The 144179-nt window shown below is 38.9% G+C and overlaps 2 protein-coding genes across 4 annotated transcripts in view; both read right to left on the bottom strand.

The window, feature by feature from the left end:
* Nucleotides 1-17196: 17196 nt before the first annotated feature.
* smarca2 (SWI/SNF related BAF chromatin remodeling complex subunit ATPase 2) lies at nucleotides 17197-67662 on the bottom strand. 3 transcript variants are annotated; one of them, XM_074638809.1, is made up of 34 exons: nucleotides 67503-67662; nucleotides 65632-65895; nucleotides 64836-64965; nucleotides 63973-64362; nucleotides 62496-62597; nucleotides 60265-60514; nucleotides 57744-57870; nucleotides 57248-57421; nucleotides 56709-56882; nucleotides 55822-55992; nucleotides 54750-54797; nucleotides 52098-52228; nucleotides 51696-51753; nucleotides 51346-51419; nucleotides 49936-50083; nucleotides 47383-47546; nucleotides 45661-45727; nucleotides 45448-45558; nucleotides 42330-42572; nucleotides 39808-39921; nucleotides 38514-38618; nucleotides 37074-37160; nucleotides 36570-36616; nucleotides 33620-33786; nucleotides 31906-32069; nucleotides 31124-31351; nucleotides 30658-30735; nucleotides 29479-29697; nucleotides 28402-28625; nucleotides 22865-22970; nucleotides 22488-22589; nucleotides 21861-21987; nucleotides 20744-20877; nucleotides 17197-17512 (listed from the first exon to the last, which is right to left on the bottom strand). In XM_074638809.1, exons 2-34 carry the CDS (start codon nucleotides 65863-65865, stop codon nucleotides 17483-17485), a joined length of 4728 nt encoding a protein of 1575 aa, XP_074494910.1. In that variant the 5' UTR covers nucleotides 65866-65895; nucleotides 67503-67662; the 3' UTR covers nucleotides 17197-17482. The 3 variants fall into 3 exon arrangements, with proteins under 3 accessions (XP_074494910.1, XP_074494909.1, XP_074494911.1); XM_074638808.1 differs by having other exon boundaries at nucleotides 54750-54800; XM_074638810.1 differs by lacking the exon at nucleotides 62496-62597 and having other exon boundaries at nucleotides 54750-54800.
* A 73929-nt stretch (nucleotides 67663-141591) lies between these two features.
* The window catches only part of dmrt2a (doublesex and mab-3 related transcription factor 2a), a 7581-nt gene continuing 4993 nt past the window's right edge, over nucleotides 141592-144179 (bottom strand). Inside the window, exons 3-4 of the mRNA XM_074638811.1 lie at nucleotides 143349-143451; nucleotides 141592-142947 (exon numbers count right to left, since the gene is read on the bottom strand). Coding sequence (XP_074494912.1) covers nucleotides 141878-142947; nucleotides 143349-143451 — 1173 coding nt within the window. The 3' untranslated portion in view covers nucleotides 141592-141877. The remainder of the gene's footprint in view (nucleotides 142948-143348; nucleotides 143452-144179) is intronic.

Genomic DNA, 144179 nt, shown 5'->3' on the forward strand with positions numbered 1-144179 from the left:
CAGCCAGGAGGGCACAGTGGAATTGTCTGTCTGTCTGTCTGTTGGTCCAACACTTTGCTCCAGTGTGAAATATCTACAACATCTATTGGTTGGACAGCCATGAAATTAAGTCGAGACATTTGAGGTATCTAGAGGAAACAATTTGACCTGTTGGCGGTATTAGATGAAATGTCTTTTTTTTCTTACTTCAGTTTATTAAACAACATCTCTAAAACTATTGACTGAATTCCCATCAACCTCAGCTCTACTTTAAGATTAATGCTAATGTGCTAAAACAAAGTAAAACAAAGACCATGTTCAGATCCACATTAACATTGTGTCTAATCACATAGCCCCCTCATTCTTTTCAATGGGACCATTTCGTTGGCACAGCAAGGTGTGCTGATATACAGATAACCCTTTTACCACCCAGTGTCCGACTCGTAGAACACGACCACTGCACAGAAGTTTTTCCACAAACTGCTAGTACTATGAAAAGTTACCTTAAATTATTAGCTGTGACAGTATGTAGTATGTAATTCACGTATCTATAGATTACACTCTTGTCTTTTCAGTAAATGTGTCTACTTTTCAAAAAGAATGCCGTGCCATCAAAATAATGTTAATGCAAGTATACAGTACACAATTACCACATTAATTTATGGCACTTCTCTATCTTCAAGTCAACTGGCAGTTCACCATTGTAATAAATCCTTGAAAACTCAAACCAAATTCATCACAAGGTCTAATGATGAACTAGAATTACCGCCTTGCGGTTGTATGCCTCCGCCAACCAGTCAACTTGCAGTTGCATGTCTGTACAAAATGTAATCTCTTCATCACTTTATCCTATTAGACATTTGTGCAAAACTGTCATAATTAGAATGTGAATTCTTGAGTGGCCGTACGTACGGACGGACAGACAACCCCAAAACATAATACCTCCTATTTGTTTTATTAATTAGGCAAGCACCCCTAGAGACGTGATAATTGCAAAATCCTGTATCATTGTATTATATAGTACTGCAACAAAAGACCATCCCCAAAAAATCCACGGTTCTTCTGTTGTTCATCTGTAGTAATGTGCCTTGTGCTGCCAAGTAGATGTTGCATAGTGTGTACCTGCTTTGTTTCTGGATGTACGACTTTCTGCCATCTTTGTTGTAGTTCTGACATCTCGCTGAAGAAGAAGATGTCCTCACAGACTTGTAGATTTCAACCAAGACAAAGACCTGTAAAAAGAACAGAGACTTTCTCTGTAATTTCCCATTTCATATTAAACACTGAGCTTCACAAAAACACACCACAGTACGGCTCATCCCCCCCACTCTGTTGCAGGTTTATTCCATTGCTCCTCTCCTTTGGCCAAATGTCATACCCTTCAGACATAATTATCTAACGTACTCCTACACATGGTGGCCTCATCCCATCACGTTGATGGAATGGATGTGGGCAGCTTTCACACCAGCTGAAGGTTGGCACATGGTGCTGTATGATGTGCATTAATACTCCAGTGCCTCTGGGGTGGGGGTGGTGGTAGAAGAGATCTTTCTGGTGGTCATGTTTAATATGAAATTTCTCTCCCTGTCAATCGCTACTCCACAGAGGCACAGAGACCAACAGAGGGCTGGATCTCTGATTAAGTACAGCAGCTGTCATTTTAGTTTAAACCAATGAGCTTTGCCAGACCACTGCAGCTCTCAGCAGCCGCGCATGTGTTAGTGTTCTTTTCTATGCGGCTGCTGTGGATGCAAGGGTGTACTCAAAGTCAAAAAGTCAAATTAAAAATTATTATAAATTATATTAATGATATTTCCAGCAACTTTCCAAATCAATGGTAGTCTATATTAATAATAATTGCTCTATTATTGAATGAAATTTTATATTTTTCACATTTAGTTTTTGTTGATAAAGACCTCACACTTTTCGATAGATATATATTGTACATTTGGGGTGTGTATTGGCAAGAATCCGGTGATACGATACTCATCATGATGTATGGATTACGATTCAATATATTGCTATATATTGTGATACACCAAGCAAGGCGATATATTATGTCAACGTAAAAATGCATAAAATCGGAATAAAAAAAGTGTACTTGTTTATGTGATCAGAACAGTGGGATCTTCATTTGCATGAATCACAGTCCCTGTAACATCCAACATCATAGCACCACTTTGAGAGGACACACACTGAGAGGGTGCATATCTTTGCAAATTAAATAAAGTATTGAAAGAGTTCATCTTTAAACCATTCATTCAAAATCAATAGTGTTTTTGAGAATCGATACATTATCACAAAACGTAAAATTGTGATATTCAATATTTTCTTACACCCCTATTGTACGTGTACTGCCCTTTATTGCCATATATACATAATATTTGATCATTTCTAGCATCTTTCAGGAGTATATTGACTGAAATAAAATGAATTCTATATCCTTTTTTCCCCCTGAAAAACTTGCGGAGGAGTTTACAGTAATTTTCAGCCCTGAGTAGTGCATGCAGGCCTCCTCTCAGGCTGCAGGTATGTATCAGAGAGGCAAAACCCAGGTCAATTAAAGTCCGGAAATCACTCACCACTGCTCATGAAGCTTATAATTAAAGTAGACTCAGATGAGTGCATCACCAATTCTATTGCCTCCTCTTTTTCCTCATCTGGATTTTAACAGCTGGACATTAAGAAGATAATGTTCAAAGATGTTAGTGAGTAACTCTAGTTGAAACTTTAAAAGTGAGGAGGACAAAAATAGGAATTTCAAAAAGTGGAAATTACATCCTTGTGTGGATGAAAAGCTTTTGATGCCTGAAAGGCAAAAAAAAAAAAAAAAAAAGCCTTTCATCTTCCCTTGTCTGTTTTCAGTCAATCCAACTTGGCTGAGCTTCCTTAAGTACCTCCTCTGTTATGGAAACACATCCTTCAAAAAGACTACGTTGAAACCTACTAGTATATGGCTCGACCCTGTCTGGTCAATGTGCTAAATTGTGGCCAAATAGTTACACAGATATTCAGTGGTGTGTAAAATCTGAATTCCTGTATATTGAATGTTCATTTGCAATTTTCTGTAGTGGTCCCAGTAATATTTGTTCTTAAAGTGCTCTGAAGTAGCATATCATATGACATGGTTTAGCTCATAGACTGTATATAAAGATGGACGACATGACAGCTCCCCAAGAGTGAAGCCAAAGCATCTGGATCGCCCCCTGGTGGCTGGCTGCAGTATAGGTCATAAGGCCCACCTCCTCCATGTTAGCAGATGGGACATGGGCCAAACTAAAAAGTCAACGTACACATTAAAGAATTTTTTCCCAAAGATGGTTTCTGTCATTTTAGGTAGTTCTTCTCAAGCTGATGTACCCTATTTTCCCATGTTTTTCTGTCTAAGTGTCTAATGGGGACAACAATTTTTGAAATTGGTCCAGTATTGAGCGAGAGTGCTGCAGACAGCAGCCACTAAACGGGCTGCGTTGTAATCACTCGGGGCAATTCCTCACCAACAATGTACGTCCACTAAAAGAGCTTGTTTTTGTCACAGACAGCCTCAGACTGTTATTAAGTATTTCATTACTATATCAGAGAGCAACTGAAAAGAAAACTGTCTATTTGCAGAACTTGCACACTCACTGATGTGACATATGTGATGTAGAGTAGGGTTCAATAAAGCTTTACAGTCCCAGAGGGGCAATATGGCTTACAGACAGCAGTCAATGATAATAAATCCAACAACGTACTAACGTTAACACATTACTTGTTACTGTCATGCCAAATTACATTTTGCCACCTATAAGGAGATAAACTTCTGTCTGGATGGATGCTAATTAAACTTTGAAAGATGACCTGAGCTTTATGTACAGTTTTGTCATGGATGGAGCACAACTGATCCATAGTTTGGAGGATTTCTAGTGTGTGAAAACAAAGCTTAAGAAATACATCCCCCTCACAAACAACTGAAAAAGCAAAAGTGGGTACGGACTAAAGTATCTGGACAAAGTGAAAGCCGTCAGTAACCCCTCTGGACTCATGGTGGAGACAGTGTTGACAAAAATCCTACAAGAAAATCCTGAGAAAACATGAAGCGTTGCAGCTTTGTCTCCCCTGTTTACTCTGACCTGCTGTTATTTGCTGTCACTGAAGGACAGACGGGTGTTGTGAAGCATGCAGATTTGTACATCTCAGGCAGAAGAACATCATCTGAGGGAAACGCCAGAGACACACAACCACAGCTTATCAGAGTGTTAACAGAACTGGTATTTCAATAGAAATCCCCCCCCCCATTCAGACAAGATTGTGGCATTCCTGAACTTGGACGGTCAGCAAGACCAACTTATTGCAAGTTTTGTTTAGTTTGAAGTAAGACCTCTAGATTTAACTACTTTAAACTGCCCAAAAGTTTCCATAAATTTCCAAATATACCAAATCTGCCAGATTGAATTTGGTTGAATTGAAGACATCTATAATATTCTAATTTGATGGAATGGTACAACCATAAAAAAAACATGGGAGTCATGGGTTTGGATATATATCACCCACTTTAAAAATCATATAGCGTCACTGAAGAGTTGTAAAAAGATACAGACCGCATATTCAATGCAAGAAAGGTGTTTCCTGTTATAAACTGAGACAGCACCACTCCATCAACACCAAAAAAACTCAATACTATGGTCCTAGTTTACAGATATGTTTTGGCAAATAAGCCTTCATCACAGCACTCCTGGAAAGTTATCCTTCTCCTACTTTTGTAGAGTGGACATTTACGTCACATTCTTCATGGACGTCATGATTCATTTGCTGTCACATGTTGTTTTTATCTACAGATTTTTCTAATTTTCTGCATTACCACTCAGGTTTTTTATGTGTAAATTGAACTTGCGAATGAAAATAGGTGGATGACAACACACGTAATGACTTACTGTATGAGTACAGATAGGATTGAGGGGAAATGATGGAGGGGAAAATAACTTAGTATGTGTTTGTCTTGTAAAAGCAAAACTCTCAATCTGACACTGATGGAGGTCCAGGCCCGACAGGAATGTTCTGCAGTTTTAACGGACGACTGGATGGATGCTAGTTTTGGCACAACTTTAGCACATCTGCTTTTCCTTTCACAGGTGTGTTTGTGTGTGCAGAAGAAACACCTCCAGCTCAGACTTTATGGGAAGTCCTTCAGTATTCCTCGGTATCATTAAATTAAATCAACTACATGCACAATATAAATAAACTTTGCCTGACTGTCTGATTTAATTATGGAATAACTGTAGTCCGTGACTAATCCACAACTTCAGACAACATGACAGATCAATTCATTAACAATAATTAGTGATAATAGGAAGCTAATTCAGCATTGCAGCGAGCAGCTTATCTGCTCTTGGCACAATGAGAATGTGAGTCAGTGCAGCTGTAAGTCTGATCAGTCCGGAAGAACCAAAATAGTCTACTTATCTCTGTCTGTTTCCAAGGCTGTGCTCAGGGATTATGTGGGCCGATTCCTCCAACATGTCTAGCTGTAATTCTGAAACTCTAAAACACACCAATTTAATCAGTTAAAACACGTAATGTTCAGGTTTATGTCAGTGAGTTTCTATTTGGCATTATCCCACAGCTTGCTTTGTTCCACAGACCTTGATGAACCTGCAGAGCATCTGTCAGCTTCACCTTCGATGTTCATCAATTGTGAGACACATAGTGCGCTGTCAGATCAATTGATCACTACCTGCATAGGGCCCACTTCGGATTGGAGGGTTATTCAAGTTCAAGACAGAAAAAAGGATTTGCAGTCAGGGTCAAACTGACAGTCAGATGGAGTTGATTTAAACTTTCATCTAAAGAAAGAAAAGTGAAAAGAAGATCCTTGTTCTGGAGCGTGACCCGTCTTCACATTTATCACGCTTCAACAGTTAAGATTGATTACGACGGCTGGGTTCTGAACCTTGATACTTTTTTGGTACGGACTGAAATGAGTCTGTCCATCACATAAAACTGTCAAGTAAAAAGAACAGGTCGGATTCATAATCTTGTTAACTTACTTGTTTGATCACAGAGTTCACAATTTAACCCTGTTGTTGTTGACCTCTGCACTCGCCGAAATTGAGCCAATCGCAACTCACGACCGCAGCTTCAGTAACACTGCGCACCTGTTATACCCCATACCCCAAGACCCATTTCCGCTGGTGTCACAGCCTCCTTCACTAGGCCTTGGTTGATGTTTGCCCCGCCCACCTACGTGATGTCACACCAATGAGGTCATGCATTTTTAATTATGTGGTTTCACAGCTAGTGCTCAGCAGAAAAAGATTTTATTTTCACTCAACAGGCGGGAAAATCAACCCTTTATAGTTATACTGTCCCATTTGTCCTTAATCATCTTAATTTTAATTCACCCAAACTGTAAATATTCATATCAAGATCACATCAGTGTTAAAGAACTGAGGTTAGCAGCTTTATGATATGCATCTTTAAAGCTCAAAACATACATTATGTATGTATGCACATCAGGATACCAGCACCACAGTAACAATATAGTGCCTGTGATGAAATGCTATAAAAACTAAATGTTTATTCATGTGTTTGTTTGGTTTGGGGCTCTTCAAAACAAATAAACTAGCTAATATTTCAACAAAATTATCATGAGCAACTACACGTGTCTGTTCCCAAATGGTGTTAAAACAAACATTGTTTTCTAACACTGAGGTGCAGACCGTAGAAAACACTTTTCAGTGAAAGATGCATTCCTGGGCTCTTATGAAGCGACAGTTTAAAGATGTTATGAAATCTGTTTGTCAAGTGATGCAAATTAGCTTTCATTCTGCTCAACTGCTGCCAGTGTGGCTGATTCAAGCTCCAAGGAGAGGCTCATCTGATGACAAAACACCCGCCGCCTGAGGTGTCAGCAATGCCTTTTCCATTTATATTCACATAATCACTTCCACTGGTGAAATCTTCCACATCAAGGGAGTTCAACAAAATGCTATGCTTCACTTTGTGTTTCCTTTTGTGGCAGCACAATTCATGATATATGTAAGTTCACGCTGTTATTAATTCATCAGACCATTCATAACCATCAATTTTGTACCCTTATTGATTTGTTTTCTTTAGAGGGAGTCAAGTTGAAATATTGCCTCTCTTTGGGCAGCTATGGGGAATTAAGTATTGTATTCATTTTGACATTTTTATTCTGTGAAAGCATACAGTTGCACAGAAATGTGATGTACAAAACAGTGTATTTTCTTGTCTTCTGCTTCAAAGAAAGAACTAGATTTTGCTATTTTGTTGTGTTAAAATAACTCTGGGGGAAAAGAGTACCTATACTCACTGTAGTAACTTTGTGGAAAGTAAACTTAGTAGAAATACTAGTGACTCCTGCTGCTAGGACAGTACTTTAAATCACTCACGGCCATTAACAAAAATATTGAAAACGCATTTTAAAATCTTGGTTGAATGAATCTCATACAATCTCTAAATACTGTGAGAATTGAAAAGTTATAGTTCAGAAAAAAAGCAGCAGTTAAAGACTGTATACCACCATCATAAAAACACTATTCTGCAGGCCCTATTGTTATGGAACAAGCAGCTCAGTAAAGAAAACTAACATCCAAAAAGTACACAAAAGTGATTTGATGTTTATATGTGCAGGTTTTGGAATCAATAAAATATTAACAATTTCACAACCAAGTCTGCCATACACCATGTTACCAGACTTTTTTTTTTTAAGTATTTAAAAGGGACTGTTTGTAAGAATCAGAAATTGGTTGTAACAGCAACACCTGTGGCCGTTAAGTCAAAGTCCTGTTGCTCGTGCTCGCCCGTGTGCACGCGCTACTTGAATGTGAGCAGCATCCGTAAATCCGTCACAATACCACTCTATGTTTCACCTGCTTGGCAGTAATGTTAGCTGACCAGACGGAGGTCTCTCCATGAATCACTGCTGATCCTAGTGTTGGCTTTTCCTGCCTCAGCCTCCCAACCGCGGCCGGAGGGAACAGGGGAGACACCGGAGTTTTGGTCGGAGACAATAACGTTTCTTGCTGCGGAGCCCCGTCACTTCACAAGACACAGAAAACCTCTGTTGGTCTGGAGGAGTTGCAGCAGTTAATGTCTTCCAGAAAACAATAAAGTGCATGATGAAGTGGAGAAACAATAAAAAAAAGTGTACCTTTTCCTCTCAAGAGATGAACGTCACATCACAAATTATTTTTAGTTCCGGATTCATTCATGTTTCACCATTTTGCCACAGAGGATTTAGATTTTGATGAAAAGATTAAATGGAGTCAGACATGACATGCTCTTGTAGATCACTAATAGACATTTAATTATACATATTATTATATATACACATTATATACAGTATATTATTTTAGTTTTATTTGATGTCACTTTTTTTTAAAGCAGCACAATAAACATAATTTTATTTTTGTTTGTTTTATTCACACTTTTACACTTCATTTCAGAGATGATGACACTTCCAGTTTAGAGAAACCCTGAATCCATTTCTGAATCCTCTCCTCTGCCATCACCTTTGAATCATGACCATCCACCATCAGTCTGCTGCTGCTGCTTGTCCCACAGGCCTGAAGTGAAACTCCAGAGGGGAAGTGTTGCAGGGAAACACGCAGCATTTGAAACGTGAGGAGGACTGGATTTCAGTCATGGCAGGCAGATGATGTAAATCACTGTAAAAGTGTCTGTTGTGTTACCTCACAAAGGGATAAAGGGAATTTCTTTTCGAGGTTTCTCATTTATATCCCTCCTTTAATTTTATACCAAAATGTAATTTCCATCCTTTTAATTCTTGCAAACATATCTGTCATTATCTCCAAGAGGTTAGCTTATCTCTATGGAACATGGTAAAACTAATTTTTAGCTTTGTTGGGATATGTTAGAGTCAATCACACGATGAAGATAAGATAAGTTGGACACACAAAATGATAGAAAATGATATTGTTTTATTATGAAATCCAAACAAGTGACACATTTTTCATATAAATTAAAAATGTTACAAACTTGTGGACAAGAGATGAGGGAACCAGAGTATGTAAAGTTAGTTTTTAGCGATGCTGACGATGTGGCTCGAGGGACGATGTCGGTCTGTGGCTCGGTCCCATAGACTGTGTATAAAAGTGGACATATTTTGGCCGTCGCCATCTTGGTTATTTGTAACCAGAAGTGACACGAGAGGGTGGAGCTAAGTACAACCAAATGTAATGATACATGTCCACAAGGGTGTTTTTTATCGCGAGGGATCGCCTCGCTTCCCAGCATTGGACGCTTGATGGGCTGCCACGAAAACACAAAGAACTCTGCACCTGATTGGACGAACACTTTCCCTCATAGCAGAGTATCAATATACTACGTTCTTTGCTCGTGGGCTGCTGCTCCCAGCTGTCAAACCGGAACCAACATGACGGCTCGTTTGGAAACATTCTTCTCTTATATCACGAAAACAGTTCCCCGAAATGTGTTTCTGAAAACATTTTATGTGAAAACTAAGCCATGCAGTCGCTGAATCCGTCTTTATTTTGGATAGACAACAGTTAGTTTAGAAGTTTCTAGGGAGTTTCCAGAGGTCGAGTCCTGTCAGACGCCTGTGAATTGCATAAAGTAGCCTAGACCTCAACTTTATGCAAATGAGGAGCGGCCAACATGACGCCCCATTTCTTGAATTGCGCCGCCACGCAATTCAAGAAATGTCTATGTAAGCAGCCGTGCTTACATAGACAATGGGTAGCGTGGAAAGGACGGAGGCTGTACCATAAGACACTTTTAGGCGACCAAAAATGTTGGGACCAAATGGGACCATAATTTACTAAATGAACATCATGCTGTATTGAAGAAGACTTGAAACTAGAGATTGAGACCATAAACTCATGTTTACAATGTTTACTGAGGTAATAAATCAAGTGAGAAGTAGGCTCATTTTCTCAGAGACTTCTATACAATCAGACTTCTCTTTGCAACCAGAGGAGTCGCCCCCTGCTGGCTATTAGAAAGAATGCAAGTCGAAGGCCCTTCTGGCACCGATTGGCGTTAAATTTGGTACAGAGATTCGTGGTGCCTAGAGGATGAACCCTAATGACGTTCCTCTAGCGCCACCATGAGGTTTTGTGTGAAATCTCTCGACAACTGTTGGAACAGGCATTCATGTCCCTCTCATGATGAATTGTAATAACTTCAGTGATTTTTTTTTTCATCTGGTGCCATTGTCAGGTCAAAAATACTTGGATTTATTGCCAAACACCTTCAATATTGAATGACAGTCCCGTCAGCCTCAGCTGTACTTAGTGTTATATATCATCAGTGACAGAGTGAGTCACCCTGCAGAGGAAGCTCATCTCAGCCTCCTTGTATGTGTGATGCATGTCTCATGCTTTCAGTCTCCACACAGAGCCGTGGCAGGAGGTGAAGGTCAGGACAAAGATGGAGATAATTACAGTAACAGGACTAGGTGTATGATTACCCAGGATGCCATTCAGGTACAATGTCAGTGCTCTCAAATGTGGACAAAGTATTAGATTTAATATAATATAATTTAGTGTATATGTCCTGTTTGTACATGAAACCCCCTCCCTGTCCTTGTGTCTGTCATGTAACCTCTCAGTCAGTCAGTGGTGGAACAAGTACTCAGATCCTTTACTCAAGTAAAAGTACTAATACCACACTGTGAAAATACTCCCTTAAGTAAAAGTCCTGCTCTGAAATTCTTACATGTACGTATGAACTGCGCAGTACTGTCATTAATACTGCATTTATACTGTACATTTAAAGAAATATTCTTATTAATTTCATTTATATTCAACACTCTTAATAGATCCCATTTCTCAGCATTTTGTATTTACTTATTTGCACTGTGGTTATATGCTATATATTGCACGTGTTAATGCAAATATTTTTACATATTTTACCTTTCTTATATTCTCATTTTATTATTTAAAATTTTAGAACTTAATTTCTTTACATACTGTATATTGTGTATATATTGTAGCATTATGTACACATTGTAGCATACTCCTTTATTTCTATTTTCTTAATATACTGATTATTTTCTCTATTACTTGATTGGTTTGAAAGTTTTCAGAAAATAGTGAGAAATGGCATCACCTAGAGCCCAAAGTGACACCTTCACAATGTTTGTTTTGACAAAACCAATAGTCCAAAATTCTAAATTAAATAATAAATAAATAATATTAAAAATAAATAAAAATAATTCAAAGGAAAAACTATTTGTGAAGCTGGAACCATGAAATGTTTTTGCATGAAAAATATCCTAAAGGAGTATCAAAATAGTTGCCAATTAATAAATCAATTAATGAATCGACTAATTGATTCAGCTGTAATTCAAAAATCTTACTACTAATAAACAACAAGTAACTAAAGCTGTCAGATAACTGTAGTGAAGTAAAACATGCATTATTAGACTCTGAAATGTGGTGAAATAGAAGTATATAGTAGCATGAAAATAAAAGACTCAAGTAAAGTACAAGTACCTCAAATTACAGTACTCGAGTAAAAGTACTTAATTACATTCCACCTCTGCTTTCAGCTTAAAAGGAGTCGGCACTGCAAAGAAAAATGAACTTTTCCCCGATCATGCGTTAAACTGATAGTGAACCTCGGAATCCTGCGCTTCCTTTTAAGTTGTGCAAGAGTTAGCATCGATCGGCCCGTTTCCCGCATTGAATGTGGACGAGCTACAACGCAGGATCAACTAATAATAGAGCGCACCTGGCCCTTTCAGATCACCATTCATGAGCCATTAGGAAGCAAAAATTCCCTGAATCCGTTTGCGATTGGCGGGACCTGCATCTGCTGCTTGGAGAATGTGATGATGGAGGACAAAAGCTACAGAGGAATAGCACAAATCGCACCGGCACCTGACTTTTTCCGGCTGACATCTCTGGCACTCAGACAAGGATTAACATCCAATTTGCCCCTCTCTTCCTGGGCTCAAGTCTATCCCAACAGCTCGGCACTTCAAAGAGGGAGATAATAAAAGAAAAGAAGAGGGGGGAGATGGATGGTCATTCTTCAGGGGGGAATCGGCTTAGTCAAGCTCTGTTTAAAATGGCAGGAATACAAAAAGTAAAGCTGTTTTGATGTGCTGCGGACTGTGAGGGTCCGACCAGCTGTACAGTACCACGGCCCGTCTCCTGCCCTCCAGTGTCTGAACTGCACCAGACAGCCATGACATACAGTCACGGTGCCTTCAAATACAGTATGAACCTGACAGTAGGTGTGTTAGGTTGTAGCTGGCTCAGTTTTAAAGCTGGAGTGAACATACTGGCAATATGAAACTAGAAAAACCCTAAGGAATCCATTGGTACCAACCATGTCATACTAGCTTGTCGCGAAAGAGGTTAAATAACGCTCCAAACTTACGCTAAATTTTGGCGAGTAAAAACTGGCATGGCCATTTTCAAAGGGGTCCCTTGACCTCTGACCTCAAGATATGTGAATGAAAATGAGTTCTATGGGTACCAACGAGTCTCCCCTTTACAGACATGCCCACTTTATGATAATCACATGCAGTTTGGGGCAATTCATAGTCAATTCATGCAATAACACTGTAATATGATGGGAACGTAAAGGGTTTTTACAAGAAATGTCAAGGAAAACCTGTTTAACCTGTTACACTTTAAAAGATTATAGTTATTAAAATAGCTGTACTCTAAAAAATTGTAGCTTTTCAATGACATATAGTCAGCCTGTGATTTACAGCTGTCAGACAACAGATTTCTTACCATCTCGTTTCTCTGTGTTTAGGTTTCCTGGCTGAAATTCCACTTTCGCAAGTGTGTTTGAGTTTGTTGTGAATTTATGTATTTAAGGAAAACTTGATTGCAGGTTTGTTACGATAGGAAACGCCCACTTCTTCTGCAATGATATAATGACATCTGACTGGAGAATTAGCGCCACCTATTGCTGATCTCTAATCCCTATCCTTAATATTCACACCACAGTAGCACTTATCTAATTATTAGGAGGACAAATTGTATGTTTTTTTCATTGCCACCTGCCAGGCTCTGCAAATTACACTGATAAATTTGTTAAAATAAAACTGTTCACAGGACACTTTTCCTGCCCTTTAACTCTGTAAAGACATGAATAAGAAATTAATATGTGTACCAATGTTTAATAATGTCAGCCAACTACAAAAACTGGGATAAAAGGTTAATGAAACAGGTCAATTAAATCAGTCAATTTGACCGTATGTGTTCAGGCTAATTAGGAAACTGAAGAAACACATTCATATTTTTGTTTTTTAATATGAAAAATCTGACTTGATAATGTCATTTTTTGGGTAAAATTGAAATTTGCAAATGTTCTGACCTGCTGATTTTAGAGAAAACCTCCACAGCTCATTACTAAATGAGGTCAGGCAGTAGTAGCAGTACTAATAGAAGTAGTAGCTGGAAAATATTTCCGGAAGTCAAGTCAATAACTTTCCCCGTGCTCAGTAGAGTTGGCCACACTCACACACTCGACTCAGTGACCAGTTGCCTCGAGCGGAGCAACAACATGGGGGAGTCCCAGATGAAATTATTTTCTGTTTCCATCATTCCTTCTTTCTCCTACACCGCCTCTCCCATCGAGTTCTGTTTACCTCACTCTTCTCCAAGGAATGACACACTATAAAGTATGATGTACAGTACACAAACAATAAAAGACTGTAGGGAATACACTCTAGATCGCCTCAGGTCAGGAGAAACAAGCGAAAACAAATCTTCCGTAGCCGTGCCGGCAACTCTGTACGGCTGTAACGATCATTATACACCAGAGAGAAAAACTGGACAAATTAATAAAGGAGATAATATATGTTTGTTGTTTCTTAGATCTGTAAGATGTGTGAAGTTAAGTTAACTTAATTATGAAACCGGAAGTCTGTACGTTTTATCTACTTAGATTTAACACTAAGAACATTTGCGAACGCAATTAGCAGGAACAAAAGCACAAGGCCAATTGCATTTGTATAATCTGTCAGGACATAAAGACTTTTTTCAGTACTTGCAGACATTTAAACTCCATTAAAAGGCAGCAACAGATGGCTTTCCTGATTAAAGGGTTACTTTGGAATTTTTCAACCTGGACCATATTTTCTCATGTTTTTGTGTCTAGGTGACTAACGGGGAAAACAATTTCTGAAATTGGTCCAGTATTGAGGGAGAGCACTGTAACCTAAACAGATGCGAGGGCAAGTGAGCAGCATCAATGTAACGTTACGTCCACTAAAAGTGCTTGTTTTTGCCACTGACAGGCTCAGATTGTTATTATAAGTGTTTAACTTATAAGTTATTGTAAGTTTCTGCCAACATTATGGAAAGGACCCTACAATATCCGTATACTCTGGCTCAAATAGATATGGGCCTTGACGTTGGAAATCTTTTAGATAACACTTAGCTACCCTTTCTGTACTCCAACACAACAAACTCTGCTGTTTCCACCATGGATGTATTCCACTATTCCACCGTTGTCTTCCAGCAACACGTCAACTCGCCAGATTTCACAACGAGACTTCTACTTGAGCGAAACTCTTTCTATAATGTCAGACTGTTATAACAACGATCAGAGCATGTCATGACAAAAACAAGCACTTTTAGTGGACGTAAATTCCCTTCTGGTGTTCCTGAGAACGGACGGATGTGGAGACATACAGTCAAACCGAAATCATAACGCCTCCGTCCACAGCTATCGCCGACGCGGAGGCATAAAGATTAACACACAAACATTTTTTGTGCTAAAAATCGGTGTGATTTTATTTGCCCTGGGCTATGAGATACAACCACAAAGACACTGTGCAAAGAAAGCAAAGATTAAGTCACACTTACTGAGAGTCGGCAAGCACATGTTTAGCCTACACAAACAAAAAATGATATATATCTGCATGTACACAGTATATTGCCGAAAAAGTTCATGCTACAAACAACATATAAACCGATAAAATGAGGGCTGGAAACTAATACAGAAACACAAACACCTCAATCCAAATAAATCAGAAAACAATACATTGTTTAAAATATACTGGTATATTCAAATGGCATTCAAATCTAATTCTTTAATCCCATAACACTGTTTTCTTTGTAATATCTTCCGTTGTTTACCGTCCAGCTAACAATCTGTTTGCAACAGGGAGTGACATGTTTTCAAAGCTACATTTAGCTACGAGAGATGCTGGTTTTATTCAACAAGACAAGGTGTTTCCCCTGTGAATCTGCAGCCTGAAAAAAACGACCAGTTTCTCAATTTAAAATGACCCAAACGCTTCTTTTCTGAGTGAGGAAATGATTACAGCAAAGTTCAAAGCTTCTGCTCTGATACACGACAACTTGAAAGCATTAGAGGAAAGGAAACATGAAACACAGGGACTTTTACCTAAATGATGTGTGAGGTTACATTTCTCTTAATAAAAGCTGTTTAAAAAAAAAAAAGCCTTCCGTAATTATGGCCACCTCAAAGTAATGTGTGAGTCATCGAGCACTAACCGATATTGTGTTGTGCTGGCTGTAAGATATATACTGTATAGACTTAGGAAATAGTTTACACTCTCAAAATCTCACAATTGAGTGTTCGCTAAGCCCCGCCCCTTGTAGTTACTGTTGCTACGCCTGTCAAGCTTTCTATTCTCCTAGCTTTCAATGAAATTGGTGACCGGTTTATCGAAATTCCAAGTCATTTTTTAAATCAAGAATCTTGTACAAGGAGTCTTAAATATGTATTAATGGCTATATAAACTTAAGAAATAGTTTAAACTCTCAAAATCGTGGTGTGTCATTAAAAGTCTTATTGATAACATTTTTATGTAGACGAATATTTGTTTTTAAAATTATACATTCACAGAGTCTTTTTGAAAGGTGCCGAATAAAAGTATTGCTTTTCTTGAAGAAAAAAAAAAATTCTGATTGTGTGAATTAATCATTTAAAAAATGTTGGCGGGTCCAAAATGAATGTTTTGTTTATCTTTGTGGAAGATATCTGATGTTTGGTTCCCACTTCTAACAAGGTTGTGAGCCAATAGTAAAACGAGGTTGGTATCACGTGGTATCTCTGGGTCGTCAGTTAGTGTGGAAAAAAACAGATAAATGACTGAGATTGACGCCAAGTGCCTGGCAACGACTTGTTGTGAAGTGAATGTAATGGAACGGGGGAGGGTCAATGCAACATCTAGTGGCTGAATGTTATCAATCTTCCAGTTAATGTTAGCTTCACTATACTCGTTTTATATCACGAATCTTGTAAAAGACATCTAAAACAGCTAAATACGTGATATCATGCTAAAAGACAGACGCTCAAGCTAACATGTCCCAGGATAAAAGTTAGCATCCTCACCGCTGATGATCCATGTAGAAGTGTGACAAGGAAACATGTAAGATTCAGTTATTCTGTTCTAAGCTCATATTTTCAAACGGTACGTTTCCACTTTTAACGCTACGAGAGAAAAGGTGTTGAGAATGAGGACTAACCGATGAGTTTGGCAAATGAAACACAATCTTAAGTATCTTGACACCTCTTTTCCTAACTGGACACGATGTGAACGAGTGAGCGAATGAATATCAGATCGTCTCAGTTTTTTCCAAAGTAAGCTCGTTAGTTATTGATGCTGTTTTTTGGACTCGGGAGTTACTACGGTAAGCTGGACATGCCAATAACCGCAGCTTTAGCTTGAGTAAAGTAAGTAGTTGGGCTCTTCTTGGCCTTTGAAGTTACTTTTGATTACTGCAGTATGTGTAATTATTAATAATAATAACAATACATTTTATTTTATTTGTGTAGAATGGTTTAAGTCAGACAGTCAAACATTTGCTGCTTACGTTAGAGCAGATAAACACGCGGTTTAATCTATTTTTGGTTTTGGAAAGACACCACCCTCTGGACTCTTAATATCTCTCTTACTTGAACATAATAAGAAATATACAGCTTGACTTGACAGGCCTGCTGTGCCTAGTTACGGTTGCTAAGGTATAATTCGACAATCGCTGGTTAGAGGGAGGGGTTTAACGAACAATCAATTTCTCTAACATTTGGCACAGCACGAGGTGAAACGATGAATCCAAAAAATTAAAAACTTGATTGATTGCCTTTTTTTTTTTTTAATTAGTGGTTCTCCAAATTCTATCTATATGTTTGTTTTTATTACACATTTTTTAAATTTTGATATTAATATTTAATTTTCTAAAAGTGCAAGCAAGCAAGTATAAATCAAGCAAAAGCACGTATAGCATGACCAAATCTTTTTTTTCCATATAGAATTTAAATCAGCTTTTAAAGCACAGAGTTAAAAAATATACTAAAAAATTGTCTTAAAAACAGGAATATAAGCAGATTGATATTGCTGTAGCTCATCGGTTATTAGTAATACATTTCCAAGCTGGTAGGAGAAGGTGCGACGAAACACACTACAGACAAACAAAGAGGACAAATGAAGTAAAAATTAAAAAAATACAGAGTATGAACCTGAACAACGGTGATGGAAGATACTGTCCTTTGTGTTTATAAGTGCTATCTCCTCTTGTTCTCAGTCATCGTCGCTCTTATCTGACTGATCCTGTGGAAAGAAAAGAGATAATTAAGAGAAAGGGAGATTTAAAGGCTGATAAAGAGGCAGAGGAGAGAGGAGGGCGATGAAGGTTTATTGTCTGTTGAGAGGTGGCGTAGGTCAACAAGCTGAATATATCAACACCCTGAAATAAAAAAAGAAAGAAGGTCTGAAGGTGAAGCCCTTCCTTTACATCCTGTCTCTGTTTCTGAGCAGGAGCTGATGAAGAGGAGCAGTGAAGACCCTTTGATCTGTAGTTAAGTAGCGAAAGAGACTTTTCTTTGAACACACTGCACACAAAGGCAGTTACCACCGTGGCTGATAGACAGCCGGGTAAATCATCCACTGCATTAGTATTCACAGAGCAAAGCGGCTTCTGGCCACGCTCTGGTGAAGGTCTTATTTTGGCTGAGCTGTTTACATTAACCTCAAACACCCCGCAGTTTAGTATCACTGTTGGCATGAATAAAAACATGCCTCCAGCTGCCAACTTGGGCTGAATATTGATCAAAATCTAATGAAGGGGCAACAATGTCTGATCCCAATAGATTTAATATTAAGATAGGATTTCAAAAAGTATTTGGCATGCTCTTAAACTAGATTTATACTTCTGTGTTAATGAGGATTAAGACTGAAAACAGCCCTGTATGAAGTTGTCACATGTATTTTATTTTATATTCCTATATTTTACTGCTGCTGTTTTATGTATTAGATCCTAATCAGTCTTTGATACACTCATTTTTCTTTATACATATTTTTTTTTTGTCGGAGGGATCCTGATGCTGTGACAAAGCAACAAGTAATTTTCAAAGGAAGCCGCTGACATGGAGCTGCAAACTGACAGCCGACACTTGTCTCTGCGTGACGGGCTATAAATCAAAGTTGAGCTGGCCCACAGACTGTATATAAGAAGTGGATGAAGTCCACATTAACTTTCATGAACTGAAAACACACTGTGAAAGGGTTTAAGCTCTAAGACGAAAACACGGACAACATCGTGGTAGCGACTTGTCCATCACAAGGTAGCGATGCCCTAAAGCATCCCCTGCTTTATGGTCTATTTGACTCTGAATGGGACCATAATTTACTAAATGAACATCATGCTGTATTGAAGAAGACTTGAAACTAGCGATTGAGACCATAAACTCATGTTTACAATGTTTACTGAGGTAATAAATCAAGTTAGAAGTAGGCTCATTTTCTCATAGACTTCTATACAATCAGACTTCTTTTTGCAAACAGAGGAGTCGCCCCCTGCTGGCTGTTAGAAAGAATGCAAGTTTAAGGCACTTCTACATACGCTTCACTTTTCAGACCCGGAGGTTGCCCACTGAGCTGACCTCCACTTCAACCAATCATATGTTTTTGTTTCACCATTTCCTGTCCCCTTCTCTCTCTCTCCACAATTTCTGTTCCGTCAAAAAAAAGAGGAAGAAAAAGGTATTGTTGCCGTTAGCCAGCTCCCGATGGCGAGAGAACATAGGAGGATATAATAGTTTGCTTTTATCAGATAAACTTCAAAACGTGTCTGATATGTAGGAGGAGGCAGAAGAGGGTCTATTAGGTGCTAATAATATGAAAATGAGTACTAAGTGGCGGTTGCCATGGCTTTAATTTCCCATTCCTGGTTTCATTGTGCTGGCAACAAATTAGCTGATGTAGAACGGTGTGAAGAGGAGGGTCAACACAATAGAAGGAGCGTAATACAGTAAAATGACAGAGATGGCTTCATTATAGAATATTTAATGACACCAAAAGTTCAATTAGATTCCCTGGATGGATTTTATTTAATTTTTGATCCAGCTGAGATCATTCTGTGTTGCATGCCGTACATTGTTTTCTAGTTCATGGAAAGTGTTGTTGTAAGTTCTGGACTGTATTATTCACTCGATGCTCCACCTGTTGAAGGTCCCCCTCAGATTTAGAGGATGGAGTCATTTACTTGAACACGTTTTGACACCCATGTGAAAAGCCGCTATTTTAGCATGAAAAGTGCTATTACTAAATCTTACTAAAATAACTGTACTACCTTTGGGGGGCTTTGGGCTGCAACAACGATAATTTTCATTATCAATTATTTTCTCGATTAATCGATTAGTTGTTTGGTCTATAAAACGGTGAAAATGTTGAAAAATGTTGTCCTCAAATGTCTTGTTTTGTCCACAACTCAAAGATATTCAGTTTACTGTCACAGACGATTAAAGAAACCAGAAAATATTCACATTTAAGAAGCTGGAATCAGAGAATTTTTAATTTTTTTTCTTTAAAAAAGTACTCAAATCGAAAATAGTTGGCGATTAATTTAATAGTTGACAACTAATCGATTAATCATTGCAGCTCTACAAGTATTAAATGATTAGTCCAACCACAGCAAGCAACTGGTTCCAGCTTCTCAAATGTGAGGACGTGCTGCTTTGTTTTGTATTAAAGTAAATTAAATAGGAGTTTTTGGACTGTTGGTTGAACAAAACCACCAATTTCACAACATCAACTTTTAAAACTTGTGATGGTGCTTTTTTGTTTTTCATTACATAGACAAATAATTGATAAGTTTAATTAACTAATAAAACAACATTTGGACATGTTGGAGTTTCAGGAAATATGGCAGTTTTCAAAAAACAAAACAGGGCGAGAAAACAGATCGTGCAGTTACTTTCCTCTGTGAAAGTGGATTTTGGCAGAAAATACCTGGCTCTCAATCCACATGCTTCAAACCTGAACTTCATTACTTACCGCTATGAAACTGATGTTCTCTCCAAGCACTACTGTAATTATCAACATGAGCTCTTGTATAGAGATTCTATGGTAGAAAGCCTAATTTCTGTGTTTCACAGTAATGTTTGACCCAGTGGTAATGCTGCTTTTTCTTCTACCAACTGTTTAACTGTAATTAATTGCCTGCTCCTGGCGTCCCAGGTGTTATACGGCTGCTGATTAGACGGCTGGAAGGAAACCAGCAGGACTTTGGATCTGGAAATATTGTTAAACAGCCCTCAGCGTGCTATTTCTCATGTTCCATTAAAAGAAAAACAACATTAGGGATTTCAAAAGCTGTGTCAGCCAATATCATTAAAATTATTTGATGGTTGTAATTTTCCATCTGAGGGTATTTCTCTCATTTGCACAGTCAGAATTATACGCTGCTGAGTTTGAAATAGTTTTGCCTTTTCCTGAGCAAAAGATCACAAAGATATTTTTACTTAAAGATGCAGTAAAATGCAGTGAAGTGGAACAACCTACATTATCATCCAGGTCGTCGTCGCTGTCGTCGTCGCTGACCACCGGCTTGGCCTTCCCTCGGCTCTGCTTCTTCTTGCCTTTGTCGTGGCTGCGTGCCTCCTTACTCAGCTTGATCTTCATCCGCACAGACTTGGCTGAATGAATGTAGCACAAGGAGAAAAGGCCTTTACATAACTGGTTTCATCATTGTTGGCTTAGTCAGAAAACATGAATTATGCTCAAGTTTTTACCAACATTTAGGCTCAGAGGTTTAATGTTTAACTGATAAGCTGCCATAGAAATGGATCTATGTAGATTAGAGCTGAACCAAAAGTCCACTGACAGAAAAAAGCAATCTTTAAATTGACCTAATTGTTTAAATCAATTTTAAAGCTTCTGAAATGAGAGTATTTGTTGTTGTTTTTCTGTTAGATATGACATCTTCAGTTCCCCGTGATTTTTTTAAGGTGGCTAAAATATGTATTTCTCTGCTGCTCCCGTCTAGTCGCTTTACCTCGCCGTCAGACAGGCCTTTCTGACGGGGAAGTGAAGCCGTTAGATCGCTCTCTTCAAAGTCGCCAGACTCCATTCACAAAAACTGAAATTTTACGGGAACACGGGGAGTAAACATACAACCCCACTTAAAAAAAAACTTTCAGTTATTTCCAAACTTAGCACAGCTAGCGTTGACTCAGCTAGTGCTAGCGTTCACATTATTCATACCCTTATTGATTAGTTTACTTTGGTAACGTCTGAGTGGCCGTTTCCATTTACAAAAACCCAGAAGAGAACGCAGATGGAGTCGACCTTTAAGCTGTGCTAAACTGTTTCCAAGTCCAAGAATGAATTTTTATACCCAATAAAATAAACGTTTTGTCCCCCCTGAGTGCAGTAAAACTGCTTTCTTCATTCCTCTCTGATATTATTATATTTTACTTCTGCGCTACAGTCTGAAGTCAACAGCAGACCATGCTGCTCCCAGTGGGATGATGGCAAAGTGAATCTCAAACCAGAGCAGCGTTCACTGGGTTTAAAGTATAGCATTTAAATGAGTGTGAGTGTGTGTGTGTGTGTGTGTGTGTGTGTGTGTGTGTGTGTGTGTGTTCATATTCACATCCTAAAAAATGGTGTGTCTTACCCTCAGCCTCCGAATCATCCTCGTCATCATCATCTTCATCGCTGTCATCTTCACTCTCTTCCTCCTTGGCTATCTTCTGCCTGGCACTCTTGAACACAGATTGAAGGACAATGGAGTCCTCGTATATCTGTGGAGGGAAAAAGAAAAAAAAGGCCAGATAATATAAGCAGTTCCACGAACACCATGAATGACAACTATTACTGGGAATATGGGAGAGAGGAGCCAGCTGGACAAAAGACGGACGTGGGAAGGGATAATAAAAGAGATGAAGCATTAATGGAGAGTGAAATTGGGGAAGAGTAAAACTGGCGGCTACAAAGTAAATTAGCAAAGCAAAAGCAATAACCAAGTAAATAGCATTTATTATTAATTGATACCTACAGTACTTTGACTACAGGAAGTGGAGATTTAAAACTTAGAAATGAAATACAGACTATTTCATTAAAAAAGCAATAAAATAACAGCGCTCCATCTAGAGAAACTTTTTTTTTTTGCCTACGTCTCTCCGGGCTGCTATAATTAATTACAGACTGACACCTTTTGGTAAACACAAATGTTAAAAAGAAGAAAAAAAAAGCTTTAAGGACAAAAGAATAGAGGAGAGGAAGAGCATGTGGGGGTTCTGACCTGGGATCCCTCCAGGTTGAAGGTCTGAGCGTTGTGACAAAGCAGCATCACATCCCTCTCCAGGTCTCCCACACCCCGGTATTTATGGTTTCTCACACGGTCCTGTTGATGGAAAAAACACACCAGCTTGAATCAAACTCATCTCTCTCAGGTCTGTGAGCCCTCAACTTAATTGGTATTCAATGTCTTCCCTTACTTTCTCTGGTTTGCAAAACACAGTATGAATTTATTACAACTATAAAAGAACATTTCTTGTTGAACTGTCTGCTGTATATTCTGCATCAGATTTTTTTCTTCTGCTCTTTGACCCCACTTATTATCATTATTACCATCCTATGCCTCATTCAGATTAACTGCTGGGTCATAGTTAACCTTACCTTGATCTTTTTGAAGTCCACAGGTTTTCTGATCAGCTCGTAATATTCTGGGAGCTCCTTCCTGGATGGTAACTGGACAAAGACCTCGCTTAGTTGTCTTCCTGACCTGGTAACACAAAAACAATTTCAATTTAATCATTATTAAATTATTAAAAACCCTGTTTACAAGCAGATCATGACTTAAGAAGGTACCTTTTAACTCTCCAGAAAGTTCTGTGTCCAGTTGTGTTAAATATTAATTAAAATATTCAAATTACAGGCTTATACATGTAAAAAAGAAATTATGAGTTGCCTCCATTTGAATCTACAACAAAAGAAAGCACATTTCCAGTCCAGTACAGAATACTAGAGTATAAGATCAAATGAAACTTTTATGATGTTATTACAAAGACCTTTCCACTCCTGAGCCTCAGCCGACCATCGACCACCAAGAAAATACAGCAAAACAAGCAAAATATGTCCCAACAGGTATCGTATATGCAATATATACAATTAATGACAAGACAGAAAAATGGATGGGTAGGAGGACTCAAGGTGGAGTTTTCAATAGTACTGGTAAGTGAGAAGGCTATCATCATTCAGCCATCATCTATAAAGCAGGACCAATTAAAGCTGGATAATAACACAAACACTCATACATAAAAAATTAAATACAAAATAATCTATAATGATAATAATGGTTCTTAAATTGAGTCATGTTTTCTTGAACTTAAAGTCCCAAACCTTTCCTCGGTGTAGTAATTGTGATTCTGTGTCTTGAATAATGCAGCACAGTTGATAATGAAGTGTTTATGCTCGGGGCCAGGTTGGCTGCTTTCAAAGTTAGCGATGTAAACGACAAGCAACTCAGCACATGGAAAGAATTGCAATATGGCAACAAGAGTGATGATAAAATAACAACAAAGAAGCTCAATGCGAGCAGGATGTTGAATACAATATACAAGGACAAAACTGTATATGTGTCTATCTATTCAGACACTCTATACACTCTATACATTTTCCAGACACGTATGGACCAATGTGTAAACTCCATACTGAATACTTAAAGGAGACTGCAAGCTGTACATTGAGGGTTACTTTAAGTGAAAGAAGCAGAGATTATTTCATATAATGTCCCTCTGTGTTTTGCCCACAAGAATATCATTATAAACTGAATATGTTTATTGCTCTATCATTTCAAGGTTCTTCTGAGACAGTGAGCATTACACAGCTGCAAAATCAAACTATCCTTGAATCATTATCTTCCTGCAACAGAGATAAATATTGACACACACAGTCTTTAATTGCATTTTTTCCCCCAACTAATCTCCCATGAGTTTGGGAAAATGGGAAGTTAGTAAGGATTAATCAGCTTTTGTCAATAATACCAACTGCTGCTCATCTGCATTGCTTCTTTCCACGCCAACACAAAGGTCTCTGCAACACTGAACCATATGCTGCAAATTATTAATGCGTGATTACTTTATTCGGGGTTTAAATAGACTTCTTGCTGTTGTGTTTTGAGACTATATTAGCATAAACTCCGCTTAACAAGCAACCTAGAGGCGGGAGAAACAGGCCTCTGACCGGAAAAGAGTTCAAATCCTGGACTAGCTGGTGCGACCTCTAGCTCACCCTGTAGAGTGAGCGCCCCATGTAGGCGGAGTCCTTGGCAGCATGTCATCCCCTCTCTCTCCCCTTTCCTGTCATTCTCCAGCTGCTCTAATAAAAGGCAATAAAAAGCCCTAAAACATAATCTTAAAAATATATATTATAAGAATCCTGGACCAGCTGGTCATATTAGTAAACCGTACAGCTCTTCTATTTAAAAAAACAGATACATTTTTAAGTGTTTCTTATATTTTTTCTATTGTCATTTTTAAAAATGTCATATTATATCTCTTGAGTTTATCGTACTGCACCAAAACAAATTCCTTGTATGTGCAAACCTACTTGGCAATAAAACTGTTTCTGATTCAAAATGATTTTCATGTCTGTATGCATCCAAAATGTGTTGTTTTTTTATACAGGAAAAAGATACAGATCAGCAGTTTACAGTGAACAAGGTTCAGAACATCCTTTCAGTCATATATATTGTGTGACGTGGCATTTTAAAGAGTTAGTTCAGATTCACCAAACAAACTATCCGATCGAGGCAGCGGTAGACCGGCAGCAACTTTAATGTTCTACGAGGTAAAATTACTGATTTTGTGAAAGGAGTCTGGTGTAGAAGAGAAACTAGAGTAACTTGATTACTTAAAATCATCGGGGCTTCGTTTAATCCAGTTAATGCAGGTTTTGCATTTCAGAAAATGTTTTCTTTAAAACCCAGAAGGTAATATGGCACTTAAAAGCACTAAACTGGGGTCGTGTAGGTAATACACTGACTATGGATTTGTAACTCATAAAACCCAACTTCAAAACATCCAAACTATCCCTTTATGTCTACACTACCACCTGCAGGTAGTTCAGTAATGCTACTGATCCCAGATGACTTGGATATTGTACAATCACCCCACTGCGGTGCCTCTGAGCTGTCAATGTGCTGTGAGCTTAGATCCACTGTGTAAACTGTGCTGAAACCGTAAAGCTGGATGATGGTATGTTCAAAATGGGTTTTGACATCTGTGATGCACGAAGTGTGAGGCCTCTCAGCCCAGCGTTATGGCAACGGGGACCTCTGGGAAAAGACCTGATTGTTGACTTCCGTGGAAGACACTGGAATGAATGGAAATGTGACCGTGAAGGCTTCGGTTTCTTCTAATGGCTTGTGACAGCAAGACGGTAAAACAACTGAGAGTTTCAAAACAGCATCAACATCTGTGTGTAACATACTGCGTGCGTATGTACACCTTAATCTGTCTTACGGGGGAATTGAGCCCAGACTGCTGCCCTCGCTACACTGAAGAGATACAAGTTTATTAACTTCCAGGAGGCTCCAAATCAAATTTAAGTTGCACTCATGTTTGACTTTATGCACTTTGGAGGTTTAGTTTGTTTTATGGGGAAACCGCAAATTCCTAAATCTGTCCCGGTCTAGTGCAGTTAGAGGAGTGCCAGAGCTATGATTGAGATGCTCTGGGTTGAACAACCATCAACTGGGAGAGGAAAGAATTTCACTTCTGGAAAGGCAGGTAGCAGTTTCCTGGAAAAAAAGCGCTTCGGCATAGTAGTCAGCCAGTGCATATTTGAGTAATGGGAACACAAATGCACATGTTGTTTCATGCACGGGTGGATGTTACAGAGACAGAGACACAAAAGGGGGGGAAAAAATGCAGACACAACAGCACCGACCACACAGATACTCTCACACACTAACTGTTGGACTGAAAGAATAAAAGGATGTTTATCAAAGTGTGCTCTTCCAAAGACATGACTTCATGTCTAATCATTTTTACCCCGCTGACCAGAGAGAACTTTCCATTGGATAATTCAAATGTGGCCTATTTTCTACACTCTCACAAATAGAGGTATTTTTTTGCACTCAAAAGTAAATTCTTTAGAGATGTACCATAAAAAGAACTGGAGTGTATTTTCCCCACAGTTTAGAGTACAAATATGTTCCAACTAACCACATGCAATAAGGGAGTGCTCCACATATTCCAACGGTGTGTAGGATCTGGCGGTGAAGTAAGGAGATTGCAACCAACTACGGTGGCGAGCGCAAAAACATGATTGCCCCTCTCTAGAGCCAGTTGTTGTTAGAGAAGCGTAGGTCATTTGGAACAGAGCCGGTGTGTAGTGTGTGTGTGTGTGTACGAGGGAAGTGAGTGGTGAAGCAAGAGAGAGAGCAGCGGCGACGGCATCGAGCAACCTTATTGACTGCGGCCAAAGCAGGAAAAGTAAACAGAGTTTTGTTTATCCCTTCAGGGCTACTGTTGAACGCCTCATTCTAAGGTTACGAAAACACAGCGATTCTTATTTTCAGGTGATTAAACACTACAAACTACCTCTGCAAACTCAGATTTGTCTCTATACACCTTCCCCGGGCCTAAAGTGGGCGTTACTCCTCAGACACTAAACTAAAGACACTAAGTCTCCAGCATAACAGTAATGTTTACAGTCCTCCATCAGTGTTTACAGAGGAGGTGTTCATGCACAGTACTGCTGTGCTCTCAGAAACATGTTGAACACCCTCACAGCTCAATGCACAATCACTGTTATTAGACTGTAAATTGTAAGTTGACATATTTGACACCTAACAAGATGTTGAGGTTGCAGTTACTTGTGTCAAACATGAGCCATTAAGCTGCTGGTTTAGACGGCTGCATTGATCAATATTGAAATGTTTCTGTTCAGTCAGATGGACAAGGAGTATGCTGTGCCGTTGAACTGGCCTTTCTGCTTTTTTTTTCTGCTGTGTCATGTTTGACGTCACAGACGTGCCGACCGGCACCATAAGCAGGGTTAGTAAACAGTAGACAGGTTACCTCCTTTTTATATCTGTTACTTATTCAGTCTCTCTTTCAAACTCTCAAACCAGAGTTGGTGATGAGCTTTATTTTGTTTCTGTCTAGTTTGAATGAAGTGTATTTTACGACGATCAGCGAGGTAAAATCATCGTTGTCTGACTGGAGTCTGGTGGCTTTGAGGAGAGCATATTACTGATATGTTTTGTCCGTTAATAAATTATAATAATTGTCCAAATCCCTCTTGATTTGACTGATTATATATTCACTTCAACATGCATCACACAGCATCGCACTGGAAAAGGGGTGAAAAATCCACTATGTGTCATGTTTTCATCACTGTTGATCGGAGCTGGAGCCGATAAATACCCGCGACTACTGCAGAGTGATTTGACCCGGGAATAAAAGCCGATTGTAACCTTTCCCACTGAAGGCAAAAGCCAGATGTTAGGGGGTGTTAGTGTTTTTTTTTGTCCGGTGGGAAAGGGACTTTAGGGATCCAGTCTTCAGGGATGTCAAATACGCCACCGTTGTGGACATATTCCAGTACGCTCACTATAGCTGGAGATCCTGTGTCCTCTGGTGTCCTTCCACACCAGATGGTGGTTGTTAATTTGCATAAAAAAAAATAATTTGCAAGTTTATTAGGTAGCTAAAACTAATGCAATCTAATACAGGTAGCTGTAAATCCTACCCTCATGAGGGTTATAAGTTTTGTTTATAGTTTTTGCTGAAAATGTGGTTGGTCATTTCAGAAGGCTGTAGTTTGTGTTGTTGAACTGTATCGAGTTTCTAATATTTACACTACCCTCGTTGAGATATATGGGGTGGACAAAATGGTTTGCACCTCTGAATCACAACAAACATATCCGTGTTTTTTTGGGGGGGTTTTCTTAATTGGTCTGGTGTGGTGCCCATCTACGGGTTTTTCCCTGACTGAAAACAAGCGAATCAGAGCGTCAGAACAGCATCTACGTCAATGGAAAATAGCAACAGAAAAATTGCCACAAAAATAGCATCCAGTGTGGATGAGATTCACGTAACTACTGATTGCAAACAGAAAACAGTTGACATAAACAGACAGATAATTCAGTGAAACAATATGTCAGTTCAGTTTGATTTAACTGACATGTAACTAAATCTGCTTACCCATCTCTGTAGTTGATGACTGTGTCGATGATGGTGTTCATCTGCTTGGTGAGTTTGAGGGGGTTGGGGGAGTGTTTCTCAGCTGGTGGACGCCCACGTTTCTTCTTGCCCTTGGAGCCCCCATCTTCTCTGCTCGACGAGTCCTTGTCCTGGCGTCTCTTGCGTTTGCGCTTTTTCAGCCGGATCTCCTCCTCCATCTCTTCCAGGTTACCATCCTCAACGGCCTGGAGTCGAAAAGAGCCAGAGAGAAGACAGAGTTAATTCTCAATCACTTCAAGCTTTTTTAGAGAGGCTCCCTAGCATCTATTCAGCAGTACCTACAGGTCTCTACACATTTTCCTTCTTTTAATTAGAGCATCTCCGAACTACAGCTTCCAACGTACTGTTACCTGGGTCTCAGTTTCTTTGTTCTATTCTTGTTTCCCTTGAAACACCTGAGCCACAGTCAATAACATGGATCTGCCTGACAAGTCTCTCCAGGGGAGCATGTCACATTGTATTTGGTGTGAGTGACTGAGTGCCATTGGCATCAGGATATATATATATATATACATACATATATATATATGTATGTATATCAATATACATTGAGACTGTTTCATAACCAGTTAAAAGTTCCTCACTGTAACTTTAAGTATATCTTGATGCCAATACTTGAAACTATATATTTGTGACTTGTTTCTAAAGATTGACGTCTTTAGTAGGAACTAAAGGGGGCTGAGAGCCGCAGACAAGGTAGGGAAGTCAGAAAGTATTAAGAGACGGAATAACACATTGTTTGATTTTTGTCTTTTCATGGGATTGAAAAGAAATCAGTCAGTATATTACACAAGATTGCTTTAACTGCAGTGAGGAAGTGGAAAAGAAACACTTTTTCAACAGTTGTGCAGCCACTGTGCTTTCCTTTTTCTTTACTATTAGGTTCAATAAATAAAAATAAAGCTATAGATTGAAGTAGAATAAATACATATTAGGTTGTAACAATTTCACTGCAGCTACATTTATCACCATTTTTGCTTTTTTATTTCTGACAAAATGATTAAATGTCATGGATTTGTATATATGCTCAGACTTTACCCGCAGCCACTGTTTTTCAGTCAGCGTGTCACTGTAGTCCACGTCCCGGCGACATCGTGATCCTCGGCCAAACATCTTCTCCGACTCCTCTTCATACGTGAGCCGCTCGATCTCAGCTTCGTCTCTGATGATCCAAGAAGGCAACTCGTCCTCCTCCATGAGACGAGGCTTACGCTTCGGGTTCCTGGCGTCCTCCCGGCGTCGGTCCATGTCCATGCGCTGCAGAGGAGAAAAGACACATCCAGTAAAAAAAAAAGCAGATGCTGACACAATTCCCATCTGTGTTTATTATCTAAGTCAACCATTAAGTAAGTTACTACGAGCAACCACGGACGCTTTCGGCTGAAAGTCACCAGTTAACATGGTTAGCAGACACAGAGTCACTACGACTTGCCATCGCAGTAATGGCGGCGCCGCTAGATGGTGGAACGCAAAAAGCAGTCGCCGGATTCATCTATATAACTGGAGTTACAATCCAGGGGACTATGTCAACTTATCTCATCACTGAATTGGGGCTGTACCGAAAGTCTTTTTTTACATTAAAATCTTCTATTGAGGTTTTCGAATGAAGCTTCGAATTTTATATTTAATGACGTCATCATCCCCCAAAAAAGGGGAAAAATATATATATATTTTTGTTATTGTGGTTATATAAATGTAATTTAGGGTGCTGTTAGATTACTGCTAGACCGGCCTGTTAATACAGGCGCATGCCTCCCTTTGTGTGCAACAAACAGGAGAGCAAACTGTTTTTTTGCGGTTTGAAATTGCAGTAGGCCAGATTGCGATTCCGATAAATTTTCAATTAATTGTGCAGCCCCTACCACAGTGAAAATGTTGTTTTTGAAAGGCTAAACGCCAACAAATAATATAAGTGTAAAACTGTGTGTACTGTGAGTGACATGGTGACTGTGAGTCCTGTATCCAGGAAGTTCAGTAATTTGCTATCTAAGAAGAAGCGTCTGGGGGACAGTTGCTGCCGAATCTGAAGGTGCCTGAACAAATGATGACATTTAACCTGAATAACTGTCTTGACATGATGGACAACCCATGATTAGATGTAAGAGCATCAGCTGTCAGCTTCTCCTCTTTAAACCTGGTCGCCAGCGCGGAGTTCTACGGTTTTACTCTGCAATTTAAATGTCGATCAGATCTCCCAAGAATGTGTGCTTTTCTTACCATGAAGAGCTCAAATTCATCTTCATTGCGGGCGATCATCTGGTTGAGGGTTTCATCATCGGGGATCTCGTCTTCTTCCTGGAGTTACACGTGGAAAAACATCAAAACACATTTTTAACTGTTTCAGAAAAACAGAAGGCATACATGCTCATTTCAAAACAAATCGGTCACGTACGACATAAAGATTTGATCAAATAACAATTAAATAGCTGAGGTTGCATTAAGAAAAAACACGTCATATTATGAGTGAAGGATGGTTAACTCGCTGATCGTATCTAAGGAGCTATCTCTGCAGTAACTCAATCAAAAGCAGCATGCACAATTTAACTACAGGGGAAAAAAATCTATTTAGAGCCTCCTGCATTCATTATATAAAAATATCTGATCAAGTACAAATACCTTGTCTTACTGCTAAGATGAATAATAAAACATAATAAATTAAACAAGTTACAAGCTCACACCGTACCTCATTCTGCTCCTCAGTCTCTAAAATGGCTTGGAGGAAGGCACGGCGCTCGTGGCTGGAGGACTTCTGGTCAAACATGCCCGCCTGGATGACCTTCTGATCCACGTTGAGTTTATATTTGGCAGCTGCCAAGATTTTCTCCTCCACACTGTTGACGGTGCAGAGACGAAGCACGCGCACCTCGTTCGTCTGACCGATGCGGTGAGCCCGGTCCTGAGCCTGAAGGTCCTGGAGTCAGCAGAAATATAAAATCATTTCCAGTTGCCTCAACATAAAACACCCTTAGTGAATATCCCTTTAAATCTGTTTTTAATTGCATCTACCAAGAACTTCAAATTGCTAGCTTGATCTGCTACTCTGCTGCTTCAACACTCCACATTGACAAACTACAGCAACCTCACAGGGTCAAAACTCAAACTCAACACTAGGTGAAGACATTGTGTACCAGGAGAGGACACCACAATGGCGTTAGCCCATGAAAGATGACGTTATGTTCACTAATGAAACGTTTTAATTATTGTTGTTCATTCTGCTGTTCCCTGCTACTAGCCAAGAAAGGAAAAGTCGTTGTTGTCATGTTATAGTCTTGTTATATTTGTCTTTCAATACAAATTTTATGCCCTCAATGTTGTGTTGATTTTTCCCTGTGGTATTGACAATGGTATCAAATACCGATATTTTTCAAGGTATCGTATCGAAGTTAGAAATTCCAGTATCGTGACATCACTAGCACCAACACTGTCTTTATAGGTTATAATAATCAAATCTACTGGTGGGCGTACCTGGTGTGGGTTCCAGTCGCTGTCAAAGATGACGACGGTGTCTGCAGCCTGCAGGTTGAGGCCGAGGCCACCGGCTCTGGTACTGAGCAGGAAGATGAAGAACACAGATCCTTCCTCATTAAATTTCTTCAGCAGGAGCGCTCGGTCATCAGACTTCGTGGTTCCTGAAACACCAAAGCACGATCATTTTGAAATGAAGAGTCTGTCAAGTTAATTTTGAAAAAGAGTGCTTGAACTTCTTCTTGTTCTTCTGATCTAAAGCGTACTGTAAGTCAAAATGTCACCCGTATACTGTGCCTCATCTCTGACCAATTAAACCGTTTCAGAGGCGTCTGAAAAGGCCGTGTAGGGACTTTAATTAAGCAGGGTTCAAAATGTGATAAAATCATCCAACCACCAGTTTATAAAAGATTAAATTATGCTAACTAAGGAGGTTCACAGTCCGCGGCTGCATTTCTAAGACAAGTCGGTTATTAATTTGGTTCTGAAAGTGCTGAGTATATGGTTCTTTGTTGTAGACCAAAATACTAATTATGTGAATGAATTTGTTGAAACTTTTCACGTTAAAGTAGAATAACTAAACATGTTTGCCTTCCACTTTAAGCATTATATAAGCTTCTCTCAAAATCCTGAATCACTGCCCAAAACACACAGAACACACTAAACTGTGAGTTACTGCAAGGTGGTGTGAGGCTGGATGAGCAGTGTTCAGGCCAGATGTACTTGGTACAGGACCAGTTTGCTTAAAGGGCGGGTCCATCTGCGATCTGCTCCGTCTTATTCAAATGGAAACGCCCACTTGGCTGTGAGCGGGTTACCGAAGTAAGCTAATCCTGAAGCTAATGTATATGTAATCTGGTTATGAATACTGTTAACGCTAGCACTAGCTGAGTTAGAGTTAGCTGTGCTAAGTTTAGAAATAACTGAAAGGGATAGTTCCGATTTTTGGAAGTGGGATTGTATGTTTACTCCCATGTTCTGCGGGGTAAAATTATAATGTTTGGTGGCTTTAGAGATATATAACTTCATTTCCCCATTGGAAAGGGCTGTCTGACGGTGGAAAAAATCAATATCAAAATACCAAATACCAAAAATAATGGACCCGCCCTTTAAAACTGAAGAACATACAAGTACAGGACAAGCTCTTCTGGTTTGTCATGTCAACAGACATCTTCCTCGTCTGTCACTCACACACTGCAGTCAAATAAAAAAATAGAGACGGAGAAATCCCATTGCTCCTTTTATTCTGTTTCATCTCCTCAGTGAACTCAGGTCTCTGTCTCCAGCCTTAGAGGTTAACAGGATTGCCTTTTGTTTAAGATGCTGAGCGTATGTGATGAGGATTCTACGTCACCTCGGGGAGATCAGATTGTTATTCTTTTAGTCTGAGTCAATTTAGATTAGAAATGAGGAAATTATCTTTTTAGTACACGGAATACAAAAAGGGATAAAAGGATTACAGGAGCACAAAATCTGATTTAATGTCAGATTATGATCATGTGTCTTGGTGCAGGGACAAGTTGGAAAAAAGTTTTTCTTTCCATGGTATTTGTCTGCTTGGAGCACAAAATGTGTTGTAAAACATGTCCGGATCAGCCCCGATACGACTCAGAACATCTCTAATAATTACATATTATATACATTATTAAGACGTAACCACCTGTAGATTTGATGATGACAGATTTCTAAAACATAAGAAGGGGTGTGAGCTTACCGTCGAGACGTAGATACAGAAAGTTGCGGTAGCTGAAGTAGTCCTCCATGATTGTCATGAGAGTGGTCATTTGGCAGAACAGTAGGACTCTGTGGTTGGTGGCCTGCAGCTTCGGCAGGATGCGATCCAGCAGCTCGAACTTCCCAGAAGCTCGATACAGATCCAGCCTGGGTGGAGGTAATGAGGCAAAACATGTAACATAAAACATCATTACCCATATATTGATTATTAAAGTCTCTGTGGCATTTAGTTTGACAGCGGTTAACGGTCTAAATTGGCTAATAATGCCCGGACGCTACAGTATTTGTTTGTTGGGGCAACCTCTTTATATTGTTTCTGTTACAAGAGTCTACAATTATGCTAGCAGCTCTGTGAGGCTGTACTTTGGCACAACAGTGCTTTAAGTTAAATGCTCACATCAACATGCTAACATGCTCACAATGACAATTCTACCACCGACAGCTCGCTCAGAGATTCGGGTGTGTTATGCTAATAGTAGCTCACTTCGTTCTAACTCCACAGCCCCATTTTCAAACTTGTCTTCAGACTCAACCACCGACTTTGCTTCACGTGATTTATCAGATATCGTGCAGATTTCCTCTGGAGCCACAAAATGTTTTATGCAACTTTTTTCTGCACATCTCACTGGTGCCTTCATAGCATAGAAATATTATAATTAAAATAAATTGGATAATTCTTTTATAAGAGGAAGGATAATTTGTTAATAAATATGTCAAACTGATGGGTTTGTGATAGATACTATATAGTTTATATGACTGGTACATGGACAGACTAGTGGTTACCAAACTTTTTCTCGTCAAGGACCCCTAAACTGAAAAACACAGACCCCCATTTGATGAGATTTTGTCCCAGGTCCCCAGGATTTTTGCTTTTATTACATAAAGTGTATGAAACCCATGGCCAAAATAGTCATACATTCTGTCATCGTGTTACTTATTGATGGAATTATAGTGAAATTAAATTATTCCCCTTTTTGCTGGGGACCTCCTGGAACCCCCTCAAAGACCCCTCGAGGTCCCCGGACCCCACTTTGAAAACCACTGCAATAGACCTCATTATTTCTAATTAGTCCTTCTCAGTCTGTTACTAGCAGCTTTACAGATAATGCCCTCTGTGTCAACGACCTTTTGCTCTTAAAGTCAATAACAGGTGTTCAGACAAACACTGATCCTGGAGGTAGACTGAAGAAAGTTTTAATTACTAGAAACCTCCACTCACTTCTACAGTAGTGGCAAGTAACATTTACTAGTAAGTACTCTACTTAAGTATAATTTTGAGGTACTTTACTTGAGTAGCTCCATTTCACTTTGCAGATTCAGATTCTAAATATAAAATCTAATCAACAAATACATTATGATGTATTATTATGGATAAAGATAAAACTTTATTAATCCCGTGGTGAAATTTACTTTTAGTACATTAAGTATCTTTTGATGCTAATACTTTTCTACTTTTACTACTAATTTGAATGGAGGACTTTTACTTGTAATAGAGTGTTTCTACACCGTGGTATTGCTACTTCTACTAAAGTAAAAGATCTGAGTACTTTGTACTAAGTGTTTGCCGCTGCCTTTTATTAAATCAAATAATAATCCATTTCTTACACTGCATGCTAACTTTTATTCTTGTAATTCTTTATAAATGTCTTGTTCTATTTCAGGTTGTTTTAATTTTCTATTCTCTTGGCTCTTTAATGACTGTTTTTAAAAGGTTATCATTCACAAAATACATTTTTAGGTTTGACACAAGAGCTTATGTGTGTGTGTGTGGTTCTACTGAGTGGATGTGTGAGTTTATATGTGAGCACACACACACTATAACGGAGCAACGTAATGCTGGATTACACACTGAGTCCTGTAACCAGCATATAGGAACAAAGAAAGCTTTCTGCCTGGAGCACCGTTACATGGAGAGCTTAAGTGCAACTTTTTTACTCTTATTCATCTCAAAATGGCTTGAGGTGTAACAAGATATTTTATTGATTTTAATCAATGTAATTCCCTCGTTTTAATGCACTGCACATTGTTGTGAATGATTCCATGCTGTGGTGCTGAGAGCTGAGATGTCTTGTTCCTCGCACATGTGGTTGTTTCTGGTATTTTGCAAAGCAATGCTGCTGTTTTGTGATATCTATATATATCCATATATCTATATCTATATAGATACTGTAGATATGGAGAGATATAGATATATATGAGGCAGGGAAACCAGAGAGTTTAGAGATAAAAGAATATTACAGTAAATTGATGATGGAATTGTAATGTGTGACGGGACCGCAGCACACATTTTCACACGTCTGGTTTGAGGGGAATTGCTGATATGAATAATTGCTATGTGCTGCGAGGTACCAGAAAGTATTGCAGAGATGTAGCAATTATCTGACACACTGGCTGTTCGCATTTGAACTTCAATGTCTTCTCGCATTCGGCGTTAAATTACTGCACTGCTTCGAGAAAAACCTTGACAATGGCGCTACACACAATGCTGTAAATAGATGGCAATCCATTTGTTCACTGTGACTGTGTGCATTTTGTTCAGAAAAGAAAAACACATGAATAGATGTGAGAGTAAGGCTGGTTTTCTATGAACAGTCTCAACTTGCTGTTCTCAATGCCACAATCATTGGGTACTGCTAAGGCTGTGTTTACCTGATCTGACCATTGATCTGACCCCTCCCTCCTATTTAGCATACAGAAGCAGCATATGAACATTTAATAACTGGTTTATAACACACTATAATGTAGTTGTAAGCAGATATATTGTATTATGTAGTGTTTTATAAACTACTTATTAGGGCTGTCAATCGATTATAATAATCGCACGATTGTCCATAGTTAGTGCTGTGTTGTTTTTAGATCATACACATAAATCTTTCTAGCATTGGATGATAGAAATAAAAAAATGAGGTGTGTTTTTTTGCCCGACTTACCCACTGATGACGCCGCTTGGAAAGCCCAAGTGTTCAGCAAAAGATTCCTACAACAGAGAACATTTACTTGTTTAAATAAAGAGAGACTATCACACTAACACCTACATTTAAATGTGTCTGTCCTGGGATTAGACTTCCAAACAAGTCTATTTTCTTAAAAATGAAAAGTCAGGAACTTTGTGTTTTGTAGAGGCAGACTGATTATCAGTGTCTTCCTAAATTAAATTACAAATGTTTTCTCATGCAGGACTTGAACATAAACAATGTGAGACACCATCTTACAGTAAATGTTAATGCATGAACACAAAGTTTAACAAAAGAGATGTGGATTAAATAATATAAAAAATACAATTTCATTGAAGGTGATAAATATACAATGAGCTGAGAATTACAGTTGGTAAATGACACAAACATACATAAGAGGAAACCACATCATGTTCAGTGTCAGTATTCACAAGCTTATCGGCCTGTATCAGTGATCTTGGTGTTAGCAGCAACACTCACCTCAATGTGCGAGAACATGTATGGATGGTTGCAGATCTTCTTCAGCTGCATGATGGTGTTCATCAGGGTCTTTGATCCTCCTTTGCCCTGGGGAAAATTACACAGAGATAAAAGACGTTAAATGCCAGATCAAAACAAAGATACTTTTTTTTTTTTGGTCCACATGGGGACAGCGGAAACAAGTTGTGAACAACATTGACATATCACCTTTTAAATTGATGTCAAACGTGTTACCAAATAGTTCCTTATATACACTTTCATACAGAAATACAGAGCAACATGATCATTCATTAAGAGTTGTGATTGTGGCCACCTGATAAATGTAAGTCCAATATTCACTCTCTTTTACTGTAGCTCTGTTTTTGTCTCTACCAACTCCAGAGGGAAATACTACACAACCTTCAAAGTCGTCAGATTGCAGTACTCTTCACACTTCACAACTTGTTGTCTTGTAATCGGGAGTATTTAAGTTGTTGTGGTTTTTACACTACATGACTGACCGGAGACAGGGGTCACACACTACAAGATATTCCACCAGGAGGAATCCCTGATGAGATCTCCAAACTATGTTTTGTCACGAAAACACACAAGAGAATGGGGCTTTTGTCGTGGGAGCTCCAAAAACTGTTGGCGAGTGGAAAATCAGGGCTATGGTCGTGTAGTGATAACTAGTCTCTAACTGTGTCTGTCTGCTGTTTGCTGCAGAGCAGGTAGTGTTTTACAGCTTTTTCTCTGAAAAACAGCTGCCTGCTGAGGCCAAAAACGACGCTATGAGAGCCTTAACAGTGAACTAAAACAGTAAGGTTGCAAGTCGGACAGCTAAATAATGAGCTCAAACTCACTGTAAAGCTCTGTAAAGCTGAGGGGAGCTGCATATTCATGTGATAATTCTCTGTAGGTTACTACAGGTGACCCCTCTCACATTGTTTTCACATTATTATTTGATACTGTATATTATTCTAAAAATAGAAATTATAGCCGTTTTAAGTATCATTAACAGCACTGAAAACCTCACAGAAACTTTCATCACAAAGTCTTGCAGGTAATGTGCTATCATGATATTAACTGTTTGATCACTCCGCTGAACTTGAGGATTTTGAGCCGTGTATTCCTGTTTCTCTAAAAAACCTTTGCAGCCTGCATCCCCCGGGTGGTTTAGAAAACAAACAGTCTTCTGCACTGAAAACTAAATTGAGGCTAAAAGCCAAGATGTAGCTTCAGAAGTTGAATAAAAGCTGCATCATACACTTCATCTTTAGATAAAGCACGAAACACCTGTAACTCCAATTATACAACTAACTTCAGGGACTTTCTGATGTCACACAGCAGGAAACTGTAAATACCTCTAAGCTATACAGCTTAGTTTGTCACAACATGTCACACACTGACAAAACAAAGCAGAGACGTACAGTGAAGCCACATGGGTCTCAGTGCGTTTACCTTCTTGTCTTTCTCTGAGCCGTCTGTGAGGAGGATGCCTCTCTGCATGTGGCGGTACAAAACCTTCTGTATCGCAGACATGTCACACTTCACGACATACTCCACCTGTGGGACAAACAATAAAGACAATGCATGAGTGAAACAGCCTTTTCAGTGGCAAGGTTGTTTGAGCTGACTACACTTCATCCTTGACATCCTTGAAGAATATAACAGTCAGTAGGAGGAGAAATAAAGCAAGAGAAAGAAAGGCACATTATAATACAGGTACCTTGTGTACAACAACCTTCCGATAATATAGTGTACATACAGAGGACAGATTCACACAACTTTACTTATCCCAAAAAGGGCAACTCATTTTGCAGCCCAGTATATATGTATGTGTGTATGTACCCAGTCCATACACACAGCTTCAAAACTCACAGAAAAGGTATTATATCACAGGCAGATCAACATACATGGGTCAATACAATGGACAGCGAGCAGCAGTAAATAAAATAAACCATGTTGCGTGTGTTGTTACATGGTTCCCGGAGCTTCTCAAGATGCTCTCAGCCTACTACGAGAGGGTAGGAGTCACTCATTAATCTAAGATCATTTCTCTGGGCGTCTCCTGTTACACCTCTTAAGCTTAACGAGATGAATTTTTGATCATTTCAGCCTAAAGGTGCTTCTGGGAAACAGGGACGGTCGCAGTGTTCTCATCCATTCAATTAGGATGATGCATCACCCTGAAGGGATGATTACTTTTATTTCAGTTCATTCCCTGCGCAGAAGACTGCAGTTAAGAGTCCGAATATAAGTTGATAACAAGGCGTTTGACTTGCCTCGTTAAATTAATTTATACCCAGGCCATACAGATAATAATGGATCCTTATGAGGAATGAATGCACATTATTTTCAGGTTTCTGCACAGCTCTGACACAAGTTACTCACTCCAGCAGTCACAAGGCTACCCTCTCTGATAATAGCCGAAGTAGAAAGTTGTGTTAATTTTAAGAGTGTTCAGCCTAAAAAAAAAAGTGGTCGTACGTGACCATGATATAATCAAGATAAGACACCTACTGTTATGAAAACACACTCTGCAGATAGATATGGGGATTATTTTTGGCATGGCTCCTTACCCTTTACATAAAAAAATGTGCTCTGTTTTAATAACTGGTTTTTTATTTGCCAATGTTTACTTGGAACATACTAATTTAATAAAAACTGTTAAGTCTAACAGTGTAGTGCAGGGCTTCTGCAAGCCATGCAGCAAATATAATCATGCTACATCAAATCAAAATAGAAAACTCACCTTCTCTGGCAGCTGAGACTCCACCTCTTTCTTCAGTCTGCGTAGCAGGAAGGGGCGGAGCACTTTATGCAAACGGCGGATAATCAGGATGGTCTCCTCCTCGTTGAGGTCGACCTAAACAAGTCAGAAAGCAGATGAGATAATACATCACAAAATGTTGTGTTATGTATACACGGGCAGCTGAAGAACAACAGTGACACGCTGATGTGTCCTTGAAACTGCAGCATAACTTGATATAAAAATACATAGATAGTGATACATTACACATGAACAATTTGTGTGACTGTGTCTGACTCCTTCTGTTTGCCTGAGAGTGGATATTTTTGGGGGGCCTGGTGCTTTTGTTGTGGGCAGTCATGAGCCTAGTTGTCACATTAAAAGGTACCACTGGTAGCCACACAGAGCATTAAAGCCACACAGTGCATTTTAGTTAGAGGTCGACCGATAGTGGATTTTTAAAGATCGATATAACGATAATTTGGAGGAGGAAAAAGCCGATAGACAATCAATCGGCCGATAAATACATACGTAAATACTGTGGGGACCAGTATATACCTATACCTGTGCAGAATGTGCCGCTCCAGACCGAAGTTTTTCCGCTCTAATGTGAATACACCTTAAGACCTCAAGGATACACACAATGCGTTTTGGTAACACTGAATGTAAACATGGCTGTTGTTTGTTTACAAAAAAATTCCACTTTTAATATGAATTTTATAGCCATAAAAAACAACAAGCTGGAGAAAAAGTCTGAACTTGTATTAACTTTGTTTGAGCATACTTGGTGGTCAGCTGCCTCGCAAAGCTCAAACTCTTTGTTTATTTGTATTTTCTTGGCAAAGTGACCTGCCAGTTAGAGAGCCTCAGTTGAACCAGTTGAATGTTTAAGAGGTTATGGAGAGTTGTGGTTTTAAAAACATGAGCATTTATTTTTTATTACAGCAAACTGGGTTTATAGGTTTCCTCAGCCTCGGGCAGGATGCCATTTGATGGTGGACAGCTCAACCTACTGTGACCTTCTGCGAGCAAAGAGAACAGCGCTATCATAACTTGCAGAAAAACAAAAGAAAAAGTTCCACATTGCAGCACCTCTGAATCCCTAATAGGGACCTCGCCTTTGGGAAATTATAATTACAGTCGTCTTCATTCAGAACGTTTCCTGAGTGTTAATGGTGTGTATAAACTTTTCTTATGCCTTTTAAATAAACTTTGTAAAATCTCAAGCTTACACTAAACTTTATACTTTACATTACTTTTGCTTCCTTTTCAGTAGAAATGACAGGTGTGATCACTGCGAAGGGCAGAAAAGTTCTCGGGGGAACAGATCTGAAGACCGTTTAAATATTAATGTTAAGCAAAATAAATCTACAACTCATCTCAAAAACATTCAATAAGTTATACATTTATACAACGTTCTCAGGTTTAAAGTCGTTTTTATGGCACAGCTTCTCTCTGGGTATTCCCAGGGGGTCAGAAGACAAGTTTAGACAGCTGAAGCTGCTTTTTGAATGAGACGTCTAGCTTTTCTCAGATTTTTATCTGAGTTTTAGTTTTGTCTTGTAAAACCATAGACTGAATATAAGAAGTGGACGTAGTCACCGTGATGTCACCCATTGGTTTGTCCACTGCCGTTTGAAGCCTAGCATTCTGCATTTTGGTCGCCACTATCTAGTTTTGGCCGTCGCCATCTTGTTTTTTTGCAACCAGAAGCAGAGTATACAAACAAAGACACAAAACTCCGCTGCCGCCATTTTGGACTGAAAACGCCTATTATATATTTGTAATACTTTATTTTTCAACACAGGCCATTTTGGTAGAATATGACAATAGAATAGAAATCATTTTGTTTTACTTTTGTACAGCACTTGGTATGTGGACGTTTTACTGGCGTCCGGTAGCCGTTTTCAGTCCAAGATGGCGGAAGCATAGCTTTGCTGCTGGACGCTGGTGTTGCAATGGAACGAACAATTGACTTTCACTTCTTGGCAATACACGTTCTTTGCCCGAAGTCACACAAGAGGGTGTAAATAGTTACAACCGAACACTGAATGTTATAATTAACTTTCATGAACTGAAAACACACTGTTGTGAGTGGAAAACGCAGACAACTCCCAGACCGGACAACGGCGTCAAGCACAAGGTAGCCACGCCCTAAAGCATCCCCTGCTTTATGGTCTATATGACTCTAAATGGGACCATAATTTACTAAATGAACATCATGCTGTATTGAAGAAGACTTGAAACTAGCGATTGAGACCATAAACTCATGTTTACAATGTTTACTGAGGTAATAAATCAAGTGAGAAGTAGGCTCATTTTCTCATAGACTTCTATACAGTCAGGCTTCTTTTTGCAACCAGAGGAGTCGCCCCCTGCTGGCTATTAGAAAGAATGTACGTTTTAAGGCACTTCTGCATTGGCTTCACTTTTCAGACCCGGTAGTAGCTGACCTAAAAATGTTAACATGTCACCAAAATTCAAAGTCAGGCTTAAGAATCTAGGCTGTTTCTCCTCGTACGTACCCTCTCTCCTGTCATGGCGAAGGGGGCGTTGAACCACTGCTCGAAGGTGCTGCAGCTCTTGAAGATGGTGGGCAGGAGGAAGTTGAGCAGGGCCCACAGCTCGGGCAGCTTGTTCTGCAGCGGCGTACCGGTGAGGAGGAGGCGGCGAGGAGCCACATAGTGAGTGTTCAGCACCTGGGTCAGCTTACAGTGGTGGTTCTTCATGCGGTGACCCTCGTCCACAATCATGTACTTCCAACGAATCTGTATGGACAAGAAGACTTATTGGAACCCGATTTCTACACTTTGAAATTGTGAAATGATAATTAAAAAAAAAACATCTCTAAATTTGCATTTGAAATATTTGTGACCACAAAGGAGCCGAGGAGTGGCTGCATTAGAGAAGAGAAGTTTGACTTCCTACCCTCAGGGTACACAACACTACTGCATACAAATGAGAAGTCTCTTATTCCCTCTCTCATTTCATATGCTTATAATAAGTGTTTGAGCACAAACTTTTTAAAGTGATGTGAACAAATTAACATGAACACCTTTAATAAAACAGAAAACTAAATTATTTTGACTACTTACTACCAAATGCTTATTACATTTACTACAGCTAGGACACAAATTATAAAACTTAGTTGTAAAACAAAACAGTAACACTTTATAATAACCATCATTAAAACATGGTAAATTGATAGTTAATTAAACTTAGTTAACAGTTATTTTACTGATAACAAACAATTAAATGATAATCAATGTTTAATAATTATTAGTAATGCTATAATTTATGTTCTTTTATCATTACTTTCTGTAATATAAAATGATTTGTTTATAAATTTGATATTGTATAATAGCTGATAGTAGACGAACAATTACCTTCTCATTGTATTAATTAACCATTTCTAACAGTTTTTTGTTATACATACATTTTATATACTATATTAAGTATTTGTTAATGATCACGACATGATTTGTAAACTTTTAAGACATCGTTTGTAAAACATCTATAAACATAACATAGCTAGATGGACCAGAAACCAATTATTAACCATTAACAAAGTATTAACTATCTATCTAAATAATATTTATAGATGGATTACAAAGTGTTTATCAACCATTTAACAAGGTATTATAATCATCAGTTGCAACTTCATAACATCCAAATAATGTTTATAGACACAATATAGTGTTACAAATATCTATCTATGTAATGTTTATAGATGTTTACAAATCATAACCATTAACAAATACTTATATGATATATAAAATGTTGAGTGCAACAATAAACTGTTAAAATAACAAATGATAGAATTACTAATAATTAGTTAACATAATTATTTATAATTTAATAGTTTAGCAGTAAAATAACTATTGACTAAATTTTAATTAACTATCAATTTACCATTTATAAATGATGGTTATCATATTAAGTGTTACGGTGACTGCTGAGTACCAGATAAGACACACTTTTCCCTCCAGAGTGGCTTAAGCACACAAACAAAGTGCTGTGCACACACCTGAAATTACGATGAATGAAAAGCTCCCACTAGTGGAGAGTCTGATGAACTGCTGAATGTGTATGTGTGAGTTTGTGAGAGTTAAAGGCAGCTCCTCAAAGTGTTTCACATCTGCAGCAAAACATATTGAGTGATCTCTTTTCATAACATTTAGTATGCATGTACCTGTGCACAAACTAAGACAAAGATTGAATTGCACACCTCTTAACATTTTGATAAACAGCAACTGAAATGCTATGCCTATCACAAATGAAATATGACACAGACGAATGGAGGATCCACTGAATAAGAAAAAAAAACGAGACTCTAGTTTTGCTATCAGCCCATTACATCCCCCTTCTTATAGCGGATTTAACTTTCCAGTCACATACTGTACAAGGAACGCAGTTAACAAGGCATTCGATCATCAAAAGAGCACAAACATCAGACTTTTTCTTCTATTCAAGATACTCTGAAGCTTGTGCAAGTAGGATCGACTACCGCAGCGCACTGTTCTCAGGTCTCCCTGAAAAGTCGATAAATCAATTGCAGCTGACAAAGAGCGCTGCTGCCATATCTTAAAACTGGAACAGAGAAAAAGGTTCACTTTTTAAAGTTCAGCCTATGTGAGTCTAATGATCCTTCTACTCGTCTACAAAACTGTTAAGTGAACATGCAGCTGATTGTAACGTCATAATGCTGCTGTATGACCTCAGTAGAGCCCTCAGATCCAGACTCTCTGCCCACTGAACCAAAAACTCAGACAAAGACCTATGGCGAAGCTCTTCCTGCAGTTTTAAGCCAAATTAACTCTGGAACTGCAGAGTTTAAGCACCTGCTATAATATACCTTTATAGATCTGCCTTTACCTAGAACCTGTTATTACTTCCTCTTCGAATTCTGCAGAGAAGTAATGTGACTTTCAAACTCTGTCTGGCACTGGCGTGGTGAAATCTCAGGCATCAGTCATTTATCTACTGGTTAGGGCTGTAACGGTTTGTGTGTTTGTCACTTTCCGGTGGTCATGGTCCAGTTCACGTAGCTACACGCAGAATACACCGTATGTAGATTGATGAGTGTAATGCGGAACCAAAGTTTAGAAACGTGTGCCGCGGATTGGCATGCAAGTCAGTCACAATATGAGGGGGGGGCGAATGAAACGCCGGAGCTGGAAGACGTACCGCCTAAGGGTAATACATAATATTTTTATATTATTATTAATATTATCTTTATAATGAAAATAGTTTACCAAAGTTGCCAGTGGGCAAAATGCTGCCTTAGTCCCCAGCAGGAGGATCGTGTTTGTCTTTGACACTTGCACTACCGTTTGTAAATGAAAAGAAATGGATCCTTATGCATTCATTTTTTTCCCCCGCTGTAGCAACTCGCACCAAACCGTGACTTCTAAACCAGTGTTTTAACAGAAGCGTGACTTCTGTTTACTGTTACACCCCTGCTACCGGTTAGTGAAGTTGCTGTTGAAACTTTCTAAAATTTTAAGTGAATAAAAGAGTATTCATCTGTTAAATGTGTGGGACACTGTGTGTATGTGTGTGTATGAAGTGTACAAAATGGAAATAGAGTGCAAACTAGAAAAGTAGATTAAACAGAGAAAACGGAGCTTTGATCGCCTTCACCTTGGCCAGTATGTTTTTGTCCTTGATGATGTATTCATAGGTGGTCAGCAAGACGTTGAACTTCCCGCTGCGGAGCTGAGGCACAAGCCCACGGCGTAACACGGGGGTGCCCTGCCACGGGGGAGACACAAAGATGAAGTCAACTTTCTCTTGTAAGTCAGTCACAAGCAATCAGGAGGAAAAAAGGAAAAATGACATAATAAAGATTCTTACCTTGTAAGCAATTTTGACCACAGAGGGTGACCACTTGTCAAGTTCATAGACCCAGTTAGACAATGTCCTAGGAAAAAAAAGAAATCACCACACATGGTGGAGGTTTCATGTAAGAAAGAGATCTGAATTTAGCTGAGCTGAGCTGAGCCTGAACATGAAGAGGATCTTGAGGAATTAAGAGGCAGAGTATACATTTGAAATGTCTATCATCAAGGTTGAGACATAATTTGAAAACAAAATCCTTTGCAGTGGCGCAGTGCAATATCTTTCAAAAGGGTCAAATGGATTGCAGCTCACAGTGCGAGACCGGGCAGATCAAGCTCTCTGCTGCTCATTAACTGAGATTTCCCAGCACACAACTGCGAGTGAGAGAGGGCGAGTTTCCTCCACATTAGCTCACTGTTCATGTGTGAAAAAAAACTCAAATTTAAGCCTCTGCTCTGCTCAGTTTGACTACAAAAAGCGGTGCACCTCTTCAGTGATGATGAAAAAAAACAATGTTGTGCAATCCTTTAACACCTGCAGTTGTAAATTATCATGAAACAGAAATACTAATTAGGTGAAATGTGAAATTGGGAATTACAACAGAGCATTGAAGGTGCTTTCACCTGCCGCGTTTAAAGAAGCTGAAAAAAACCCCAGGAGCTTTAATCCAATTTATTATATTGTTTTTGGGGATTGGGGCTGAAACTCCAAACAACTGCACGCTGGCCCAACAGGTGGTCTCCTCTCTGCTTCCAAATGAAGGCTGGAGAGGTGTGTGTTCGGTGAATTTAAGGGATTAAAGGGATAGTTTGGATGTTTTGAAGTGGGCTTGTATGATGTACTTATCCATAGTCGGAGTTTATGACGTGCTTTTCTTCTGTGGGCTACTTTTGCATATGCTGTTTTTTATTAAACCAGTTTTTGTCGCTCTGAATTTAATCATTAGTAAGAGAATATCCTGAAGTGGGATTTCATAGATTACATTTTTGGAATATGTTCTATTCATTTACAAGGGGCGATGCGCTCTTCTGTGGCTTATGACGGGCCAGAATTACCTTCGTTGCGCGTCCATCTACGTTGTAAATGACACTCTTGCAAACCATTAATGTTCATGCATATTACCGGGGTAAGGAGGATCCTTAAGTGTGCGATTTCATTTCATGAATGGATAGTTACATGGCTGGATTATTTGGAAAAGAGGATGCCGAATTTTCCTCCCTGTCTGCCTATCAAGAGCTGATAGTGTTGCGTTACATATTCGGGAGATAACTTTTGTGAGGAGGAATAAATTGAAAACATGTCAGATATGACATGAATACCACCTCTCTGCTTGCTGTAAAGGCAGCTGCTCACCGGGACGGTGGGAAGTTTTAGTCTACACTTTCTAACCCTATCGCCAGAAGTTGAAGGTTTTTTTTCATGGGGTGAAGAATTGCCATCTGAAAAACAGTATCTCAAACGATCTAAATAATAAATATCTAAAACGTAATTTAAAGTCTGTCGTGCTCGTGCATTTATGGCCGTGTTTGCTGTTAACTCTGACTCATCGCTCCGTGCAGGCGGACGAGTGTGCACACCTGACACTTGAATTTCATTTGAGTCTCAATCAGGGACGGGACTCCCGACTCCCCTGTTTTACATTACCGCCCTATCTTGTGATTTAGACTGATAAGGTCGGTGTGTTTCAGTCTAAAATGACTTCCTAGCTGTGATGGATGCAAGCTGATGAGTGCTTACGAGAGAGGAACGATGATGAGAAAGGGGCCGTTGATCCTCTTGTTCTCCATCAGGTAGGTGATAAGGGCGATGGTTTGGATGGTTTTGCCGAGGCCCATTTCATCAGCCAGGATGCCGTTTAGATTGTTGTTGTACAGGGACACCATCCACTCCAGCCCCTGGACCTAAATCACACAGAGAAATAAAGGCATGCCTAAAAATAAGCTTGCAGAGATGTTTCCAATCATACTCGCTGCTCGTATTATTTTCCTCTCCTCCAGCACATAAAAGAAAACTATAAACAGATCAAGACGGAGAGCACTTGGGGTAGTGTTTGAGGAAATTATCACGGAAAATGACATGCTGCATCTCAAAGAGACTCAATGTTATGTGGCAGAACTATACCTTGCTTTAAAGGGCCAGCATGACAATCTTAATACTAAAATAAAAAAATTACACAGGTGGCTAATATGTATAGAATGGAACCAGAACATACATGTTGCCTGTAACGTCCTGCTCTTTCTTGTTAAAATGTCTCTCGTCACTTTTAGCTTTGACAGTTTAAAAAGGTAAAATTGCTAGAAAATAGGCCTGCAACTAACGATTATTTTTATCCTCAATTAATCTGCAGATTATTGTCTGGATTAATCGTTTGGTCTACCATCAGAAAATAATGAAGAATGCCCGTTTGCCAGTTTCATAACGAAAGGTGACATCTTTAAATGGTCTGTTTATTTGATATCAAATTTACTATCACATAAGATGAAGAACATCAGCAAATCCTCACAACACTGTGGAGCTGGAAAGAGAGAGAATTTGGCATTTTTGTTGAAAAATGACATTATATTGATAATCGAATGTAAAAAAACTTAAAAAATTAAGTCATTGTTTAAGCTATAAGAAAAAGTGGACTTCTAATTTTTTTTCTATCCATGTACATTTTACAAAACTTGGAAAAAGGTGCCCCCTCACCCCCCTTAGTTCACTTGCTTAGTTTCCCTTGATTCCTGGATGACTATGAGAACATGATTATGTTATTTGATCCCATAGACGTGATTTCGTGATGAGACAAGATCTCAGACTACACCCAATACATAAAAAAGGTCTGTCCTAAAGCATTTATTAGTTTCTGACTTTGGGAAAAACAGTAAAAAAAACATACTGTATCTCTGAACTCTCTCCTTAACCAAAGCACACATTCAGGCTGTTCTATGTGATCTTCTTTTGATAGCTAATGTAATTTGTTTTCACTTCCATTCACTGAGCCTTTCCTGAAACTGTCTAGATGCATCTAAAGAAGTTACTTTGTTGCTTTTCAAAGTGAGTTTTGCAAATGCACTTTGATCTCATTGCCACTTTGGCATTTTATATGCCAAGTGATTCAAGCGTGGTGGCAAAATATCAACTGTGTTACAAACTGCGTAGCTCGTCTGTGGCCTGTGGAAAACAATCAGGAAAAGACAGTATGGAGAAAAGGGAAAGGGCGCAAGGGCCCTGGCAGCAGAAAAGAGGACCGCCAACCAATTACCACCTAATGCCTGACAGCAGAGCGAATAAAAAAAGGAGGCTGGTAGAGGGTAAAATGAATAAGAAATAACTGAAAATTGTCGTATATAAATGTGGAGCTTCTGTAAATAAATTCAGGTTTGTTACACAGATCGCTGTTGGCACAGCAGACAATTGATCCAATTATTGTACAGCTGACATCTCTCCAGTTTCCCAAAGGAGCTGCCACAATATCTCATTTAAAGCTTGGCACAACATAAATCAGAGGAGTGCTACGACTGCAACCTGACTGGAATAAAAGAAAAGTTAGCAGCATCCAATTACCAGTTCCGTATCTCTCGTAATATACGATCTTTCACTGCCATCCCCACTCACTACAGTAGGGACCAGACTATAGTGACACACTGGAAAACAGTGTAATAGCATCGTTAGCAGCACACAGCTATCTTTACACTTGACTATGATTGATTAGTCTATCAACAGAAAAAAATAATCTGCAAGTATTTTAATGACCAGCTTCTAAAAGACATTTAAAGATGTCACCATGGACTGTGTGAACTTCATCGGAAAAGCTTGAAGGATATGTTATTATGTTTTTGGTCTATTTGTCAGCAGGATTACAGAAAAACTACTTGCCCAATTTGAATACAACTTGGAGGAAAGGTGTAGCATGGGCCAAGGAAGAACCAATTAAACGTGTCTGTGCTCTCTGAGTGCCCTTGTAGTTTGTTTATATGTTCTGTGTTTGTGTGTGTAGCGTGAAAAGGCAACAACTTATACTTCATTGTGTAACCCTGTGTTGTAAAATGACAAATAAAATGAACCTTGATTTGAGAAAACACTCCAAAATGTGTTTTTGATATAAAGCGAAATAATAAGTGAAAATAAAAATGTGAATTTGTTTGCTTCTTGTATTAAAAAAGTTGTTAGGCAGAGAGGGTAAACATTCAATCTGAAACAAACACATTGTGGACAAAAACACAATAATGATAAATAATAACAACTACTGTCCAAAAGTTAGAAAAAAAAATAGCAAAAAGCTACAAAATAGAGGGGATGTGTGTGTACCTGGTAATGTTTGAGTAGGCCGTTGATCAGCAACGTCGACTGCTTTTCCACCCTCTCAATGACAGCATGGGCCACACCATAGTAAGATGCGGAGCTGGTTTGTCCAGCATCAACACTGTACTCATCATCCACATCCTGCTTGACAACCCTGAATGTGTGATGTGAAAGAGAAGAGACAATTTTAAACCCTGACTGAACTGTGCCTTTTAGAACTGACTGATCGCTTCAAGGCGTAGTTGGGTCTGACGCTGGAGCCCAGCGGGAGCTCAGCCAGAGCTAAAAGTCTAGATTCAAGTACAAAGTCTAGCAGAGCTTTATTTATTAATGTTTTATTTTATTTTTTTCTTAAATGTCAGTGTCTGAAATATTGACTGGTTTACCTTCCCGCTGGTGAAATCCAAAGGAGATTCTTTGTTTTTGTTTTGTTTCAAGAACAAAAACATGTTTTTAACATTTAATGTTTAATATCTTTTTAAAAAATACCACTTGGTAAAAATTGTTTCCAACAAAGACCACTAAACTTTCAGTGAGCTAAGAAAAGGACCTTAAAGGTCCTAAGGAGAAAGCACCCGGGGAGCAACTTGGGGTTCTATCTCTCGCTCAAGAACACTTGACATGCAGGTTAAAGGACAACCACTCTACCCACTGAGCTACAGCCGCCAAATGGAAACGCGCACTCAGCAGTGACGTACGTTACCTGAGTAAGCTAATCAATAAGGTTATGAATACTGTGAACGCTGTCACTAGCTGAGTCAAAGTCAGCTGTGGCAAGTTTAGAAATAACTGAAAGGGTTAGTTCCGATTTTTTTAAATGGGGTTGTATGGATACTCCCACGCTCTGCGAGGTAAAATTACTGCTTTTATGAATTTAGTCTAGTGGCTTTGAAGAGAGTGATATAATGGCTTCAGGCCCTCGTCGGAGAGGTAATGTGGCTGTGTTATTGTGTGACTTTTGGATCTGAATTAGAACGGCGTCCACAGCAGTACATTGCTTAGCTTCCGTGCCAGTACTCATGTCTGTTTCTCCAAACTGGGAGCGTGCTGACAGCCATTTAAGTTACAGTATGTAACGTTAATACACTAACTATAAGGATGTATATATACTGTACATGTAGCAGCGTCATCATGCAGAAACCTACGTCAGGTCACGTGGGAAAAAGTTTTTAGAGGAGCTTGGGAAAATAGCATTTTGACGCTAAAACATACTTTGACCAAAATTTGAATATTTGGATTTGAATACATAAGGAACACCACTGGGAAGCAACAACATGATATAAAAACCTAAAAAAAAATTATAATAATGGACCTGCCCTTTAAACTTTCTAACTGATGCAATTCCTGGATGAAAAAAAAAGTGCTCTACAAAGTAAATCTGAGATAGTGGGAAGTATAACACATATAATACATTACTTGATAATGTGCGCTTCAATGGAATCGATTATCGTCTTGTCCTCCACTTCTGCCTTGGTCAACACCTCTTCCTCCTTTCAGGGCAAAATTGATAACAGGTGACTGAGAGCACACTTAATATAATAACAACGTCACACACAGATCACAGAAGTAGCTCTGATGATAGCAAATGCATACAGCTACAGCCCCCTGGTGGAATTTGATGTGTGAGTTTAGTGTCTGGATGTGTACGTGGAGCTGGTCTGCCTGAGATGTGACTTAAATCCTGCATGATTTCAAGAACTGCAGGTGAGCGAGGCTGATCTAAACTCCTCCACTGTGGGAGTTCATTAATGAGATAAGTCACTGACCTCCTCCTCATACTCTGAGCTGCTCTCCTCGCTGTCCGACCGCGGGGCAACTTCATACCTGGTTTTTAAAAGGAGGAAAACAAGTTAAACAGAAAGTATGGTAACTATATTTCTTTTCTCTCCGTCACACATTAAGTAATGAACACCTTGAGCAGAATTAACAAGCAGCAGCCCCCCAAAACGGGCAGGAAAGGGGGCGTGTTACTTGGGATGTCGAATCCTCACTCAACTTTGAGAAACTAAACATCCTTTAAAAGCACAAAGACGACTCTGTCCTTCTAACCTTTTTAGAGACAACAGTATGCCTGCAAAAACAATTACTCATCTAGATGTGCAGTTTGGTCGCTGTAAAATGCATATAATAGAACAACATTTCTATCCAGTATTGTGCCTCATCCTCACCCAGGGTTCATCTCAAGCCAGGCCTCCAGCTGGCTGGACTTGGGCGCATCCGTTCCCTGCAAAACTTTCCCAGTCTCCGTCTGAATCACTTTGACTGGCAGCTCACTCATCTGACTGCTCTCATCAATGGGCTGCAGCAGGACAAACAAACCACAAGGAGAAACATAAGTAGAAAGATTAAACTGAACTCATTTTGGATCACTTTAGACAAATGTTAATGTTCTTAGCGATTTTTTGAATAGAACTAAATAATAGGGCTGTCACAGTTAACGCGATAATAACACGTTATCGCAAATTTGTTTTAACGGCACTAATTTATTTAATGCATTAACGCAATCGATCTTTCGGAGGTTGTAGCGGGCTCGGTTTAAAAGCTAGAGTGAAGATAACGGTATCAGATGAAACCAGAAAACCTAAGCAATCCTGTCATACTAGCTCGTCCCTTTAAGGTACATTTCGATTGTGCGATATTTGCAATTAATTGCGATTAACTATGGACAATCATGCTTTTAATAGCGATTAGATATTTTAATCGATTGTCAGCCCTACAAAATATATGTGCTCTCTAGCAGCTGCTGATTTTTTGCTGTTAGATAACAATAAACTGTCATTTAAAAGATAACAATTGATGTAAATATTGGCGCTCAAATCGACCATCGATGATTTGAGAAACGATCGTGGATTGTTGTTTTTCCTGCCGATATTAAAGGGATATCTTGGATGTTTTGAAGTGGGGTTGTATGAGGTACTTATCCGTAGTCAGTGTATTACCTAGAGTAGATGACGGTCGTTACGCCCCCAGTTTGGAGAAGCAGAAGCAGAACTAAAGCAATGTACCGCTGTGGACGGGGGCAGCAGCAAAACATATTTTAGTCACCTAAAAAAAACAGCATCAGTTTAAGTGTACGCTATAGTTTGAATATTTTCATCTCTTTACCTTTTCAGAAAGTCCTTTCCAACTGGGAACTGAAACCATTACCTATGCTCTCTTCAAAGCTACCAGACTCCTTTGACAAAAGTAGCAATTTTACCTTACAGAACATGGGAGTTGCAGATTTACCACCGCATTGATCAGTTTGTTTGTTTGTGTTATTGTGTAACTTTGTTGAATCAATTCAGTTCAATAAAATGATTGTGTTTGTCAAAGGAGTTTTTGCTTTGAAGAGAGCATAGATAACGGCTCTAGTTCCTTGTCGGAAAGAGCTGTCAGACGGTAAGGTAAAGCAGTGTTTAAAATATGTTTTGCTGCTGCCCCCCCGTCCACAGCAGTTCATTGCTTTGGTTCCGTGCAGTAACTCCTGTCTGTTTTTCCAAACTGGCCGACCACCATCTACTGTAGGTAATACACTGACTATGGATAAGCACCTCATACAACCTTACTTCAAATCATCTGAACTATCCCTTAAACAAACTAAATTGTTATAGAAAACAAAATCTTGAATGTGCTCCCTACTGTGAATTCACAGCAGTTGTTTCTGGTGGAGTGGCGAGTCTATGCCCAGTGATGATGATCTCATTAATCTGAGTCACTTCTAACAATGCCAGAGCTGATTTCCCAACCCTAGTAGATATAAAGCTGACTTCACCTGACAATGACATCAATAAAACTGAAATTGATTTGGACAATGGCCTGTATTTCTGTCTGTATTCCAATTGAAATCAACATGACTTGAGGTTCTGTCCTTGCTTCACTGATTCATTGTTTTAAATGGTACTAGGAGGGATAACAAATCCCACTTCCAATCCCATCACCTTCATTACAATCCAACATTTGGGACCTCAATAGCCCATCTTTAAAGATAAACAACATTAATGACTGTTTCTTCCAACACTGGCCATCAAGGCCTTAGTGCATCCATTTCTGACAGGAGACAAAGGAGAGAGTGCGCAATTAAAAACTGAGCTGTGAGGGAGAACAAACACTGCAGATTTTCTTTTGTTTGTTGCATTATTTACAAGAGGTGCAATTTGTTTTGGTTGTTCTATCACCTAGGGTGCAGTCTGTCTCTGAAAGGATAATTACTGTTTGATCTGATGTTCAGATTATTTTTTTCATTTCTGCCAGAGCACATTTGGAAGACCGAATGCAGGTTTGGTTTCACGACAGCCGTAGTACATTCTTCAGTGAAAGCAGCAGAGCAGTAAATATCACCATAACAAGATTGGTTTCATAGTTAAATATCGTCAAAAAAGAAAGGACAAAATTACAGCCTGAGGTCAATCTGTAAATCAGGTAGGAATATGATATTTGAAATATTGAAAATGCAACTTTTTGGCCAAAACAAAGGTGACGTGAGGCGATGCAACTGGTGGCCTTGTAAATGTGGAAAAGCGAGTACCATCGTGTTTACAGAATTTTGGCATTGTCTTGGTACCGAAGTATCGGTTCGCGTGACAGCTGAAACTCACTATAAAGCTCCGTAAAGCCGAGAGGAGCTGCAGATTCAGATGCTCATTCTCTATAGGTTCATCACTATGAGCAACCCCTTTCACATTGTCACATTATTTTCACATTGTTATTATAAAAATGTTGATTATAACGGCTTTAAAACTGACAGCTACACAACAATTACACAATGTTAAATGACCAAAATGGGTAAATAAACTACAACAAAAAAATAAAACATAACAACTTAAAGCTCTGCAGCTCACCTCTCCATCAGGTCCAATGGCACTGGTGCCTTCACCATCTCCATCCACCTTCTAGACATCAAACACATAATCCCATTCAGCCGGACGTATCATTGCAAATGTTGTTATTCTATAACAGCAGGCTAAGTGTAAAGTATAGGTAACACCAGCATTATGTAATCTACCAATAATGGTGCTTCTATAATGGCATAATTTCCTCCATTACTCCGTTAAAGAGCATGGAAGAGCTCTCCAACAGGGCCATGTAGGGTACTTTGTGTGGTTTGGGTTTTATGTGCTATTCCCAGGTTCATTATCAAACATGCTCAACTGAGGTGGCTCACAGTATGTGGTTAAACAAAGAGCCCCTTCAAATGGCTAACGTCAGTGTCAGGGATCTGAGACCTGGTGTCGTGAACATCTGAGAGTCTGCAGGTGTTCGTTCCGGTCAAAGACGACACCAGATGAGTTCACTGTCTGACAGAGAGTGTGAAATGATGTCGGGTAGCGTGTACTCTCAGCCCACCATGTCACTGACTGTTAGAGTCCCTTTTAATGCTTTGAATCACAAGGAGGAAATGTGATCCTTGACAATAACCACATTGTCATTCTGGAAGAGGCTTGACATAAACAAAATAATGAACCATGAGATTAGGGGGATTATAGAGCGTAATTCATCTCAAACCGTGGTCGGTTCTCCAAGGGAGATTTGGATTGACTTTATGTTAAGGATAACACCCAGCAAAACTGAAGGAATATGAGCACCAACCTTATTATACCGTGTTTTGACCCAAGAATCATTCAATGCTTTGGTTAAGCTCCAGTAAAATTGTAAAAGCTTTACGTTGAGTGCCACACACAAGGTGTCTCTCAACACAAGAAAGTGTTGAGAGACAAACTAGCATATTGATGTTTTGCTCTTTTCGTGTTTTTTTTAATCAATACTAAAAAATACAGAATACCAGTGATATATAGTAAAAAAACCTTGGAGCAACACTTCGCTTTTCACAATCTAGTAGAATATAAATCTGACAACCATCAGCATAAAGTCACATCCTGTGAATAATCACCACTTGAGCATTTCTCTTCCTACCTTCTTTTTCTTCTTCTTCTTCTTCTTGTCCTTGGCAGCTTGGGCAGCTTTGTGTTCGTGCACCAGGGTGGTGAGGTTGGCCACGTATTCATCTGTCTGCTGCAGCAAGTAGGCCAGACGCTTATCTTTCTTTTGGTCAATTAGTTTTCGGTAGCCTTCCTCATCTTCAGCCTAAGTGGGGAGGAAGGTGACAAGAGGTTAATGGTGGAAGAGGACCAGAGCTTCTTGAGGATAACAATCGGCAAAGAATAATGACCTACAGCCTGATAATATTCATTCCTAGCCAGTTAGTCTGCGCTTTATATAACTAAAGCAGTTCGATGCTAATGCAGAGATCCAATATAATAGACCAGTGTTGGTGCACAGACTGAACATATTAAAATGCATCAGTTATCAGCAAGACACCTATCCATATTAAATACTGGTTCTGAGTCACTAGTCGTGTTTCCATTCAATTGTCAAGCGAACTTTAAGCAAACCTTTGAAAAGTTGCAAAAACAAGAAATGAAAATTCTTGTACCATAAAGTATACCCTGCTTTATTGTCTATTTGACTCTAAATGGGACCATAATTTACTAAATGAACATCATGCTGTATTGAAGAAGACTTGAAACTAGAGATTGAGACCATAAACTCGTGTTTACAATGTTAACTAAGGTAATAAATCAAGTGAGACGTAGGGTCATTTTCTCATAGACTTCTATACAAGCATTGCATTGGAACTGTAATATATTCATACAATGTTTGTCAAAGTTTTCTCTGTGTGTGTCTGTGTGTGTGTGTGTGTGTGTGTGTGTGTGTGTTTCATTTATACAGCTCTTAGGACTGTGAAATATTTACTTCTGAAAGGTGTGATGTAATAAATATGTTCATTTTCAGGTCCTTACCATGAGTCTCCTCATCCTCTCCTTCTCAATTCTCTCAGTCTCCTTCTTCTGTTCCCGCTCGGTGTTGGTGTGCCAGTTGGCGATAGCTCTGGTGAGTTTCTGCTGTTTACCGGATATCGAGCGGTGATACTCTTTGAAGTCCTTCGCATGCTGAAGGATACTGTTGAGATATTCCTGAAAAACAAGTCACAAAACTTGTTGAAGTCTAAATGCTATTTTGACAACATGGTACACTGAAAAATCTCATTAAGCACTGTGTTGCCAGACTCCACTTTCTTTGTCAACATGCAGGGACTCTGTGATGCTGCCGTCTTCAACTTTCTGAACATTGTAATATTTTTGTTTTTGTATCAAAATCTCAGTTATTATGACTGCTCATTTCCAGGGCATTTATAACAAAGTCATTCATTTAACAACTAGTAAAACACATGTTGCTACTTCAATACTAAAGACTATACTGGACCATTTTTGTTCCTGGACCTTAAAACCAGCAGTTCTCTTCTCTGAACTTTAAATATAAACACTGTAGTGTGGCTCACCTGATGTTTCTGTCTACGCTTCTTCTCCTGCTCGAGCTTCTGCTGTTTCTCCAGCTTCTCGGTCATGCGTGCCTCCCGCAGCGTCTGCCGCTTGCTGCGTCTGTAAGCCTTCGAGTTGAGGGCCGTCTCCAGGGTCGTGTCTCGCCTCATACACGCCACAACGTCCTGTCTCAACTGGAGATGTGCACAGATTAGGTATATCGATGATGTTGAAACTGTGCATGTTAGCAGTTAAATTAAACAGTAAGCAGAACTGAAAATAATACAACGAACTGCAGCTCATGAGACTTCATTACATTCTTATGTAAACAAACACGCATGTAAACACAACGGGCAACACTGAGGTCATGTCCATATATCGTACGATAAGTCGAGAACGTAATTATCGTGACAGGCATAGAGTCAATGATTTAACTGCCTCAACTGTGAGTTATTCAGGGTAAATTAATATTCTGTGCTGTCTCATTGAACATGAAACATGGCGACTGCTGTGTACCTGCCGCTGGAAGTTGAGTAGACGAAGGGCCTTGAGCTCCACTGTGGCTTTAGTCCTCAGGTCGGGGGGGAGAGAGCCTGGCAAACTTTCCAGTTCCTGGATTCGATGTGCAATCCGAGCCTGCAACCTGAGGAACATAACGACAATGGTAAATCAAATTGTTACTGGAAAGACAGCTTAATAAATACACACTTGGATTTAGACGACGGTAAATCAAATTGTTACTGGAAAGACAGCATACTAAATGCACACTGCACCATCTCAACCTCCTCTGTCTTGTCCAAGACACGACAAGAAAGTTAATGTGTGTGTGCACGCTGTCATACACAACTACCCTAGAAAAAGATGAATAAAGTTGTTCTGTACTGAATTAATTGAGCCAAACTTTCTGACTACAAAGTGATAATGATTAGAAGTAAAAGACAAAAACAGCTTAGAGAAGCACAGTTTCCTTACTCCCCCAGTGTCAGTTAAAATATCAGCGCTGCAACTATGGATTCTTTTCACTAATCTTTTTGCCATTTTTGTCTTTATTGAATAGGACAGTATAGAGGAACACTGGAAACAAGGAGGGAGAGAGGGGTATGATATGCAACAAAGGGGATGTAACCTCCGGCTAATGGGACACCCCCACTATGAAATTGAGTAAATTATTCATTTTCTAAACAACAGGAAAAATTACAGTTTATGTAGGTAGTCTAGTACAATTTTTGGACAGCTGACTATCAGAAGCAGCTGAGTATCTTTGTACAATTATAAAAACAAGGCCTTGGCCTGTTCCTACATTTCTGTATGCTGAAAACTATAGCATGTACAGTGCAAGTTGTTTACTTTGTTTCACCTGCTGATATTTCCTTGTTGCTGAAAGTGGTTCAGAAAAAGCAGAGTCCATACAGAGATACTAAACAGTACGTATTTTGTAGTATTCTCATGTAGCTTACCCTCACCTCATACCTGTACTAACCCGAGACGAACAATGGATAATAATTTATAAGCTCTGACTTTATTGTTTTATTTACTCAACTGTCAGGATGCCTCAGATGTTTATCAATAAACAATGTAGCACTACTGTTTTTTTCAGAGGTTTCACAGGGTGCTTTATGTTCAGATGGCCTAATTGGACGGACAAAGTGAAGGGAGGTCGGCTCTCTGGTCACTGAGCATTTCTTGACCAATGCAGCTTGTCAAGAGTGATCTGAGAGCATGAGGAAGAGATCATCAAAACAAGAGCCTTGAAGTTGTATGGAGGAAAACAAGCCTTAGAGCCACAGCGAGATTAAGGCCTGTGACCCTTCCTCAGATCTCCATCAGCCGCCTCTTGTTTTAAAAAACAAAAAATGTTTCAGTCCGTGGGCTAATATTACAGAGATATATCAGTGAGTTGTGTTTTGCAAGCACAGAAGCTTTACCAACACAAAAAGTCCTTCACATTATTAAGTTCACAGGTAAGACATAATAAATTGAGTTGTACTTCACTCTGGAAATGTGGTGGCCTTGAGTCGATCACAATCACAACAATGATCTGACTAGATAAAACCTTGTTACATTTCTGTAACACTTCCTTCACAGTTCAAGTCTGAAATAAATTAATTAAAAAGGACAGAATAGAGCAGATACAAGGTTCAACAGCTATGTCTGTCTCTCTGTGCTCCTGCCTCTGTCTGTGAGTGACCCACACATCTCTTCAATCGATCACACATCTACATCTAGATAATGAAAAAACTTCCCACGTTGGAGAAAATATCAGCCTCCATCATGCACAAAGCAGCCTCACATCAATAACACAACTGCAGTTGCAGAACATGCACTATGTATAATACAATCTGTATGTGTGCATCTCTACATGTATGTGCAACATTGTGATTGCTGTATCACTTTTGATCTCAACTTAAATTATTCCAACACAGAGGGACATGAAAAATGCAAGAAAGAAAAATCAAAGAGAAAAAACAAAGAGTTGTATGTTTGTTTGTGGTATATGCAGGGCTCGAGCTTAAGTACGTCCCGGATCGGGGAGGATGAAAATTAATTTTGGGATGAATTTGCTCGCAAATGAGCTACAAGAAATTGGAAGATGATATTTTAAACTCCTAGCAGTTTGTGATTAATACACTAATTCTGATTAAAATCAAAGACCAAAACACACGTTTGATCTTTGTTGTTTACAGCATAACAGCCTAAAATTAGCCAACAGTAAGTTAAATTTAGCCTACAGTATGTTAAAATTAGCAGCCAAGAAAAAGTCATTAGAAGTGTGATTAACGGCAGATTTTTCAACATTTACAAAGCTAGAAATACAATGGCTGCCATCAATGGGTGGTAAATCTACTTTTAAATAAGTGCTATAAATGATTAATTTAGAAATACAATAACAAAATGACGTGATTTAAGATGTCATTTAATGATTAGATGTAATTTAAGGTAGCCCAGGGAGGTTGTCAAGACAATAACTGTTCGTGTAAGTGCAGTAAGTGGTTCCACAGAAGAGAACAGTGTTAAAATGGGTGATGAAGGTAAATACCTGTACTCTCTCTCTTGCAGGATCCCCACTGGGTCCAGGCCCTGGGGCTTCTGGATTGGTGTGATGCGATTCTGTTTCTGCATCTGGAGCATGGGGGAAACCTGCTGCCCGGGAGGCTGAGGGGTCACCGAGCTGCCCGGCATGGGCCCAGCTGGCACAGCCGAGGCCTGAGGTGGTACAGGGGACGGGCGTCCGCTGGCGACAGGGGTGAGGTGCTTCTGGGCGTTGGCTTGATTTTCACCACCCTGACCTGGAGACCAAACACTTTGTCTGTTATTGGGTCACTTCTCAGTAGGGCAGGTTGATACAGACATGATGAAAATCACTACATTATAATTAGAAGTTATTTTGATACTGATATACTATGCATTTATATATGTACAATAAAAAAACAAAACAGGAAGCGCCATTTGGATATGATGACAAAACACAAAGCAGGTGGTCCTGATGCATGGGTAAGCATAACACTAGTACACAAGAAAGAAAATATGGATTCACTCACAAACAAATTAAGGCACACTGCTTTGTTGAAGTACAAAATTTAAAAAGTCTTCAACCACCACACACCAGTCTTCCTCTGGGTTTTTAATCCTGATGAAGACTGGTGTGCTGACAATACAGGTTAGTCTTGTTTTTTGATCTTGTAGCAATAATAATAAAGTTGTTTTCATTTTTTACTTTTGTACTTGCAAGTCTACCACGGGGCTCGACATGGACAGATCTGTAGAGAAATTAACTTTGTTCACCCACAAAGGTAGGCACATATCAAGCAGAGTTTCCTCAGCTCAGTGAAACAAGCAGCAGTACTTTTTCTCATTTTCACAGACACCTACAAATAACATTACTAGCCTTTCCCCTCCCAGACCTGGCTCTCTTTTCCCTCACTCCAAGGTCATTCCTTAGTCTTGACGTAGGTATCTTTGTTTGGTTTGTTCCTTCACCAGGGACCAATTTGCCATTCAGGAGCTATTGCCGTTTTGACTACCTAAAACGTTATTGATTTATTCAGTTTTAAATTGGCCTCAGTGGGAAATGAGATTGTTTTCTTTTTGTATCTTGGGTTTTTTTTGTATCTCTTTTTATTGATGTGTATTTGACTATTATTTCTGATTTTCTTGAAATATTTTTTGTACTTTAGAACACTTTAAAACATTGTTTGCATAATGCACCGTTAGTCTGTAACTACATGGTGGAAACTTTTAATGACTGCTGCGATCCATCAATAGCCCAGCATTTTAAGGACCATCCCCTCTTTGTTTATCGACAAGGTCCTAATTTACGCAACAAGCTGGTGCGGGCCAACATTAAGGCAGGTCTAAAACACTCTTTTAGTTCCTCTAAAAGATGGGAATTATCCATGTGGTAATTGTGCCAAGTGCCAAAACACATGGAAAACTCCTGGTTTTAGACATCCAAGATCAGGCTAAAGTTTTCCTATTACCTGGTAAAACTAGACGCATGCTGAAACAAAGGATTAGTTAGCATAAGAGCTCCATCAGATGCAATGATTTGAACTATCCTGATGCCCGTCATTTTAATGAATTTTCACACCCTATCTCCTCTCTACGATTACAAGGCATCAAACACATTGAACTGCCAAGACGGGGAGATATGGAAAGAAAGATACTGTATGTCAAAAGGAGCTTTTTTGGATTGACACTTTAGATACACTTCAGCCAATGGGCCTTAACGCGGATTTTGATATGAGTGTTATGTTGTATTCCAAGATGTTTCTTCATTTCTAATATAGGATTTGGTGTCTATGGTTTATGATGGCCCTCGCCTGATACCCCTCCATAGCTCTTTGTTCTATTGTCTGAGATCCTTTTAAGACTCGCAGCTTCTCACTTGTTACTGGCGCTGAGTGAAAATTATAGTTGCCCTGATGACCAGCAAACATATTCAAATTGTTTCCCTCTTTGCGGCAGAAACAAAAGTGCCGTCTTCAAAGCCAGTGCTGTTACAATGCATTTTAAGACAACCTTGGATTGCAGCATCTTTTCACACTATCCCGCGCAGCTTCAAAGAATTCACTTTAGTCTCCTTTCAAAGAGAATCTGATGTAAGACTACACATCAAACGGTCGGGTTAGTCTCAAACATTTCACTCATACGTTAGATAATGAATGTGTGGAATGAAAACTGAAAAAAAAATAATGTAAAAGTCAAACAATTGTAAGTCAAAGCTAATGCAGCTCACTGAGGCTTCAGTCTAGACTCTTAATTACTTACCATCAGACCAAGGCTTGGGTCCTGTGCTTTGATTGTGTCCTTGCATGGTTGGGGTAGGGCAGGGACTTGACTGGGGACCACCCAAAGTAGCCATTGGCATACCTTCCAACACAATAACAATTCATATTTTAATAATTGTTTTGTGAACTAAACCAGGGGTTCTCAAACTTTCTGGGGCCAGTGAACATTTTTCCAAGGACCCCCTCATAATTGTAACACCAATTAAGCATAATGCTTACTATTATTTGTACTCTTAGATGCCATTGCAACTATTTATGTTCAACAACTTTTCAACCTAAATACTTCAAACCTGTTTCAGAGTGATAAACAGAAACACATTTCAATTTGAATCATGTTAGTACCACTTTGTTTAGCCATGATAGTCCGGGCACTTTGTAATCAGATGTCGCTTTAGCTTGAGTGGCTTCATGGCTTCGTTCAATAGCACCTGAAGACACATGATGCATTTTGGTCTCCCATCGCTGTTCTGAATAAAACCAACCTCGATATACAGTACCTGCTAGCTGGCTAATAAGCCAAGCAGCAGGAACGGTTCGTTGCATCCTGAGTGAAGTGACTGATTCATGAAGGATTGATGTGATGTGTCACGAGTTTCTATTAGCCCAAAGCTAACGTGGGTGGAAGTAATGGACACAATATGCTTGTTTTATTTGCGCAAATGGTCCCCATCTGTAGGTACGCACTTAATGATGCAGCACAATTAATCGCAAATAAATCACATTTTTTATCTGTTCAAAAGGTACCTTGAAGGGATATTTGTCAAGTATTTAAACTCGTATCAACATGGGAGTGGACAAATATGATGCTTTAAGCAAATGTATGTATATATTTACTATTGGAAATAATTTTACAACACAAAACAATGACAAATATTGTCCAGAAACCCTCACAGATACTGCATTTAGCATACAAAAATGCTCAAAGCGCAAGTTAGTGTAAGTTTGGAGCGTTATTAAGTATGACATGGTTGATACCAATAAAATTATTAGGTTTTCTAGTTTCATATGATGCCAGTATGTTCACTCTAGCTTTAAAACTGATCCTGCTACAACCTAAAAACCGCACGTTGCGTTAATGCGTTAAAGAAATTAGTGGAAATCCCAAATATGTTGACACCAAAATTGTGATTTTTACTATGAAAAACATCTCTGACACCAGAATTTTTTTTAGGGATTTGATAAGCTTAAATGTATCAAGATCTCTGGTCATGATTACACCTGTCTTCTCAATCTCAAGGCAAGCTGACACACTGTTCATGCCAGGCAACAACAACTGCCAGGTTACATTACAGGTGTGGAAGCTCTCAGGTAATAATCTTGGCCACACTGAGATATGAACCATCCACATTTTGAGATGGCCTGGCTCACATTTCATGGAGCTTCAGAGCTTGTGTTGAAGTGTGTTCAGATCTGTTGCATTAACCAGTTTGTATCACTGTAAAACTGCATCTTCTTACCTGGAGGCCTGTTGTAAGGACTAGCACTAGGTGCCTGCTGCTGCTGTTGTTGTTGCTGCTGCATTGTGGGTAGACTCCTCTTGCCCTGAACAGCCAGTTGGAGGTTTTCAGGCAGGGGCTGCCCACGGCCTAGGATCTTGTAGGCCAAGATCTGAGCTCTGAGCTGCTGCAGCTGGATCGGACTGAAAGCAGAAGGTCCCCGACCCTGCTGGCTCATGTTGGACATGTTTGGCACGGCTGACTGGGGATCCATGGGCATCATGGGGACTGACTGAGCTGGAGGCATTTGGGGCGGTGTGGGTCCCCCACCACCTCCACCTCCACCTCCTGACATGGGACTAGAAGCATGCTCATGGACACCCATGGGGGATGGATGTGGGGATATGTATCCTACAGTAGACAGGAAGGAGTTTTAATGATTTTGCACAACCAAAATTCACATCAGTACCCTTAAAGCAGTGGTTCCCAACCTGGGGGTCGGAGCCCACCTAAGGTGTCGATATATAAATCTAAGTCGTCGCAAGATTATTAACAAGACAGAAAAGCAAAAAATACATATTTTTCAGATACAAAATGAGTTATTTGTTTAAAACTTTCCTTTTTTTTCTTGTTAATAACTGGGTTATTTTACCTTTTAAAACCTATAAAAAGTATTAAAATAAAGCACTGTGAGTAGGAATAATCACCATTTGGTTGCCCTGGGTATAATTTGTAGATATATCCAAACTGTGAAGAGGGATTGTTTTAAAAGGCCAAAGGGAACTACTGCCTTAAAGTACTGATCAAGTTTCTGATGCTACTGAGCAAAAAGAAAGCTGCCTTCGTACAAACTTGAATTCATAAAACAATCTTTATTAAGATACCTTGGCTGTGCTGGTCCATCGGACTCTGTGGAGGCCCCATACCACTATGCAGAGATCTCATCCCCACACCTTTCATGTGACCAAAATGCATCGCATCTGCCATGGTCTTCTCATTCATCCCCTCCATGGTCTGAAAATAGAAACAAAAATTCAAGATTAAGATTCAGTAATTGTATACAACACATTTTCACCCCAAACTGTAATCTCTGACGCAACCTTGAAATCAAAACCAACAAAACTGAAGACTGTGATGAGAATAATCAAATCATCCCACATATTAATTTTAATATTGTTGATATTCAAGGCCAACGACTCATCTTACCTCTTGCACAGAGCAAAACCACATTTTTTATTCTATTCATCTTAGGTCACACATTTGTCAAATGGTGATCAGTAAGCTTAAGAGGTAGATTAACATTTCTTAGGTGCTACATGTCAAAATTGTCAAGACACTCCAGCTAAACGCATAGATAAATATCTCACAAGAAGATTAAAAAACACAAGCAGAGATATAGCCCAACAAATCATTTTTGTCATAAATGCAAAACATAAACCACAAGATCTTAAAAGAAAAATAAATAAATGTATCCTTTCTGTACTGGAATTTCTTGTTATTTATTGGGCAACATATGATGTGAAGTATCTGCAATAAGCCAATAAAGGTCGATATATCAGTCTGGCCCTTGTAACAAGTGTCTCATTAAAACTTCAAAGTATTAACTAAGCCTATTGAAGACATCAAATAGACATAACATAACTACTACAACACTTCCCTTGAGCAGTAGGCACACTGTACCTTGTGCATAGGATACATGCCGTCCTGAGAGTATTCACTTTGTCCCTGGCCCTGCATGCCATGAGGTGCGTTGGGTGTTCCAGGTCCAGGACTGGGTCCCATCATACTGTGAACAGAGCCTGGTGAGGGGTCCGGTCCAGGGCTCGGACCCAAGATGGGCCCTGGGGATAGACCTGCCCCCGGAGAAGGGCCAGGATGGGACATACCACCTGACGTGTCTGAAGGGGTGGACATCTACTGGATTGCTAGGAGCATACCAGACAGCTTATGGGGAAAAAAGAGGGACAGGATGTTAAAGCCATGCAAACAATACAGGTCCAATACCACCATAAAATGTTTATGTATTCAAATCGTTTTTTAAGTTGTTTAAATTGTCTGCTCTTTTATTTTTTGATTTGCATTTCATGTTTGAAAGATATTAAATAATGATTCATCACACTGGACAGGATTACATTGAATAGGTGCAACTATTTCTGTACATTTAGCATCTATGTGAACTAGGGCTGGGCAATATGACGATATATACCGTCAAAACAACATAAAAATGTCTATCGTATAAATTTTTCAATATTGTTTCTATTGCAATAACTTATCTATATTTATTTATTTCTTCTTTATAATTTCACTTAAAACCCTTACGTCCATTTTGCACTCAAGTGTTAAAATGAGAAAATACTCAGCACTTTTCATTTGTCGAGTATTTCATGTGTCAATAATTTAATTAGGCTTTACCATGTGGTTATTTTATAGACTATTTATTTATCGAATTACCAGAAAACATATATTGTGATACATATCGTTAGAGATATTAAATGACCTATATCGTGATAAAAGATTTTGGCCATATCGCCCATTATGTCTTAATGTTCTTTTGCACTCTGTCAAAATGTTCTTGAATGTTTATGTAAAGCACTTTGAATTGCCATGTTGCTGAAATGTGCTCTACAAATTAAGCCTCAATATTATCATTTTGGCCATATTCCTGCAGCCCTACTACAGTGAGTATGTGGCCTGCGAACCATAATGTAAACAAATGCCTGTTTGCTGTGGTTTATTACTGCTGACTGCTCAGACTGTGCCATCACTGGACATCTCTCCATCCATTGTAGCATCAATCTGACCGACCACTTCTATATAAACAGTCCGTCAATCACTTCCTACTGTCAAACCTACTGGTACTGGTACCTAAATGCAGATATATAAGAGTTTAACGACGTAGCATTTTTTAATTATAAGCTTAACACATTGACCCATATGTGATATTCTATAGTAAAACAGTCACGTATCAATGCTGTCACCTCATTTCCTGCTGATACAAACCGTGTTTACAGGGTTAAAACAGATGCTGAAACAACGTTAAGTCATTTAGTAATAACATACAGGATACACAGCGCAATGCAGGTTACATAAACAGGTTAACATTAAGGTATAGCGTTGTTTCCTAGCTATTCCTCTCAACGTTATCTTGGTAACTATCACTCTGTAGGCTAACTCTGATTGGATCATGGCTTCCCCCAAAAACACTGGTGGCCATCACGGATGTGCTGCTAAAAAATCAATGTTTAAGATGAAAGTCAAGCACCTGACATGACCTTGGCGATACAATAAGAGACTAACATTTAATAATATTACATTTAGAAGCACACAGATTCACAGTAAAACACAATCTAGGACGCCTTTCTTGCTGTCTGTCTGCCTCGCTGGACCAACTGAAGCTAGCTAGCTGACGTTAGCTTAGCATGCTAGCTATGCTAAGCTAACTAGCTCCGGGTAGCAGAATCTCTGTGTTTGTAAAGTTTGGACGTTTAGCTGAACGCAGAGTCGATATAAGTCATTGTTTATCACAGATGAAGCGCAGTTGGATGATTTACCTTTCGGCTGAACTGTAACCGCACTCAATTAGATGGAAGATACTGTAATGTTTCTTCAGGAATATGCCTGCTGGTGTCCTAAAGTTCACTCCCCCTCCGTGTTGTTTTGCTGACATGTTAAAGTTTTTTCTTCTGTCGCCATTGGTGATTTGTCAATGTCACCGGAAGTCCCGCCCACCCCCAAACCTCAACAGTGATTGGCTGGAACGCCACGTCAATCATCATCTTTTTGTTTCTTCTTTGGCTTTGTATCTCTGAACCCTGAAACCATTTGCTGTAACTTTCTGATTGAGTGGCCATTTCATTTCATTTCAAAATTTATTTCGAACGTGAAGAATACAACAAAAAATAAAAGAAAAAAAATAATGATTATACCAACAATACTAATGCATACAGTGCACTTTAGACTAAGCTACTAGACTTACCCTGCACTATATTCATTTTTAACAGTCTCTTCTGCACTATACTCACTTTTTTAATAGTCGTGTATCACAGCTGTTACCCTGCACTATATTCAGTTTTAACAGTTTTCTACATCTCCTTGTATTTTTATATCTGGTATATTTCTTTGTACTTTGTACTTTGCACTACTAACTTTTTTACTGCCTTTTTACCAACATGTTTTTGCATTATGGAACTGTGATGCTGGAAACTTGAATTTCCCTCGGGATCAATACAGTTACTATCTATCTATCTATCTATCTATCTAACAAGTGGACAGTCAGAAACAAGTAGTATTTACATACAATGAAAAGCGTAAGAAAAATAAATTGTCACGAAATTTACTAGTTATTTCACAGCTCCAGTTGCAGATTACAATTTTACATACAAAACATACAGGCTTATAAAATATGATGTACTTTAATAGATATTTTGATACTGATTTGTCAATGTCACCGGAAGTCCCGCCCCCCCCAAACCTCAACAGTGATTGGCTGGAACGCCACGTCAATCATCATCTTTTTGTTTCTTCTTTGGCTTTGTATCTCTGAACCCTGAAACCATTTGCTGTAACTTTCTGGTTGAGTGGCCATTTCATTTAATTTCATTTAATTTCAAAATTTATTTCGAACGTGAAGAATACAACAAAAAAGAAAAGAAAAAAAATAATGATTATACCAACAATACTAATGCATACAGTGCACTTTAGACTAAGCTACTAGACTTACCCTGCACTATATTCATTTTTAACAGTCTCTTCTGCACTATACTCACTTTTTTAATAGTCGTGTATCACAGCTGTTACCCTGCACTATATTCAATTTTAACAGTTTTCTACATCACCTTGTATTTTTTATATCTGGTATATTTCTTTGTACTTTGTACTTTGCACTACTAACTTTTTTACTGCCTTTTTACCAACATGTTTTTGCATTATGGAACTGTGATGCTGGAAACTTGAATTTCCCTCGGGATCAATACAGTTACTATCTATCTATCTATCTAACAAGTGGACAGTCAGAAACAAGTAGTATTTACATACAATGAAAAGCGTAAAAAAAAAAAATTGTCACGAAATTTAGAAACATACTTTTTACTAGTTATTTCACAGCTCCAGTTGCAGATTACAATTTTACATGCAAAACATACAAGCTTATAAAATATGATGTACTTTAATAGATATTTTGATACTGATTTGTCAATGTCACCGGAAGTCCCGCCCCCCCCTCCCCCCCACTCCCACCCCACCCCACCCCAAACCTCAACAGTGATTGGCTGGAACGCCACGTCAATCATCATATTTTGTTTTGTTTCTTGGGCTTTGTATCTCTGAACCCTGAAACCATTTGCTGTAACTTTGGTAGTTTTGCTAGGAGCATACCAGACAGATTCAGGGGAAAAGAGGGACAGGATGTTAAAGCCATGAAAACAATACAGGTCCAATATCACCATAACATCTTTATGTATTCAAATTGTTTTTTTTAAATTGTCTGCTCTTTTATTTTTTGAGTTGCATTTCATGTTTGAAAGATAATGATTCTTATTATTAAAAAAAGATTCATCATACTGCTGCTTCATTGGACAGGATTACATTGTATAGGTGCAACTATTTCTGTACATGTAGCATTTATGTGTACATGTTCTAGGCATTTAGGCTTTACCATGTAGTTATTTCATTTAGACTATTTACTTACTGAATTACCAGAAAACATGCTATATTGTGATATATATCGTTAGAGATATTAAATGACCTATATCATGATTAAAGATTTTGGCCATATCGCCCAGCCCTAACATGTTCTATGCGGCACTATACAGTAAAAATATCTGCTTTGGGTGCATTTGTGTAAAAAGTGAGGTGGCCTGTAAAATTTCTATTTGATAATATGTAATGTTTGTCTACCTTGTAAACAGAGTCCATTTCTTATCTATATTAAAGCATATTTTAACAACAAATCAATGCATTTTCTTTCTATTTCAGCATTTTAAGATTACTTAAATCAGGGCGCCCTGATGGCCTAGAGTTTACGATGTGTGCCTTATACTTTAACTGTAACTGCAACATCCCTGGTTAAGTTCCTGATGTTGCATGCCATCCCCCCTTTCTCTCCCCTCTCTACTGTCCACTGTCAATATAAAGACAAAAAAACAAACAAATAATACATAAATCATAGCCAGAGTGTGCATCTTAAGACCTGACACATGTTCATATTATTATTATTATTTTTTAATGTACATATTTTGTTTCTTGGGCTTTTATCTCTGCCCTGAAACCATTTGCTGTAACTTTCTGGTTTTAGTGGCCATGACTGCAAACAAGATGATACTCATGGATAATACTCATGTAGAAGTTCACTACAAACTTGGAAATCTTGTCAACCATGATGAAATTGACATGATAATGTAATAACTTGTGTTTTTAATACTGTGATAAGCACCAGTGCAGATGGGAAAGAGGGGATCTGATGTTAGTGCTAAACCCTCTTCCTGCTTTTAACAAATAGATAAATACTTTATTTTGTTGCTTTTACTATTGAGATTAACATTAAGCTATACTTAATTATCTAAGCTATAGATGGATAGATAGATAGAGATAATATTTGGATGTTTTCATATATGTTGTTCATGCTGAAGTTTGGAGAATTATGTAAAAAAATAAGTGGTAAAGGCATCTATTATGTTGTTGAAGAAAAGGTGTTGTCTGACTCTTTCACCCAATGTCAGCATCATAAAGGCTACACTGAAGTGTTGAAACAAAAAATACAAAATAAAAATCTGATAGTGTTTGGACAATATATTTTTCTAACTGTAAAGCTACTCAGGGAACCAGAGGCTAAAATGTTCTAAAATGCTCCTCTGTGCAATCCTTAAAGTGAACACATGATGGCAGCAGTGACCAGCAGTAGCCTGAATAAAGTGCAGCTCTGTGCTGTGACATAGAAGCACCTGGCAGGTAATGAATTACCACCACAGACATCTGAGCTCTAAACAAACATGCCAAGTCCAGAGTGATGGAGTGCTAGCCCTCATTTACATACACTAACTTAGTAAGTCTGATGATAGCAATGTGGAGTTTCAAAGGTAAGCCATGCAAATGACACACAGGTTTTAGTCAAACTCCATTTGCATCGTTCTGATATCAGAAACTTTGTTTTCATTATGAAAAGATGAAGCTGTTTTCACTGGAAATTTGTTTGTTTAAACTCAACTGGGCTATTATTCTTTCTGTCCTGTTTTTTTCTTCATAGTACAGTTCATAATTTGTCTGCATTTACATCAAGCGTATCTTATCCAAATAGATTAAAATAAATATTATAACTAGAACCTGTTTTAGGACTGAAATATGTCAATATTCAAAATGTTTCTGTGCAACCTTTCCTAGCTCTTCCTCTGAAAATCATATGAGAAAATACATTTTTTAAATGTCTTGTTGGCTCTGTCTTACACACCCAAGTACTGGCAGATGTCAGCTTTAGTGAAGAGAAAACATATGCATGTGCTTGAGAAAAATAATGTTTGTGCCATTCATATTTAACAATTCAGGCATGCATTGAGATAATGACTATTTTAAGATAAAAATAGAATAGAAAATATTTTATTTTCTATTTTTCGCGTGTAAAAGGCAGAAATTTGTCTGTGGTTTGCATTTGCAAAATCTGCTACTAAAAATGTACATTAAAACACAACATATCACATCCAGACAGGACACATTATAACACAAAAAATATGAACATATGTTCACACTACTGTAAGCCAAGTATCAATAGATAGATATTTTTAGACAGTTTTACAGTTTTAAAATTCCTTCTACCTACCTACCTCTCTATAATCTATCTATCTCTCTCTTTATTTCTCTACCTACAGTACCTCTATATATATATATATATATATATATCTTCTACCTACCTAACTATCTCTCTACCTATCTATTTATCTGTCTCTCTTCCTACCTATTTATGTCTCTCTATCCTCTATAGGCGATGACACTTGGATGACCTTGTAAGACATTCAAAGCGTTGCAGCCTGACAGACCATCATTTGAATACCTCACATATCAATAAACAAAGCCTCACGTTTAAACTTTGATCTTAACTTCCCCTCCTCAACCATTCTGCCCTTTCTTATACGTCTCCATAAAGGATGTGCACAGGGTTCCTGAATGTAAATTTTACCCAAATAAACAAACCTAATTAACTTTGTGGTAAAAGCCACCGCCCCCTTCAAATTCAGCGAGCCAGGAAAGGGCTCGGCCACAGTCATTTGGCAGTGAAAGGACTAGTGGTTGTGGCTTCCATTCACCTTGAAACCCTCCGTAAAAGGCTCCGGTGAACCACTGGCGTGACATTTTATTCAAAGTCTACAGGTTTTTAAATGGATGGGCTGAACAATGGATCACTCTTTTACAGATGCAAAGAAGGTGCCTTGAAGTCATCCTTCTTCCCTCTTCTTCTTTGATAAACCCTCTCTTCATTTGTCTCTAGAAAGGAAAAATTAAATAAATTTGACCCGAATCAAGATGCAATACTGTAACAAAATTCCCATCATATTTATAGATCATTCCTTTGTATTTTCTTGTTAGTGTACTTTTTACATAACAATTCATCCCAGTAGAGCAAAAGAAGTAGCTAAATTATCCATTATTTTAGCAATAGAAAGTTATTTGATAACTTTAAAGGTTACTCATATCAAATTTGAACTTTTATTTTTGTTATATATTAAATGCAATTTATTCTCAGCTCTTGCAAAATAGATCTTCATCTCAATGGCACTTAAATGAAACTTCACTGACTTTCTAACCACTTTATTAGAAGTTAGACAGTAAAGCATGATTATTACTGTTGACCAGATTAAATAGCTTTCCTACATTTTATGTCATCATAAAATGCATATGTTGGGTGTTTTGGGGGCAGCTTTTGATGGGCAATTGAGATTATATTTGACACTTTATGGACTGAACTATTAGTCAATTTATTTAGCTAAAATTAATATTGGCAGTCTTGCATTTTACTTTGTATTTTATTTGTGTATTTGACTGGAAAAAAAGAACAGTAAATGAGCCTAAAAGGCTGATTTTTATCTCTTGTCCTTGGCTAGTTGTTAAAAAGGCTCCGTAAAAATATAATAAAACGAAATGCATTACAAAATTCATGTACAAAACAACAACCCTGCGATGGACTGGCGACCTGTCCAGGGTGTACCCTGCCTTCGCCCAATGTCGGCTGGGATCGGCTCCAGCCCCCCCGCGACCTCTAACGGGATAAGCGGTTGCAGATGGATGGATGGATGGATGGATGTACAAAACATAATAAATATGCACAAAATAGCACAGTGCACATCCAATAATAAGTAATGCCAAATGCTGAATGAATAAAGTACCAATAAAGGGAATTTGTGATTTATTATATCTATAAAATAGACATTTCTGGCAGTTTTATCATCATTCATAGCATAATTTATTTAACACTGAAAGAGTCTGTCCACTATAATATATTGGAACAATATTAATGTTCATATATTATATAATATTTGTATTGAATGATATTTAGGAGCTTTGCAAAAATGAGTGTCTGTCTTTTAGATTTAGTTTTACTGTTAAGCATCAGAGGCACACTTGTAAACAACAGGCAGAGATATACACAAACACACACACACACACACACAGACACACGCGCACACACACATGCACCGTGTTGCTATCCACAGGTGTGTGCAAACAAAAGGAGTGTTATAATTAGTTTTACATGAGCCACATTTGGCAGCGAGCTGTTTGCTTTCTCTCGGTGTTATCTGAGAGTCCCATTTGAATAACCAATGCTTACATTGTGGTGCACTTATTCTTATTTCTGAGTCAGATGATGGAGTGAATGTTTAAACAGGGAAGACAGCCTCGACGGCATCGAAATAATAAAGAGGCCAACGCAGTATTTACTATGAGTACAGACTAGCAAATGTGCTTGTTTAGCTAGTAAGCCGACGTTACAGTTTACATTAGATTTGTCGCTACTTGCAGGATTTCTGTTCGTCATGGCAAGTTCCACATAGTTTTTATTACAGTGAGCATTGCATACAAATTATTGCTTCTTGCTCTGACTATATTAAAGGTCTAGACACTCCAGAGAGCAAAATTCAACCACGTATCTTCACAAAATATGTGATTATAGAAATTAGAAGATATAGAAGAAGATTATTAGAAGTGAGCTAGCCACTAACACCACAGCCAGCCCGACTGGCGCTAGTCAGTCACAATAACTCTCCAAGTCTATTTTGTCTTTACTGGGCTGTTTACTCCCCCTTTAGGCCTTTTTTTCTCTGGATTGTGCATCATTTCATTCAATAGAGTGCTGCAGGGATGATTTTTGTATGCCAACCAGAAAGTAAGCATCGCCCTGGTTCCCTTGACAAAAAGCCAATGTGATTTTTCCATTTTGGATTATTGCAGAAAATAAGCACCGTGGCAAACACACGTTTATGATACTTCCATTTTTATTCATAAAGATAATCTCCTCATAAAAACAACTTTTTTGATTTTTAAAGAGTAAATGCAATCACCAGAAGTAAAAAACAATAGGCTACAAACAAATTACACCACAGTCCCATGAGCACGAGTACACAACAGACGGACAAGTCGGCGTGATGACGTTAAGTAGTCTCATTTAGCCACTTGTTAGCAACCGCCTTATATAAGATACATAAAAGCTTCAAAATCCATGAGTGTGATATTTATTGATGCATTTTATGTCGTAGAACACAACGTTAAAATCCCTTCAGCTTGTGTTAACCACAGACTTTATTTCAGGCTTCTAACTAAAAGCCCATTGACTTCCAAACGAGAGACCCGAAAGTGCTACAATGCTCATTTCCAGGTTTTGGGACTGTAGCAGTCCATAGACATTCAAGTTATTGAAGTGTATCTGTTAGTCATCCTCAAATGTTATTGGGTATAACATTACAGCAGCAATCCACATTCAGACTGACTGTTGGAAAAACGGTGGTTTAGTGTCTGCGTGGTGGACTTTTGGATCTCAGAGGTGTCTAGTTTGGCCTCGGCTGTTGTGTCGTCTCAGTAAAGGATTTCCTAAACATCGTTCTTGGCTAACTGCTCACTCTCTCTGTTCTTTATGCCCTGGCCCTCTGACCACTGTTTGTTATTTCTCTCTTCAAGTGCTTCTCGTGAAAGGAAAACTTCTGCAAGATTTACGGGCAGGTGCGCCGTGCCCTCCCTCCTCCATCACTTCACCCTCAATTTCTGCCTGCCGGTGCTCAATTTGCGAGAGCTGCTTTTGAGCTCTCTCGAGGGACCTGCGTCTGGTCCAGGGCAACGAACGCTGAGATCTTTTTCCAAGATGGTGCCGGGGTCACGCAGGAGGCTGAAAAGAGAGGAAATGCTGTCAGAGGAAGTCTCTTTGTAGTTGCTTTTGTTGCAGGTGTTCTGCCATTCATTGTTAAAGCACGCTGTTTAATATTACAACCTGCCTGACATCTGGTGGCCCGGGCTGGACCAAAGCAGCAGCTCATGATGATCAGGGATAACTCTGCCTGATAATATCTTCTGACAGATTACATATAAGCACAGATGTTGATTATCAGCAGATGATCTGTGAGCACTCTGCACATAGCCTACTGTTCAGTGCTCTGACAGAAAATCTGCAACAGTTTTGTTTAAATGAATGTTTGCTTTGTGCTATCACAGAATCAACAAGTCCTCCAAATTAAATTACGAAATGTGTTGTTTTTCTGCCTCCCAGAACGAGACATATCTGATCTGTTGTCCATATTGGCAGGACAACATAAAATGTTGATGCCTTCCAAAATGCAAAAAATAAAACAGTTTTCTTATCCACTATAATTCAGCTTTGGTTAGGTTAAAACATTACACTGAATGGTTGAGTCGTAATACGGGTATCTACTTTGTTATGGTTAGGGGACCTTCGCCGTCACGGTTAAAGTAATATCTCGTTGTTTAGGGAACAATCATGGTCATGGTTTAAAGAAAACTGACTGGCGGTAGGAAACAGGAAGTGAACCTCCTCCCTCCGAGGCTCTATAACAACATCACACTACTTTCTAATTTGCTCCCGATGGACAAAGAGTCATCGAGGACTCTGTCACTTTAACGTTTGTCGAACATTTGCTGAGTCGGCTGGGGAGCTCTCCACAGAGACGGCAAATTATTCTGCATTTGTTTTACGGCAGCAACAGTAGTGTGTTTCATATAAACAGAAGTATTGCAGAGTTTGCATCAGTAGCAACAGCCTCCTTGGCTGAACCATGAATGTACAGACAGATGGATACGGTGCCAACATTCAGTCTTGCTGCCAATTTGTCCTCCCGTGGCCCCATAGAGCAGCGTTATACAACTGTTGACAGGACACCTGGGACTGCACACAAGGTCAATTATTACTCTTTGTATTAAGAATGTTTCATCCAGGAAGGCTTTATATTTGTAAAACCTTCCCAGAGCACTGAAGTCATGTTTGCATTAGCTTTAATGCATTAACATTTACTCAGATACTGTACTCAAGCACAATTTTGGGGTACTTGTACTTTACTTGAGTATTTCCATTTAATGCTACTTAATACTTCTACTCCACTACATCTCAGAGGCAAATATTATACTTTTTACAAAATATAATCAACAAATTAATTATAATGCATTATTAGAGGTTAAAGGAGCAGTGTGTAGGGGGGGATCTATTGGCAGAAATGGAATATAATGTTCATAACTATGTTTTCATTAGTGTATAATCACCTGAAACTAAGAATCATTGTGTTTTCGTTAGCTTAGAATGAGGCGTTTATATCTACATAGGGAATGGGTCCTCTTCATGGAGTCCGCCATGTTGCTCCGCCATGTTTCTACAGTAACCCAGAACGGACAAACCAAACACCGGCTCTAGAGAGAGCCTTTCACGTTGTTACATTATCTGAAGACCACCGTAGTTCTCCGACACACTTGTGACGTGAGAAACGCATGTCGCAGAATACAAAACCGTGGTATATCCAGCTGCCGTCTGACTTCCGTTGCTCCTAAAGTAGTGTTATTATGGTAAGGATGACCTCTGAGCGAGACGAACAGCGTTACCACAGTTTTGCATTCGGCGGCTCACGTTACCAGTCTTGGAAAGGGAGGAGTGAGCGGAGGGGTACTCAGTTGGTTGCAATCTACAACCACACCACTAGATGCCGCCAAACCCTACACACTGTACCTTTAAGATACATTTGCAAGTTACCCAGCAGTATATAAAGTCATTAAAATTAGCTCCACCTTTACCTGCTGCAACATGAAAGTGATGAGCACATTAATGCATCAATAATTAGAATCCAATAATATAATATACTTTATTTTTAAATGGGCCAATCTGCATAATGAGTACTTTTACTTTTGGTAATTTAAATATATTTTGATGCAGACACTTTTGTACTTTTACTTAAGTTAAAATTTTGAATGCACTTGTTATAAAGCAATTTCCGCACTGTAGTATTGCTACTTAGGTAAAAGATCTGAGTACTTCTTCTACTACTGTCCCTCTAACACCTTGACCTTCTCCTTACAGTATATTCAATGTATTACGGGGGATTAGTTTCTCGTTGCTGCTTGGATAATTAGAAGACTTTCTCAAAGAGATGAGCCTACTCTGCCATTTATAGACCCAAACACTTCAACATATCAACAAAAGGAAAAAGACATCACAGTTCTCCCCAAAACTGTCTGATCGACAGGTGAAACGCAGAAACAAACTTTTGAAAAACGTGTTGAATAACTGCTTTTGATACGCGTCTGTCTGTTAATGACATCTGTAATTGAGCTGTGTCCTCTTCTTTCACCGCCGGTTGGAATTGGATGAAACAGATGAAACAGGGCAGAATGGTTAGTTTGGCTCTTTTTCACCCAAATGTGTTTCCAGCCCTTTCAACTTGTAGCTGAAAGTGCAACGGCAGCATGTGTTTTAAACTTGTCACAGTGAATCTCTGCAGCGAGGAGGGGTGGGGGGGGGATGAAGTCAACCCTGAATACCTGCCCACCATCAGCGCATGGTGAGCATCTGTGAGCTGTTAAGACCACTTCATCGAAACCACATCCACAGGAGTGGGGTTAGTGGTGTTAAGATGTAAAGAAGGGTGCAATGTGTCTTTATGTATTTGTAAAAGGAATGTGGATATCCAGCGTTAAAGGAGAAAATGTATGAATGTGTTTTGTCTGCTGTGAATTGGTGCAGAGAGAAGATACAAGAAGCTCAGGGATGATATACTATGGTATGTGTGGCATGCTGGGACTAATTGCTTGTTTCCACTCACAAACTTTAGCGTTTTAACGATTTAACGATGGACAGTTTTAGTCATTTTCTATCCCTAAATCACCCAAAATACCTTCACAGAAGGAATTCATGATAAAAATATCTTAAATGGATTGTTTTACAATTCAAATAGGCAGCTGCTTCTGTTTGGTCAAAATGTTTTGCTGGTCTTTCAGCGGTTTGGAAGTGAGGTGTCAAAAGCTAAAGATCAACATGTCTTAGTGGATCTGTCTCAGCCCGGCTCTGTTTGAAACTTAGCCTACTTTTCAAGACATTTTTGGACTCACCTTCATCACTAGTTTTTCTGCTTCCCATAAAATTTCTATAATTTGTTAATCTTCTCTCTTGGCTGTTATCAGTGGTTATCAGCCTCGTAGATCAGAAGGGGCCGGCTGCACCCACTATCATCGATTCACATGAGCGATCACTGAAAGAAGGAATAAAAGAAGACGACAGCGACATCTAGTGACCGTAGTAATAATGACAGGAGGAAAAGTGGAAATTAGGCGCTGTAGTATTGACAGCATGAACTCTAAATGAAGGTCGAGGTTTCGCTTTCACGTAGTAGGTGTAGCAGGACACTACCGACCCACATATATGAGGTTTATAACAACTGATAATGTACATTTAATGACCCGATAACAGTAAAATTCTCCACAGCACTATAAAATGTTAAAGGCCTGTATACAGTGTGCAATGAGCCCTTATTTAAACTGATCATTTTAATATTAAATGGATGCGTTTTAAGTCCTGCAGAAAGATCTACATTTCTGTTTATCATCAGGCTTTGTTTTCATAATTTGGTAAAGCTATGAACACTGTTTTATGTCTATTTCGGTCCTGAACTGGACTTGATTTGCTCTTAAACATCTCAAGCCAAGTTTCCATTTTTAGATTTTGACTGAACTTCCAGAAAATCCGCAAAGGAAATTCATGTAGGTCGTAATTTATACACCAAAGTTTGTTTCCATTGCACTTCCATGGCAACGTCTTGCAATATTTCAAGTTTTTTTTAATTTATTTTCGCCGTTTTCACTCAGGTTTCTTAATTGAAAATGTGCATAAAAATAGGTGGATGAAAATGCAATCTCAGTCTTAGAGTACATAAGAAAAGTGTAGTAGAAAGTTACTCGTCACCGCAAATAAATAGTTTGTTTTTTGTAAAGATTAAACAACCGATAGAACATATTAATCAGTGAGCTTTAGGACTGCTAGTGGTTTGGTTGCAGATTGCAACCAACTGAGTACCCCTCTGCTCAGTCCTCCCTTTCCAAGACTGCGGTAATGTGAGTCGCCCAGTGCAAAACCACGGTAACGCCGTTCGCCTCACTCAGAGGCCATCCTTACCATAATAACACTACTTTAGGAGCAACGAAAGTCAGACGGCAGCTGGCGATACCACGGTTTTGACCTCTGTTGTTCACGTTACCGCAGTTTCGAGCATGTCGAAGAACTATAGTGGCCTTCAGGTAACGTACAAACGTAAAAGGCTCTCTCGAGTCAGTGTTCGGTTTGTCCGTTCTGCGCTACTGTAGAAACATGAAGGAGAAACATGGCGGACTCCGTGAAGAGGACCCGCTCCCTATGTAGATATGAAGGGCTCATTCTAAGCTTACGAAAAACACAACGATTCTTAGTTTCAGGTGATTATACACTAATGAAAACAGAGTTATGATTATTATATTTATATTTATTTATATTTCTGCTAATAGATAAGATGTATTAGTCAAAAAAGAAAAGATTTACTGGCAACCAGAACATCAACAACCTCCTGAAATATTTATTACATTTCGCATTTCTTGGCCTGAGAGAGCAAACTTAAATGTTTGCCAAAAAAATACAGAGAAAAGAGAGTGGAAAATGTTTGAAAGTGGACAAGCAGCTTTGTGAGACAGACAGAACCACAAAGTATCAGTCTGGAAATTTCACTAAAGATCTGGCATCCTCTGTTTGACCATCTTGACAAAGATGATGTATTGTGGTATTATGCCGTATATTTTCACATGGATTCTGACCTCTGTGTAAACTCTGCTCCCTTTGTCTGTCTGTGTGTGTACTGAACAGTCTGTCTGTTGTCTGTCTGCCTTTGGGTTTGTTTGTCTCTGTCTGCAGCGTTTTTATCATTTCTTTAAAAACACACTTACTTACTGCATATATTGGACATATTTAACATTTCTGACTGCGTCACCTTTTTAAAAATATTTTGATCTCATTGTATTTCTATCAGTGCTTTCTTTGTGTTCATTGTCACAATTTTCCACGTGGGTTAGAAAGTGAACTTAAAAGAAGAAAAAAGTGGCAGTTTGGTGATTTCTTAACTTGCACACTCACTCTGTATTGTGTCTTAGTATTAGGTATTCATACAGGTTATCACTTGCTGTAATGCACACCATTCTTATCGGACTTAACAGTGTGTAAGAAGATGATGTATGTTTTGTCAACCCTGTGCTATTTGACAGGTTTCGAGGCTTAACCCATTACGGAGGTAACGACAGATGTGTTTTTGACAAACGGGATCAGGCGCTGCTTTCAGATACATCAGCCTTCATCTTTTCACTGCAGACTCAGCGCTCACTTTAAGAGAACAATACACAAGATAAGTATTTAGTTGTTGAATCCAAGCCTGTGGTATTTCACCTGGCACTGCAGAGGTGAAAGCCCATTGACAGTGAAGGCAGCCGCCCAGCGCTGCAATTAATATGTGATTCCTCTGCTCACAAAGAGCTTGTCAAAGTGCCCCACCTCTCTCCTCACAGGCCTTTCACAATACAAATCCTCCCCGCCATTCTCCAGGCTGGAGGTTTCAAAAGACATTTTCCCTCCTCTCTCTCTCTCTCTCTCTCTCTCTCTCTCTCTCTCTCTCTCTCGGAGCAGATGTGTATGTAACTTTTTCACCCTGGACAGGAATCTTGTGATGACTTGTTGTCGCTGACAAACAGATTGAACTGTCATATTTGTCAGACTCAGGTTTTGTTATGGCATTAAGCAGCGAGAGCATTCACAGGAGTCAGAGATGCTCAGTGATTGGTTGACATCCAAACCTCTTCTTCTCCTCTGTAACCTGTCCAAGAGTGAGCTAATACATTTATCATCATTTTATTTTAGCTTTGACTGTCTCTATTCAGGCTGTTCTCATACACCGTTTGTAGCTATACCTACGAAAAGCAATGCATTGTAATTCGTATATAACCCACAAAATCAATTTGTATGTAATCCACGTATTCATGAACAGGGAGTATAAAGAGCTTCAAACTGAATTGGACTTTCGCCCAGGAGACCGCTGTTCGTGCCTTGTGTGAAACCCGAAGTCAACGTTTGTTGTTCATGTTCATTTTTAACCAGAAACCTATACATACAGTTGATGTCAATTCAAATTTGCAGTAATCTAATCTTTAGACAGCAGAAAAAAGTAACTTTTAAAACTCAAAATTATTTTTTCTTCTTGAAAACTCCTGCTCTTCAAATACATGTATCAATTAATGTAGTGGAGTAGAAGTATAAAGTAACATAAAATGGAAATAATCAAGTGAAGTACGGTAGGGGGAAGGTATGCGTGGCCAGCCCGGCGATGTCAGCAAAGTAGGGAGAAGTTCTGATTACAACACACACAGAGGGAGAGTGACTTCATTCTCTGCTCAGGTAGACATTACTCCTCTATATCTTTACATAGACAATAATTGTTTGCTGCTATATTAATTCTCTGAATATCGTATAGAAAACCTTTCAGTACAGTATTTAAGTAAATAGTTATATTGCACTACTGGTTAATGAGAAGGAGAAGATAACCTCCTTTGTGTTGTCCTCACTATCGTAAAACACAAGCAAGCTGACCAATCACACATACGAGCCAGAGAGAGAGTCGGCTTACAACTCAAAACACAGCAGAGAGAACTATCTGAACTCATGTGCTCTCTGTCTTCACTCAGCATCTTCCTTTCTCTTCCTTGTGTACAATACATTTGCTCAAATTTCATGATTTCAGCTGCCATAACTACTCAGGATTGAATATTACTTGGTATTTATGATTTCTTTCTCAGCATCCTGGAGTACCAGAGGATTAAACACTCTCCATCAGACATGCACAGACATGCTTTTATAAAACCTTTGACCACTTTATAACTATTTAACCAGAGAGCCACGACATCAACCTCTCAGAAAACCTTCAAAAGCAGAACCGTCTGTTCCGTCTTATGGAAAAGTTATTTATGATGGTGTCATTTGTAATACATTCAAAGCCTGTATTACCCCGCTATTCATCTCCTGACAGGTTTCCGCTGAACTCAGTGTTACCTGTCTGAAAGGAAAAAGCTCACACATGAGCTGAATGCCATCTCGGAGAGGTGTGCTGACATAAGTCGGTCCGCTTCTATTTTTATTCTGACTCAAATAACACAAGTTACAGGAAGGAACATCTCTGAAAATCCATCTGAAAAGCCAAACATGCCTGAAATTGTCACAGTGATGCGTTTTCCAGAGGTTCAGCCGTACAGCTGGGATAAGTTTGTTCAGGCAAATTGCTGTGCGAGTCCATCAGTGAAATGTAGACAGGGCCTGGCTCTGAGCCAGAGCATAGCCGGCCCACTGCAGTCATCAAGAGGAATCCACTTTTACAGTCAGAGCAGAGGAGGGAATAATTATGTGACCAGTACAAACCTGTTGGTGAAAGAAAGTCAAATGTGTGAACACTGTGAGTAAAACACACAGTGACATACTGACAGTTGAACACTTGAAATTCAGTTTAATTCATTAATGTCAATTTTTTTCAACTCAACAGTTTTTTGTGTTATTTGTCTTTATCATCAAGGTGCTGACGCATCAGGCAGAAATGTTCTGAGATGGGATACATCACAGGTTTCATGCTCAATTCTGAGTTTTCTTATTATGCAAATTTCCCAACTGCAGGACTAATAAAGGAAGATTCTTATCTTATCCTATGCAAATACTTAAATAAAACAATAGATGTACAGTAGAGATGTTCATAATTAACCGTTTAACTGTTAACCGACATTAAGCATTTTAACCGATTACCGCTATTGGTTAAAACGGTTCAAATAAATATTTAGAATTAATTAAAAAGCTGAGCAGCTCAGAGGAGCAGCTCGTCACTTTGAGGAGAAAAGCTGGTCCACCTTTTCGTAGCATTTTCGTAGCATCTATTCAACGATAAATAAACTGTACACACACTGCTACACCTACGTTCACAGCTATAACGCCACCAACAACCCCACACTCACCACCAACACACACACGGACACTCGTTAAAGTTACGTCGCGCTGACAGACTGTATGTGTGTGGCAGCGGCGAGCAAGAAGCCTCCGGCAATGCTAGAGCTGTTTATCGGACAATCGCTATCGTTAATCCGGGCAGACACACAGCTGACAACCTGCTAAACTAAACTTGAGACTTTTACTGGGAAAGTGGCTGCATGTCCGCGACACTACACGCAGCAGCGTGGCTGCTAAGTTAACGCTCCCGGATGGTGAACTGGGTTCTCAGTTGTGCTCATACACTGCAGCTGGCGCAAGGCACAAATCTTGTCGGTTAACGGTTAATCGGTTAACGAGAGTCGGTTATTAGTTTTGAACATTTTTCTAAATGAGCATCCCTAATGTACAGCTTTTCTTTGGTATAGAGGCAAAGTGCAACGTGTCATGCTCAAAACCATGCGCTGAAATGCTAACCAACTGCCTGTAGCTAGCTAAAAACATCATATTCAAGCATGTCAATTGAAAATTTTAGCCCCCTATGGGGCCGTACATATGCCGCGTTTTTTGCGGCCTTAAATCCATTGTTCTCAGTGTAGACATGCAGAAGGTGCGCTCAAACGCGAGAGCGACGCCGTCCCTTTATGTGCTATCGTACTGACTCTGTGTATTCTTTGCACCTCTGACCGCATGCTTTTCTGTTTTTGGATAATAAAGTTAAATTTGATTTGATTTAAATACAAAACTGTCAAAAAATGGTATCTGGCGTGGCTGCCCGACTCATGCCATAATCAGCACTGAGTGACTTCTTACTTGAGCTGAATTTCAAGTTGAAACTACAATAAAACATTTTTTTCACTATCTCTGAGAGTAGCATATTTACACTGATGTGTTTACATTAGTCAGTACAGACTACCTGGCATACAAATGACACGCCAAAAGCAAGAACAGCGTTCTTATTGCACACAAAATGACGCATGAATTAACGTGTCATTCATACACCATTTAGTGCGACCGGGCTGCAAATTACATTCAAGTGAATATAATAATTCAAAACTAAAATATGATTCTAGTTCCTGTAACTTTATCTGAGCATGACCGACTGGCCTCCATAGTTTTCCTTCTCCGGTGTTCATACCAAAGAAGAAGAAACGCCTGAGTGTCAGATGATTCCTGTTGGTTATTGGAAGAAGACAGACTCATATTTTCATTTTTTTAAGAACTAAAAACAAGAGTTTGATTGTGCCATAAAACTGCAAACAAGCCAACACAGGCTGTACTACAGGGAAGTGCTCACCAGATGCTTGATACATCTCTTAAGTGAGCGTGAAATACAATGTTTTTCATATTTTCTCCCTTCAGCGGCGTTGAAAGGTTTTCACGTCAATGCAGCAACATGTACTGAACCCCCCCCCCCATATCAGAAACACAGTCAAAGCACTGGACATGTTTTCACATTCATGGAGCTGCTGTCTTTTATCATCAGATCTGCACATGCATGAATGAATTAAAGCTACAAATGTGGTGAAACTTGCAATTACATAACACATCTTTTCAATTCTGTCAGTGGATTTGGTGTTAAATAGCGTTCATAATGTGTAGAAGAGGAGACGCTGAATGTTCTTTAATGAAACCTTTAACCCAGAGCGATCGCAGCAGACGCGCTGACAGCACTGATTTTGCGTTTCTTCATGTTAGTTTTAAAATATTCAGAGTTAACAGCAACACGGTGTGACTTAACGGGGAACAGGTGGACCTCCTTAAGCTGTAAGAAAATAGCAAAAGCATAACAAGGCCCCTGTGGTTTCCTAAGTGTGCCCTCATTTACCATATATACCAGCATATATCAGGGTTATAATCATTAACAACCAGTTCAGCAGGAGTTCAGTGTGCACCGTGAAGCCTGTGGAAGCCTGTTCTGAATGGGATATTTTGGTTTCCCCTGAAACCACACGAGAGAAGCTGACCAAATGTTATGGTTTACTTGTTTCACAGAGCTCAATGGGAACTATTTCCTTTCACTGCAGAGAGAAATCAAACGGGATTGAGTTGCAAATAATGGCCTATTTCTCAGCAGTTCCTCTTGTGGCTAAAGCTCGGTGCTGAAAATTTCCCCCTCAATTGCAAACGATTTAACATGCATGACACATATTTGAAAACGGTGCTCCCGCAGGCGCCATTGTCCCGCTTTGCCCCAAAATAACAATTAAGGCTTCTATCGAATATCAGCGGGGATCTTAAGTGGCTCATACGCGGCGTCGTATTGTCTTCATGCGCGCCGCGCGCCCGGTGCAGAAACGTGATCACACCACGCTAAGCGCTGCTGGGAAAAAAAAACACATACATGCAGCAATTTTAAGGTAACCATTAGACTTTTTAAAACATACAGTCACCTTTCCATGTGGTGCTTCTCTGATATCCCTCTTTTGTGCTCTCAGAGGGCCACAAACGCAGGAATTTGACAGCTTCACCAATCCTAAAGAATGACACCACTTTTTTAAAGAAATTATACCTAAACAAACACTGAGTGCACTTGGCTTCAGACAGCTTTAAGAGTCCCCCCACCCCGTGCAACAATTACCCCTTTTAGGATTGGCTAATCCTGAAATATGGGCCTGTGACTAATGGCGGAATTTAGCAAGAAATCAGCTCCAGTTTCACCAGGCTTTATTGACTCTAACGCATGATGCAGATACCTTCAGCTATGATGAATGAGCGTGGGTATACTGTCAGGTCCACCCTCCTCCTCCTCCTCCTCTTTCACTGTTGCTTTTGTGCAGGTGATAATGAAAAGTGTCAGAGAAGCACGTAACCGGCCCTTTTCACTGGCGCTTGCCAACAGAATAAGCTGTCATGTCAACAATGATGTTGATGGGAACACTTGAGCTGTTTTATTTCTTGTTGTTTTATCGGGCGAGGTGCCTCAGAGGAGTTTTTCTTCGTCTTTAATAAACTGCAATATTGTATCTTATTTTTGAGCGTGCGCCAGCCTGCTCTGACATTTTGCTACAGGGGGATTGAGCACAAAGCCACAAGAGCGGGGGTTTTAGTGTACTTTACTGCACAAACAAGGTATCAATCAGGCTCTGCATGTGGATCTCAACAATGTTATGGATATGTGAAACGCTTTTATTTGACAGTGACAGATATTGTACTGATGGATTAGTGCAGATTGCTCGATAAATCAGCCTCTGAAATGTTTCTGACTTTCCGTATACTCATGGGGTTTTACTTTGAAGGGACCGAAGTCAATATTTGCATGGTTGCACCTGCAGAGGAAAAGAAAAGTGGATAATTATAATGTCATATAACTAAATCTTAAGGGAGTTGAGTTTGTAATTCCTGGATTGAAATGGCATTAAATACTTTCAGATTGGAGATAAGACTTTATTGATTTCACTGAACCACAAAAGCAAAGCAAACACAATAAACGAGCAACAATGTTGAATGCAAATAAATCTTGGGTTTAATTTAGTGTGTGTTTGTATTGGCAATCAGAAACAAATGCTATGTACTTATTGAGGAGCATGAAGATCTCCAAAATTGGAAATATGAGGCCATTGAAAAGCTGTGTAACCTCCAGTTATTATCATTTCCTGTAATTTTGTGTTTTGTATTATTTGGAGATTTGTTTAGATTAACACTGACAAGGTCTGTTATTCACAACAAATATACTTTCGATGCCTGGGTACATTTCACTGCTAATTCTTTGACGTAATTACTGATATATTTGTCATTGATTTGTGTAAATAAATACAGAATTTTGCATAAAGCAAGCATATTTGCCCACTCCCATGTTGATAAGAGTATTAAATACTTGACAAATCTCCCTTTAAAGTACATTTTGAACAGATAAAACAATGTGCGATTAATCACGATTAACTATGGACAATCATGCGATTAATCGCAGTCAAATTTTTTAATTGATAGCCAGCCCTAGTTTTTATTCATTCCTTCTTATGTACTGCAGTAAATGTTACTCACTGAGCACCAGCAGCAGATTCCTTAAAAGCTTGAATACATATTTACATAATACACATGCGGCGTTTGACCGCAACAGCCACCTCTGTCACTTGTTTGATGTCAAATAGGGATTTCTGATGAAAGGAACGGTACCCTTTATAAAAAAGCTGTTGTATAAATACAAGTGAAACCTGCACTCTGGGGATTTTATTTTGTGAATAAACAAGTGTATATATTATTTAAACAAAAAAAGAGGAAGAAAAAAAGTACAGGAATTATTGAGGCAACAAAGAGCCAGGAAACACTTGCCAAGAATTTGAAATAGTTGACTGCAGATACTTTGTTTATCATAAACTATACTTATTAAACCAGACCCCAATGAAATTATGCTCAATTTAAGCAGCGCTGCCAAACAGCATATCTATATTTTTCTTGCAGACGTCTTCTGTGCAGAGAGGAAAGAGAGAGAGAGAGAGAGAGAGAGAGAGAGAGAGAGATTACATCTTGGCAGTTGCAAAACTCAACTGACTGCCTGATGTGACATATAACAACATCCAGAGAAACACCAATAAGTCACGCTCATGAACCCAGAAGGCAAATATGATCAAGTGTTATTTTAAAAGCGATGCAAATTAAGTTAAAGTGATACATGTTGAAAGGCTGAACCTTTTGGAAGCAGACGTGTTTCTCTTATCAGCAGAGCAGAAAATAGACCCTCTTCTCCTGCATGTCTTTATGTTTTCACGTGTTAATCTTCTATAAACTGTGAAGTCTGATTACGCATGAAGGGTGTGTATCTGCCAAAATGTGTGTTGTGTATCCCGGATTAACCCCCTCGGATTGGAGTCCGTCAGCAGCCTCCTCTGCTCAGAAACGGTTATGAATGGGCAGTGCCGTTTAATGACACTGAATCCCCCTTTATTGGTAATGTTAAGTACCAATATGAAGTTGGGAGCCCAGTAACGACCCCCTGGGGAAGGAAGCACTTTGGTGAACGGGGGGGGGAGAGCATTAAAGTGCTCGAGCAGCTGCAGGGCTCTCTTGACAAATGCTCCTCTGAGCCGCCATTCGTCATTATGTTGGACTGTTGAGTTTTAAAAAGACAATTAAATTTAAAAAAAGTATAATATATATATGCAGCAAGAGCAAAACTTTGTGATCACTTCATAATTTACATTAAATGTTTGCATGAGTCCTCCATTTTCACCCTTTTCCTCATTATAAAACTTTATTCTGAACATTGTGTAGTGTCATTTCAGGTTAGGCTTTTCCTCATGAGGAAAAATACGATACCACTTTAATGTGTGTATGGTAAATAAGAAGATAGCGTGAAGTCTATGCTGGCTGCTGGGTTAATTAGTGAGCTTCAGACGTGCTGGTAGGTGGATTTGTATTACCTTTGGACATGCAGAGCAAGGCTAGCTGTTTCCCCCTGTTTCCAGTCTTTATGCTAAGCTAAGCTAACCTGCTGCTGGCTATAGCTTCATGTTTATTGCACAGACATGAGAGTGGTATCAGTCTGCTCATCTAAGAAATGTAAGAGAATGATTTTGGAAGTGTATTTTCTAACACGCAGTAAACACGTGTTAATTAGGATTAATTAGGTTTAGGAAAAAACATCATGGTTTGGCTTAAAATTACTGTTTGTAAAGTGAAAGTGAAACTTAGTGTTGTGAACACAAAGACAAACAGCACATTGTTGGTTTCACACGGGACAAGAACAACGGTCTCCTGGATGATAGCCCTCTGTTTGTTGGCAGAAATGGAATATAAAATTAATAATAGGGCAGTCAATTGATTAAAATATTTAATCGCATGATTGTCAATTTTTTTTATCTGTTAAAAATGTACCTTAAAGGGAGATTTGTCAAGTATTTAATACTCTTATCAACATGAGAGTGGGCAAATAGGCTTGTTTTATGCAAATGTATGTATATATTTATTATTAGAACTCAATTAACAACACAAAACAATGACAAATATTGTCCAGAAACCCTCACAGGTACTGCATTTAGCATAAACAATATGCTCAAATCATAACATGACAGGTAGAAGCTTTAGTTGGTTGCAATCTGCAACCTCACCATTAGATGCCGCCAAATCCTACACACTAGAGTAGACCTTTAAAGGGCATACTTTTTTACTGCTTACTTTATATGTTAGTATTTGTGTTTGACATTTGTGTGGTTCGTTCGTGTGCTTCTGCTAATTTCCCCCCTGTTGATAAATAAAGTATCCATCTATCTAATGTTTGTTAAAGCAACAATGTGTGTAGGACTGTAATAGATGCATTTCACTCCTAACGTTACTCAAATTTTTCAGTTTCAGAGACTTATGACAAGCTTGATATATTATCAGTTAAACACATCTCATTCACAGATACCTCACTGCCCTCCCACTAGAGTTATGTTTCTCAACAAGGACTGTGTCTCTCCTGGTCTCCCCGTTTCTTTTCCCACAGGTTAGCTGGTCATTTATTTTGCAGGCGGACCTTGCAGGCAGTCTATCAGCACTGGTGTTGATAGACAGCCAATGGAGCATAGCCAAACAACATGGACGCAGGTGTTGCTGCTGTACATCTGAGATCTGAGGAGCCATCTTTTGCCGAGGTCGTGATCAAAGCGGAGACCCTGACCGGGGGGGAATTTTCCCATCTGCAAATCAACGAGCCAGTTTATCGTTCATGCTAAAATTGATAGGATGATGGCATTTGGATAGTTTGCAAGTCAGATAAAGATCGCGGTCGTTCATCAAAACGTTAACACAGTTCTACTCACGTAAGCGTGCAAAATAAAGCATCGTATCACACCCCCACAGAAAAACATGGCTGCATCGCTGCTATCGCCTCTATCAGAGCCGGGCCTTTTGTTTGGGGCCGTTATCAACACTGGTCACAGTCAACCATTCTTCTTGTCACCTCAATCATATCTGCCTTGGTGGTGGTTTATGACTATTGTTTATCATATGTAATCCAAATACCTGCATGCCCGTAGAGGAGAGAGTACAGTAGCACAAAGATGACTTAAGTTCTGACTTCTTTCGTTAGTTCAGCAGGTTCACGGAGAGAAAGTTTATTGGTGGATGCAACTTTTCTAGCATGAAACTCTTAACAAAGATGTCATCTTTAAACAATCGCTGGAGTAATAAAAAATAGAGGAAGGCGAGACATTTGTCAGCTTTGTTTCTATAAACATTTTGAATTTTTTTAATATTAATTATTTTAAATACAATTCATCTATGAAGTCAGATAAACTGGGAGTCTACACCCAGTAAATAAGAACACTTTATTGATCCCCCAGGGGGAAATTAGATGTTACAGATAAAGATAAATAAAGTTAGAAGAGCAACAAAATAAAAAGTTTAAAAATTAAATTTAAAGATAAGTAGAGCAGAGTAAACAGTAAGAAGAAAAAAATTATAGAAGAAATAAGCTAAATACATTATAATACAACTAGGTTGGTGTAAATATATGTGCTTTATGTGCATTAATGTAGTATATGTAGAAAAAACAACTTTAACTATTAGTGCAGTTCATATCCCTGAAGCAATTTGATTAGATTACATATAACCTATGTTCACATGCATTTTGATGCCTTCATTTTACCTTGCATATGTCTTTCCAAATGCTGTAGAAAACTGGTTAAATTGTCAAATATTTTTTGTAGATTGCAGCATTATAGCATGGGTTTATAAAGCAAGATGCTACCACAGTAATAGAGGCTAGCGTACTTCAACCTATTACCCAGTTTTGGCTCAATGCGTTAAAAAAAACGTTCACTTTTCAACCAATTTAGTCATGTCTTTACCCAGACGTGTACTCATTTTTGACCTGCAGATCACTAAATCACTGCTTACTGGGCAGGCCTGAGTCAGAAAAAAAGAGGACTCTGTTTGAAGGATGAAATACAAAGGAGTCTGTTAAATATGATTTATAGTCGGCACAAACAGCACTTCCAATCATGGGTGTGAATGAGAGAAAGGTGGCACACATTTTGAACACACATGTTCATGTCCGTGGACTCGGCCCCCGCTGCCTGCTGTGTGACTGATAGTTTGGTATTTCTACATGTGAAAGACGAACACTTTATTGATGTGTTGAGCCTGTTTGGCTCTCCTGTGGCGGTGGGAGGCTGCGCCATGTGTAGATCTGATCACGCCTCGCTCTCCATATGGCCACCCAAATGGAGTTTTTTTTTACCTTCTTCAAATACCAAACTAGTTCTGCAGAGTGGAGTTAAGGGAGGTCCATGAGAAATGAAACAAAAACCAGTGGTGGAAATTTTTACTCAAGTACTGAATAAATTTCCTTTTTTATGTGACTTAATACTTCTACTCCACCAGGCTACATCTCAAAGGGAGATATTGTACTTTTTACGGCACAAAATGTATTTGATAACTTTACTAGTTATTTTGTAGATTCAGATTATTAATACAAAATATAAATCAACTAATGAATTATGATGTGTCGTATAATCCAATAATATATTAGATATTATTCTCAAATAGGCCATTCTGCATAATGAGTACATTCACTTTTTGTACTTTAAGTATTTTTTGATGCGAATACTTTTGTACTTTCATGTAAGATATTGAATGTAGGACTTTTACTGGTAACACAGTATTTCTACACTGTGGTACTGCTACTTTGACTTATGTGAAAAAATCTGACTAGCTCCACTGACTGCTACCTACACATTGATTCATCAGTATTGATAACCTAGTAATGTAAAATATAATAAAAATAAAAATAATTCTAGAGCTGCAACAAATCATCAATTAATCATTAGTTATCAACTGTATAATCGGCAACTATTTTGATAACCAATTAATCGGTTTGAGTAATTGTTTAAGAAAAGAAAAGTAAAAATTCTCTGATTCCAGTTTCTTAAATATGAATATTTTCTGGTTTCTTTACTCCTCTATGACAGTAAACTGAATCTCTTTGAGTTGTGGACAAAACAAGACATTTGAGGACGTCATCTTGGGCTTTGGGAAACACTGATCAACCATTTTTCACCATTTTCTGTCATTTTATAGACCAAACAACTAATTGATTAATCGAGAAAATAATCGACAGATTAATAAACAATGAAAATAATCATTAGTTGCCGCCCTTAGTAATTAGAACAAATACTTTTGATGCATTAAGTACATTTTGATTATAAAACTTCTGTACGTTAAGTAAGATTTTAAATGCAGGAGTTTTATTTGTAATGGATTACTTATACATTGTTGTGTTGGTATTTTACTTTCAGATCAGAGTACTTCTTTCACCTGACAAAACCTGACTCAACAGGACAAACAGACAAACAGTCATCAGTAACTGCTCAGATGTATAGTGCTTTGTTTTTACATAAAGGCCTTGTTGTACTTTTTTGTACAATCCAGCAGAGGCGTGTATAATGTGTTTGTGTTGCACTGGTGCTACTGGGATAACTGACTGAGAGCAAAGGTCAAGCAAAGGGTCACTTAGAAGCAGCCTGAGGGCCGTTTCTACTGTTTACTTTTTGCATAAAGGATCACTGCAGGAGAAGATAAGCACCAATGTTTTCCTTTATTCTCAACTATTTGCATAAATGCTTTCATCCGTTTTCTCTCCTGTTACTGATGGTGATGACAGACAAACATTATCTGAAGTCAATCTGAGACTGAATACTGCTTTTGTTGCAGTTATAACTGCAATTAAGTATTTCCCAGACACTGTATAACTTGTTATTTACACTGACCTGGACCAGGATGTATATAGTACAGCCATGGTTTGGAAGCATATATTAATTTAATATTATTCTTATTGGATTGTACTACTTTATTTACTACCAGGTATCTCAAAACAAATAAAAACATATCATAATATATTAGTTGACTTTATTTTATATTAATAATCTGAATCTGCAAAGAAACTAAAGCTGCAAAAGGAAAGAAGTAGTGTAAAAAGTAAATATTTGCCTCCAAAATGTTGTGGAATAGAAGTATAAAGTAGCATAAAATGGAAGTACAAGTACCTCAAAATTAGTACAGTACTTGATTAAATGTACTTAGTTGCATTACACCATTGAGGAAGAGTACAAAAGTATTAGCATTAAAGTACTGAAAGTAAAAGTACTCATTATGCAGAATAATATAAATTATATTATTGGATTGTACCACTTTACTATATTTACTACCGTGTTACTTAATGCATAAAAACACATCATATTTTACTAGTTGATTTATATTTTGTAAAATTAATCTGACTCTGCAAAGTAACTAAATAAAATAAATGTAGTGGAGTAAAAAGTACAATATTTTCCTCTGAGATGTAGTGTAGAAATATAAAGTAGCATTAAATGGAAATACTCAAGTACACGTACGTCAAAATTGTACTTAAGTACAGTACTTGAGTAAATGTTATTAGTTACTTTCCACCGCTGAGTAAGAGTACAAACATATTTGTGTTAAAATATACTTATAGTACAAAAAGTTAAAGTACTCATTATGTAGAATGGTCCATACACATGTCATAGTTTATTAGTTTACTACATTTTGTATAATAATCTGAATCTGCAAAGTAACAAAAGCTAAAGTTGTGCAGTAAAAAGTTCAATATTTGCCTCTAAAATGTAGTGGAGTAGAAGTATAAAGTAGCCTAAAATGGAGATACTCAAGATAAGTACCTTTAAATTGTAGTAAAGTACAGAACAGTACAGTACGTGTAGTAGTAAATGTAGTAGCATACTTAGTTACATCCCAACACTGAAAACCATACCATTCAACACCATCATCATCATCATTATTTTAATCAATACAGTTCTTTTCATGAGAAGGACACTAACGAAGGTATTGATCAGAGTCCTAATTATCACCCATTTTGAATGTCATCCGCTGATTGAATGGGCGTTATCAGCGGTTATCACTACCATCCAAATGCTTCAGACATAATTATCTCCTTGTGCCAATAAACCTGCTGATTGTTCCTCACAGTGTGGAAACCTGGTGGTGTTAAACTCTGTTCTGTTTCACTGGTGTGAAAGGTTGAGCGGGAGGAAAGTGAGGCTCTCACACCTGAATATAAGAAGTGTAATTCCTCTGGTCTAAGGCTCATCCTCCAGTGTGTGTATATATGTCTATCTCCGGGCCTCATTGAGTTACACGACCTGGTGATGAGAGAGGGGGAGAAAACACCTGCCTCACCCCGCTGTCCAACAAAAAGGTTATGTTCCAGTGAAAAGCCACCATAAACCTGGACACGGGCACGCAAGCCCTAATCGACCTGATCCCGAGGTGTCCTGTCTTCTATTGAAGTTGCTGCCAAAAACCTCTTCAACCCCTCCGGACCCCTTCCTCTATATACCCCACCCCCCCACTGAGCTCAGGCCTGCTGGTGTCAGCCCATCATCTCCACGGTCCAACAAAATAAAGTGTGCACAAAAAAGAGTTTCTGTTGCAGCAGTGGTGGAAGAAGTATTCAGATCCTTTGCTTAAATAAAAGTACTAATACCACACTGAGAAAATACTCAGTATAATCAGGGACAAGTAGTCATTGTGCAGTAAAATGTTCCCTGTCAGTGTTTTACTTTTATATATGATGTTTCTGGATTATTATTACTGCTGCATTAATGTGTATGTTGCATTTTACTGCTGTAGATGTTTGTAACTCCTTCATATACTGTTGGCTAGTTTAATCTACAGCAATGCATCATATTCTATCTCTAAAAATTTTGATACATTCCACCACTGATAATATGAGATTCCTCCGACCAACCAGAAAACTCTTTGAGATTTAAATGACATGATGGGCGGCTGCAGCACCAGCGGGCGTCTCTGTTGGTGGAAAAAAAAAAAAAAAGGATGGAAAGAAGAGCAACAGTCTCCAGGGAGCGATCCGTCTTGTACTGGAGCTCTTGTGAAGTGCTTTTTAGTATCAGGTGCATCATCTTGAGAACACATCTGACATTCCTGGCTGAATTAGTCTGAAATTCCCACATAAAAAAACGTAGCAGAGCCAGGTGGCTGACCATTATGTGTGCATGCTGTGTAGAACTAAAACGTTGTGCATGTCTCTGTAGGAGGAATGTTTGGGTAATTTTAAAGCAAGGTCATTTTTTACTCTCTGCCACAGATACTTTTAACTGGAGCTGTCAGCGGAGGCGCAATTTTTCATCGAGCTACTCGCTGTCACACAAAACTAATTCTTTATCTTCATAAGCAACATGAGAACCATTTTTTCCCTCTATAACATTTTGAGACAGCATTTGTGCTAACAGCATTTTTAGCAGTTTAAAGTCTATATTTTGTTAGCTTATGTTCCTTTAACATGTAAAATGCTGCATGTAGCAGTAATGTTACTGGATATTCACCAGTTTGGCTTCACATTGCTCTAAGACTAAAATAAGGAAAATAGATTGTAACCAATGTACAGGTGAGTTTACATCCATATTTGATGCATCTGTATTGTACCATAGTTTAATCTTATATAACGTATTTATAATTTCATAAACAGACAGAACTGAACTCTCTGTTTGCATATTATAGCAGAAATATTGGCATGCATTTTGATTTGATGACCATTTCTACGCAGCTATGGTTGTACCAAAGACTTTCATAAGACATAATACAGTAAAACAAAACAATTTAATTGAGAGAGGAAATGATGGCATGATAGTAAAATGCTCAAGCGTAGTGTAAAAATAACATGAGTGCAAAGCAGCGACCTTACAGTTATGCTAATTACACAGCATCATCTATCTAAAGTTTGCTAGCGTTAGCCACTGTTAGCTCCTGGTCAATCCAGACAGCCCGTTCTCATTCCCAGGGACCCTTGAGCGTCTGTATGGGTTGGTGTAAGGGCTTTCAATTAACTACAATATAAACCCATTTGTGCCAATATAACACTCAGAGAAAGAAAGTGCAGAGGAGTGTGGTTCAGTTTAAAGAGCAAAAAAACACACATAGGGTGGGCGGGGAGGTGGATGGATGGGTCCATCAAACACAAGGCTATCATCCAGGAGACCGCTGTTCGTGTCCAGTGCGTTAAGTTACACTTTCACTTTACTAACAACTGTCCGTGTCCCGTGTTCACAGCGTTACATTTCATTTTACAAACGTAGTAATTTTAAGCCAAACCATATTGTTTTTTCCTAAACCTAACTAGGTGGTTTTGTTGCCTAAACCTAAGCAAGTGTTTTTGTTTGAATTCACAATGTTAACCACGTGTTTACTGTGACCGTAAAGTGACGCCAAAGGGTCCTGACAACTCGTCAGTCAGTATGTGACAAGTTGGGATGAGAGTGTTTTATTGCTTTCGAATAAAACTTTGTTTAGATCGTCTTTCAAAACTTACATGGTCTTTAAAGACTAGTCTATATGTTTTCTACATTATGTGTTCTACTTTATTTAATGTTTATTTATAGAGCTTAAAGAAATCAGAAATGTTTGATTGTCTAAATGCTACACATCTATTTATTTATTTTTTGGGGAATATGTTTTATTCATGCATTTGGAAAATAAAAAATATATGCATAGCTCGTTAATTATAAGGTGGTAATCAGTGATGAAATTAATGTTATGATATGTATAAATGATGCTGCAAAACATATGATATTAACAATGTCTTCCTTGACTGAAGATGACAAACTAGCAGAATTAGTTAACCTCTTAAATCCTGGCGGGTTCAGTCATCACACAGTCATGCTGTGCAGCCAAACTTTGTTCAGATCTACAGAACATTATTTTAAATTTCCACATTCCCAAAGACAAAATTACCAAATGTGTATAAAATGATGGACAAGACATTTAAAATATTTCCATTTGGGTGTAAACATCATAGAACTTCAAAGAGCTGTAACAATAATATATGATACTGTTAAACACGTTGGAATAAGCTTAAGGTTAACATTTGGATTAAAGGTATTAATTATAAGTCTTTGCACCAGTTTCCAGACAATGTTTCCAGTTATTCCAATAAAGTAAAAAGCGGTTATCTCTCTGTTAACTGCTTGTCTGGTTTTTGTTTTCCACCTCCAGGATGGTAATTGTCCACATGTTGTTGTTCTCGGAGGTATTTCAACATGACTTATGGCTCGATCCTGAGATGGGACGCCTCTGTTGGGCCGTGCCCCCCCAACCCCTCCCTCTGTCCATATGGTTTGACTTGGTTACAGCGTGAGTGTGGTAAGATACTTGTTAAAATGTGGTATGTGGCGGCTGCTGCACTTGCTGAGACTCTTCTTGAGCCGTCTGATGTTTTGTTCCTCACTTCAGGGGGATACGATACCCTCCTCCTGGAAGGTTTCGCTACAATAAGGTCGTAACATTTTGAAAAATGAGCATCAAGCCAGGAAATTATCTAATGTGGCAACCCTGTCTCCTACAAAATGATGTTCCCATACAACTAAACTGCATTCTCAATTACATTACAAGGGAAACATATTTTCTCCTGGATAACAGGCGATAACATGGTTAATGTAAAAACAAACGCAACAAAACTACTTAGTTAGATTTCGTAAAAAAAACATGGTTTGGCTTAAAATGACTACGTTTGTTACAGTGTCTGAATTGGACCAAAAAAGGTGCCTAATTCAGCAGGTGCATGACATCATCATCACATGTGTCTTAGATATATTTATACGTATATATTTTGGTAACATATCCCACTTCAAAAGTATTGCATTTCATTACGTACATCAGGCCTACAGCACATACGACATACACGTTTCCACGTTTGTAAATATATATTTGATTGATAGAACTTTTTTTATGTAGCTATTGATACAAATCAGATTGTACACAAATATAATATTGCAAAAACGCAGCAATAAAAAACCTTAAAATATGATATCTGTTGGCCTACAGATTAAATTGGATAAAGAGAAAGAATATCAAAGGCATTTTCAGTGCTATTTTCTCAGCATTAAGCTATGTGTTTATACAGGGACGCAGTTACGCAGGCGTTTAGGGGTGCGCACCTAGAATCACCAGGAGGTGGCGGTACGCAATAAGAAGTAAGTGCATTCATGTGGAAAAAAAACATAAGTACAGGTACTCAGTACTGGTGAGTATGATTCCATTTCAGGCACTGGTTTGTAAGTTACAGACATAAATTATTATAAATAATAACGTCATTAGACGTAGGGGGCCTTATAATATATTGATTTGTGCAGTTGAGCAGATATTTACTTCTTCTGGAACTTTCGACCGCATCTCACGGTCATCATCAGTGGACCAAAGTAGGGAGCTTTGGTCGTATGAGGTGGACATTGTTCATTGGTATGGAAAACAGGGAGATGCGGTTGAAAGCTTGAACACTCTAAGAAAAGCTTGTAAGTGGACCTTGAATATTTTTTTAGGGGGGAAGGGGTTAAACTACTGTCCAAGGTCACGAATTACAGTTTTACTCTCATAATGTATTAATAGAAAAAAAATAGAAAACAGGCTGTTCTCATACACCTTTTGTAATTGACACGTATTGCTGGGAATTCGTAGGAGGACACACGAAAAATGAGAAATACGACCCGTTGAATGAAGGTACGTTGATTAAAGTATATTTTTTTGCATTAGTTATTTTGAATACAAATTTAATTTTAGTAAAGAAACAGCATCACTAAAGTAGTTTATTTATGCACTTGTTTTACAGTTTCCCTTGTTCTCCCTCTTTAAGTTTGTGGTGAATCACCTACAGTAATGAGTTTCCTGCTGGGTACCATTAGATATAAGGGCGACATGAGATAGAGATGTGTACACATTTGAACCACATTCACAAATGAGTCAATCTGATTTGGTCTGAGAGAACATCTGAGTTTCTCATTTCTGCGGGACTTTGGCACGACGATGCAGCCTGTTGGTCTGTAGAGACTAATTGTTTTCTGTCTTACTTCTTCTCACTTTTAACATCATCTGTAGAAACCAACTGGCTCTGCTCGCTCCGATCCGTTCAGACGGGCTGACACCCAGATCAAATCGCATCGTTCCATAAAAACTTGAATTTACGATCCATTACCAATGTTTTCTTTTTTTTCTTCTTCTCCTCTCTCTTACTTCACATCAGCTCATAATATCCTAACAAAGTCATTCTTTGATGCCGGCGTTTCTCATGACTCCTGTAAAGTGTCTCCGCGGCGAGGAAGAGAAAGAAACCGTGAAGGCCAAATGCGAAGATGGAAACTGAAGAACTCATCAAGCTCATTCATCTTGTCGGATGTGAAGTCCGAGAACGCCAAACGGAGAAGATTTCACACTCACTCATCTTTCCCTACACACACTATGAATCATATCAGATAACAGGTTGCATTTTGAAGCCACTGAGGACTTCTCGATAATTACACTTCCTCTTCTTTTATACTTGTTTAGGCATCATTATGAGCTAAACTGAGATCCAGTTCCCCACCAGTTCCCCTCCTCTTGGCAGCCTCTAAGCGACTATCAAACAGGTAGTTCAGGAGATTTATGTCTCTTTGTCGCCCCTCGCCACACAACAAATGGGACGGGAAAGGAAAGGAGTGAAAGGCGATACCTCACTGAAGACATTATCTTTGCAGAAAACTTGCCAAAACATGTAAAACTGTCTGGATGCCCGGTGAAGTCAGCGAGTGGCACAAACTGTTTAAGCTGTAGAGAAAATGTGAGATGCTCCAGGCAACACACGGAAGATGATGAAAGAAGTGTGTTCACTGAAACACTTTAACGACTGATAGGAGATGGATGAAGTCAGGATATGATGGAAAAGAGAGTGTGTGTGTTGATTGAACTGTTAATAATTTCTTTTGATGAGCTTAGTTACATTTAATTATGAGGTATTTTATGTGTAATCCGCTATGAAAGTAAAACTTTTGAACTATTTTTTTTGTTGCACTTTGCAGAAACACTTTTTTAAATAAAACTGTGCAGGCAGGAGGGAGGAAGTACTGTGAAGTCATTTTGTTTTATTGTAAATGTTACGAGTCTTTGTTTTAATGTAGAGAACTTTGTGTTGCACTTTATACATGAATTGTGCTACAGAATTAAAGTTTATTATTATTTTATTTATTTTATTCTTTTTATCTCAATGTATTTTTAAGTCATGTCTTGTTATATTTTGTTTATTTTTTTTGTATCTATTTGTTAGAATCATCTTTATTTTATTTATCTAATTGTTAGGTATGTTCTGGAGCTAGGCATCTAAGAATTTCACTGTACTGTGTACAATAAAGTTGATTTGATTCGATTTATTTGGCCATTTTGTTATTGTTCCAATAGATATCCAGTTCTTCTGTCATTATGAATGAATCAATTATTCTATTTTCATGTCTGATCATTTACATGACCCATCCCTCATTGGTCTATTCAAACATTTCCGATATGTTTACCCACCAGCATCTAACAGCACAACATACTGAAGTCATTCACATTTGAACAGCCAATAGTATCCTCCCATTCCAAGCTTTAGAAATACTGTATATTAAGAAAGTGCATTAAAAAGGTACTCAGTTAAAGTTCCATCCTCAAATCAAATTTAAACAAATGTAAACCTGCAACATGATTTTTTTTAAACAAAGTCTGTTGCAAAGGTTGCAAATAAAAATGAAATTAATTTAATTTTCCAGCTTATTAAACTCCCAATACTTACAGATCATCTCAGCTTCATCCACCCCTCTAAATCTTTATAGGGGCTTAAATATTTAAGTTTTAATATAGCGGCAATACACCATATCTTATCTGAGCACAGAGAGATCTCCTACCCTTAGACAGATTCTAACATATTCTATAATTTATGAATTGGTTACTAATTTAAATTAAAAGTTATTCATTTTATGTTAAGATTTTCTAGGTGGCACTGTCTTCGTTGCCTGATCGGAACCAGTGGGCAGGTTTTGGGTGAGTGACCATCGTTAGCTAACGACACCTAACACTGTGATGTGAAACAACACAGCATAGTTTGCTATCATATATCAGCCAATACCAGGGAGGGATGTGGCAGTAACAGTGCCGTGCTGGAAAAATGCTGGAAACATTTCACAGGAGCTACTCAATTTTTCCTCTCTTCTTTTATTTCTTTTATTTTTTTTTTACAAATAAACTACTGCTGTCTGTTTATTCTTTAATCTGTCCAGATAACATCAATGTATTCACCAATGATTGAAGTCTAAATACGTCGGAAATATAATGTGGTCATGTGATATTTTCCCAAATTGGCACTTTTACGAGCAGCATCTGAACGCTCCATTAAACAACTGACCAGCAGCTCAGTGGGACACTGACTGCTGCAAACTACTTTGTTTCCTAAAAATTTGGGCAGGAAAAGACTGCATTTCCTGTCCTTTGCAGAAATCAGCTTGTTTCAAGGTCCGTTACTAAAAAGAAAAATCCTGAAATACATAACAGGGAACAAGTGGAATAATGTCACCCCAACTGGTTGTTTGACATTCTTGAAATCAGAAACTGTACATAAAAAGAGGACGTAGTCACCGTGATGTCACCCATTGGTTTGTGGACTACTGTTTTGAAGCCTCGAGTTCGGCATTTTGGCCTCACCATATTGTTTTTAGCACACAGAATTGACACGAGAAGGTGGAGCTAAGTACAACTGAACGCTGAATAAGACATTTTAGGCCACCAAAAGTTACAATTAATGAACTGAAAACACACTGTGAAATGATTTAAGTTGGACGTGTCTAGAAGGTAAAGCACAATTTGAGAAACTCTCGCGAGGTGGTTAAGGTTAGGCATTGACCTCAAATGGTTACGGTTAGGATGGATCGTCAGGCAGCAAGTCTAACAAGGGTTTTCTCAAGTTTTTTGCAATTTGTGGATTACCTTCTAGACACGACCGTTAAAGTTGTAAGACGAAAACACGGACAACGTGGTAGCAACCTGTCAATCACAAGTTAGTCACGCCCTAAAGCATACCCTGCTTTGTGGTCTATTTGACTCTAAATGGGACCATAATTTACTAAATGAACATCATGCTGTATTAAAGAAGATTTGAAACTAGCGATTGAGACCATAAACTCATGTTTACAATGTTTACTGAGGTAATAAATAAAATGAGAAGTAGGGTCATTTTCTCATAGACTTCTATCCAATCAGACTTCTTTTTCCAACCAGAGGAGTCGCCCCCTGCTGGCTATTATAGAGAATGCAAGTTTAAGGCGCTTCTGCATTGGCTTCACTTCTCAGACCCGGAGGTTGCCACCTGTTTGAAATGCAGATTTCAAAAGATGATTTTGGGATGCAGGATGAAGGATCACTGTGTTCTGTCAGTGGGGTAATGAAGGGAAACATCACTGAAGAGCCAAGATGTTCTGCAAGATACAAGATGAAGTGGTCTAAATGCAACACAGGTGGTTCAGGGTCTTTCTCCACGGTGTGTGCTGTGGTCCTCTGCCCTGCTATCTCCTGGGGCTCGTAGTAGCAGTCCATCTCTTTCATGGAGAAGCAAATCAATCCGCTGCTGTCATTCTGAGGATTCCACAGCAGAAGGGTTCGGCGGTGTGAAACGACACCTTGAGCTGAGGGGAAAAACACTTTAGCCCGGCCTCTGATGTGTTTCACCTCCCTCACAGCAGTTGTTCAGAGGTTTCAACACACACACACACACACACAGGCCTGCTGTCCCCCCTCCCATGACCACATCATGACCTCATTCCAGTCACCTGCTGCTGAGACCGTGGCTAACCTGCCCTCCTAACCGGAAAATCAGCCGCCTTTTTACAAACGCTCCCAGGTCAACGTGCTACTTGGACGGATACATACCTTAACTTTTCTGACATGTTTGTGCACCAAAACAGCGGGTGGAAATTGTTTTTTTCAAGACAAGACGCTTTGTTGCATGCAAATGTGAGCTGAGATTGTTAAAGAGAGAGTGAGCTGTTGGTTTGTTGGAGCTTGAGATTGAATGAAAAGCAGCTTGCAAAGTTACATCCTGTACGAGGAACAAAGCGATACCGAACGAGCCCCACGGGATTCCCTGGTCACTCTTAAACATTTGGAACATTTATGCTGCTTTAAATTTCTTTTTTTTTAACATCTTCCCCTTGATATTTGGTCCGTGGAATGAATTTTGTTTGCCAGAACAATTCAGCTCTCTGTTGTGAATACCTTTTAAGTACACAGGGGGATTTTGTGGTTTGCAGTATTATGTTTCTAGATGCAATTTATTACAGACTCAAAGAGGATGCATGAAATAGGTCACTTCAGCGTCGGGATGACTTGTGCTCACACTGTTAAAGCTCTTTTAAAGGAGAGCAGAGTAAATGTTATGTTTCCATGTGCTGAGAAGTTATGGCTTCAGTGCGATGATGAAAACTTTAAATCCCAGCGCTCCTCTCTAAGCGTCCAAACATCGCAGCACGAAGGGGAGTTTGTTTCTAAATTATCTTTGTGTAACCGTAAGAGGAAACACGCTAAATCTCCAAGTGCTCACTGGCTATTTTAACTGCTAATAACAGCGTCAGGCAGCTCAGGCCATAGTGGCAATTCCCATGAAATCTGCCGATATTTCTTTCATTTGTTCTCCGTCCACAATTAGTCGTGGTCAGGCTGATCAAAGGCAGCGGTCGGGCGGTTGCATGTGAACCGGCGTCCACTTGCAATGACATCCACAAACCAGAATGAAATATGAAATATCAAGTTTCCGCGGATGTGTGGACTTGTAAAAGAGAATCTGAGGAATAGGAGGGTTTTCACACTGGGTAATGTGAAACATTTGGTGCGGATTGTAGGCCTCGGTAGAGGGAAGACGAGAGCCAAAATCTGTCCGGCAGTAAAAACCAGAAGCAGGCACAAGTTAGAACAACTGCAGTCGCAGAGTCCTGTTGATTTAGACGTCATTACGCTTCTTGGTGAACAACATAATCTGCTGCTGTTGGGTGCTTTACAAAAAAGTTACTCAAAAACCATATCTTTCTTGACACATCTCAACATCAACAGATGTTTTGTTTTTATGTCATACAATCTTTTTTATGATCACTTTTAGATGTGGTTTTTAGATGTAGCATCATCCAGCTGTTAATCTTGTTTGAATTGGCTCTTTATGGTGTTATTTATTTGTTGTACTGTGGATTTGCACTGTTGTGTACGGCGAATGTAATGTCTACATTGTTGGTTGTCTGTATGAGTTGATTTGGTGGCAAATGAGTTTCCCCATTGGGGATAAATAAAGATTTCTAATCTAATCTAATCTTTTTTGTGAAAATCTGCAGATTATTTTTCCAGTTTCCAGCAAAAATTTGAATTATTTAGGAAATTGTGATTGTTATTTTCTAAACCCATTTACCTTTATCTGTCTTTTTTTCAAGGTACATTAAAGTACTGAAACACAGAAAACAGCACTTGGAACAGTTGGAATTATCTCACCGACAAATCTTCCTATTAAAAAAAAAATAGGAGAACTCTGAATGAAAGACTTTTTTTGCAATGTGATGTTTACACATAGGCCCCCCCACCCAGCTACACCCACAGACATACAAAGCAAAACAACCCAAAAAATAATAATAATAGCAAATACATCTTCATTGTCAATAACTGCCGTGACACATTAGAATCGTCCTTACATTGTACATACAACAGTATGAGTCGGATAACCCTAATATCTAATCTAATACGTCCAATAATCTCCTCCAAATAAAGAAGAGAAACAATATCATTGAGCCACTAATAAACATTTTGCAATGTGCTGTTTTAAATTGAAGATTAGCAGTTTAGTTAAACTGCAGCTAGTCACAGAAAAAGAAAAATACTTGCTCGCTTATTCTTAAACTTTACCACAATAATTCTATCTGATCTTCAAAGTTTTATGTTTTAGTTTTCATAATTACATATTTGTTCTTGGAGCACCAAACAAAACACTCAATTAGTAACGTTTGCAGTTAATCTGCAACTAATTATTGTGATGTGGTTCAGATCATGCAATACCTGGAGAAAACTTTAAAAATGCAATTTATTTTGATAGCAGCAGTCTGCAGTAGCTCTTTTATGGAAATGTTCAAATATTAGACGTCGGTTTAGGAGTGGCTGTGTCCGAACATTTCTGTAACTTTTACAAAACCAACAATCCTAAATTCACACCCACAACTACAGTATGAATATATTTGATTTACAACATGGTCGGACAACACAAACTATTTTTGATCGAGCATAACTCGACTCTTAAGTATTGAGTTGTCTCTAGCTGTTATGCTGTTATCTCTCTGTCCTCAATGAGATTGAACTAAATCAACATCAGTTAAATCAACATAAATATCATGTTCTTTTTGAACCATTACAGGTGGTCTTTGCTGATGAATACCATCATGTGTGTCACCATGAGTGGAGGACATCCCGCCGACCGCTGTACATGATGGATCTGCACACAGAACAAAGCCTGCCTTGGACAAATAGTGTATCTGAACCAAATGGGCCACTTCATCATTCCACAGCAATTGGCAGTAAATGTGGTGTCGGGTTCCCCTTGAGTCTACCCTCCTCATCTCACCATAAATACTGCACGAAAGCAGACAGGTTGTGTGAATGCAGAAGAAGAAGAAGAAGAAGAAGAAGAAGAAGAAGAAGAAGAAGAAGAAGAAGAAGAAGAAGAAGAAGAAGAAGAAGAAGAAGAAGAAGAAGAAGAAGAAAAGAAGAAGAAGAAGAAGAAGTACAGCGGGTAAAATGATTTAACAAAAGAAGCAGACTTTGTTCCAATTAGTGTTGACCGAGACAGGTGTTGGTTATTGACCTTTAGAGGCTGAATGGGCTCATTTGGGAAGCTGTGTAAGCAAATAAATAGCCATCCGTTAAGGAGGGTGGGGTTGGGTGGGGAGGGGGTCTCTGTGTAACAGAAGCTGAAGAAAGGGAATCTGTTTAGCAGGCGTCCTCCTGCTCCTGAAGTGTCGGGAGCGCCGGGGCGAGAAGCCTCTTTGCGACGGACGACCTTAAAGCTTTTAATTGCTTCCTATGTTTTTTCCATCTGCAGGGGGGGAACTTTCTTTCTTATAACAAAAGGTTCATGTGTCTACAAATACCATGGTCACATCACTTTAAAGTGGAAACCCTCATTTTTATTTGTCTCATTCTTGGTTTAGTATTTTCTGTACCTGTCAATCACACATTGTGGGCAGTGGTGGAATGTAATGAAGTATATTTACTCAAGTACTGCACTTGATTACAAATTACTAATGTAAGTACTTGTACTTTACTTGAGTATTTCCATTTCATGCAACTTTATACTTCTACTCCACTACATCTGAGAGGCAAATATTGTACTTTTTACTCCACTACCAACCCGATCTCATGGGAAGGCGTATAAATAATTCAACATTACAAGGATATTCTGTGTGTCATGAGAACACATTTTAGCCTTTTTACATGTCATTTGTATGCCTCTTTTGCATGTTGGTTTTACACCACAAAACTAAGATAACGGCCGCAGTTAAGGCAATAAAACAACTTAGATAGGTTTAGGAAAAACATCATAGTTGGGCTTGAAATAAGTACGTAAACTAAGTAAAATATATACAGAAACAACATAACAGAAATATGGAAAACACGTCACAAATTTAACTCTAAAATAAGACTTTGGGACACAAACACTGTTTTTCTGACACCATGAAAAGTAGACTTTTTTAGTGATACATAGTTCTCACAGGACAGCGACGCTACAAACACATGATGATCTTATAGACCATGATGCATTGCTGTAGATTAAACTAGCCAACACTATATAAAGGACTTAAAAACTACATCCACCTCCTTTTCAATCCACATCCCTTTAGTAGCATTTCATCATTGTTGACAGCATGTTCAGAGAAACAGTTTGCAAGGATATACAATACATTGAGTCCCCTCTTGTGTAATGGTTATATGAAACACTAAAACCACCACCATGGTAACATTTTATCGCCTTGTGAAACTAATAAAATCAATCCAGTTGAGTGTTAAGAGTTTATATCTGGAATGGTAATGCTAGTATTACCGTCATCTTTATAAATAATTAGGATTCTTCACATGCGACAACTTTGGATAAAAAGATCTGTGCAAATCTCATGTTTTATCCTCCAATGTAAAAGCCTAGTTTCTGCAAAATGACATCAATGGTCATAAAAGGTGTCTTCATATTGAGTTAGTCAGTTACTATGGTTTCACCACTTAGGAAGTCATTAAATGCTATTGGCTCATAAAAGTGTAATTTTGTATTTTTGCAGAAAAGGAGCTCATGTTCCAATTTCTCATCCCCATTTTGAGGCAATTTGCCGATCTTTACCGATGTGAATATTTTACTGGGGGTTGGGTAATACAGAGAGCAGCTTTTTTAGATCAAAAAGAGCTTGAGGTTTTCATTAGAGCGGATCCAGGGAGCAAAGTTTCATAGTTGCCTTTGGAGACGGGACTCCATCTCCAAAATCATTACTCAGTCTGCAGGAACACGATGTGAGTTCAGAGCTGTGAAAATTAAAATGGAATAAAAAAGTTCAAGAAAACTAAAGGAGCATCAGACATCATCGAAACCTTGGGAGGAGGGAATCAAGTGTTAGCATGTATGTTTTTACCAAGTTAAGACTTGTGTGTCAGATCCTGATGGGAAATGTTCTCACTGCCTGTTTAGTAAGATAATGTTTCTCCTCAAGTCACTATAAAAACGTCTGACATGGATGAATACATCCAGCTCCATTTTTTCACTAGTTTACAACCATAAAAATGTTTGACTATACATTATAACAAATATTATATATTAGGCTGCTGATCTGACGTATACCTGCAGCTGTAGCTCACTAGCTAATAGGTCAGCTCTGTGAGTTGAAACCTCTGTCTCCCAGTGGAAGAAGTACTCAGATCATTTACTGCAGTAAACGTAGCAATTCCACAGTGTAGAAATACTCTGTTAAGAGTAAAAGTCCTGCATTCAAAATCTGACCTGAGCAAAAGTACAAAAGTGTTAGCATCAAAATATAAATAATGTACAAAAGTAAAAGTAGGCTACTCATTATGCATGAGATGAATGGCCCATTTAAGAATCATATACACTCACCGGCCACTTTATTAGGTACAAGGTGTACCTAATAAAGTGGCCGGTGCTGGTACAGGGTGGTCTTCTGCTGCTGTAGCCCATCTGCTTCAAGGTTCGACGTGTTGTGCGTTCAGAGATGGTATTCTGCATACCTTGGTTGTAACGACCTGTTATTTGAGTTACTGTTGCCTTTCTATCATCTCGAACCACTCTGACCTCTGACATCAACAAGGCATTTTCGTCCACACAACTGCCGCTCACTGGATATTTTCTCTTTTTCGGACCATTCTCTGTAAACCCTAGAGATGGTTCTGCGTGAAAATCCCAGTAGATCAGCAGTTTTTGAAATACTAAGACCAGCCCGTCTGGCACCACCAACCATGCCACGTTCAAAGTCACTTAAATCCCCTTTCTTCCCCATTCTGATGCTCGGTTTGAACTTCAGCAAGTCGTCTTCACCACGTCCAGATGCCTAAATGCATTGAGTTGCTGCCATGTGATTGGCTGATTAGCTATTTGCGTTAACAAGCAATTGAACAGGTGTGCCTAATAAAGTGGCCGGTGAGTGTATATTATTGGATCATGCCTTGTTTTAAATCGAACCCAGGGTGGAGAGCTAGTTAGCCTTATTTCGTTCTAACATCCGGGTACTTAGAGTGCACTGCATTTTGCCGTACTTCTCAGTGTGAACGCACTTACAGTATGCACTCAGAATAGCAAGTGTCCGAACGGAAGTACGCAAATTGAGACACAGTACCTATTTGGATGCTTACTGTAGAAAAAGTATAGTTTACTTTGCTTTATTATTCGTGACTGAAAATAGTGTCACTGGGGAAACATTAGCCATGATAGCGTTAACATGGCTAACAGATTTGGCTTTAAAGGTGGTGTAAAGGTATTTCTTTACAACTTCCACCATTTGACAGTCAGTTGTAGTCATGGCTGACTGATGTACTGTAACTTTACACTGGACAATTATTAAAAAGGGTCTTGTTGATTCACGTCCAAACAATGACACCATTTTATTCAGAGATTCAGTTCACTTGTTTTCAGTTTTAACAACTCCATTAACTGTGCTCTTTCAGGTCCATCTCCGCCTGGAAAAACCATGTGAAAACATCAAGTCAAGATTCAAAAGGCACATTTCCAGCAATGATTTCATCCGTTTCATGAGTTCAAGTATCAAATGAAACAATAGTGTCAGCTGATGGCTCACTGAACAGGCGGAGCATTATGATTTATTCTCACATGTGCAGTAGATACGTTATCAACTAAAACCTTGTTTTTACAATAATAACTGGTTACAGTATTGATATGATCATTTCTAAAAAATGTTGGGTTTTTAAACAGAAATATGAGTTTAAGTTACTTTGACATCCTTTCTTCACATCACACACACACGCAAATACAGGCAGTGGACAAAATAACAAGAACACCTGACAATAAAACGTCAGGTGTATGCATGTACATTATACTGTAAGGGGTTCATGATTTTGTCTGTCTTTAGTTACTGTACTTTACCAATTAAGATTTTTGCATACCAAACATATGAAGAGCTTATAAAATATGATGCTTTGTTATAAATTAAACCACCCAACAGTTCATACAAGAACAGCTGAAATTATTTAAGCAAAAATGCCAAACATATTATGGTCCCAGCCTATCAAATGTGAGGATTTGCTGCTTTTCCTTTTAATCATTTTAATTATCTTCATTTATTTTTTAATACTTTTTAGACACTTTTTAAACATTGTCAAGGTGTCACTTGGGGTATTTTCCACTATTTTCAGATTTTTTTACAAACCAAATAATCATTCAATCTATGGAGAAAATAATCAGCAGATTAATCCATAATTAAAATAATAATAAGTTGCAATCAGATACAAAATAGTTAAAAATTAGCTCCACCTCAACCAACATAAACAGTAAAATCCTGCTTTTATATTAATGCACGAGTGATAATAATTTAATGATATAATATAAAACAGTCACAGTACTTTTAAAACTGGTTACATACTTTAAATTAAGTAACATTTTGTTACATAGTGTGGTATTAATACTTTTCTGAATTCCTCCTCCACCACAGCCAAACTTCTATATAATAAAAAGCAATAAAAAACAAGGACTTTTGCAGGTTAAATGGTGAACCTGCTGCATGTGAAACAGATTTTGCAGCGCTGCTCTCAGAGCCGGAGCTGCTCTGTGTTTCCAGCTGGTCGCTGCCGCCGCGGGACGCTTATCGACCCTGACACCACTTTTGAAAAGAGTACGCACACACACACTCTCCCCAGTTATTGCTTATTTCCTCACATCATTTAACGCCTCTGTTGCACCTGGGGTTACCAGACATGGCCTTCTCAGTTACACTTGACCAGGTTGGGTCACTCCTCTCTACCAAGTGCTCTCAAACCACAGAGCGGTTTTATTTCCTCCTCCTGCTCAGGATTAAGTTATATGAGGACTGTCAGCGTCTCTTTGATTCAGCTCTGGAAGTCAACACGAATGATTTCAGCATGTGTTGAAGCGTCCAATCATTTACTGCAAGCAAAGTACAGTAGAGCTACTTAGTGATGTTTGAATGTGAATCAGCTTTTCCGAGTTTGAGCTTTGGTTCAGTTAAACTGCTGTCAAAGAAATCTGACTAAAGCTGGATTTATACTTCTGTGTTACGGGTTAAAATGTTGAAATGGAGCCTCCTTAGCGACAGCTGGAGGCTACGCAAGCGCTGATGTACATTTACTCAAAGATGTAACTACGCAGCAAGGAGGCTGCATGAACTGCGATTGGTCAGCTTGTTTTTTCTCCTACAAGTTTCTGATGTTGGTGAAAATTGTTGAGAGTGACACACAAGTTGTGTCCAACAAAATGTTTGAGTATTTTCTCTTCCTGTAATGCGCTATAGGCATTTTTGATGAATAATCTTGAACTCAGGAGTGTGTACATTAACACTTGACTGCTAGCTCATGATATCATACCAGGTGTGTGTTTGGACGTCAGTAAGCAGAAACTTTGCTAACATTTCAAAGAGTGTAATTGTGCTGCAAATTAATATTTTTTCTGTTGTCCTGATCCACCTGACCAGAAAGTTTGTGACCCGGCAGCCATGATGAGATCAGTTGAGGAAATACCCACCAGCCGGAGCAAACGTTTTCATTTTACAGCTAAACAGTACACTACAAGATGTTTCTGAAAACATTCGAGGAGAGAAATAGACATTACAGTAACAGAATATTGATTCATATTTGATCAGCGCTGCCTAGTTTGACCGTTTAATCAAAGTTTCGAGTGACTGACAGCTGCCTCCGTTGAATGAACAGCCAATAGGAACGCTCTCTCTCTGAAATGACCTGTGATTGATCAAAGTCTCCCGTCACAGGATAGATTTTTTTAAAGCCTGAAAACAGAGTCATGAGGAGGTGCAGAAGTCTAGTTTTCTCTCAGAACACTTGAATTACAATATGCTGAAAGGTTATTATGAAATTTTGCCCAATGATGCCAAAAGCATTCTGCCTACTGCAGGTTTAAATTGAAGATGTATTTTAATAAGCATATATAAATATGAGTTTCAATATGTGAAGAGGCTCTGTTTTTAAACCATTTGTGCAAATAAAGTGGAACTTTAACACTACTGCAAGTGGAAATGGAGTAAAGTCTTCATGTATATATTTTAAATTAACTTCTAGCCCTGCAGGTAAAAGTTGCTTTGGCAATAAACTTCACAGTGGAACAACCTGCTCTTATGCAACCAGCTACACCCTCAGCATCTAATGTGACACATGCTGTTTAAAATACCAACACAACTCAATTTTTCCACCGTAACTAGAAATGCTTGCCCTCGTGGAAACAAGTCTGAAAGTAGCCAAATTCGTGGAAAGTCCTCACACTGGTGCTGCTGGTCGGTGTCACACACCCACCATCACTCTGTTTTCAACCAAAACACGAAGGATGTCGGCTGCAAAACAAAAAGGTGCACGGAGGCGACGCAGTTTCACTCTCGCGAGAAGAATCCAGATCATTTCATCTCAATAAAGTCAGAGCCGAAGTCCTCTGGGAGCAGTACACTCAGGTTTTAACCAATCACAGCTAAACTGGCCTCCCTGCACCGTCAACCAGAAGAGAGAGAGAGGTCTGCTGGGGTCAGAAACATGAGAAGCGCTTGGCTTTTGTCTTCTGAGCGTTGAGTAACACAAGCCGGTGGGAGAGTACAGAAGTATTTGCGTGTGAAGTATTAAAATTAATAAGCGTTTCCTGCTTCCATTAGCACTCCCTATTTTGCCAGAGACTAGTGTGTGACCTCCTTTCTTTCTTCTTTGACTCTCTCTTCACCTCCCGTGGTGCCGTTATCTTCTTACTTTGACTCATCCGTCAAACGAACACATCATTACCGAGCATCTGTTTCACATGTCAACAAAAACGCCCCAGTTTTCTGCTCCAATCTGAAGTTAAAACACCGCCATGTTAGTCAGGATTTCTGTGTGATTATTGTTAACATCAGAGTTCAGTGTGACATTTCACTTTAGTTTGACGTCTTTAATAGCTGTTTGAAAAATAAACAAAGCTGTGCATGCACACGCCTGCGTTGCATCGAATTACAAGCAATAAAAAAAAGCTGCTGTTTGATGCTTGATTTCTGTTCTGTTGACTGAAAACGGTTGAAGACGAAGCATAAATTCAACAATCTGTCAACCTGCTTTGAACACAGTCAACTAGCTCCTGTGGTGGAGGAAGTATTCAGGTCCTTTACTTAAACGAACAGTGTGTAACATTTAGGGAGATCTATTAGCAGAAATGGAATATAATATCAATAAGTATGTTTTCTTTAGTGTATAATCACCTGAAAATAAGAATCATTGTGTTTTTGTTACCTTAGAATGAGCCGTTTATATCTACATACGGAATATTCACGAAAATGTACATAAAGTATTTAAAGTAGAAAATTGTCCCGTGTGACTTATACTATTATATATCTCATGCATTAATGTAAAAGCAGGATTTTACAGTTGTAGTTGGTTGAAGTGGAGCTCATTTTTAACTATTTTGTATAGGACTCTAATGATTATTTTCATTATGGATTAATCTACTGATTATTTTCTCCATTAATCGATTTGTTTTGTTTGTAAAAACTCTGAAATAGTGAGAAACACTGTTGACACCTTCACAAAGTTTGTTTTGTCCGACCAACAGTCTCAACATTATTAGAAATAAATGAAAATAATTAAAAGGAAAAGCAGCAAATCCTCACATTTGAGAAGCTGAAATGAAATGTCAATCAACGAATCAATTAATCAACTAATTGTTTCATGTATAAAAATAGTAATAAAGTCATCTTTTCCTGTAAAATGTCTGGTGTAATCAGCAACACTGGCGTTGTCACAAGTTTATTAACTGGTGGGAAAATGTCCTCACCGTGACATCCCTACTTTTCAGTCATCTGTAAAGCACTTTGAACCTGTATAAAAGATGCTTTACAATATAATTTACAATATAATCATTTTTAAGTGGGCAAAAGCCTAAAAAGCTTTGGAACTGCTAGTCTTTAGGCCTTGATTTGTTTTGTGTTTTCTAAACTTGTTCTGTTAATGTTGGGTTTCTATTTGATTCAGCTGTTTTAGTTTCCTTTACTGCAGTAGAACACTTTAGCTCAGCTTTTAAAGAAAACCTGTTTTCCACCCAGCAGAATGTAACTTACTTAAAGTATTAAAGACTCATAGAGCAGTGAGAGATCTCTTTATGGAGACGAGATGTTGGAAGTAAAGAGCATATTTATCTGTCAGGGCTGGCAGAGAGTCAAACTGACCCCTCAGGTTTCCACTGAGCATCTGAGATCAGGCCAAACTCGGATCCAGCTGCCTTTGAGCTCCGTGATTTACTGACACAAATGATGAATCTTTACGACACCGATTTCTCCATTTGGATCCTCGTCGAGCCGCCATGGCAAAAGGTGAGATGACTTCCTCCGCCATCTTTTACTTGAAAAATTACGCACCATGCTGTTTTTTTTCTTTTTCTTTACAACCTATTTTTCATAGTTTTGGCCATTTTCTTTATCAGATATGATGGCCAAAAGATGTCCGTTAGATTTTGCAGAGAGACATCCTGGCTCAATTTTGACCTTCTGTTCTTACTGCAGTTTTAAAGCGAAATGGAAAATCCTGACGAACATTTCTGGTTTAGCTCCAAACAAGTGGTTTAGATAATATAGTCAATAGTACTTTTATCATCGTCTGACCGCTGGTTGAATCACCTCGTAAAGTCACAATTATCTTGGTGGGCAACATGTTATCCAGCCTGGTCTCACCTAATGGCGTATGAATGACACAGCAATTTGCAAGTCATTTTGCGTGCAATAAGAACGCCGTTCCTGCTTTTGGCGTGTCATTTCACGACATGTAGTCTGTACTGACTGCAATGTAAACACATCCCCGTGAATATGCTATGCTTAGAGCTAGTGACGTAGAATAAAAAGGGAGAAAGACTGCTTATGGTGAACGAGAGGTGGATGGCTCCAACAAACACAGGACTTTCAACAAGGAGACTGGTGTTCGTGTCCCAAAGTGTTGATGAGTTATTTTAAAGTTATGTTAGTGATGTTTGTGACGGGTTTTCCATACTTATGTTACGTTGTATACGTATGTATTTTACTTAGTTAAGTACATATATTAAGCCCAACCTTGATGATTTTCCTAAACCTAACTAAATGGTTTTGTTGCCTAAACATAACCGCAATCGTTTCACGTTAACGTGACGTTAAATGACATGCAAAAAAACATTTCACAACATTAACCCCGTGGCGTGAAATGACACGGCTAAAATGCGTTATCATGACACGCAGAATGTCCTTAAAATGTTGTGCTATTTATACGCCTTCCCATGAGATAAGGTTGTTATCATAACAGAACATATCAGACCCCTCGGTGTCACTTTTCGTTCGCAGTACACACATGCTTAATGTTGTGAATTAAACAAAAACTCTTACTTAGGTTTAGGAAAAAACAACATGGTTGGGCTTAAAATTATTATGTTTTTATAGTGAGACGAACAATCAGCTGATTGTTAAGTGAAACTGAAACGTAACGCATGAGACAGGAAAAGCAGTCTTCTGGATGACCACCTTGTGCAGCGGTATCGAACACTGACGACCGTGACAAAGCGTTGGTATTTGAATTCCCTGGGAATGACAATGGGCTGTCATAGCTGCTTTAAATTGTAGGTATTGTTGCTGTGAATATTTATGGGGCCAAGTCCTGCTTATGACCCGAATAACACTTGGTCCGGCCCTGCGTTGCACATTTTAGTGACATATTGTTTATCCATATATTAGTGGTGTCTTATATCTGATCTATTTTCCTTATTTAACATCACACAACAGGCAGCTGAAGCCACTGAGGTTAAGGATACACTGTACACTCTCTTTCTTATCGTGTTTATCTATGATAGTAACACATGGCAATAAGATGTTTCACTTGTTTGAAGTTTTTTTTATTTATTTTTCCTCCCTCCATGTCTTTAACTTATATTGCAGCTTCTGGAGCTGGAAGCTGGCAGCACATCTGTAAGCCAGCGGAAATACCGAAATCTTGCATGCCTCTTTGATTGTTACATTCAAGATATCATGTGCGCTACCAGCTCTGCTGCTGCAAACCATTAGGCTCAGTAACTGGTGGCTTGTAAAATACGTTTGGAAATCCTGGAGACAAGGCAACGGGGATGAGATGGGGATTCCACATGGTTATCCAAGGAGATGATAAACAAAGGGAGAAGGTGATACAGTCTAAGTGATATATTGGGCACATGTGGGATCTTGGAATAAAAAGAGAGGATGAAACAAAAAAGGCTTTAGAGGAAGGAGGAGGGGAGGGCAGAGGGGAGTCTCCTCTGATTTATTCAGAGCTTCAGGGCTTGTGTATCCGAGAACAAGATTAGTTCAGTAGATCACATCACCCTACATGCTTTATAGATTTTCATCCTGCGTCACCCCGCACCGACTCCACCACGGTTGGAAAGTAACTAAGTACATTTACTCAAGTATATATTTAAGTAAAATTTGAGGTACTTGTACTTTACTTAAGTATATGCAATGTATGCTACTTTATACTTCTACTCCACTACATTTCAGAGGGAAATATTGTACTTTTTAGTCCACAACATTTATTTAACTGCAAGAGAAAATAGTTTGTTTGGTTTTACATACAAAACATATGATCTATGAGTCACTGTTTTAGATTAAAGGCCCCTGACAGGTGTTTTCAGTTATTTTGCAGGTTGGAGTTGTGCAAAGGATTTTGGACAAGATAATAACGTCTTATTACAAATTACAAATTATTATCTTATGTACTTAAGATAAAATATATAGATATGTATCATCTTTCAGGACCTTGAAGTTAACAAAAGGGGGCATTTTGCATAGTGAGTACTTCTAATACAAGACAATTCACAGGAAAATATTATGCTTTTTACTCTCCTACATTTATTTTACAGCTTTAATTACTACTAGTTACTTTTCAGAATAATATTTCACATAAAACACATAAGATAAGATAATAAAATATAACGCTTTGTTAAAGATTAAATCAGTGGTTCCCAACATTTTTGGCTTTACAAAAGACCAGTTTCTATTTGAGGCCCCTTGTCACGTTCCAGATGTCAAAACTTGCCAGGTTTCCATCCAAATTTAGCACAAATTGTAACTGAATTTCTAGAAAATTGGCAAAAGAAAACATGAATGAATGCACATTTCCATCCACTACAATTATGAGAATATCAGGAGTTGGTTCATCGAGGTGAACAGCTGGTGGCGCTGATTGTCCAGTCAGGTGCCATTAAATACCTGCAGAAGAGACGTAATTAAAAGACCACCAGTCAAACCTCAAACTAATGAAAAAGATGTGAAAAGTGTAAAGGAAATATGGTGTTTATGTCTGTTTGTTTTACTGTAAAATGCATTTTACACATTGATTCATAAGTATTAACAATATAATATTTAATAATATCCCAGTCAAGGGCCATTTTTCTGCAGAAAAAATATGTTTTACTCATGTTCCTTTAAGTATATTTTGCCGTTGATAAGCCTACTGTTGTACTTACTTCAGTAGGATTTTAAATACTTTTACTTGTAATGGAGTATTTTTTGCATTGTTGTTGTACTGTTTTACTTAAAAGGGGCTAAATTCAAAATTCAATGCATATCCATGATTGCAACCCGATCTCACAGGAAGGGGTATAAATAGCAGAACATTACAAGGACATTGAGAGTGACTTCATTCTCTGCTCAGGTAGACATTACTCCTCTATATCTTTACATAATAGTTGTTTGATGCTATAAGACTGCTCTGGATATTGAATTTAGCACCTTTAAGGAGTACTTCCTCCACCGCTGGCCTCGACTCCTCACACTTACCCAAAGAGCCAATGAGAGGACGCGAGGGGTCGAGGCAGCTCATTAAACGTCAAGTCGGACAGATGCACAGGTCATCGCCGGCCGTCACTCTCTCCGAGCACAAAAGGAAAACCTCCAGCAGAGATTAATGCACTTCTTTATATGTTCCAATCTAGATTCCAGATCCCGTTTTCTCTTTTACGGCTTTGCGAGCATTCCTGTTCCTATTGTAACCTGCCTGCACGGAAATAGCTGCGTCATACTTGCCGAGGCCGATGATTTGAAGTAGCCCTCTAGGAGCAGCTGGCCTCTGCCAAAAGGACCAGATCTGTGCAGGTCATCAGCGAGCCCACATCAAGGAGCTGAAGCACTTCAAATCCGCTGTGTTAACTTTTATGGCAAGTGTTTATGCAAGGTCATGCACATTGACTTACACCTTTCTTTTATGTAGGGTTGAAGGGACACATGTGTCAGATGGAAATGTATCTTGTTTGGTCACGTCCGGGCCTGTTTTCTATGCTGCTCGACTCCCGGCACGATTCATTTTGCGTATTTGAACAATCACTGATTTACTTTTTTATTATTCTAAAGATGGTTTTGCAGTTTTTATTCAGTGGTCAGTGAATTCAGGGCCGTTTTAATCCTGCAGCCAGCTTTCTCTGGGCTAAAAATATTAGTTGCTATTCCCCAGATCTCACATGTGGTACTGAATCTACAGTTGGCTTATACAACTCTCTCTGTTTCCATAACTGACCATTGCCAATCATACACTTGGTTCTGCTTATCATGATTCTCATCTAAAGCAATGGTTTAGTCATCTCTATTGAAAATACTAATCGACTGACTTCAGGTCAGCTGTCATGTCTTAGCTCTGCAATGTTGCAACTCTCTATGAAGAAACAAACAACGTTTTGTGGGCGTCATGTAAAGATGCTTTCTTTTTTAATAACAGAAACATTTCTCTGTATAGTGCAATATAAAATTTAGTTCAACAACACCACAAAAAAAGGATCCTGAAGGTCTGATTTATTGCAGAACTGTTGTATTAGACAGCATTAGTTTTATACAGGTGTAACTTAAAAACGGGCAATTGAGAGGAAAAAGACTTTCAAGTCCAGTATTTCTTTCGCACAAAAGGAGATTTACACACACTTGTTCTTGCATTCACGACATTGACTGAGCTCAGCATGATACATTTCGGGTCCTATTTGTCACTTCAGCACCTCCCCTGCACAGCTGAATTCACTGATTCACTGCGTCTCAGTGTGCAGCTGGAGCCATTTATGATATATCTAAATATTTATTGTGCGTTCAGTTGCAGATAATCTTAGAATAGATTGAGAGTGTTATTATGAGTGACTGTTGTTTCTTTATTAGATAAATGTTCTTGTCATATAATCATCTTTATATTATCAAAGAACCCATACCAGGATGAAGGTCTGCAGGAACTGAAATGTTTGATATATTGATTCAATAACTATCTTAAATGAGAATCTCTGTTTCTATAATAAAATCTTCACCATTTAACAACACACGTTACATTAGTGCACGATCATTATTTTTGCACATTGTACATATTCTTTCATGCTTTATACTGTGAACATTTGCATATTCCATCGTATTTGTTTCAAACACTTTACAGCTCTTTTCATTTTAAAAACACAAATATTTTACTTTTTCTTCAATTTTTCATATTTTTCATTGTAAACTTATATTTGTATATGTTTTATAATTCTAGACCTTAGTGCAGTATTTATTTTTTTCTTTTCTCTCACTATGTTTCTTAGTCTTTGAACAGAAAATCTGCCTATTTTCTGTCATTTTGAGTCAAATTTGTAGAAAAGGTCTTCTGCTAACCAGTATTGTTTTTTATTATCTTATTTTAAATATTGGTCAGAAATGTGTTTCTAAGACATGTGCAGGTAGGTTTTTTTTATTTTTACTTTTATCTATTTATCTGTACTTATTTCTGTCCTTGTGCTGCTGCAACACCTGAATTTCTCCTCTGTGGATCAATAAAATTGTATTGCATCGTATCGAAACGCATCATATCCTAAATTAATGCTTACTGGGTGCTGAGGTAAACAGCTGCCAAGTGTGAAAGATGGTTTGTTTTCCTCTTTATAGATGCATATTTTTCTTAACCCTCTTGACCTCTGCAGAGGGAACCAAAGCACCGGCCGTCTGCAGTGATTATGTGGTCAGTTTCCCAGCAGGCCGAGTGATTCACTGACCTGCCAGGACTGCATGTGTCTGGTCAGTCGTGTTTACGCAGCAGCTGGTGGATACAGCTTGAAGTGAGCTGCAGAGTAACAGGTCACCAGGAAGGTTTCTGGTTGAGACACATACACAAACAGGCTCAGAGGGTGAGCGATACACAACACAACTGAAGAAGAGGATGGTGGGTAAAAGAAAACTGTCAGGCCAAAGGGGTGACACAGGGACAGAGTTACTTCAACATTACAGTTTCACAGTTTTTGTGTCTGATTTACATTTTAGTTTCAGTTAGCTTTCAGTGTCTGTTTTAAGTTCATGTAGTTTTACTTTACTTTTTTTAATTTTCACTTTTTGTTTTTCATTTCACTGAAGTAAAGAATCAGAATACTTCCTCCACTTCACTGAAACTTCACTGAAAGTCCGAAGAAGAAGAAAGGACGTTGTTTGACAGGTGAAGTCTGAACTATAGAAACAGCAGATCGACCGGACTGAGCATCAAAGTAAGAGACAAAAGTGGAAGAACATTAACTCTTTCAAGAGCCGTGAAAAATATGATGATATGAACAGAGAGATGAACGAAGACGGATGGTCGAATTGAGACAGAAAAGACTGAAAGATGAGCAGAACTGACAGATGTGATACAGAGAGAGAGGAAAAGGAGTAAGGAGGAGAGAGACTGAGGTCTGGTTACCATTAGCCCATACTGGTCAAATCTGTGGAACCATGCTGGGCACCTCAGGGAGTCGCACTGGAAAGTATGTGAGTCATAGAGACAGGAGGAGATTTCCTTCTTCAGAGGAGAGAGAGGAAGAGTTAATATCTGAGGGCTGGGGTTTTCAAATCACAGCTGCAGGGAAACAAGTATTTATTTTATCTGACTTCCCTACATATATCCAATTAGTCACCTGTCACATGTTTTTATAATACACAAACCCAGTTTGACCATCACTTCCATCACAGAAGTCTCAAAATCTACCAAACCTTGTGGAAAAAGTTCCAAAATCACCAATCACTTCTGAGCACCTGAGTGAATCTGAAGCAAGACAGTCATTTAAAAGTGAGTATATTCCCCCTCTGGACTTTCCATGGAAGTAAATGTTAACACAATGAGTGTTCCAGCTGCGTGGGTCATCAAGCTGAAAGAGAGATGGGCCCCACCAGACCCAGAAGAGGGCGGCGTACAGATGGGGAGGTCCTCGCCTTTACAAGGACTCGGGCCCTCAAGAGACCACCCTCAAGTCATCTCACTAACACACTTTACAGGGAGGTGAAGCTCGTCGTCTGCCTCATTTAACAGTTACATCCCTGTGGGAGCGAGGGAAGGAGGGAAACGAGGAGCGGCACGGTGAAGACGCAGGCTGAAGGAATCTTTATTTCAGAGTACTTAGGCCACAAGAAGGTTCACCCTGTAATTAGCCTGCACACTGTCACATAGGTGTGTGAAATAAAGACTTGCTGTACAGTAATAATGCAAAGACACCAAGCCAAGCGTTGAGATAACAGACTGCAGAGACTACAGCCGACAACAGGCTATTTGTAATCCAATAAAGACAAACTGACCTGCCATTTTCACACCACTGTAAAACTGTCATCTGAAGAACACAATAAGGAGATATGTCTGATAAAAGATGCATATAGAGGTGCAGGTTTTGTCAGCACACAGTCCCTTGCATGTGGAAGAAGAAAAGGCAGAGAAAACACTTAAAATCACGGGTTTAGGAGGCTGATAATCCAGTCTGATAGCTCGACTTCTTAACCGATTCCACATGCCAAATTGCCAGAACAGTCACTGATAAAAGCTGATCAGGCCTGGTATCCAGTCGATACGTCAACAGGTGTAATACCTGAGTGGATCCAAGAGGATTCACTATCACGTCCTCTCACATTGTACATCATAATGTTGGAGGCAGACAGATGAAAAATGACACGTATTGCTGCTCTTTTCGATCGAACTTGTGTTTTTGAAAAGCACTCGTGCCGTACAACTGGCACTTTGACGTGAATTCACATTTGTAGGGATGTAACCTGTGACACTTGGGATGTGACAACCAGAGCATACAGTACATGAATGAGTGTTTTACACATCGAAGAAGGGAACTGAGTGATCCCACTGAAACTGAAGCACATTAAAGGGGTCGTCTGAGCTCCGAAGCCTCCCTTTCATGTCAGAGTTTTACACAGCCTGTGACATTTTCTCAACAAGGAATAGCCGAAACAATAAACCGAAGCGATAAACGTTATTAGGCCGTTATTGGACGAACTTTGTGGATCTTGATGAAAGCGGTGATGACTGGGGATGAAGAGCGAACGGGAGCCACTTGCGTCACCAATACCTCCGGAGAGAGTCTCCCCCTTTTTGTTACAAGCTCTCCAAGTGAAGCGTGACGGGACTAGAAACCATCCTCTTTAAACATATGTGAGCTTTTAGGAGCTGTTACTTTGCTTTTCTCATCATCAGCTGGGTCAATTTGTAGGAAGTGACTGGCTTTGTCGTTCTCCTCGGCCCAGTATTATTCTTTTTTTCCCCAAACAATACCACAACATATCCTGATGTAATGTAAAAATGGCTCAAATTGGGCTGTTAAACTCCAACTCTAACCTCAGCTCTGTCAGTGAAGGTAAAGTCTGAGGCGGATACTTAGCAGTAATGGTGAAAGAATGTGGATAGGCCCACTTTAAATGGAGCCATCAGCATGGCACGCCAAGAGGGCAAAAGGAAAAGGGCTTTTATGATTTCCTTTGAAAAATTGATTCCAATTTATAAGGGGTCCTGCAAGGGTGTCGTATACAGTTCCCCCCTCTTAATACTAAATCTTTCAGGCAGAAGCTTTTAAAACTTCAAATGCAGCTAGATCTGCTTACACATGTCATGCTATAGCCTATATAGCCCCCTTTCCTGTTCGGCCGGGCAGCTAAAAACGTGTGTTTCATGGATGTGACTTTTTTTTCCAGTGAGAAAACAGAAGAGCAGCTCCCAGTAAAACACTGCACATGCTGTCTGGCTTTCCCATCAATTCCTTGTGGACAGACCGGGCACATGGCTCAGGTGGCTCCAAGTCCAGTCCAGTCTTCAACACTGCATAAGACAGAAGTGGAAGAAGTAAAAGTAGCAATGCCACAGTGTAGAAATACTATGTTACAAGTAAAAGTCCAGCATTGAAATTTTACTTAAAGGTCCAGTGTGTAGGATCTGGCGGTATCTAGCGGTGAGGTGAGGAGATTGCAACCAACTGAAGCCTCTCCTGTGTGCCAAGCGTGATGGAGAACTACAGTGGCCGACGCAAAAACGTGAATGTGCCTCTCTAGAGCCAGTCGTTGTAAGAGAAGCATAGGTCATCTGGAGCAGAGCCTAGGGCGTAGAGTGTGTGTGTATGTGGGAAGTGAATGGTGAAGCAAGAGAGGGAGAGAGCGGCGGCGACGGGAGCAAATAGCGTAATCGACTCCGGCCCAAGCAGGAAAAGTTAACAGAGTTTGGTTTGTCCGTTCTGGGCTACTGTTGAAACATGGCGGCGTGTCAGTTTCCGCTCGTTACATGCATACAGTCTCTTTTCAAGATAAACTTCCAACATAGGTTTACTTACACAACAAAAGTACTTAGTTAGGTTTAGGAAAAGATCATGGTTTGGGTTGAAATAAGTATGTCTGTTACGTAAAATAAGTATCCGTAAATAAGTTAGGACCCCTCAGGTTTATCTGGTGACCCTTTATACGGGCCCGACCCCTAGGTTGGTAACCTCTGGACTAAACTGTACATTTAAAGCAGTTAAAACCAGCTCCACCTCGAGCAGTTACAAATGTAAAATGCTGTTTACACACTGATGCATCAGTATTAACAATCTAATATGCCATAAATAACAATATGTCAGTCACAAGGGACATTTTACTGCAGAACCAGTACTTTTACTTTCGATACTTTAAGTACAAAGATTTTGACTGAAGGACTTTTAGTTGTAATAGTGTATTTATAGTCTTTTACTTAGGTAAGGGATCAGAGTACCACCACTGCTATTGTTTGTATACATTTCACAAAGAAAGCATTGCCAACAATGTCATCCAGGAGAAAGTACAATTTATTAATCATGACTTATTCAGAAATCTAGAAACACATGGCTGACACGACACAGCATGTGCTCCCGTAGACTAATATTAATACCATTACAGCTCATTCCTAATCCAGATAAATCTATGTGGTTCCACGTTGTGAGTCTTTACTGCACTGATGGGGATTTTGCTGATGGCGGTCAAGATGAGATTATTTCCTTTTTCATATCAAGTGTTCGTATATGAAACCTGCAGCTGTTGTGAGTGTGCAGTAGAATGGGGACATGGTTGTAGAGCCCAGCTCAGCTCACCTGTGGTTCAGCAGGGGAAAGTAGGCAATAAGGTAATGCTTATAGAGGAGTGGAAATCAGAGCTCCTGCCTTCTCAGCCAAGCTGGTCCAATGGAGCCATGTTGCTGAATTATATTAAACATTTCCAGTGTCATATAGCATGGAAACATGGAACGTTTTAATAAATGTAACAGGTGCATTCGGACGAAGATAAGAAATCAGTCCAGGCTGAAATGACAACTTAAGGAACTCGAGTAATTTGAGCGGTAAAAATCTTTATAATTCTCTGCCTCGAAGCCTCGTTTCATTATGGACCTCTTTTACAGATCATCGGTGCACACAGTAATCACTATATTGCAACAGGAGCTGACTCTGTCATGGGTGTATTAATATAATATTAAATCTCAGTGGCCGACCGCGGTACTGCAACACAGCCAAAAAGCCTTTTCCCCCAATGACCACCACTGGTGGAAGAAGTACTTCGATATTTTACTGAAGTAAAAGTAACAATTCCGCAGTGTAGAAATACTCTTTTGCAAATAAAAGTTTTATTGTTAAGTAAAAGTAAAAAAGTATGAGCATCAAATATGCTTAAAGTACCAAAAGTAAAAGTACTCATTATGCAAAAAGGCTCATTTCAGAATCATGTATATTATACTATTGTATTACAATTATTCATGCATAATGTGTTCATTACTTTGCACATGTTGCAGCTGGTAAAGGTGAAGCTAATTTTAATTAACCTACTTTATATACTGCTGTATACCTTAAAGGAATACTTCACCCCCAAAACGACCATTTGTATATCAATTACTCACCCCATGTTACCTTCAATTCTAATTCGGTTACAGCCCCAGTTAAAGCATTATAGACTGATAATAACTTCCCTTCCGTACATCATTTTAACTTTTGCTGCTTCACATTCAGAGGCTTCATTTTTATTCCGGACCTTTCTAAACCAATCTACGAGACGATGAGTTATTAAGCGTATCAACACACGGTCACCTAATAGCATTTTTTAACATACATATTTTACCTCTGAGGGCCTACGGGGTGCTTTTTACGTCTTTTACCCGAGAAGTGAATGCATTGAAACCGCCTGTTCACATGAGGACTTCAGCTGTCGACACTTCCCTCCCGGGCCCAGAGGAAGTGGATATTTTTCCTGCCTCTAGGTTTTGTTCTTTACACACATATTACTTATGATGGAGGACAAGCAAAGCGGAGATATGTTCCACCGCAGCAGCAGGTTTCTGCTACCTGAGAAGTTTAGGACTTTGGGAAGTTGTTCCACATGCAAACCACAAGAGTCATTAGTATCACAGATATATACTGTTACATCACCCCTTGAATCGGAGCAATAATCACCCCGTAGGAAATGTGGCTTGGAGTTTTTCTTTTTTGTCCGAGCAGGGGCGTAAATCTTGCCTTCCATTATTGTAACGTGTGCAGCAGGTTTTCCTCTATAAGGCGAGCAGCTGAGTAGCACATGTTAAAAGACCTCCTGCCGTCCTCCAAAGACCCTCTTAATAAATTTCCTACAGGTGGAGCAGTTTACGGAGCACTCAAACGTACACGATATGGGATTTTAGAGAGTCAACATAAACTTGATGTTTACCTTGACCTCTGCTCATGTTCGACCCCGGCGCATTTGAAGGGGAAATAATGTTTGTATGTAATTTTCTTTTTCCTGGTCAGCTTATTTCTTTCAACTGTTCATTCTCACAGAAGTGATATATTGTACACTCAAAGGGGGGAAAAAAAAGTTTCTTTGTACTGCAGGAAAATGAGCCAAAGTTGTCAAAAGGTGAGAATATTTTAAGCCTCATTGGTTCTTGATAATGAGTTCTGCAGTGTAAATCCACATCAAACCCCCTGTTAAACGTTGTGCTGGACAGGAAACTGCAGATCCTGTTTCAGTGTTAATATTCAGCACTGTGGTGATTGTTTAATGCAGCGCTGAGATGGTGTGTGTGTGAGGTTAAGACAGAAACAGCCCGGAGGCTTTTTCCTTATCAGGTGTTTTCGTAGTACAACTTTTTACTTGAGTATTTCCGTGTTATTCTACTTCACTACATTTTAGAGATAAATATTGAACTCACTATATTTATCTCACAGTTATAGCTACCAGTTACTTTGCAGATTAATATTTTAAATACAAAACATGTTAGTTTACAAAATAAACTTTAAACTACAGAGAAGTATACAGGCTACATTTGTTGTCTTTTAGTAAGTATGATACAAAACCTGACAGTTTTTGACTCCTAAATATTTAACTATGAGCATTTCTGAAGATGCATATTTTTTTAAAGTGACAGATTTTGCACAAAACAAAGTAAACAAGGTTGAAGAATTATCAAACAGAGTAAAAGTATTTTGAGTTGTCGGATAGGTCTGAAGACAAACTTATGTCTCTTTCACAAATTGTTCTCGTTTCCCCCCCTCCATCATGTTTTATAATGATACTTTTCTTTTATACATACATACTGTACATACATACAGTATACTGTATATAATTGCATTTATGTTTTTTAAAGTCATGTTGTGGAAGTCTGTTCTCAATTGTCTTGTTTTCGGTCTTTGATTTATGCTCTTATGTGATGAACGACAATTGTCCACATTGTTAAAATCGTATTACATTTAAAGTGTCGTGTAAATTACCTACAGATTAAGAGCACTTTAAATGTGAAGATTAGAACATTTTATCTCCATTCAGAAAGTTTCTAACCACAGTAAGGCCATACTCAGACTAACATGTGACACGTGTGATTTGTATTGTACAGTACTACAGCACGGAATAACCCCATCCCCCCTGAAACTGAAGGCACTGACTCTGCATTCGCCCTGATCAAAGGCAGGTTGGCTGTCTTTCTCAAAGATAGACTTACAGGTGATGTATTGGATGAGTCAAGTGTCCAAACTCTACTTCAGAGGTGGTATCCCCCCCTGTGTCACGCAGGTTCCCCATAAAACACTTTCATGTAGCACCGTAAAAAAAAAAGAAAAAAGAGAAGTCCTGTAAAAATCTAAAGGTGGAGTCAAATATACCGAGGGGGGGATATTTTTCATCTACAGGCTTTGGATTTCATTTTTGACCCTGAGTATGACTCGCTCAGTTTCTCCTACTGGGACAAATTTGAGGACAGGTATCGCTGACAAGAATTTCCTCATGTAATCTATGTAATAATTCACTTCCACGAGCAGTAACACAAAGTGTATGATGTATGTAGAGGAACATTTGAAGCAGCCTGTTTTGGAGCAACAAGTCCTGGTTAGAGCCTCACTAATCACTCACTATTTTCTATATTAACAATATATCTCATAGCTATGTAATGTGAAAGGTTTTGTAATTTAAAGACACAGAAGCTCTGCAGCTCTATGTGGCTTTGTAGCCTTTTTTACCTCATTGTTTAGGTTGAGTGTTATTTTACATTTCTTCTCATCATACTTAGGCGATAATACGGCATAGATGGCATATTAGGGCCATTGTAGGTGAAAAAAAGAAAATGATACCCCCGGAGGAGGGGGGTAATATTCAGAGAAAAAACTCAACGTACAGGTTCAAAGTCGTAAATTTACGAGAAAAAAACTTGGATATTCTCTCAGATTAAGGTAACAAATTTCCTAGAAAAAACTCACAAATTTGCGAGATTATAAATCATAAATTTCCAAAATTTGACACTTTAATCTCAGAAAACACCCGAGTTTCTTTTTCTCGTAAATTTACAACTTTAAAATTCTGAATTTTTTCTCAGAATATTACCCCTTTTTACCTACAATAGTCCTAACACGCTGCCATATTATATTACAAGAACTAACTAGCTTTTTTGCATGGGACATGTAACTTTAGCCTCTTTTAGCCATTTAGCTATGTAGTACTTATTTAAGACCCCTGTTACAGGGTTCTTATTTTAAAATGCTTAAGCTGAAAAACATTCAAATCTCAGCCGGAGACGGCGTTTTCAACCAACTCATTGAGCAGCAGCGTGTCTATGTTCCCCAGCTCAATATCCTCTTAATATAACACATTAAGGAGACCTTTCAAAGGGTCTTATGTACTCAGCAATGTTTTTCCACTAGGTCAAATGCTAAATGAATGTTTCACTCAGCCCTGTCTCCAAAAAATTACGTTCCCATACAACGAAATTGCATTGTGAATTACGTTTCGAGGGGAACATATTTTGTTTCGAATTACGTTTGTTTTTGATGTCCGTGTAAGGAGGAAGTTGGGGTGTTGGATGGGTCAAACAAACAGGACTTTCACCCAGGAGGAATGCTGTTCATGTCCCGTGCGAAACCAAAAGTCAAGACATTGATATTTCCACAGTATTTGAGGCCTTTGAAGTGTCCTGCGAATATAGCCCTTCATACAATGTTAGTTTATATCAAGCCCTGGGAACGTTGGGATGACCCCGATGTAATTGGCTAGCTATTTAAAGTTGATAAACTTTGCCAATCGTAGTCATTTCAGCCTACAAAATCAATGGTCACCGACTACAAATGATTAACCTGCTTTTGTCTACCTCCGTCTGAAATCAAAGACCCATTGTTTAAAAAATTATGAATAATTTTGAGGGGTAAATCTGCGACAAGAACATCCAGAGAAATGTTCTTTATTGTAAAGGATGAAGATATTTACGATCTGATCTTTGGAACTTACAATAATGTTATTCTTATAAAGGTCATCTTTGTGTCAGACCATAGATCCCAACCCTTTCTTGGTCTTTACACAAAGTTTTGGGGCAAGCCAATTTGGTCTTATTCAGGTATCAGATAAGCAAAAGCACAACAGCAACATGACTAATAGATTTATCAGATAAGAAGAACAAAAAAAGATGCCTGTCTGAACATTTGTGTGACATAAAAATCCATCCAGCGACAGCGTAAACAGCCTCTTCAAACACCAGGGAGAGATAAGAAATGGAAACCAGTTTCTTCATATGTATTGTACAGGAGACAAAATGTGTTGATGTGAAAACAGAGAGAATAGCACAGGCTGTGTTGACTAAACAGGGCCAAAGTGTCACAGTGGCAGCAGGTTTTGTCAGACCAATTCCAAGGTTAAAGCCTCGCCCTGAAACCTTCAGTGGGTCAGCAGGTTCGCGCTGACGTAAAATGTTACTTAGGCAACATTCACAGGACAAAGCTGCTGAAAATGTGTTATGAAATATTATAGAAGCAGTTAAATGGAGAGATTAATCACTTTTGGCAACCTTTGCAGCATTCAAAAACGACATATTTGAACGTTCAGTGCCCATGATTTGTTTGTTTTACAACATTCTCTCAAGGCAGCTACATAATAGTGGAGAAGGACCTGCACTCCCACACAGGTGTTTTTAGTTATTGTGGCTGAGCAGACCTTCATCTCAGGTTAAAACTGGGCCGAGCTGTGCTGAAACCTGGAGGGTCAGGTCACCAAACTCAATGCAACAATAAAGAGCAATAAAAAGTGCAAGTTTTCACGCCTCAACAGGTGCCACAGAGGAGTCAAGGACATGAAAGTCAAGCACAGATTGTACTTTATACACAGTCTAATCAGGCAAAATAAGAGAAAACACCTGTGTGAGCCTGTGGTTCCTTTAAGAAATGGTGAAGTTTCAACACGTTCTCATCCCAACTCGTCACTGACGCTTTGTCGGGACCCCTTGGCGTCACTTTACGGTCGCAGTAAACACGTGATTAACGTTGTGAATTCAAACAAAAGCACTTAAAGGCAACAAATCCACTTAGTTAGGTTTAGTGAAAACATCATGGTTTGGCTTACAATTTGCTACGTTTGAAAAGTGAAAATGAAACTTAACGTTGTGAACACAAAGACAAACAACACATTGGTGGTTTCACACAGGACATGAACAGAGGCCTCCCGGATGACAGCCCTGTGTTTGCTGGATCCATCCACCTTCCCTCCAAACGTCTCTATGTGTTTTTTTGCTCTTTAACGTACGTCCCCACACTCATCACGTACAGTATGTACCTGTCTGTATAGGATGATTCTAATAAAGTTTATGTTTTAATCTTCAGGTGGTGGTGACGTCCCAAGATATGCAGCAGGGTGTTGGCAAAGGCAGGGAACAAGAAGAAGACTGCTAGCAAGTAGACATTTCAAAATGTTCAAATATTCAACTTTTGCAATTTTTGCAAATGTTTTCAGCACAATTTTATACATGAAGGAAATTAAACAATCTATCCACCAACTACAGGGGGAATATTGGCTCTTTTGCAGTTAAATGTTCCACAATGTTCACCAGTCTGTTGTTTGTTATTGAGCGGGTAGTGTACAGTGGGTTTAAGAGCAGTGTTCACTACTAACAGCTGCCTGCTGTGAGAGAAGAGAGTGAACCAAAACAGTAAAGCTGTGAACCAGAAAACCAAAACAATGAGCTGAAAGAAGCTATAAATCTATGTGGATCTGAGGGGAACATTTAAAAAAGCCTACCATTGTTCTTGTGTTTGTGTTGCTGTCTTTTGTAGATTATGTTGTTGATCTGAAAAATCTTTTTTTTTTAGAAAAAGACTAATAGAAAAGGCATCATAAATAATTTTTCTGAGACCTCGGCCCCTAACGTCAAACGTCAAACCCTTATTTTATGCCACACGACATAAACAGTGCCCTTAATCCAGCATTGACTCTAAACATTGCGAGCACTGGATGGATTATCATGTACTGAAGCAGGTACAAACAACCCATATATTACTCACTGAAGAAGAAGTAACTATAGTGTTAATAGTAGTAGTACACCACTGGTGTCAACCCTCCATTCACACATGTGAAGCACCATCAGCTCCTCCAGATGGACCAGTAAAAGTGTCCCACTCTGCCCATGCAGACACAGGAAGTTCCAGTCTGGAGTTTGACTGCTGGTTTGAGGACAGATTATTGAATCCATCTTTCACTGTGGAAATACACGCTGTACTGTACAGAGACAGCTGGCTGCATGACGTGATGAGACAAGGTGCCGACTGCAGCAGAACTGAGAAGATGCTGCAAATAAACCGATATATATACTGTATATATATATAGAGATATATATATATATATATCTCTCTATATGTATATAGAGAGATATATATATATATCTCTCTATATATACATATACTACACAGTAAAACTTCACTAGAATGTATTGTCCTTTCAGTGGAAACTCACTTTGCAGCAGCCAGGGAAATACATAAATGTGTAAATAGTGTTTATTCAAATGAACGTAAAGGCCAAAAACCATGACAGGCGGAATAAATCCATCCATCTCCAGTCCAAAAACTTTGGTAAATTTGCCAAACATAAACACCTAAATAAATCACAGATGTCAAAATAAAAGCTGCTCCAGGTTGATATGTGCTCTCTCTAGTCTTCATATGTAGCAAAGTATAAGAGATGAATGTACTTTTATCCTAACAGGAAGTTATAAAACATATGCGCCAACGACACCTGTCGGCAGCTCCGAGCGGTGTGGACGGGGAGCCCCAGTCGGCTTGGGAGTATAACCGAGTGAGGGAATTAGTTAGCTAGCTAGTTAGCTAGTTGAAGGAGAACACGGGTAACATTAAACCAATAATGTCTCTCTTGCGATAAGTTTGACTTTGTGACGGTAGTTTTGTAATGCTAATGTTGAGCCAGTGCCGGCAAGTTACGTAAACAAGCACTATAACGTGGGAGTCAGAATAAAGCAGTGATTTCGGCGTTTATTTTCTTAGTGAGCCTGTCTTTGACCGGTCTGAATGAGACGGCAGAGGAGAGACAGGTGATCAGAGAGGAGAGAGGACATGAGATGGAGAGACAGTCAGCTGCAGCTGGACTCAGTGCCTGAGGGCTCTTTCAGTGTCACTAGCCAGTGCTGCAGTAATGTTACGGATCTCTGTTTTAGCCTTAGTTTATGAAATGGACTGTTTTGTCCTTGGTTTTAACATTGTAAAAGTCATCTTCACATCCAGGAACAATATAATAGTGACCCCCCTCAGTCTCCATCTTTCACAGTCTCTACCTTTGTATCTGTGTAACTCAGCTGAGCTAACCAACCTCATGATGTCACAAGCTAGAGTACTGCAACAGGGCGGCGCTCTTGTCATGAAAAATAAAACAGAGCCTCTTTTTTCTTTTAAATGCTGTCATTTGTCATGTTTGTTAAGTAATTGTTCATTAAAAGTGGAAATCCATTTAGTTAACCAGCTTAACTTGGTTGAACGTTTCTGCATAAATGCAGTAAAAATGAAACCTTATCTGTAATGAAGTCATTAAAATGTATTTTTGAGTCATCACAATGTCTTTTTTTGACTCAACAGTAAAAGACAGCAAGTAGATGCTTCACTCTAAACATAGACGTTCTGTTTGCCTGGCGGGAGGCCGTACACAGGGAGTGTATATTTGAATACACTCTTATAGGCCGTATGCAAATCAGAGCTTTTAGGTGTTAACCCGAGCAATGCTGGTGTTTACTCTAGTTAGCGTAAGCCAGGTGCGGCGGTCATTTATCACTGTAGAATTACAGCTGCATCACCTGCCCCGACCTCTACATGCAGTGATGCTGCAACAGCCGCAACTGATCTCTTTTTTTTTCCACTCGTACTACAATGTGCTGTGAACAAACTTTACTGCAGAAGGCAGCAAAGACAACAACCCTGACAGAAATAACATTTGTAATACGTGTGCACAGCACATTGGTGACAGTACACTGCGGAGAATCACAATATTTTCTTTGGGTGACAATGCAACACAAAAGTGTTTTTCCATAGCATTTACATGAAGGTTTAGACTGGCAAATTCCCTGCAAAAGCTCAGCAGGCGGAGAAGATGCCAATGTTTGTATTAGTCACAAAATAAAGACATTTTTCTTAAACGAAAAATGGGTAGATCAGGAACACCTCGAACGGAGCAGCATTGAGAAACATCGGTCATCAAATGTTACGAACAGCTGGTGAAAAATAGACGCCACATTAAGTAGGAGGTGACTGTTTTCGTTTTCTTTTTCTCTCAAGGTTCACCTTCCCAAACATTGGCTGCTCAAAGATTTACAACTATTTGCATTAACTTGCAAATGTGGCTATCATCTGGATTTGAAGTGGCTAAATTTGCCTTTCTCCTTGATCCTTGCGTCAATGTTTCAAAATTATTCCAGAGAAGACGAGACGCACCTTCAAGTAGCTTCAACTTGCAAATTAAAGTGGACTCTCTGTTAACAACCAGTCTTTGCTGAATGAAACAAAGCACAATGCAGTACACAGAGGAGATATAACCTCTGCTTACTTCGCCCTCTGGGCACTAATTGTTTTATGGACCTGAGGAGAAGGTGTTTACTTTGAGCCACAGACTGACTGTTCACTTGTCCTCTTTAGTGCTCCAAATGTTTGTGTTGCAAAAGTGTCTTTCTCTTCCCCCACTGTGATGCTGGAGGCTACTGCAACAACAGAAACAACAGCAGGTGGCGGTGGTAGAAATAATCATTCTCGAGCCTCAGGAGGCAACGGGACGTTGTACAATCAGGGTCGGCGTCAGAACAAATCTAATCGCTATGTCTATCGCAAATCTAATCGCTATGTGTTGTATTTGCAACACGGAGCAAAGTTGTTGCTGCAACTAGAGGAATAAATAGTAAAATACACATCTAGAAGCTGGTGGAAACAGGCTTATTTGTGAACACGTGCCAACAATAACATCAGCTATATGTCCCGTGCATGGTTTACCATGTACTGTATTTCTCGCATGTGTTTTCGTGACAAAACGTAGTTTGGAGACCTCGTCAGGAATTCCTCCCGGTGAAAGATCTTGTAATGTGTGAACCCCTGTTGCCGGTCAGTCATGTAATGTGAAAACCACAACAACTTCAAGACTCCATATTACAAGACAGCAAACTGTGTAGTGTGAACAGTACAGCAATCTGATGACTTTGAAAGTCTTGTAGTGTGAACTTGGCTTAAACAGCCTTGTCCTGCATTAGACAAGTATGCAGTTAAAACAACCAAAGAGCTAATAGAACAATGGTCAAACACTGAATTTGTCAAAAATTAAGCCTATTAAGTATGTATGATTGCCAAAAAATCTAAGAAATACATAATACAGATAGAAAATTATATTAAAAGTTCATAAAAAATAACAACAGGAAACAACAGGAAACTCATCTCTGATGGAATATTCTTCCTGCATATTAGCTATTTGGGTTAATTATACAGTTTATCAGCTGTTCTGTAGTGTTATTGTTATGCATTGATTATAATATGAAATATCCATAAAATATGGCACTAAGTCAGGGGTCGTCAGGTTACTCCATAATAGAAAATGGGTCTTTTAAGGAAAAAGGGTGGGCACCACTGCATTAAGGTACCCAAAAAATGCAGCAAAGTCTCTCTCTTTCACACATACACAGCACTGTGCACCCACACTGCACAAAATATAGCCTACGTGCAAGACAAGTCTTTCTCCCTTTCTCTCTCTCACACACACAACACACACACTGCACTGTGGGCGTCATGAGAGCAACTTTGAAAGAGACTACACACTCCACTCTGAATTCAGACAGACACAAAAATCATTCAACATTTTGCTAATGAAAGTCAAGGCTGGCATCATAGAGGGAATTAAACGCATTGGCTTACTTTTAGAAGAGTTGCAGATGGCGAGTGTTGGTGCTGAACCTCCTGAGAAAGGTGTCCCTCCTCTCAGGTGTTCATTTTCGGGTGAAGTCCCTCTCAAACACTGGCTGAACCAACCGGGACTTTATTTTGTGGAGTATTGCGCGTCTGTGGTTCTCGCTCATTGCTGTGGAGGCCCCAAATAAAGCAGTCAGTACACTGGGCGCTGCGATCAGATGTTTTCTGTGGCGATTGTGACAGGTCCATAACATGCTTCACAGCCTTTAGATTCATGTCTATCCTGCGCATTTGTCCAGTAACTGAAGCCCACAGTCACGTTAGACCTCTTAGTGGCGCCAGACTGCCAACAACAAAAACAAAATGCTACATCAGTCTCAATATCCCAGACAGTCTCGGTTGTGATATTAAGTGATGATAAATGAACGTTTCCTACCACTGAAAATGCTGCCAGGCTAATGTTGTAAAATGATATGGTTGAGCTCCGGGTCTAAAATTAAGTTTTTTCCTCACGTGCCACTGTGGCAGGTCACTGAACTTTTCTACTAGCCACACAATTGTTTTGTCTGCCACTTCTGAAGTCTATGTAGAACGCTTTAGAATCGTAAACACTCGGGCTGTGTATTGGCAAGAATCTGGCGATAAGATACGTATCACGATACAGGGGTTACGATGCAATATATTGCAATATATTGCAATATATTGCGATACTGTAAGTAAGGCGATATATTGCGATTTTAAAAAAATCTAATTTTAGGAAAACTTTAATATAAATAACACTGCATAAAATCTGACCTTAAAAACATTAACTTTTTTATGCAGTCAGAATAGTAGGATCTGCATTTGCATATCTTTGCAAATAAAGTAAAGTATTTCCTGAGTTAATCTTTGCATGTAAACTATTAATTAGAAATCAATACAGGGTTTTTGAGAATCAATACAGTATCACAAAACACAATATTGCAATTCTCAATATTTTCGTCCACCCCTAGTAAACACTGAGTCAGTGGTAACAGACAGTAGAAATATGGATCATGTAACCTTAATCCCTGACTATTTTTAATTTAGGAATTGCTTTTTAAAATTAATATTTCTTAATATAAGGAAAACCTAATCTGCCATGGTGGCAGGTGACCTGAAAGTTTACCTGCCACAGTCAATTTTTTTTCTTCATGTAGTTAAAAGGTTTTCACTTGTTTTGTGTGTGTTAGTCCCTTTTCTGCATAACATTTGGTTATTTTCCAAGATCTTGAGGTTGTGTCTGGCTAAATATCGCAAACATGTTTGTTACAAATCAAATTATTATACTACTAACTAATTTGCATCAGCTAGTAAGTTTTGCATGTAGTAAATGTATTTAGTTACTCATTAAAGTCCTTGTTTAGATGAGCTAGCTGACTTCTTGCTGGCTCAACACAACATTTTTCCACGTCTGAACACCAAAAATCACGACTCTACCTTGCTGTTATCTCTATTGTAATTTCAGCCAACATTTGCCACAACAAATATGACGTTAAAGTAAAAAAAAAAGATAATGTTCTGCCTCCACAGACTAACCAAGAAATGCTCAAACAACTAAAACTCCGGTGCGTGTTGAATCATTCCAGTTCACACATTTGAAGTGTGTAAATGTGTGTGTGACTGTGTTTTCAGGATATTCCCAGACCCCCTTCAGCCGTGAACCACCAGCCTTCTCGCCCCTATCGGCCCCCAGGCCTGTCAACCCTGACAACATGGTAATTAAGTGGGAGCTACTTGTCAGAAAGCTGCAGTGCTACACATTTCTTATTGGATTACAAGGTGCTGGGAGGGAACGCAGGAACCGGCCGGTGTTCCTCTCCCTGCTGCTGCTGCTGGTAGAGACAAATGAATAGAGATCCTCTACCCTGTCCTTCACGCACACTGATCACCAATGCAAAATACAGCATGTGCCATTTATTTCCAGAGTCAAAATAACCCACCGTGGGATTTCTCTGTGACCGTGTGTGTGTTTGTGGTGCTTAATAGATTCTTAATGTGCAAAGAGGATTGTAGCGTATCAGATGGGCAGGGTGTTACTGGCGTGACAACGGCAACAGTGGAACGGATGGCTTGCTTCAACACCTGGAGAAGGGTTCATAGGTGTGTGTGTGTGTTACAGGTTGAGACGACTCGGGCGGTGATAAAGCAATAAACCAACCACACAGTCACTGGCAGGGCAGCCAAATGCTATATGGGCAGGAGAAGAATGGAGCTCTTGTATCATTGTAGGGGAACTCCGTACTCGCTGATCACACCATTTTATTTTATTTGTTTTAACTTTTGTTCCAACAAATGAATTCATATGACTGACTACTGAACTATTCTCCAGGCTTCAGTTATTTTTATTGTTGTTATTTTTTAAAGATTTTTTTGGGGGGCTTTTGCCTTTATTTGACAGTAACAGGGAGATGACCTGCAGCAAAGGTCCACAGGTCAGATTCTAACCCCAGACCGCTGCAGTAAGGGTTCAGCCTTGGTAAATGGGGCACCCGCTCTACCAGGTGAGCGACCAGGACGCCCCCTGACATTCACTTATTAATAAGACTAACAGTCTACAGCTGTGCTTTAGCAGCTCTGTGAGGCTGCACCTACAGTATCGCAGCGGTGCTTTGAGCTAAATGCTGTTAACATGCTAACATGCTGATGTTTGACACAGTCACTCACCGTCTTAGTTTAGCATGTTATAGCATGCTGCTAACATTTGCTAATTAACCATAAAAAACAGCCCCAGACCAAAAATGCACAAACATATATGGAAGAAGATGTCCACATCATTTTGGTCATATTGTGTAGCTTTCATAAAGAAATATAGAGCTCAAATGTAATATACATGCAATTTGAGCGACTACTGCACATCAGACTTTTATTGTTTTTAATTGTCATACTTTTTATGTCTAATTTCATGTTTCATTTATTTCTAATTACTATTCTGTGTGTGTTTTCCTGTTACAACTTTTTTTTTTTTTTACCTTTTAATGTATTTTTATGGATTGCAGTCAGACAACAGCAAACTAAGATAATTAATTGTACAATGTAATTCCTACTCTGTATCTTGAATTTGTAGGCAATAGGATAAAAGATGGTCCTTCAAATGTAATCAAGTTGAAATTTAACACGATCACATGAGATAAGATAAGATAAGATGAGATGAGCCTTTATTGATCCCCAGAGGACAGAAATTAGTATATATAAGTACAGATAAAAAGAGAGAAAAGTTTTAAAAAAGAAGATAATTAGAAGTATATACATTAAAAATAAGAACAGAAATAAAAATAGAAACTATACAAAAGCAATTAAACTGAAAATGACAAAACAAGAGTGACATATAGTGTGTGATTAGTAGCAGCGAGTATAGTATATGTAAACAGTTTACACCAAATATGATAATAATATGATTAAGTAATGATACCTAAGTATTTGTCTGTATCAATGTATAAAATACAAATATAGAACATAAATATAATCAATATATGATTAATAAAACAGTATGATATATTAACAATATATTATGTATATTTTTTAAAACCCTTATTTAACCAGGCAAGCCAATTAAGAACAAATTCTTATTTACAAAAGCCTCTTGAGGGAAGAGGTTAGAGGGGTAAAAAAGTTAGAAAGACAGCACTGGCATACATGACAAGCATTACATAAAAGAAATGCAGACAGGCACACAACCAGGCCTAATACAGTCAATATACAGTATGAGATATAGAATATAGTTGAAATGTATTGATACATATAACATAATATACTGTAGCAGCAGTAAAGTATACAATATTCAATATAATATAGTTTGTACTCGGTGACCTCTGTTGTCTTTCTGAGCCTTGAAACAAGAGACATGATTCCCAGACCGTGCGTGTTTTTCTTTTCCCAACCTCACAGCATGAAGGAAAGTCATTGAAGTCTCTAAATGGCAAACGACACCTGTGTACCCCAAACAAAATGCTACTGTGTGAACTACAACTGTTGATAAGAGGATGGTGGAGGAGGAGGAGGAGGAGGAGGAGGAGGGGGAGTCAACAACCTACTTCACTCTGCTGACATGTTAAATCTCACACTTTGGGAATGAGACCTCAGCGAGGACTTCAGCAGATACTTATCAGTGGCGGTTAGTGCAGACAAACACTGTCACCTTCTGCTCAGCTGCCAACTGCTGTCACACACACACACACACACACACACACACACACACACACACGCATTGTTAAGTCACAGACAAAGCAATGTCTTCATTGTACTCTGTTAAGATTTGATACATCGGGGCTGTAAATGTTTGAGTTGGAAAAGGAATCATAATTTCCACCTTGCCAATAATACAGTGTGAACAGCAGTGGTAGAAAGTACTCAAGTACTCAAGTACAATTTTGAGGAACTTGTACTTTACTTAAGTATATTTAATTATAATAAGTATATATTGTACATTTTACTCTACGACTTTATACAAAACGTCAACTTATCAACTTATAACAGATAGGTGTTTTCAGTTATGTTGCTGATTAGACCAAGGAGTATAGAAGCAACAGCCGCTGCCGCCATTTTGGACTGAAAACGCGTATTATATTTATAATATTTTATTGATCAACAAAGGCCATTTCGGTAGAATTTGACAATAGAATAGAAAAAATTTTGTTTTACTTTTCTACGGCACTTTGTAGGCGGACGTTTCACTGGCGTCCAGTAGTCGCTCTCAGTCCAAAATGGCGGAAGCGTATACAGTAGCTCTGCTGCTGGGCGCTCATGTTGCAACGGAACAAACTTTCACTTCTTCACAATATACGTTCTTTGATCAGACCTCCTCAGGTTGGAGTTGTGCCGAGCATGCTGGGATTTACGTGAGGTCAACATGTACTTATAAGAAAGATTAAGTTGTAAACAAACAACAAAAAAGATATTTTCATGGAATGAGGTGTTTATAAAGGAGTGAGAAAATAGAAAAAAAGTAAAAGCATTCTTACACTTTTAAAGTATATCTCAGAAAAAAATGCTAAACCAGTGGAAGCAATAGGGAAAAAAACACAATAAACAAAATGGAAAAGTTCAGAGGATAAGTTAAGACTTCTTATGTTGAGCGGAAATAACCAACCATGATTGCACATGTTGTTCTCTGTCTCTTTGTCTCTCTCACACTGTAAAAAATGTGACCCCACAGGCTACTTAAAATGATGTCAGCTCTCTGTGGTGACACAAAATGTCATCATCAGCCCAAATCCAATTACAGCACTCTCTTTGAAACGATCACACATCCACAATCTCCTCCTGACGTGAGATTTCTCAGTGGGCTTAAGAGTAGAAGAAGAAGACGAGAAAAAAAGTAAAGTGACAAGAGGAGCTTTAGAGCGGTTTGGCTGCAGATTCATGCCGATGAAATGTGAACGTTTGAGCCAGAAAGAAGAGATTAGTGACTTCTTCTTTTCAACCTCTCGTCTTGTTCATTATTGCACGGATCAGTGTTCTGCAGCTCATGTGAAACCCATGTTTGAAGCTGTCTTTCAGCGTGCACACACACACACACACACACACACACACACACACACACACGCACGCACACACGCACACACACACGCACACACACACACACACACACACACACACACACACACTGAGAGTCCGTAACTGGAAAGGAATGAGTGGAGAAATGCATCTTGAACAGATGAGACGATGCTGCTCACAGATTTATGAGCTGATATCAAGTTTCAAACCCCTGCAGAACACAGTTAGTCCACATCCACACTTCATTTATGTGTTTTGTTTGCATGATTTGCGTTTATGCAAATACACAAATTATCATAAAAACAATCTGGCAATAATCCTTTAATGACCCTTAGTGAGTTTACAGCTTTATGTTCTTTTGTTACGGAAAGTTAAATATTTGCTGTCAAATTTACGTAAAACACGTTTATGTTTTATTGTCGGGTTACTGTCAAAATATTGTTCTTAATTTAATGTCCCAATGATTTGTGAAGAATCTCAAATAAAATCCAAGTCTGCACAATTTGTTTCAGATATAACTCTGCTGCTCTTATTTTTTTGATTTTTTACCATCTTGACAAAAACTTCCTCTATATTTCATATAAAATATGTCAGGTTTTATCATATAGTAACAGATAAATACGCCCAAAAATAAAAATAGATAATAAAAAATATGAAGCATTTAATTTTGGTGACAGCAAATATGAAGAGTAAAAAACAAACATGTAATCTAAATTTACTTTTTCTTTATTTTTTTTAAATTAAGTATGCCATAATCTATAATGATTGTAGTATTTCTAGTTATATAAACAAGAGTTAATGCGTTTTCTGTTGTAGGATTTAAGTCGGCAATAACTGGCACTTTTCCAACAACACACACATGCAAACTGAATATTTGCACTTATTTTGAAAATCGTATTATTGAAAAAAACGTGTCAAGATTTAAAAATAAGATATAAAAAGTAAATTTTTTAAAAATAACTGGTAAAAAAAAATGTCCTCAGACTGTTTATGGTATTATTTTTTGCAAAACTCACAGAAATTATTACATAACAATAAACTATTTTCTATATGTTGATATTTGTAAGATAAGTCAGATATTTTTTTATTAGTGCTATATCTCCTGTTTGGTGTGAATTGTTATGAATGTAAAAACCTGTAGTGATTTATTAGAGGGTGCAGACTAACTTCTGACCTAAACAAAAACCTGTTCACAGTTAAACATGTCATAACTCCAGCGTAAAATGAAATACAAGACTTTTTATGGAAAGAGTTCAATCTTTTAAAGTTTATTGACATGAGGAAAACATTGGGATAATGTTTAAATACTCTACACAATAAAGTTATTAAAACATGCACATGGAAAATATAATATACTGTACATAAATATTACATTGGGAAACAAATAGTTTCTAGCTGGTCTAGTTTCTAATGCAGTGCCTGTTTGTTTAAGATTTAGTTTGACCCCAAAACCACAACGTGAGATGCCCTCCAGCTGAGACAGACCTGACGTTTATAGTGCAAGGAAAGACACTTAATGGGAATTAATGGAATGCTCGACTCATGGCAGGTGTGGGTCTCTTCAGTATGGCCTCCACAGAGAAGGACAGAGACTCACTGGACGCCATCTTGGTCCCCACAGGCTTGGACAGAAAGTCTTTGGCGTACCTGTCGCTGATTTTCACGGCCTGAATGTCCTTGGCGGAGCCCTCCCTGAACTTTCGTGCGGCCTCCTCTAAAAGCTCTTTGCAATACGGAGTCCTGAGCTCCAGCCCGGCCCCGCCGCTGCTTTTCTCACTGAGCGAGTGCTGGATGAGGGAGTGAAAGGAGTTGAGTTTCATGGAAAGCTTAGCGCTGTCTTTGCTCAGCTTGTTCAGGACTTGGCCGGAGTTTTGGGAATGAGAGTTGTTGGGGAAGGATTGTCCAAAGCTCCTCTTGGGTGGAGAGAAGGCTGAGCTCTCCCTCTGGGTGACACCGGGAGGTTTGGGAATAGCCCGTTGAGGGTCCGACGAGTCTGCACCTGCTCGGGATCCTTCCAGTTTGGACGCAGCCTCCTGCTCGGGCGGCTGGCTCTCGGCAGGCATCACCTTGGGCTCCCACACTGCACCCTGCTTCATGTTCTGCACCGCCGTGGCGTTGAAGAGGCACTGCTGGTAGAGCAGGGCGTCACTCAGGTTGGCTGCACCGCGGGGCCACATCATGAAGCTGCCTCGTGACGGCTGCAGCGGGTAGTGGCGGTAGGTGGTGGCCACGCTGACGTTGGAGGAGATGAGCTCGACGTTGGCTGAGGTGGCGGGGTACTGCATGGACAGATCCAGGCAGTTTGGCCCCAGGAAGTTGCACATCTCTTTGGGCTGCGGCTCAACCTGAGAGGCCGGCGAGTACGCCGTCTTGTAGTTGTACTCTGCGGCGTGGTGAGCCATGCTGTTGGGGAAGATGAGCGAGGCCGCCTGGCTGTTCTCCAGCAGCTCTCGTTCTTTGTACTCCCGCTCCAGCATGATGGTTTCCAGCTCCTTGTCAGCGAAGGCCCTTCTTTTCCTCATGCGATCGCTCAGCGGCGGAGGGAGAGACGAGTTGGCCGCCAGGAATGGATCAGACTGCACCGGACGGTACCCTGTCATCAAAGGAACCCTCTTTTAATTCAAGGTTTATGACAGTCAATGTGTTTTGGATTAAAGCTGATGTCGAGCATGCATGCAGAAGAATTTTCACTCTGGTTTAAAGAAAATATAAATCATGCTCATTAATTAATCATATTTGTATGTCGTGGGAATGCAGGAGGTGATAATTAGTGAACTTATTGCATGCCAAATAAGTTTATCAAGTCACTGCTTACAGATGTTAACAAGTCCTTATCACTGTTTTGTGGTTGTTAGTGGAAAAAAAAGATAGAAATCCAAGTCAAGCTACAGGAGAAACAGTTTTCTCAGAGTTAAACAGGGACACAGGAGGAGCCAAGAGAAACAGAAAGAAATAAAACATGTTTTCTATTTGTCAGATCTGTTGCACTGTTACCTTCGAGGATGCTTTTGGCGAGCATGGTGGACGGTCGAATATGTCGCTGATATATCGTCCTCCTCTCCGCGGGGATATGTTTCCCAGATATTCCTTTCTTATCCTGATAAATAGAGAAAACAAAAAACGCTAAAGACGTGCTGTCAGGATGTTTTTCTTGATCCTTAGAAAAATGCCCGATTTGTCTCAGATAGTCCAAGTCACATAATATATATCACATAATAATCTATTTAACATACGTTTTTCTTGTTATAAAACTGTCTTTAAATATGTTAAAGCAGGATGTTAAGCAACAGAACATGAGACGTAGGTCGAGCAATTAAGATATATAATTTGTTATATTGATTTTTGGCATTTTACAGTGAAGATAAAGAAATTACAGAAAACAGTTTCACAACTAAACCTGATTGCATTACTTCAAACTGCAATATTTTCACAAGACTATGTAATAAAAGTTATATATTCAGGTTTCACACACACACACACACACACATTCAAACAGAAAAACCTCCATCTGGTATCATCTTTAAAATACCGCAGCTGACGTGGTTCATTATTTTACCCGCAGACATGCTCAGATATTTGAATGTCACCGCAGTCAAAACACACTCACACATACAGTATATATATATATATATGTATATATTAGAGGAAAGATTTGGCTTTGAGGAGATCATAAAGGCAGATTTGTGTTTGCTTACAAGTAAAGATGGAAATGTAATTACATTCTCTATAAGCTGTGTAAATATGCTTTTATTTGAATTAAATAATGATTGTTTATTTGCTGGGACAACATTAGGAACCAACACCCAAACACTTAAATCGAAACTA

This window comes from Sebastes fasciatus, chromosome 6 (genome assembly GCF_043250625.1).
Source record: "Sebastes fasciatus isolate fSebFas1 chromosome 6, fSebFas1.pri, whole genome shotgun sequence".
NCBI lineage: Eukaryota > Metazoa > Chordata > Actinopteri > Perciformes > Sebastidae > Sebastes > Sebastes fasciatus.

Bases quoted from the DNA above. Each gene is read 5' to 3' on its own strand.
- smarca2 (XM_074638808.1), bottom strand. From the start codon at position 65,865: ATGTCCACCCCTTCAGACACGTCAGGTGGTATGTCCCATCCTGGCCCT. The intron at 57,422-57,743 runs GTACACAGCAGT...GCACATCTCCAG, and splicing joins TACTCAACTTCCAGCGGCAG to TTGAGACAGGACGTTGTGGC. The intron at 28,626-29,478 runs GTAAAGTCTGAG...TTTCGACTCCAG, and splicing joins CTGAAAAACAGTGGCTGCGG to GCCGTTGAGGATGGTAACCT.